The sequence below is a fragment of the Chanodichthys erythropterus genome, chromosome 20 (genome assembly GCF_024489055.1).
Source record: "Chanodichthys erythropterus isolate Z2021 chromosome 20, ASM2448905v1, whole genome shotgun sequence".
NCBI classification, from domain to species: domain Eukaryota; kingdom Metazoa; phylum Chordata; class Actinopteri; order Cypriniformes; family Xenocyprididae; genus Chanodichthys; species Chanodichthys erythropterus.
Genome location: NC_090240.1, coordinates 601,180 through 739,466, shown reverse-complemented (window position 1 = coordinate 739,466; position 138,287 = coordinate 601,180). Strand labels below are relative to the sequence as shown.

The window sequence follows — 138,287 nt, the reverse complement described above, 5'->3', positions numbered from 1 at the left end:
GTAGCCTCTGACTGGAGGCCTGGGGACTCATACTTACCTGGCAGGGGAGACACCATGATCAGGAAGGTGGTTCACCCAGGGCGAGGCTCGGCCATTGCACTCCGGTTGTGCTGACCCCTGCGAATTCCCCAAATGTGGGAATCTCGACTGCATAATTTATGGTAGTGGGGGACTGCGTTCGCGCTCTCCCCTGGACATACTGGTTGAAAGAAGATTAGGTGGTGCCGAGAGAACCTGTGGTTTCTAACAGTCGTAGCGTTGTCTGTGGCTCCGTGTGTGTTTGCACGCCCCTTTTATGGAATCGGGTGTTGCGTGCGCTCGCCTGGTTTCGCAAAGTTCTGAGTTTTCCTTCAGGGACGACAGGCTTTTGGGGGCACTCGACCATGGCCGTTTTCTAAATGACCCCGTGGTCGCTATTGTCACGACCGGCTCAAAGCCGTGACAAATGAAACGGAGGACATAGGCAGCTTGGTAGGTTGCAACGAAAAGAGATTTATCAGCATAAATAAGAAAATATATGAAACAAGAAATCAACAAAACCAAACACAATTTCTGTCAGACACATCAATAACCAAACATCAGACAGAACCACATTTAAATGAATAAGGAACTCAAAATAAACAAAGACCAAAATCAAAACCAAAGCACCCAGGAGCAAGCAACACACCACGCCAAACAAAGCCCAAGCTTTATAGAGGGAAGCACGGGTGTACATGGTTCACTTGATGAGTCTCCCAGCCACACCCACTGGCCGGCCGTAGCAGGAAGAACGAGGGACTCGTCACACTATCCAAATGTTAAAGTTGAGCTTTTTTTTTCCCCCCCCCTCCTGATCAAGAACGACCTAGGGAGTCCAGAGAATTGTACTGCGGTGCTTTTGTGGAGGTCGATGGAAAAACCTAGGACCAGTTCGCGAAAGCAGGTTGTTTCAAATCATCTCCACTATTTAACAAACGATCTGATCGACAGCAGTGGTCCTAGAGGCAAAGTACGAAACCCACCGCGGCCCAGATGGGCGTCGCCTTTGCCGGCTCTGCCCCCACTGCTTGGCAACGGCATCGCTTCTCGGCCTTTTGGCTAAGATCAAGTGTAGTATCTGTTCTTATCAGATGGACACTTCAAGAGAAGAGACTCCGTTGCCGACCATGATGGTGCGGCTGAAAAATACTGTCAGATTTCAAATGAAGAAGGATGCTGAGATGGAGATTAAGAGGAGGTTTGGACGGGAGTTTGTTGTTGCTGAGGTGCTAAGAGGAGTTTTTGGAATTCCTGCATCCCTGATCTTTTGTCTTCAAGATTTCTCTTCTTCTGGGTTCATGGACTTGACCTTTTTTCAACTGAGAGATTGTGTTGCTTTCTTTGAGGAGTGGGAAAGGAAAAAAGATCACCGTTTGCTGAAGGACCTGCATCTTCATCCAGCCTTTGCACAGGATTATTTACCATTGGTGATCCACCTTTACAACCCCTTTGTGGAGGATGGAGATGTTCTAACTTTTTTGGCAAGGTACTGTGAGGCTGTGAAAGGGGGGGAACGACTGAAAGACCAGTATGGCATCTGGAATGGTAAGAGGAGATACTTAGTCAAGCTAAGGGCTGATCCAGCATCACCTGGGGGTCTTATCCACCCCCCGGGGTCCTTCTTCATCGGGTCCAACCGAGGCTTCCTCCATTATCCGGGGCAGCCGCTGTATTGCAGAAGATGTGGGGCTCGAGGTCACGTTAAGACTGACTGTACTGGTCAACGTTGTCGCTTTTGCGAGTCAACAGACCATATTACCTCAGCTTGTCCCGAACCCAAAAGATGCAGCTTATGCGGTGGGGTGGACCATCTGTTCCGTGCATGCCCAACCAGAAAGAAATCCTTTGCCAGCCTCTTTAGAGAAGGTCATGACCTGCAGGCAGATCTTGAATCTTTGCTTACAAGCTTACCTGCAGAGATGGAAAGCCAGGAAGCAGGACCTTCGAGTGCAGATCAGGGGGCAAGAGAAACAAAAGGCCGTAGGGGTGAAGTACCGGGCAATTCCCGGGAGGAAGTGAGAGATGAGGAGAGCGTGCGACAACTGGCGCCATCCCAGGAATGGTCGGAGATAGATGTGACAGAGGTGTTATCTGGGATCTTCGAGTCTCAGAGAGATCTGACAACGAGGCCCATGGACTTAAGGGAAAGGAAGTCTCCTTCATTAGGAGGAGAGAATCGGCCTCAGCAGGACGATGAATCAAGTGAACCGATGGAGGTAGCACAAGGACAACGTCGACGGCGGCTCACTGAGGACACCGAGAGCCAGGAAAGGGGGCGCAAGTGCAGTAGGGTAGGACTTTTAAGCTCATCTCTTTTGCAGGAGCTAGCTCCTGTTCAGGACTGGGAGAAAGCGGTCCAAGAAGAGGAGAACCCTGGGAGGGTGGAAGTGGAGGCTGAAAGGGAAAATGGATGTGGAGCAAAAGAGGGGAGAACTGGTGAAAAGGACCAGGTGGACTTGGGAAAACCCGGGAGGGGAGGTTTAGAAGAGATGGAGGATGAGGGGCAGGATGACAAACAAGTGGGGGAATGGGTTGAGGTACTCACAAGGAAGGGAAAGGGGAGGGGAAAGGGGATATCAGGAAGGAAGGGGAGTATTTAAGGTTTTGTTCAGGAAAATTTTGGTTTTGTGTTATATTAATTTGCAATTATTAAAATGGGTTGTGTAAGAGTGGCTACTCTGAATGTAAGAGGGATAAAAATGCTTCAGCGAAGGACTGCAGTCTTTATTTCTTTAAAAAGGTTACCCTTTGATGTTTTATTTTTGCAAGAGTGCCACTTACAAGGGTACAGTGATGTACAATTATTTTCTGCGGGGTGGGGGCTGGGGCCTTCAGTCTGGGGAGTGGGAAATGTGAGGGCGGATGGGGTGGGGATTTTGTTTTACTCTGGGGAGTTTGTGATTGAATCCACTAATGTGATTAGGCCGGGGAGGGTGATAGTGGCGGATGTCAGATGGAGGGGGGTGGCTTTTCGGTTTGTGAATGTTTATGCACCGAGTAAGTTAGGAGAAAGGGAGGGTTTTCTAGATGACCTAGCTCCGGTCCTCTTTACCAACCGATTGGTGGTTTTAGGGGGGGATTTCAATGTGTCACTAGACAATGCTTCTGGAAAGGACTTAGCGCAGCTGGTGACCAATTTTTCTCTTCGGGATTCATTTAGGTTAGTGGGTGGTTTAGAACCAACCTATACATGGAGAAATAATAGGCAGGAGGCATCACGGCTGGATTATGTTTTTGTTCCAGACCATATGAAGGTCAGGAATTACACCCAGCAGCCTATGTGGTGCACAGATCACTGTTTGGTAGGGGTTGGGGTAGAGGTAGGGGGTTTGAAGAGAGGGAGGGAGTCTGGAGATTCAATACCTCCTATTTAAAAGATAGAACTTTTTATGAAGTACTTCAAAGGTTGATAGCCGGTTGGAAAAACCTGAGGGGTCTGTTTGATTCACAAGCAGCTTGGTGGGAGGGAGTGAAGGAGAGAGTCTCTCTCTTTTGCCGCTGCTGGGGAATTGCAAAAGCGGAGCGCAAACGTGCTCAGGTCCGCAAATGGTCAGAGGAGTTGCAAACCTTGTGGTCTGAGGGAGCATTGAGTACTGCTGAGGGGTGGAACAGAGCCAGTTTTCTACAGGGAGTTATAAAAGACTTTTACTGGGGGAGGCTAAAACCTTCCTGTTGTGGTCAAGAACCCAGAAACGTCTGTTGGACGAGAAACCAACTAGTTATTTCTTTTCCACAGTACGGAGACAGCAGCAGCGCAGCTGTATTGAGGGCCTACAAGGAAGGGAGGGAGTAGAATACTCTGTAGAGGGAATGTTGCAGATAGCTGCTGGTTTCTACAGGGGGCTTTTTAGCAGTAGGGGTTCTTTAAATCCAGCTTCTAGGGGTTTTTTGGAGGGGTTGATAGATGTTTTGGGCGATGAGGAGAGTGTTGCGTTGGAGAAATTTTTAACTCTTCAGGAGGTAGAGTCAGCTTTGTACTCATTCAAAAAGGGTACGGCTCCTGGTAATGATGGCCTTCCAGTAGAGTTTTATAGGGCCTTTTGGCCTTTGATTGGGGCAGAGCTGGTCGAGGTATATCAGGAGAGCCTGAATAAGGGAGAACTGCCGGCTACTATGAGAACAGGTCTTGTGACTCTCCTCTATAAAAAAGGGAAGAAGGAGGACCTAGCAAATTGGAGACCAATAACCCTACTCACAACGGATTATAAAGTGTTAGCAAAGGTCATAACTGAAAGGCTTAAAAGAGTGGTGGGTACAGTGGTTCAGCCGGATCAGACTTGTGGGGTGCCAGGCAGGTCAGGTAGCTTGAACCTAGTCTTGGTGAGGGACATCATTAGCTGGGCTGAACAGCGGCAGCTACCTTTAGCTATCTTAAGTTTGGACCAGGAGAAGGCATTTGATAGGGTAAATCATGCCTTTCTAATGTCAGTCCTGGAGCGTTTGAGATTTGGTCCAGTTTTCAGGGCCTGGGTAAGATTACTATACACCCGAGCGATGAGTAGAATTGGGGTGAATGGATTTTACTCTGAGTTAGTCGAGCAGCAGGGAGGGGTAAGGCAGGGATGTCCCTTGTCCCCCCTGCTCTACATTCTGTCACTGGAGCCCCTTGTGGCGGCACTACGAGCGGCCCCGTCCTTGATGGGAGTGCATTTGCCTGGTGGTAAGGGGATAAGTGCAAAGGTGGCAGCATATGCTGACGATATGACACTTTTCCTGACTTCCGAGCTGGATTTTGTGGTTGCTGACAGGATCCTAAAGGGTTTTTGTGAGGTCTCAGGGGCTCGGGTAAATGTGAGTAAATCTTCTGCAATGTTTGTAGGACAGTGGGCAGGGAGAACAATTGTGCCAGGTGGATACAGCCTGTGTCCTGATGGGATGAAGATTCTGGGTATTCAATTTTTCAGGAAAAATTGTGCACAAGAGAATTGGAGGGCTAGGCTTAAGGTGGTACAGGCAAAGGTAGCTAGGTGGAATGCAAGGGGGCTGTCACTCTGGGGTAGGTTGGAGGTGGTGAAGGCTGATCTCCTCCCTAGTCTGAACCACCTGGCTTATATATTCCCAATTCCTTTTTGGTATGGTAGGAAACTGGAGAGGTTGGTTTTCTCCTTCCTCTGGAGGAATGGTACAGAGTTGGTAGCCAGAACCCAGATGTACCGTCACTTAAAAGAGGGGGGAAGAGGTGTGCCTTGCATACCTTTAAAAATGGAGGCCCTTTTTTCCTCCTTTGCAGCAGGTTTGGTAGCCCAGACTTTAGTGCATAAGGCAGGGTTCCTTGCCAGGTTTTGGTTGGGGTTTCCTTTGAGGTCCATGATTCCATGGAAGGGAACGATGCCTTGGTCAATGGATAGGCCAGAACAATACCAGAAAGTGGTGAATCTTGTGGTGCAAAAATCCTGGTGTTTAGAGCAGTCAGTGATTTTGGACCATAGAAAACTGTACTGCAGACTAAGGGATGAGTTGGTTGGAGGGGCAGAGAGGGTTTCTCTGCATGATGGGGTGGATTGGTCGATCTTGCAGCCCTCATATTTGGTGGGGGTCTGCAAGGATCTGAACTGGTTGACAGTTTTAGGTCGGCTGCCGGTGAGAGAGCGTCTGTACAGACATGGGCAGGGAAGGTCACCTTTGTGTCCAGTGGGCTGTGGACAGGAGGAAACAATTGAGCACAGTTTGTGGTCTTGTCCAGGAGCAGCATCTCTCTGGCGTTCTGTAAAGTTGTGGTGGAAAGATTGGAGGGGGCCTTCTATTACGAGAGAGCTAGTAGTGAAGGGGGAGGGTTTAAAGGATTTGGAAAAAGACCGCAGGAGAGTGGTGTGGGTGGTAATTTCAGAAGCTAAATATATTTTGTGGGAGTGGAGAACAACGTGCTTGAAAAAGCAGTTGCCTCGTATGTTTCCAGAAAGGTTATTTTGTCGTTTACTTGGAAAAATAGTAACCGAGGTAAAAATGTTTAAAGAGTGTTATGGGGAGGAGGAAACCAGGAGGGTATGGGGAGGGTTACCAAGAGTGGGTGTTGGGTAAAAGGAAAAGGATTTCATATTATATTGCCTTTTTGGGTGTTTATTGTTTTGTTCTGTTTTTTTTTTTCCATTCTTTTGGTGTATGACCATGATAGCTTATCAGTGTGTATAGAGAGGTGATACAAAGAAATGTAATTTTTGTTGTAATGTTTTCCAGACTGTTGTAATGAATGGAATAAAAAAAAAAAAAAAAAAAAAAAAAAAAAAATCTGTTCTTATCAGTTTAATATCTGATACGTCTCCTATCTGGGGACTACATATTAAATGGATTTTTGGCTCATGGAGCCGGAACCGGGGCTTGCTCCGTCCACTCCACGCATCGACCTGGTATTGCAGTGTCTCCAGGAACGGTGTGCTTCCCCTTTTGGGGGACTGCAAATCGTTGTGGTTAATAGCAGAGGGAATGTCGCTGGAGCTTCACAAGGAGTCTCTATGTACCTGCGGTGGGGTGGCTGGCAGGGTGGCACCGTCTCGCACCCTTATGAAACGGTCGCCGTTGTTCCAAAGCAGCGGTTCCCAAACCAGCACTGCACGTCTTGAATGTCACTCTTGTCTGATGCGCCCGTCTGAGGTCTTGGAGTCTTTACCAACGAGCTGATGAGTTGGATCGGGTGTGTTTGATCAGGGAGACATCTAATCAAACACGCCTGACTGATGGGAACCACTGGTCTAAAGGACCGCAGCTCGTGTACAGGTGCTGGTCATATAATTAGAATGTCATCAAAAAGTTGATTTATTTCACTAATTCCTTTCAAAAAGTGAAACTTGTATATATCATATTCATTCATTACACACAGACTGAGAGGTTTCACATGTTTATTTCTTTTCATTTTGATGAGTATAGCTGACAACTATGGAAAATCCCAAAGTCACTATCTCAGAAAATTAGAATATTGTGAAAAGGTTCAATATTGAAGACACCTGGTGCCACACACTCTTATCAGCTAATTAACTCAAAACACCTGCAAAGGCCTTTAAATGGTCTCTCAGTCTAGTTCTGTAGGCTACACAGTCATGGGGAAGACTGCTGACTTGACAGTTGTCCAAAAGACGACCACTGACACCTTGCACAAGGAGGCCAAGACACAAAAGGTCATTGCAAAAGAGGCTGGCTGTTCGCAGAGCTCTGTGTCCAAGCACATTAATAGAGAGGCGAAGGGAAGGAAAAGATGTGGTAGAAAAAAAAGTGTACTAGCAATAGGGATAACCGCACCCTGGAGAGGACTGTGAAACAGAACCCATTCAAAAATGTGGGGGAGATTCACAAAGAGTGGACTGCAGCTGGAGTCAGTGCTTCAAGAACCCCTACGCACAGACGTATGCAAGACATGGTTTTCAGCTGTCTCGTTCCTTGTGTCAAGCCACTCTTGAACAACAGACAGCGTCAGAGGCGCCTCGACAAAAGGACTGGACTGCTGCTGAGTGGTCCAAAGTTACGTTCTCTGATGAAAGTCAATTTGGCATTTCCTTTGGAAATCGGGGTCCCAGAGTCTGGAGGAAGAGAGGAGAGGCACACAATCCACGTCGCTTGAGGGCCAGCCTAAAGTTTCCACAGTCAGTGATGGTTTGGGGTGCCATGTCATCTGCTGGTGTTGGCCCACTGTGTTTTCTGAGGTCCAAGGTCAACGCAGCCGTATACCAGGAAGTTTTAGAGCACTTCATGCTTCCTGCTGCTGACCAACTTTATGGAGATGCAGATTTCATTTCCCAACAGGACTTGGCACCTGCACACAGTGCCAAAGCTACCAGTACCCGGTTTAAGGACCATGGTATCCCTGTTCTTAATTGGCCAGCAAACTCGCCTGACCTTAACCCCATAGAAAATCTACGGGGTATTGTGAAGAGGAAGATGCCATATGCCAGACCCAACAATTAAGAAGAGCTGAAGGCCACTATCAGAGCAACCTGGGCTCTCATAACACCTGAGCAGTGCCACAGACCGATCGACTCCATGCCACGCCGCATTGCTGCAGTAATTCAGGCAAAAGGAGCCCCAACTAAGTATTGAGTGCTGCACACGCTCATACTTTTCATGTTTATAGTTTTCAGTTGGCCAAGATTTCTAAAAATCCTTTCTTTGTATTGGTCTTAAGTAATATTCTAAATTTGCTGAGATACCGGATTTGGGATTTTCCTTAGTTGTCAGTTATAATCATCAAAATTAAAAGAAATAAACATTTGAAATATATCAGTCTGTGTGCAATGTACATAATATACAAGTTTGACTTTTTGAAAGGAATTAGTGAAAGAAATCAACTTTTTGATGACATTCTAATCATACGACCAGCACCTGTAGGTGCTTGGCAGTTTGCCGGCTTGAAGGCATGGTCACGGAAATCGCAGTCAAGTAATGGAAGGGACACGCCCTTCCTTTGCTTGGGGTGGGGGAGGGGGTCACCGTTGATGAGGACGGCAAAGAGGGATAGGGTAGCCTCTGACTGGAGGCCTGGGGACTCATACTTACCTGGCAGGGGAGACACCATGATCAGGAAGGTGGTTCACCCAGGGCGAGGCTCGGCCATTGCACTCCGGTTGTGCTGACCCCTGCGAATTCCCCAAATGTGGGAATCTCGACTGCATAATTTATGGTAGTGGGGGACTGCGTTCGCGCTCTCCCCTGGACATACTGGTTGAAAGAAGATTAGGTGGTGCCGAGAGAACCTGTGGTTTCTAACAGTCGTAGCGTTGTCTGTGGCTCCGTGTGTGTTTGCACGCCCCTTTTATGGAATCGGGTGTTGCGTGCGCTCGCCTGGTTTCGCAAAGTTCTGAGTTTTCCTTCAGGGACGACAGGCTTTTGGGGGCACTCGACCATGGCCGTTTTCTAAATGACCCCGTGGTCGCTATTGTCACGACCGGCTCAAAGCCGTGACAAATGAAACGGAGGACATAGGCAGCTTGGTAGGTTGCAACGAAAAGAGATTTATCAGCATAAATAAGAAAATATATGAAACAAGAAATCAACAAAACCAAACACAATTTCTGTCAGACACATCAATAACCAAACATCAGACAGAACCACATTTAAATGAATAAGGAACTCAAAATAAACAAAGACCAAAATCAAAACCAAAGCACCCAGGAGCAAGCAACACACCACGCCAAACAAAGCCCAAGCTTTATAGAGGGAAGCACGGGTGTACATGGTTCACTTGATGAGTCTCCCAGCCACACCCACTGGCCGGCCGTAGCAGGAAGAACGAGGGACTCGTCACACTATCCAAATGTTAAAGTTGAGCTTTTTTTTTCCCCCCTCCTGATCAAGAACGACCTAGGGAGTCCAGAGAATTGTACTGCGGTGCTTTTGTGGAGGTCGATGGAAAAACCTAGGACCAGTTCGCGAAAGCAGGTTGTTTCAAATCATCTCCACTATTTAACAAACGATCTGATCGACAGCAGTGGTCCTAGAGGCAAAGTACGAAACCCACCGCGGCCCAGATGGGCGTCGCCTTTGCCGGCTCTGCCCCCACTGCTTGGCAACGGCATCGCTTCTCGGCCTTTTGGCTAAGATCAAGTGTAGTATCTGTTCTTATCAGATGGACACTTCAAGAGAAGAGACTCCGTTGCCGACCATGATGGTGCGGCTGAAAAATACTGTCAGATTTCAAATGAAGAAGGATGCTGAGATGGAGATTAAGAGGAGGTTTGGACGGGAGTTTGTTGTTGCTGAGGTGCTAAGAGGAGTTTTTGGAATTCCTGCATCCCTGATCTTTTGTCTTCAAGATTTCTCTTCTTCTGGGTTCATGGACTTGACCTTTTTTCAACTGAGAGATTGTGTTGCTTTCTTTGAGGAGTGGGAAAGGAAAAAAGATCACCGTTTGCTGAAGGACCTGCATCTTCATCCAGCCTTTGCACAGGATTATTTACCATTGGTGATCCACCTTTACAACCCCTTTGTGGAGGATGGAGATGTTCTAACTTTTTTGGCAAGGTACTGTGAGGCTGTGAAAGGGGGAACGACTGAAAGACCAGTATGGCATCTGGAATGGTAAGAGGAGATACTTAGTCAAGCTAAGGGCTGATCCAGCATCACCTGGGGGTCTTATCCACCCCCCGGGGTCCTTCTTCATCGGGTCCAACCGAGGCTTCCTCCATTATCCGGGGCAGCCGCTGTATTGCAGAAGATGTGGGGCTCGAGGTCACGTTAAGACTGACTGTACTGGTCAACGTTGTCGCTTTTGCGAGTCAACAGACCATATTACCTCAGCTTGTCCCGAACCCAAAAGATGCAGCTTATGCGGTGGGGTGGACCATCTGTTCCGTGCATGCCCAACCAGAAAGAAATCCTTTGCCAGCCTCTTTAGAGAAGGTCATGACCTGCAGGCAGATCTTGAATCTTTGCTTACAAGCTTACCTGCAGAGATGGAAAGCCAGGAAGCAGGACCTTCGAGTGCAGATCAGGGGGCAAGAGAAACAAAAGGCCGTAGGGGTGAAGTACCGGGCAATTCCCGGGAGGAAGTGAGAGATGAGGAGAGCGTGCGACAACTGGCGCCATCCCAGGAATGGTCGGAGATAGATGTGACAGAGGTGTTATCTGGGATCTTCGAGTCTCAGAGAGATCTGACAACGAGGCCCATGGACTTAAGGGAAAGGAAGTCTCCTTCATTAGGAGGAGAGAATCGGCCTCAGCAGGACGATGAATCAAGTGAACCGATGGAGGTAGCACAAGGACAACGTCGACGGCGGCTCACTGAGGACACCGAGAGCCAGGAAAGGGGGCGCAAGTGCAGTAGGGTAGGACTTTTAAGCTCATCTCTTTTGCAGGAGCTAGCTCCTGTTCAGGACTGGGAGAAAGCGGTCCAAGAAGAGGAGAACCCTGGGAGGGTGGAAGTGGAGGCTGAAAGGGAAAATGGATGTGGAGCAAAAGAGGGGAGAACTGGTGAAAAGGACCAGGTGGACTTGGGAAAACCCGGGAGGGGAGGTTTAGAAGAGATGGAGGATGAGGGGCAGGATGACAAACAAGTGGGGGAATGGGTTGAGGTACTCACAAGGAAGGGAAAGGGGAGGGGAAAGGGGATATCAGGAAGGAAGGGGAGTATTTAAGGTTTTGTTCAGGAAAATTTTGGTTTTGTGTTATATTAATTTGCAATTATTAAAATGGGTTGTGTAAGAGTGGCTACTCTGAATGTAAGAGGGATAAAAATGCTTCAGCGAAGGACTGCAGTCTTTATTTCTTTAAAAAGGTTACCCTTTGATGTTTTATTTTTGCAAGAGTGCCACTTACAAGGGTACAGTGATGTACAATTATTTTCTGCGGGGTGGGGGCTGGGGCCTTCAGTCTGGGGAGTGGGAAATGTGAGGGCGGATGGGGTGGGGATTTTGTTTTACTCTGGGGAGTTTGTGATTGAATCCACTAATGTGATTAGGCCGGGGAGGGTGATAGTGGCGGATGTCAGATGGAGGGGGGTGGCTTTTCGGTTTGTGAATGTTTATGCACCGAGTAAGTTAGGAGAAAGGGAGGGTTTTCTAGATGACCTAGCTCCGGTCCTCTTTACCAACCGATTGGTGGTTTTAGGGGGATTTCAATGTGTCACTAGACAATGCTTCTGGAAAGGACTTAGCGCAGCTGGTGACCAATTTTTCTCTTCGGGATTCATTTAGGTTAGTGGGTGGTTTAGAACCAACCTATACATGGAGAAATAATAGGCAGGAGGCATCACGGCTGGATTATGTTTTTGTTCCAGACCATATGAAGGTCAGGAATTACACCCAGCAGCCTATGTGGTGCACAGATCACTGTTTGGTAGGGGTTGGGTAGAGGTAGGGGGTTTGAAGAGAGGGAGGGGAGTCTGGAGATTCAATACCTCCTATTTAAAAGATAGAACTTTTTATGAAGTACTTCAAAGGTTGATAGCCGGTTGGAAAAACCTGAGGGGTCTGTTTGATTCACAAGCAGCTTGGTGGGAGGGAGTGAAGGAGAGAGTCTCTCTCTTTTGCCGCTGCTGGGGAATTGCAAAAGCGGAGCGCAAACGTGCTCAGGTCCGCAAATGGTCAGAGGAGTTGCAAACCTTGTGGTCTGAGGGAGCATTGAGTACTGCTGAGGGGTGGAACAGAGCCAGTTTTCTACAGGGAGTTATAAAAGACTTTTACTGGGGGGAGGCTAAAACCTTCCTGTTGTGGTCAAGAACCCAGAAACGTCTGTTGGACGAGAAACCAACTAGTTATTTCTTTTCCACAGTACGGAGACAGCAGCAGCGCAGCTGTATTGAGGGCCTACAAGGAAGGGAGGGAGTAGAATACTCTGTAGAGGGAATGTTGCAGATAGCTGCTGGTTTCTACAGGGGGCTTTTTAGCAGTAGGGGTTCTTTAAATCCAGCTTCTAGGGGTTTTTTGGAGGGGTTGATAGATGTTTTGGGCGATGAGGAGAGTGTTGCGTTGGAGAAATTTTTAACTCTTCAGGAGGTAGAGTCAGCTTTGTACTCATTCAAAAAGGGTACGGCTCCTGGTAATGATGGCCTTCCAGTAGAGTTTTATAGGGCCTTTTGGCCTTTGATTGGGGCAGAGCTGGTCGAGGTATATCAGGAGAGCCTGAATAAGGGAGAACTGCCGGCTACTATGAGAACAGGTCTTGTGACTCTCCTCTATAAAAAAGGGAAGAAGGAGGACCTAGCAAATTGGAGACCAATAACCCTACTCACAACGGATTATAAAGTGTTAGCAAAGGTCATAACTGAAAGGCTTAAAAGAGTGGTGGGTACAGTGGTTCAGCCGGATCAGACTTGTGGGGTGCCAGGCAGGTCAGGTAGCTTGAACCTAGTCTTGGTGAGGGACATCATTAGCTGGGCTGAACAGCGGCAGCTACCTTTAGCTATCTTAAGTTTGGACCAGGAGAAGGCATTTGATAGGGTAAATCATGCCTTTCTAATGTCAGTCCTGGAGCGTTTGAGATTTGGTCCAGTTTTCAGGGCCTGGGTAAGATTACTATACACCCGAGCGATGAGTAGAATTGGGGTGAATGGATTTTACTCTGAGTTAGTCGAGCAGCAGGGAGGGGTAAGGCAGGGATGTCCCTTGTCCCCCCTGCTCTACATTCTGTCACTGGAGCCCCTTGTGGCGGCACTACGAGCGGCCCCGTCCTTGATGGGAGTGCATTTGCCTGGTGGTAAGGGGATAAGTGCAAAGGTGGCAGCATATGCTGACGATATGACACTTTTCCTGACTTCCGAGCTGGATTTTGTGGTTGCTGACAGGATCCTAAAGGGTTTTTGTGAGGTCTCAGGGGCTCGGGTAAATGTGAGTAAATCTTCTGCAATGTTTGTAGGACAGTGGGCAGGGAGAACAATTGTGCCAGGTGGATACAGCCTGTGTCCTGATGGGATGAAGATTCTGGGTATTCAATTTTTCAGGAAAAATTGTGCACAAGAGAATTGGAGGGCTAGGCTTAAGGTGGTACAGGCAAAGGTAGCTAGGTGGAATGCAAGGGGGCTGTCACTCTGGGGTAGGTTGGAGGTGGTGAAGGCTGATCTCCTCCCTAGTCTGAACCACCTGGCTTATATATTCCCAATTCCTTTTTGGTATGGTAGGAAACTGGAGAGGTTGGTTTTCTCCTTCCTCTGGAGGAATGGTACAGAGTTGGTAGCCAGAACCCAGATGTACCGTCACTTAAAAGAGGGGGGAAGAGGTGTGCCTTGCATACCTTTAAAAATGGAGGCCCTTTTTTCCTCCTTTGCAGCAGGTTTGGTAGCCCAGACTTTAGTGCATAAGGCAGGGTTCCTTGCCAGGTTTTGGTTGGGGTTTCCTTTGAGGTCCATGATTCCATGGAAGGGAACGATGCCTTGGTCAATGGATAGGCCAGAACAATACCAGAAAGTGGTGAATCTTGTGGTGCAAAAATCCTGGTGTTTAGAGCAGTCAGTGATTTTGGACCATAGAAAACTGTACTGCAGACTAAGGGATGAGTTGGTTGGAGGGGCAGAGAGGGTTTCTCTGCATGATGGGGTGGATTGGTCGATCTTGCAGCCCTCATATTTGGTGGGGGTCTGCAAGGATCTGAACTGGTTGACAGTTTTAGGTCGGCTGCCGGTGAGAGAGCGTCTGTACAGACATGGGCAGGGAAGGTCACCTTTGTGTCCAGTGGGCTGTGGACAGGAGGAAACAATTGAGCACAGTTTGTGGTCTTGTCCAGGAGCAGCATCTCTCTGGCGTTCTGTAAAGTTGTGGTGGAAAGATTGGAGGGGGCCTTCTATTACGAGAGAGCTAGTAGTGAAGGGGGAGGGTTTAAAGGATTTGGAAAAAGACCGCAGGAGAGTGGTGTGGGTGGTAATTTCAGAAGCTAAATATATTTTGTGGGAGTGGAGAACAACGTGCTTGAAAAAGCAGTTGCCTCGTATGTTTCCAGAAAGGTTATTTTGTCGTTTACTTGGAAAAATAGTAACCGAGGTAAAAATGTTTAAAGAGTGTTATGGGGAGGAGGAAACCAGGAGGGTATGGGGAGGGTTACCAAGAGTGGGTGTTGGGTAAAAGGAAAAGGATTTCATATTATATTGCCTTTTTGGGTGTTTATTGTTTTGTTCTGTTTTTTTTTTTCCATTCTTTTGGTGTATGACCATGATAGCTTATCAGTGTGTATAGAGAGGTGATATGTAATTTTTGTTGTAATGTTTTCCAGACTGTTGTAATGAATGGAATAAAAAAAAAAAAAAAAAAATCTGTTCTTATCAGATGGACACTTCAAGAGAAGAGACTCCGTTGCCGACCATGATGGTGCGGCTGAAAAATACTGTCAGATTTCAAATGAAGAAGGATGCTGAGATGGAGATTAAGAGGAGGTTTGGACGGGAGTTTGTTGTTGCTGAGGTGCTAAGAGGAGTTTTTGGAATTCCTGCATCCCTGATCTTTTGTCTTCAAGATTTCTCTTCTTCTGGGTTCATGGACTTGACCTTTTTTCAACTGAGAGATTGTGTTGCTTTCTTTGAGGAGTGGGAAAGGAAAAAGATCACCGTTTGCTGAAGGACCTGCATCTTCATCCAGCCTTTGCACAGGATTATTTACCATTGGTGATCCACCTTTACAACCCCTTTGTGGAGGATGGAGATGTTCTAACTTTTTTGGCAAGGTACTGTGAGGCTGTGAAAGGGGGGGAACGACTGAAAGACCAGTATGGCATCTGGAATGGTAAGAGGAGATACTTAGTCAAGCTAAGGGCTGATCCAGCATCACCTGGGGGTCTTATCCACCCCCCGGGGTCCTTCTTCATCGGGTCCAACCGAGGCTTCCTCCATTATCCGGGGCAGCCGCTGTATTGCAGAAGATGTGGGGCTCGAGGTCACGTTAAGACTGACTGTACTGGTCAACGTTGTCGCTTTTGCGAGTCAACAGACCATATTACCTCAGCTTGTCCCGAACCCAAAAGATGCAGCTTATGCGGTGGGGTGGACCATCTGTTCCGTGCATGCCCAACCAGAAAGAAATCCTTTGCCAGCCTCTTTAGAGAAGGTCATGACCTGCAGGCAGATCTTGAATCTTTGCTTACAAGCTTACCTGCAGAGATGGAAAGCCAGGAAGCAGGACCTTCGAGTGCAGATCAGGGGGCAAGAGAAACAAAAGGCCGTAGGGGTGAAGTACCGGGCAATTCCCGGGAGGAAGTGAGAGATGAGGAGAGCGTGCGACAACTGGCGCCATCCCAGGAATGGTCGGAGATAGATGTGACAGAGGTGTTATCTGGGATCTTCGAGTCTCAGAGAGATCTGACAACGAGGCCCATGGACTTAAGGGAAAGGAAGTCTCCTTCATTAGGAGGAGAGAATCGGCCTCAGCAGGACGATGAATCAAGTGAACCGATGGAGGTAGCACAAGGACAACGTCGACGGCGGCTCACTGAGGACACCGAGAGCCAGGAAAGGGGGCGCAAGTGCAGTAGGGTAGGACTTTTAAGCTCATCTCTTTTGCAGGAGCTAGCTCCTGTTCAGGACTGGGAGAAAGCGGTCCAAGAAGAGGAGAACCCTGGGAGGGTGGAAGTGGAGGCTGAAAGGGAAAATGGATGTGGAGCAAAAGAGGGGAGAACTGGTGAAAAGGACCAGGTGGACTTGGGAAAACCCGGGAGGGGAGGTTTAGAAGAGATGGAGGATGAGGGGCAGGATGACAAACAAGTGGGGGAATGGGTTGAGGTACTCACAAGGAAGGGAAAGGGGAGGGGAAAGGGGATATCAGGAAGGAAGGGGAGTATTTAAGGTTTTGTTCAGGAAAATTTTGGTTTTGTGTTATATTAATTTGCAATTATTAAAATGGGTTGTGTAAGAGTGGCTACTCTGAATGTAAGAGGGATAAAAATGCTTCAGCGAAGGACTGCAGTCTTTATTTCTTTAAAAAGGTTACCCTTTGATGTTTTATTTTTGCAAGAGTGCCACTTACAAGGGTACAGTGATGTACAATTATTTTCTGCGGGGTGGGGGCTGGGGCCTTCAGTCTGGGGAGTGGGAAATGTGAGGGCGGATGGGGTGGGGATTTTGTTTTACTCTGGGGAGTTTGTGATTGAATCCACTAATGTGATTAGGCCGGGGAGGGTGATAGTGGCGGATGTCAGATGGAGGGGGGTGGCTTTTCGGTTTGTGAATGTTTATGCACCGAGTAAGTTAGGAGAAAGGGAGGGTTTTCTAGATGACCTAGCTCCGGTCCTCTTTACCAACCGATTGGTGGTTTTAGGGGGATTTCAATGTGTCACTAGACAATGCTTCTGGAAAGGACTTAGCGCAGCTGGTGACCAATTTTTCTCTTCGGGATTCATTTAGGTTAGTGGGTGGTTTAGAACCAACCTATACATGGAGAAATAATAGGCAGGAGGCATCACGGCTGGATTATGTTTTTGTTCCAGACCATATGAAGGTCAGGAATTACACCCAGCAGCCTATGTGGTGCACAGATCACTGTTTGGTAGGGGTTGGGGTAGAGGTAGGGGGTTTGAAGAGAGGGAGGGGAGTCTGGAGATTCAATACCTCCTATTTAAAAGATAGAACTTTTTATGAAGTACTTCAAAGGTTGATAGCCGGTTGGAAAAACCTGAGGGGTCTGTTTGATTCACAAGCAGCTTGGTGGGAGGGAGTGAAGGAGAGAGTCTCTCTCTTTTGCCGCTGCTGGGGAATTGCAAAAGCGGAGCGCAAACGTGCTCAGGTCCGCAAATGGTCAGAGGAGTTGCAAACCTTGTGGTCTGAGGGAGCATTGAGTACTGCTGAGGGGTGGAACAGAGCCAGTTTTCTACAGGGAGTTATAAAAGACTTTTACTGGGGGAGGCTAAAACCTTCCTGTTGTGGTCAAGAACCCAGAAACGTCTGTTGGACGAGAAACCAACTAGTTATTTCTTTTCCACAGTACGGAGACAGCAGCAGCGCAGCTGTATTGAGGGCCTACAAGGAAGGGAGGGAGTAGAATACTCTGTAGAGGGAATGTTGCAGATAGCTGCTGGTTTCTACAGGGGGCTTTTTAGCAGTAGGGGTTCTTTAAATCCAGCTTCTAGGGGTTTTTTGGAGGGGTTGATAGATGTTTTGGGCGATGAGGAGAGTGTTGCGTTGGAGAAATTTTTAACTCTTCAGGAGGTAGAGTCAGCTTTGTACTCATTCAAAAAGGGTACGGCTCCTGGTAATGATGGCCTTCCAGTAGAGTTTTATAGGGCCTTTTGGCCTTTGATTGGGGCAGAGCTGGTCGAGGTATATCAGGAGAGCCTGAATAAGGGAGAACTGCCGGCTACTATGAGAACAGGTCTTGTGACTCTCCTCTATAAAAAAGGGAAGAAGGAGGACCTAGCAAATTGGAGACCAATAACCCTACTCACAACGGATTATAAAGTGTTAGCAAAGGTCATAACTGAAAGGCTTAAAAGAGTGGTGGGTACAGTGGTTCAGCCGGATCAGACTTGTGGGGTGCCAGGCAGGTCAGGTAGCTTGAACCTAGTCTTGGTGAGGGACATCATTAGCTGGGCTGAACAGCGGCAGCTACCTTTAGCTATCTTAAGTTTGGACCAGGAGAAGGCATTTGATAGGGTAAATCATGCCTTTCTAATGTCAGTCCTGGAGCGTTTGAGATTTGGTCCAGTTTTCAGGGCCTGGGTAAGATTACTATACACCCGAGCGATGAGTAGAATTGGGGTGAATGGATTTTACTCTGAGTTAGTCGAGCAGCAGGGAGGGGTAAGGCAGGGATGTCCCTTGTCCCCCCTGCTCTACATTCTGTCACTGGAGCCCCTTGTGGCGGCACTACGAGCGGCCCCGTCCTTGATGGGAGTGCATTTGCCTGGTGGTAAGGGGATAAGTGCAAAGGTGGCAGCATATGCTGACGATATGACACTTTTCCTGACTTCCGAGCTGGATTTTGTGGTTGCTGACAGGATCCTAAAGGGTTTTTGTGAGGTCTCAGGGGCTCGGGTAAATGTGAGTAAATCTTCTGCAATGTTTGTAGGACAGTGGGCAGGGAGAACAATTGTGCCAGGTGGATACAGCCTGTGTCCTGATGGGATGAAGATTCTGGGTATTCAATTTTTCAGGAAAAATTGTGCACAAGAGAATTGGAGGGCTAGGCTTAAGGTGGTACAGGCAAAGGTAGCTAGGTGGAATGCAAGGGGGCTGTCACTCTGGGGTAGGTTGGAGGTGGTGAAGGCTGATCTCCTCCCTAGTCTGAACCACCTGGCTTATATATTCCCAATTCCTTTTTGGTATGGTAGGAAACTGGAGAGGTTGGTTTTCTCCTTCCTCTGGAGGAATGGTACAGAGTTGGTAGCCAGAACCCAGATGTACCGTCACTTAAAAGAGGGGGGAAGAGGTGTGCCTTGCATACCTTTAAAAATGGAGGCCCTTTTTTCCTCCTTTGCAGCAGGTTTGGTAGCCCAGACTTTAGTGCATAAGGCAGGGTTCCTTGCCAGGTTTTGGTTGGGGTTTCCTTTGAGGTCCATGATTCCATGGAAGGGAACGATGCCTTGGTCAATGGATAGGCCAGAACAATACCAGAAAGTGGTGAATCTTGTGGTGCAAAAATCCTGGTGTTTAGAGCAGTCAGTGATTTTGGACCATAGAAAACTGTACTGCAGACTAAGGGATGAGTTGGTTGGAGGGGCAGAGAGGGTTTCTCTGCATGATGGGGTGGATTGGTCGATCTTGCAGCCCTCATATTTGGTGGGGGTCTGCAAGGATCTGAACTGGTTGACAGTTTTAGGTCGGCTGCCGGTGAGAGAGCGTCTGTACAGACATGGGCAGGGAAGGTCACCTTTGTGTCCAGTGGGCTGTGGACAGGAGGAAACAATTGAGCACAGTTTGTGGTCTTGTCCAGGAGCAGCATCTCTCTGGCGTTCTGTAAAGTTGTGGTGGAAAGATTGGAGGGGGCCTTCTATTACGAGAGAGCTAGTAGTGAAGGGGGAGGGTTTAAAGGATTTGGAAAAAGACCGCAGGAGAGTGGTGTGGGTGGTAATTTCAGAAGCTAAATATATTTTGTGGGAGTGGAGAACAACGTGCTTGAAAAAGCAGTTGCCTCGTATGTTTCCAGAAAGGTTATTTTGTCGTTTACTTGGAAAAATAGTAACCGAGGTAAAAATGTTTAAAGAGTGTTATGGGGAGGAGGAAACCAGGAGGGTATGGGGAGGGTTACCAAGAGTGGGTGTTGGGTAAAAGGAAAAGGATTTCATATTATATTGCCTTTTTGGGTGTTTATTGTTTTGTTCTGTTTTTTTTTTTCCATTCTTTTGGTGTATGACCATGATAGCTTATCAGTGTGTATAGAGAGGTGATACAAAGAAATGTAATTTTTGTTGTAATGTTTTCCAGACTGTTGTAATGAATGGAATAAAAAAAAAAAAAAAAAAAAAAAAAAAAAATCTGTTCTTATCAGTTTAATATCTGATACGTCTCCTATCTGGGGACTACATATTAAATGGATTTTTGGCTCATGGAGCCGGAACCGGGGCTTGCTCCGTCCACTCCACGCATCGACCTGGTATTGCAGTGTCTCCAGGAACGGTGTGCTTCCCCTTTTGGGGGACTGCAAATCGTTGTGGTTAATAGCAGAGGGAATGTCGCTGGAGCTTCACAAGGAGTCTCTATGTACCTGCGGTGGGGTGGCTGGCAGGGTGGCACCGTCTCGCACCCTTATGAAACGGTCGCCGTTGTTCCAAAGCAGCGGTTCCCAAACCAGCACTGCACGTCTTGAATGTCACTCTTGTCTGATGCGCCCGTCTGAGGTCTTGGAGTCTTTACCAACGAGCTGATGAGTTGGATCGGGTGTGTTTGATCAGGGAGACATCTAATCAAACACGCCTGACTGATGGGAACCACTGGTCTAAAGGACCGCAGCTCGTGTACAGGTGCTGGTCATATAATTAGAATGTCATCAAAAAGTTGATTTATTTCACTAATTCCTTTCAAAAAGTGAAACTTGTATATATCATATTCATTCATTACACACAGACTGAGAGGTTTCACATGTTTATTTCTTTTCATTTTGATGAGTATAGCTGACAACTATGGAAAATCCCAAAGTCACTATCTCAGAAAATTAGAATATTGTGAAAAGGTTCAATATTGAAGACACCTGGTGCCACACACTCTTATCAGCTAATTAACTCAAAACACCTGCAAAGGCCTTTAAATGGTCTCTCAGTCTAGTTCTGTAGGCTACACAGTCATGGGGAAGACTGCTGACTTGACAGTTGTCCAAAAGACGACCACTGACACCTTGCACAAGGAGGCCAAGACACAAAAGGTCATTGCAAAAGAGGCTGGCTGTTCGCAGAGCTCTGTGTCCAAGCACATTAATAGAGAGGCGAAGGGAAGGAAAAGATGTGGTAGAAAAAAAGTGTACTAGCAATAGGGATAACCGCACCCTGGAGAGGACTGTGAAACAGAACCCATTCAAAAATGTGGGGGAGATTCACAAAGAGTGGACTGCAGCTGGAGTCAGTGCTTCAAGAACCCCTACGCACAGACGTATGCAAGACATGGTTTTCAGCTGTCTCGTTCCTTGTGTCAAGCCACTCTTGAACAACAGACAGCGTCAGAGGCGCCTCGACAAAAAGGACTGGACTGCTGCTGAGTGGTCCAAAGTTACGTTCTCTGATGAAAGTCAATTTGGCATTTCCTTTGGAAATCGGGGTCCCAGAGTCTTGAGGAAGAGAGGAGAGGCACACAATCCACGTCGCTTGAGGGCCAGCCTAAAGTTTCCACAGTCAGTGATGGTTTGGGGTGCCATGTCATCTGCTGGTGTTGGCCCACTGTGTTTTCTGAGGTCCAAGGTCAACGCAGCCGTATACCAGGAAGTTTTAGAGCACTTCATGCTTCCTGCTGCTGACCAACTTTATGGAGATGCAGATTTCATTTCCCAACAGGACTTGGCACCTGCACACAGTGCCAAAGCTACCAGTACCCGGTTTAAGGACCATGGTATCCCTGTTCTTAATTGGCCAGCAAACTCGCCTGACCTTAACCCCATAGAAAATCTACGGGGTATTGTGAAGAGGAAGATGCCATATGCCAGACCCAACAATTAAGAAGAGCTGAAGGCCACTATCAGAGCAACCTGGGCTCTCATAACACCTGAGCAGTGCCACAGACCGATCGACTCCATGCCACGCCGCATTGCTGCAGTAATTCAGGCAAAAGGAGCCCCAACTAAGTATTGAGTGCTGCACACGCTCATACTTTTCATGTTTATAGTTTTCAGTTGGCCAAGATTTCTAAAAATCCTTTCTTTGTATTGGTCTTAAGTAATATTCTAAATTTGCTGAGATACCGGATTTGGGATTTTCCTTAGTTGTCAGTTATAATCATCAAAATTAAAAGAAATAAACATTTGAAATATATCAGTCTGTGTGCAATGTACATAATATACAAGTTTGACTTTTTGAAAGGAATTAGTGAAAGAAATCAACTTTTTGATGACATTCTAATCATACGACCAGCACCTGTAGGTGCTTGGCAGTTTGCCGGCTTGAAGGCATGGTCACGGAAATCGCAGTCAAGTAATGGAAGGGACACGCCCTTCCTTTGCTTGGGGTGGGGGAGGGGGTCACCGTTGATGAGGACGGCAAAGAGGGATAGGGTAGCCTCTGACTGGAGGCCTGGGGACTCATACTTACCTGGCAGGGGAGACACCATGATCAGGAAGGTGGTTCACCCAGGGCGAGGCTCGGCCATTGCACTCCGGTTGTGCTGACCCCTGCGAATTCCCCAAATGTGGGAATCTCGACTGCATAATTTATGGTAGTGGGGGACTGCGTTCGCGCTCTCCCCTGGACATACTGGTTGAAAGAAGATTAGGTGGTGCCGAGAGAACCTGTGGTTTCTAACAGTCGTAGCGTTGTCTGTGGCTCCGTGTGTGTTTGCACGCCCCTTTTATGGAATCGGGTGTTGCGTGCGCTCGCCTGGTTTCGCAAAGTTCTGAGTTTTCCTTCAGGGACGACAGGCTTTTGGGGGCACTCGACCATGGCCGTTTTCTAAATGACCCCGTGGTCGCTATTGTCACGACCGGCTCAAAGCCGTGACAAATGAAACGGAGGACATAGGCAGCTTGGTAGGTTGCAACGAAAAGAGATTTATCAGCATAAATAAGAAAATATATGAAACAAGAAATCAACAAAACCAAACACAATTTCTGTCAGACACATCAATAACCAAACATCAGACAGAACCACATTTAAATGAATAAGGAACTCAAAATAAACAAAGACCAAAATCAAAACCAAAGCACCCAGGAGCAAGCAACACACCACGCCAAACAAAGCCCAAGCTTTATAGAGGGAAGCACGGGTGTACATGGTTCACTTGATGAGTCTCCCAGCCACACCCACTGGCCGGCCGTAGCAGGAAGAACGAGGGACTCGTCACACTATCCAAATGTTAAAGTTGAGCTTTTTTTTTCCCCCCTCCTGATCAAGAACGACCTAGGGAGTCCAGAGAATTGTACTGCGGTGCTTTTGTGGAGGTCGATGGAAAAACCTAGGACCAGTTCGCGAAAGCAGGTTGTTTCAAATCATCTCCACTATTTAACAAACGATCTGATCGACAGCAGTGGTCCTAGAGGCAAAGTACGAAACCCACCGCGGCCCAGATGGGCGTCGCCTTTGCCGGCTCTGCCCCCACTGCTTGGCAACGGCATCGCTTCTCGGCCTTTTGGCTAAGATCAAGTGTAGTATCTGTTCTTATCAGATGGACACTTCAAGAGAAGAGACTCCGTTGCCGACCATGATGGTGCGGCTGAAAAATACTGTCAGATTTCAAATGAAGAAGGATGCTGAGATGGAGATTAAGAGGAGGTTTGGACGGGAGTTTGTTGTTGCTGAGGTGCTAAGAGGAGTTTTTGGAATTCCTGCATCCCTGATCTTTTGTCTTCAAGATTTCTCTTCTTCTGGGTTCATGGACTTGACCTTTTTTCAACTGAGAGATTGTGTTGCTTTCTTTGAGGAGTGGGAAAGGAAAAAAGATCACCGTTTGCTGAAGGACCTGCATCTTCATCCAGCCTTTGCACAGGATTATTTACCATTGGTGATCCACCTTTACAACCCCTTTGTGGAGGATGGAGATGTTCTAACTTTTTTGGCAAGGTACTGTGAGGCTGTGAAAGGGGGGGAACGACTGAAAGACCAGTATGGCATCTGGAATGGTAAGAGGAGATACTTAGTCAAGCTAAGGGCTGATCCAGCATCACCTGGGGGTCTTATCCACCCCCCGGGGTCCTTCTTCATCGGGTCCAACCGAGGCTTCCTCCATTATCCGGGGCAGCCGCTGTATTGCAGAAGATGTGGGGCTCGAGGTCACGTTAAGACTGACTGTACTGGTCAACGTTGTCGCTTTTGCGAGTCAACAGACCATATTACCTCAGCTTGTCCCGAACCCAAAAGATGCAGCTTATGCGGTGGGGTGGACCATCTGTTCCGTGCATGCCCAACCAGAAAGAAATCCTTTGCCAGCCTCTTTAGAGAAGGTCATGACCTGCAGGCAGATCTTGAATCTTTGCTTACAAGCTTACCTGCAGAGATGGAAAGCCAGGAAGCAGGACCTTCGAGTGCAGATCAGGGGGCAAGAGAAACAAAAGGCCGTAGGGGTGAAGTACCGGGCAATTCCCGGGAGGAAGTGAGAGATGAGGAGAGCGTGCGACAACTGGCGCCATCCCAGGAATGGTCGGAGATAGATGTGACAGAGGTGTTATCTGGGATCTTCGAGTCTCAGAGAGATCTGACAACGAGGCCCATGGACTTAAGGGAAAGGAAGTCTCCTTCATTAGGAGGAGAGAATCGGCCTCAGCAGGACGATGAATCAAGTGAACCGATGGAGGTAGCACAAGGACAACGTCGACGGCGGCTCACTGAGGACACCGAGAGCCAGGAAAGGGGGCGCAAGTGCAGTAGGGTAGGACTTTTAAGCTCATCTCTTTTGCAGGAGCTAGCTCCTGTTCAGGACTGGGAGAAAGCGGTCCAAGAAGAGGAGAACCCTGGGAGGGTGGAAGTGGAGGCTGAAAGGGAAAATGGATGTGGAGCAAAAGAGGGGAGAACTGGTGAAAAGGACCAGGTGGACTTGGGAAAACCCGGGAGGGGAGGTTTAGAAGAGATGGAGGATGAGGGGCAGGATGACAAACAAGTGGGGGAATGGGTTGAGGTACTCACAAGGAAGGGAAAGGGGAGGGGAAAGGGGATATCAGGAAGGAAGGGGAGTATTTAAGGTTTTGTTCAGGAAAATTTTGGTTTTGTGTTATATTAATTTGCAATTATTAAAATGGGTTGTGTAAGAGTGGCTACTCTGAATGTAAGAGGGATAAAAATGCTTCAGCGAAGGACTGCAGTCTTTATTTCTTTAAAAAGGTTACCCTTTGATGTTTTATTTTTGCAAGAGTGCCACTTACAAGGGTACAGTGATGTACAATTATTTTCTGCGGGGTGGGGGCTGGGGCCTTCAGTCTGGGGAGTGGGAAATGTGAGGGCGGATGGGGTGGGGATTTTGTTTTACTCTGGGGAGTTTGTGATTGAATCCACTAATGTGATTAGGCCGGGGAGGGTGATAGTGGCGGATGTCAGATGGAGGGGGTGGCTTTTCGGTTTGTGAATGTTTATGCACCGAGTAAGTTAGGAGAAAGGGAGGGTTTTCTAGATGACCTAGCTCCGGTCCTCTTTACCAACCGATTGGTGGTTTTAGGGGGGGATTTCAATGTGTCACTAGACAATGCTTCTGGAAAGGACTTAGCGCAGCTGGTGACCAATTTTTCTCTTCGGGATTCATTTAGGTTAGTGGGTGGTTTAGAACCAACCTATACATGGAGAAATAATAGGCAGGAGGCATCACGGCTGGATTATGTTTTTGTTCCAGACCATATGAAGGTCAGGAATTACACCCAGCAGCCTATGTGGTGCACAGATCACTGTTTGGTAGGGGTTGGGTAGAGGTAGGGGGTTTGAAGAGAGGGAGGGGAGTCTGGAGATTCAATACCTCCTATTTAAAAGATAGAACTTTTTATGAAGTACTTCAAAGGTTGATAGCCGGTTGGAAAAACCTGAGGGGTCTGTTTGATTCACAAGCAGCTTGGTGGGAGGGAGTGAAGGAGAGAGTCTCTCTCTTTTGCCGCTGCTGGGGAATTGCAAAAGCGGAGCGCAAACGTGCTCAGGTCCGCAAATGGTCAGAGGAGTTGCAAACCTTGTGGTCTGAGGGAGCATTGAGTACTGCTGAGGGGTGGAACAGAGCCAGTTTTCTACAGGGAGTTATAAAAGACTTTTACTGGGGGGAGGCTAAAACCTTCCTGTTGTGGTCAAGAACCCAGAAACGTCTGTTGGACGAGAAACCAACTAGTTATTTCTTTTCCACAGTACGGAGACAGCAGCAGCGCAGCTGTATTGAGGGCCTACAAGGAAGGGAGGGAGTAGAATACTCTGTAGAGGGAATGTTGCAGATAGCTGCTGGTTTCTACAGGGGGCTTTTTAGCAGTAGGGGTTCTTTAAATCCAGCTTCTAGGGGTTTTTTGGAGGGGTTGATAGATGTTTTGGGCGATGAGGAGAGTGTTGCGTTGGAGAAATTTTTAACTCTTCAGGAGGTAGAGTCAGCTTTGTACTCATTCAAAAAGGGTACGGCTCCTGGTAATGATGGCCTTCCAGTAGAGTTTTATAGGGCCTTTTGGCCTTTGATTGGGGCAGAGCTGGTCGAGGTATATCAGGAGAGCCTGAATAAGGGAGAACTGCCGGCTACTATGAGAACAGGTCTTGTGACTCTCCTCTATAAAAAAGGGAAGAAGGAGGACCTAGCAAATTGGAGACCAATAACCCTACTCACAACGGATTATAAAGTGTTAGCAAAGGTCATAACTGAAAGGCTTAAAAGAGTGGTGGGTACAGTGGTTCAGCCGGATCAGACTTGTGGGGTGCCAGGCAGGTCAGGTAGCTTGAACCTAGTCTTGGTGAGGGACATCATTAGCTGGGCTGAACAGCGGCAGCTACCTTTAGCTATCTTAAGTTTGGACCAGGAGAAGGCATTTGATAGGGTAAATCATGCCTTTCTAATGTCAGTCCTGGAGCGTTTGAGATTTGGTCCAGTTTTCAGGGCCTGGGTAAGATTACTATACACCCGAGCGATGAGTAGAATTGGGGTGAATGGATTTTACTCTGAGTTAGTCGAGCAGCAGGGAGGGGTAAGGCAGGGATGTCCCTTGTCCCCCCTGCTCTACATTCTGTCACTGGAGCCCCTTGTGGCGGCACTACGAGCGGCCCCGTCCTTGATGGGAGTGCATTTGCCTGGTGGTAAGGGGATAAGTGCAAAGGTGGCAGCATATGCTGACGATATGACACTTTTCCTGACTTCCGAGCTGGATTTTGTGGTTGCTGACAGGATCCTAAAGGGTTTTTGTGAGGTCTCAGGGGCTCGGGTAAATGTGAGTAAATCTTCTGCAATGTTTGTAGGACAGTGGGCAGGGAGAACAATTGTGCCAGGTGGATACAGCCTGTGTCCTGATGGGATGAAGATTCTGGGTATTCAATTTTTCAGGAAAAATTGTGCACAAGAGAATTGGAGGGCTAGGCTTAAGGTGGTACAGGCAAAGGTAGCTAGGTGGAATGCAAGGGGGCTGTCACTCTGGGGTAGGTTGGAGGTGGTGAAGGCTGATCTCCTCCCTAGTCTGAACCACCTGGCTTATATATTCCCAATTCCTTTTTGGTATGGTAGGAAACTGGAGAGGTTGGTTTTCTCCTTCCTCTGGAGGAATGGTACAGAGTTGGTAGCCAGAACCCAGATGTACCGTCACTTAAAAGAGGGGGGAAGAGGTGTGCCTTGCATACCTTTAAAAATGGAGGCCCTTTTTTCCTCCTTTGCAGCAGGTTTGGTAGCCCAGACTTTAGTGCATAAGGCAGGGTTCCTTGCCAGGTTTTGGTTGGGGTTTCCTTTGAGGTCCATGATTCCATGGAAGGGAACGATGCCTTGGTCAATGGATAGGCCAGAACAATACCAGAAAGTGGTGAATCTTGTGGTGCAAAAATCCTGGTGTTTAGAGCAGTCAGTGATTTTGGACCATAGAAAACTGTACTGCAGACTAAGGGATGAGTTGGTTGGAGGGGCAGAGAGGGTTTCTCTGCATGATGGGGTGGATTGGTCGATCTTGCAGCCCTCATATTTGGTGGGGGTCTGCAAGGATCTGAACTGGTTGACAGTTTTAGGTCGGCTGCCGGTGAGAGAGCGTCTGTACAGACATGGGCAGGGAAGGTCACCTTTGTGTCCAGTGGGCTGTGGACAGGAGGAAACAATTGAGCACAGTTTGTGGTCTTGTCCAGGAGCAGCATCTCTCTGGCGTTCTGTAAAGTTGTGGTGGAAAGATTGGAGGGGGCCTTCTATTACGAGAGAGCTAGTAGTGAAGGGGGAGGGTTTAAAGGATTTGGAAAAAGACCGCAGGAGAGTGGTGTGGGTGGTAATTTCAGAAGCTAAATATATTTTGTGGGAGTGGAGAACAACGTGCTTGAAAAAGCAGTTGCCTCGTATGTTTCCAGAAAGGTTATTTTGTCGTTTACTTGGAAAAATAGTAACCGAGGTAAAAATGTTTAAAGAGTGTTATGGGGAGGAGGAAACCAGGAGGGTATGGGGAGGGTTACCAAGAGTGGGTGTTGGGTAAAAGGAAAAGGATTTCATATTATATTGCCTTTTTGGGTGTTTATTGTTTTGTTCTGTTTTTTTTTTTCCATTCTTTTGGTGTATGACCATGATAGCTTATCAGTGTGTATAGAGAGGTGATATGTAATTTTTGTTGTAATGTTTTCCAGACTGTTGTAATGAATGGAATAAAAAAAAAAAAAAATCTGTTCTTATCAGATGGACACTTCAAGAGAAGAGACTCCGTTGCCGACCATGATGGTGCGGCTGAAAAATACTGTCAGATTTCAAATGAAGAAGGATGCTGAGATGGAGATTAAGAGGAGGTTTGGACGGGAGTTTGTTGTTGCTGAGGTGCTAAGAGGAGTTTTTGGAATTCCTGCATCCCTGATCTTTTGTCTTCAAGATTTCTCTTCTTCTGGGTTCATGGACTTGACCTTTTTTCAACTGAGAGATTGTGTTGCTTTCTTTGAGGAGTGGGAAAGGAAAAAAAGATCACCGTTTGCTGAAGGACCTGCATCTTCATCCAGCCTTTGCACAGGATTATTTACCATTGGTGATCCACCTTTACAACCCCTTTGTGGAGGATGGAGATGTTCTAACTTTTTTGGCAAGGTACTGTGAGGCTGTGAAAGGGGGGGAACGACTGAAAGACCAGTATGGCATCTGGAATGGTAAGAGGAGATACTTAGTCAAGCTAAGGGCTGATCCAGCATCACCTGGGGGTCTTATCCACCCCCCGGGGTCCTTCTTCATCGGGTCCAACCGAGGCTTCCTCCATTATCCGGGGCAGCCGCTGTATTGCAGAAGATGTGGGGCTCGAGGTCACGTTAAGACTGACTGTACTGGTCAACGTTGTCGCTTTTGCGAGTCAACAGACCATATTACCTCAGCTTGTCCCGAACCCAAAAGATGCAGCTTATGCGGTGGGGTGGACCATCTGTTCCGTGCATGCCCAACCAGAAAGAAATCCTTTGCCAGCCTCTTTAGAGAAGGTCATGACCTGCAGGCAGATCTTGAATCTTTGCTTACAAGCTTACCTGCAGAGATGGAAAGCCAGGAAGCAGGACCTTCGAGTGCAGATCAGGGGGCAAGAGAAACAAAAGGCCGTAGGGGTGAAGTACCGGGCAATTCCCGGGAGGAAGTGAGAGATGAGGAGAGCGTGCGACAACTGGCGCCATCCCAGGAATGGTCGGAGATAGATGTGACAGAGGTGTTATCTGGGATCTTCGAGTCTCAGAGAGATCTGACAACGAGGCCCATGGACTTAAGGGAAAGGAAGTCTCCTTCATTAGGAGGAGAGAATCGGCCTCAGCAGGACGATGAATCAAGTGAACCGATGGAGGTAGCACAAGGACAACGTCGACGGCGGCTCACTGAGGACACCGAGAGCCAGGAAAGGGGGCGCAAGTGCAGTAGGGTAGGACTTTTAAGCTCATCTCTTTTGCAGGAGCTAGCTCCTGTTCAGGACTGGGAGAAAGCGGTCCAAGAAGAGGAGAACCCTGGGAGGGTGGAAGTGGAGGCTGAAAGGGAAAATGGATGTGGAGCAAAAGAGGGGAGAACTGGTGAAAAGGACCAGGTGGACTTGGGAAAACCCGGGAGGGGAGGTTTAGAAGAGATGGAGGATGAGGGGCAGGATGACAAACAAGTGGGGGAATGGGTTGAGGTACTCACAAGGAAGGGAAAGGGGAGGGGAAAGGGGATATCAGGAAGGAAGGGGAGTATTTAAGGTTTTGTTCAGGAAAATTTTGGTTTTGTGTTATATTAATTTGCAATTATTAAAATGGGTTGTGTAAGAGTGGCTACTCTGAATGTAAGAGGGATAAAAATGCTTCAGCGAAGGACTGCAGTCTTTATTTCTTTAAAAAGGTTACCCTTTGATGTTTTATTTTTGCAAGAGTGCCACTTACAAGGGTACAGTGATGTACAATTATTTTCTGCGGGGTGGGGGCTGGGGCCTTCAGTCTGGGGAGTGGGAAATGTGAGGGCGGATGGGGTGGGGATTTTGTTTTACTCTGGGGAGTTTGTGATTGAATCCACTAATGTGATTAGGCCGGGGAGGGTGATAGTGGCGGATGTCAGATGGAGGGGGGTGGCTTTTCGGTTTGTGAATGTTTATGCACCGAGTAAGTTAGGAGAAAGGGAGGGTTTTCTAGATGACCTAGCTCCGGTCCTCTTTACCAACCGATTGGTGGTTTTAGGTCGTGATTTCAATGTGTCACTAGACAATGCTTCTGGAAAGGACTTAGCGCAGCTGGTGACCAATTTTTCTCTTCGGGATTCATTTAGGTTAGTGGGTGGTTTAGAACCAACCTATACATGGAGAAATAATAGGCAGGAGGCATCACGGCTGGATTATGTTTTTGTTCCAGACCATATGAAGGTCAGGAATTACACCCAGCAGCCTATGTGGTGCACAGATCACTGTTTGGTAGGGGTTGGGGTAGAGGTAGGGGGTTTGAAGAGAGGGAGGGGAGTCTGGAGATTCAATACCTCCTATTTAAAAGATAGAACTTTTTATGAAGTACTTCAAAGGTTGATAGCCGGTTGGAAAAACCTGAGGGGTCTGTTTGATTCACAAGCAGCTTGGTGGGAGGGAGTGAAGGAGAGAGTCTCTCTCTTTTGCCGCTGCTGGGGAATTGCAAAAGCGGAGCGCAAACGTGCTCAGGTCCGCAAATGGTCAGAGGAGTTGCAAACCTTGTGGTCTGAGGGAGCATTGAGTACTGCTGAGGGGTGGAACAGAGCCAGTTTTCTACAGGGAGTTATAAAAGACTTTTACTGGGGGGAGGCTAAAACCTTCCTGTTGTGGTCAAGAACCCAGAAACGTCTGTTGGACGAGAAACCAACTAGTTATTTCTTTTCCACAGTACGGAGACAGCAGCAGCGCAGCTGTATTGAGGGCCTACAAGGAAGGGAGGGAGTAGAATACTCTGTAGAGGGAATGTTGCAGATAGCTGCTGGTTTCTACAGGGGGCTTTTTAGCAGTAGGGGTTCTTTAAATCCAGCTTCTAGGGGTTTTTTGGAGGGGTTGATAGATGTTTTGGGCGATGAGGAGAGTGTTGCGTTGGAGAAATTTTTAACTCTTCAGGAGGTAGAGTCAGCTTTGTACTCATTCAAAAAGGGTACGGCTCCTGGTAATGATGGCCTTCCAGTAGAGTTTTATAGGGCCTTTTGGCCTTTGATTGGGGCAGAGCTGGTCGAGGTATATCAGGAGAGCCTGAATAAGGGAGAACTGCCGGCTACTATGAGAACAGGTCTTGTGACTCTCCTCTATAAAAAAGGGAAGAAGGAGGACCTAGCAAATTGGAGACCAATAACCCTACTCACAACGGATTATAAAGTGTTAGCAAAGGTCATAACTGAAAGGCTTAAAAGAGTGGTGGGTACAGTGGTTCAGCCGGATCAGACTTGTGGGGTGCCAGGCAGGTCAGGTAGCTTGAACCTAGTCTTGGTGAGGGACATCATTAGCTGGGCTGAACAGCGGCAGCTACCTTTAGCTATCTTAAGTTTGGACCAGGAGAAGGCATTTGATAGGGTAAATCATGCCTTTCTAATGTCAGTCCTGGAGCGTTTGAGATTTGGTCCAGTTTTCAGGGCCTGGGTAAGATTACTATACACCCGAGCGATGAGTAGAATTGGGGTGAATGGATTTTACTCTGAGTTAGTCGAGCAGCAGGGAGGGGTAAGGCAGGGATGTCCCTTGTCCCCCCTGCTCTACATTCTGTCACTGGAGCCCCTTGTGGCGGCACTACGAGCGGCCCCGTCCTTGATGGGAGTGCATTTGCCTGGTGGTAAGGGGATAAGTGCAAAGGTGGCAGCATATGCTGACGATATGACACTTTTCCTGACTTCCGAGCTGGATTTTGTGGTTGCTGACAGGATCCTAAAGGGTTTTTGTGAGGTCTCAGGGGCTCGGGTAAATGTGAGTAAATCTTCTGCAATGTTTGTAGGACAGTGGGCAGGGAGAACAATTGTGCCAGGTGGATACAGCCTGTGTCCTGATGGGATGAAGATTCTGGGTATTCAATTTTTCAGGAAAAATTGTGCACAAGAGAATTGGAGGGCTAGGCTTAAGGTGGTACAGGCAAAGGTAGCTAGGTGGAATGCAAGGGGGCTGTCACTCTGGGGTAGGTTGGAGGTGGTGAAGGCTGATCTCCTCCCTAGTCTGAACCACCTGGCTTATATATTCCCAATTCCTTTTTGGTATGGTAGGAAACTGGAGAGGTTGGTTTTCTCCTTCCTCTGGAGGAATGGTACAGAGTTGGTAGCCAGAACCCAGATGTACCGTCACTTAAAAGAGGGGGGAAGAGGTGTGCCTTGCATACCTTTAAAAATGGAGGCCCTTTTTTCCTCCTTTGCAGCAGGTTTGGTAGCCCAGACTTTAGTGCATAAGGCAGGGTTCCTTGCCAGGTTTTGGTTGGGGTTTCCTTTGAGGTCCATGATTCCATGGAAGGGAACGATGCCTTGGTCAATGGATAGGCCAGAACAATACCAGAAAGTGGTGAATCTTGTGGTGCAAAAATCCTGGTGTTTAGAGCAGTCAGTGATTTTGGACCATAGAAAACTGTACTGCAGACTAAGGGATGAGTTGGTTGGAGGGGCAGAGAGGGTTTCTCTGCATGATGGGGTGGATTGGTCGATCTTGCAGCCCTCATATTTGGTGGGGGTCTGCAAGGATCTGAACTGGTTGACAGTTTTAGGTCGGCTGCCGGTGAGAGAGCGTCTGTACAGACATGGGCAGGGAAGGTCACCTTTGTGTCCAGTGGGCTGTGGACAGGAGGAAACAATTGAGCACAGTTTGTGGTCTTGTCCAGGAGCAGCATCTCTCTGGCGTTCTGTAAAGTTGTGGTGGAAAGATTGGAGGGGGCCTTCTATTACGAGAGAGCTAGTAGTGAAGGGGGAGGGTTTAAAGGATTTGGAAAAAGACCGCAGGAGAGTGGTGTGGGTGGTAATTTCAGAAGCTAAATATATTTTGTGGGAGTGGAGAACAACGTGCTTGAAAAAGCAGTTGCCTCGTATGTTTCCAGAAAGGTTATTTTGTCGTTTACTTGGAAAAATAGTAACCGAGGTAAAAATGTTTAAAGAGTGTTATGGGGAGGAGGAAACCAGGAGGGTATGGGGAGGGTTACCAAGAGTGGGTGTTGGGTAAAAGGAAAAGGATTTCATATTATATTGCCTTTTTGGGTGTTTATTGTTTTGTTCTGTTTTTTTTTTTTCCATTCTTTTGGTGTATGACCATGATAGCTTATCAGTGTGTATAGAGAGGTGATACAAAGAAATGTAATTTTTGTTGTAATGTTTTCCAGACTGTTGTAATGAATGGAATAAAAAAAAAAAAAAAAAAAAAAAAAAATCTGTTCTTATCAGTTTAATATCTGATACGTCTCCTATCTGGGGACTACATATTAAATGGATTTTTGGCTCATGGAGCCGGAACCGGGGCTTGCTCCGTCCACTCCACGCATCGACCTGGTATTGCAGTGTCTCCAGGAACGGTGTGCTTCCCCTTTTGGGGGACTGCAAATCGTTGTGGTTAATAGCAGAGGGAATGTCGCTGGAGCTTCACAAGGAGTCTCTATGTACCTGCGGTGGGGTGGCTGGCAGGGTGGCACCGTCTCGCACCCTTATGAAACGGTCGCCGTTGTTCCAAAGCAGCGGTTCCCAAACCAGCACTGCACGTCTTGAATGTCACTCTTGTCTGATGCGCCCGTCTGAGGTCTTGGAGTCTTTACCAACGAGCTGATGAGTTGGATCGGGTGTGTTTGATCAGGGAGACATCTAATCAAACACGCCTGACTGATGGGAACCACTGGTCTAAAGGACCGCAGCTCGTGTACAGGTGCTGGTCATATAATTAGAATGTCATCAAAAAGTTGATTTATTTCACTAATTCCTTTCAAAAAGTGAAACTTGTATATATCATATTCATTCATTACACACAGACTGAGAGGTTTCACATGTTTATTTCTTTTCATTTTGATGAGTATAGCTGACAACTATGGAAAATCCCAAAGTCACTATCTCAGAAAATTAGAATATTGTGAAAAGGTTCAATATTGAAGACACCTGGTGCCACACACTCTTATCAGCTAATTAACTCAAAACACCTGCAAAGGCCTTTAAATGGTCTCTCAGTCTAGTTCTGTAGGCTACACAGTCATGGGGAAGACTGCTGACTTGACAGTTGTCCAAAAGACGACCACTGACACCTTGCACAAGGAGGCCAAGACACAAAAGGTCATTGCAAAAGAGGCTGGCTGTTCGCAGAGCTCTGTGTCCAAGCACATTAATAGAGAGGCGAAGGGAAGGAAAAGATGTGGTAGAAAAAAAGTGTACTAGCAATAGGGATAACCGCACCCTGGAGAGGACTGTGAAACAGAACCCATTCAAAAATGTGGGGGAGATTCACAAAGAGTGGACTGCAGCTGGAGTCAGTGCTTCAAGAACCCCTACGCACAGACGTATGCAAGACATGGTTTTCAGCTGTCTCGTTCCTTGTGTCAAGCCACTCTTGAACAACAGACAGCGTCAGAGGCGCCTCGACAAAAAGGACTGGACTGCTGCTGAGTGGTCCAAAGTTACGTTCTCTGATGAAAGTCAATTTGGCATTTCCTTTGGAAATCGGGGTCCCAGAGTCTTGAGGAAGAGAGGAGAGGCACACAATCCACGTCGCTTGAGGGCCAGCCTAAAGTTTCCACAGTCAGTGATGGTTTGGGGTGCCATGTCATCTGCTGGTGTTGGCCCACTGTGTTTTCTGAGGTCCAAGGTCAACGCAGCCGTATACCAGGAAGTTTTAGAGCACTTCATGCTTCCTGCTGCTGACCAACTTTATGGAGATGCAGATTTCATTTCCCAACAGGACTTGGCACCTGCACACAGTGCCAAAGCTACCAGTACCCGGTTTAAGGACCATGGTATCCCTGTTCTTAATTGGCCAGCAAACTCGCCTGACCTTAACCCCATAGAAAATCTACGGGGTATTGTGAAGAGGAAGATGCCATATGCCAGACCCAACAATTAAGAAGAGCTGAAGGCCACTATCAGAGCAACCTGGGCTCTCATAACACCTGAGCAGTGCCACAGACCGATCGACTCCATGCCACGCCGCATTGCTGCAGTAATTCAGGCAAAAGGAGCCCCAACTAAGTATTGAGTGCTGCACACGCTCATACTTTTCATGTTTATAGTTTTCAGTTGGCCAAGATTTCTAAAAATCCTTTCTTTGTATTGGTCTTAAGTAATATTCTAAATTTGCTGAGATACCGGATTTGGGATTTTCCTTAGTTGTCAGTTATAATCATCAAAATTAAAAGAAATAAACATTTGAAATATATCAGTCTGTGTGCAATGTACATAATATACAAGTTTGACTTTTTGAAAGGAATTAGTGAAAGAAATCAACTTTTTGATGACATTCTAATCATACGACCAGCACCTGTAGGTGCTTGGCAGTTTGCCGGCTTGAAGGCATGGTCACGGAAATCGCAGTCAAGTAATGGAAGGGACACGCCCTTCCTTTGCTTGGGGTGGGGGAGGGGGTCACCGTTGATGAGGACGGCAAAGAGGGATAGGGTAGCCTCTGACTGGAGGCCTGGGGACTCATACTTACCTGGCAGGGGAGACACCATGATCAGGAAGGTGGTTCACCCAGGGCGAGGCTCGGCCATTGCACTCCGGTTGTGCTGACCCCTGCGAATTCCCCAAATGTGGGAATCTCGACTGCATAATTTATGGTAGTGGGGGACTGCGTTCGCGCTCTCCCCTGGACATACTGGTTGAAAGAAGATTAGGTGGTGCCGAGAGAACCTGTGGTTTCTAACAGTCGTAGCGTTGTCTGTGGCTCCGTGTGTGTTTGCACGCCCCTTTTATGGAATCGGGTGTTGCGTGCGCTCGCCTGGTTTCGCAAAGTTCTGAGTTTTCCTTCAGGGACGACAGGCTTTTGGGGGCACTCGACCATGGCCGTTTTCTAAATGACCCCGTGGTCGCTATTGTCACGACCGGCTCAAAGCCGTGACAAATGAAACGGAGGACATAGGCAGCTTGGTAGGTTGCAACGAAAAGAGATTTATCAGCATAAATAAGAAAATATATGAAACAAGAAATCAACAAAACCAAACACAATTTCTGTCAGACACATCAATAACCAAACATCAGACAGAACCACATTTAAATGAATAAGGAACTCAAAATAAACAAAGACCAAAATCAAAACCAAAGCACCCAGGAGCAAGCAACACACCACGCCAAACAAAGCCCAAGCTTTATAGAGGGAAGCACGGGTGTACATGGTTCACTTGATGAGTCTCCCAGCCACACCCACTGGCCGGCCGTAGCAGGAAGAACGAGGGACTCGTCACACTATCCAAATGTTAAAGTTGAGCTTTTTTTTTTCCCCCCTCCTGATCAAGAACGACCTAGGGAGTCCAGAGAATTGTACTGCGGTGCTTTTGTGGAGGTCGATGGAAAAACCTAGGACCAGTTCGCGAAAGCAGGTTGTTTCAAATCATCTCCACTATTTAACAAACGATCTGATCGACAGCAGTGGTCCTAGAGGCAAAGTACGAAACCCACCGCGGCCCAGATGGGCGTCGCCTTTGCCGGCTCTGCCCCCACTGCTTGGCAACGGCATCGCTTCTCGGCCTTTTGGCTAAGATCAAGTGTAGTATCTGTTCTTATCAGATGGACACTTCAAGAGAAGAGACTCCGTTGCCGACCATGATGGTGCGGCTGAAAAATACTGTCAGATTTCAAATGAAGAAGGATGCTGAGATGGAGATTAAGAGGAGGTTTGGACGGGAGTTTGTTGTTGCTGAGGTGCTAAGAGGAGTTTTTGGAATTCCTGCATCCCTGATCTTTTGTCTTCAAGATTTCTCTTCTTCTGGGTTCATGGACTTGACCTTTTTTCAACTGAGAGATTGTGTTGCTTTCTTTGAGGAGTGGGAAAGGAAAAAAGATCACCGTTTGCTGAAGGACCTGCATCTTCATCCAGCCTTTGCACAGGATTATTTACCATTGGTGATCCACCTTTACAACCCCTTTGTGGAGGATGGAGATGTTCTAACTTTTTTGGCAAGGTACTGTGAGGCTGTGAAAGGGGGGGAACGACTGAAAGACCAGTATGGCATCTGGAATGGTAAGAGGAGATACTTAGTCAAGCTAAGGGCTGATCCAGCATCACCTGGGGGTCTTATCCACCCCCCGGGGTCCTTCTTCATCGGGTCCAACCGAGGCTTCCTCCATTATCCGGGGCAGCCGCTGTATTGCAGAAGATGTGGGGCTCGAGGTCACGTTAAGACTGACTGTACTGGTCAACGTTGTCGCTTTTGCGAGTCAACAGACCATATTACCTCAGCTTGTCCCGAACCCAAAAGATGCAGCTTATGCGGTGGGGTGGACCATCTGTTCCGTGCATGCCCAACCAGAAAGAAATCCTTTGCCAGCCTCTTTAGAGAAGGTCATGACCTGCAGGCAGATCTTGAATCTTTGCTTACAAGCTTACCTGCAGAGATGGAAAGCCAGGAAGCAGGACCTTCGAGTGCAGATCAGGGGGCAAGAGAAACAAAAGGCCGTAGGGGTGAAGTACCGGGCAATTCCCGGGAGGAAGTGAGAGATGAGGAGAGCGTGCGACAACTGGCGCCATCCCAGGAATGGTCGGAGATAGATGTGACAGAGGTGTTATCTGGGATCTTCGAGTCTCAGAGAGATCTGACAACGAGGCCCATGGACTTAAGGGAAAGGAAGTCTCCTTCATTAGGAGGAGAGAATCGGCCTCAGCAGGACGATGAATCAAGTGAACCGATGGAGGTAGCACAAGGACAACGTCGACGGCGGCTCACTGAGGACACCGAGAGCCAGGAAAGGGGGCGCAAGTGCAGTAGGGTAGGACTTTTAAGCTCATCTCTTTTGCAGGAGCTAGCTCCTGTTCAGGACTGGGAGAAAGCGGTCCAAGAAGAGGAGAACCCTGGGAGGGTGGAAGTGGAGGCTGAAAGGGAAAATGGATGTGGAGCAAAAGAGGGGAGAACTGGTGAAAAGGACCAGGTGGACTTGGGAAAACCCGGGAGGGGAGGTTTAGAAGAGATGGAGGATGAGGGGCAGGATGACAAACAAGTGGGGGAATGGGTTGAGGTACTCACAAGGAAGGGAAAGGGGAGGGGAAAGGGGATATCAGGAAGGAAGGGGAGTATTTAAGGTTTTGTTCAGGAAAATTTTGGTTTTGTGTTATATTAATTTGCAATTATTAAAATGGGTTGTGTAAGAGTGGCTACTCTGAATGTAAGAGGGATAAAAATGCTTCAGCGAAGGACTGCAGTCTTTATTTCTTTAAAAAGGTTACCCTTTGATGTTTTATTTTTGCAAGAGTGCCACTTACAAGGGTACAGTGATGTACAATTATTTTCTGCGGGGTGGGGGCTGGGGCCTTCAGTCTGGGGAGTGGGAAATGTGAGGGCGGATGGGGTGGGGATTTTGTTTTACTCTGGGGAGTTTGTGATTGAATCCACTAATGTGATTAGGCCGGGGAGGGTGATAGTGGCGGATGTCAGATGGAGGGGGTGGCTTTTCGGTTTGTGAATGTTTATGCACCGAGTAAGTTAGGAGAAAGGGAGGGTTTTCTAGATGACCTAGCTCCGGTCCTCTTTACCAACCGATTGGTGGTTTTAGGGGGATTTCAATGTGTCACTAGACAATGCTTCTGGAAAGGACTTAGCGCAGCTGGTGACCAATTTTTCTCTTCGGGATTCATTTAGGTTAGTGGGTGGTTTAGAACCAACCTATACATGGAGAAATAATAGGCAGGAGGCATCACGGCTGGATTATGTTTTTGTTCCAGACCATATGAAGGTCAGGAATTACACCCAGCAGCCTATGTGGTGCACAGATCACTGTTTGGTAGGGGTTGGGGTAGAGGTAGGGGGTTTGAAGAGAGGGAGGGGAGTCTGGAGATTCAATACCTCCTATTTAAAAGATAGAACTTTTTATGAAGTACTTCAAAGGTTGATAGCCGGTTGGAAAAACCTGAGGGGTCTGTTTGATTCACAAGCAGCTTGGTGGGAGGGAGTGAAGGAGAGAGTCTCTCTCTTTTGCCGCTGCTGGGGAATTGCAAAAGCGGAGCGCAAACGTGCTCAGGTCCGCAAATGGTCAGAGGAGTTGCAAACCTTGTGGTCTGAGGGAGCATTGAGTACTGCTGAGGGGTGGAACAGAGCCAGTTTTCTACAGGGAGTTATAAAAGACTTTTACTGGGGGGAGGCTAAAACCTTCCTGTTGTGGTCAAGAACCCAGAAACGTCTGTTGGACGAGAAACCAACTAGTTATTTCTTTTCCACAGTACGGAGACAGCAGCAGCGCAGCTGTATTGAGGGCCTACAAGGAAGGGAGGGAGTAGAATACTCTGTAGAGGGAATGTTGCAGATAGCTGCTGGTTTCTACAGGGGGCTTTTTAGCAGTAGGGGTTCTTTAAATCCAGCTTCTAGGGGTTTTTGGAGGGGTTGATAGATGTTTTGGGCGATGAGGAGAGTGTTGCGTTGGAGAAATTTTTAACTCTTCAGGAGGTAGAGTCAGCTTTGTACTCATTCAAAAAGGGTACGGCTCCTGGTAATGATGGCCTTCCAGTAGAGTTTTATAGGGCCTTTTGGCCTTTGATTGGGGCAGAGCTGGTCGAGGTATATCAGGAGAGCCTGAATAAGGGAGAACTGCCGGCTACTATGAGAACAGGTCTTGTGACTCTCCTCTATAAAAAAGGGAAGAAGGAGGACCTAGCAAATTGGAGACCAATAACCCTACTCACAACGGATTATAAAGTGTTAGCAAAGGTCATAACTGAAAGGCTTAAAAGAGTGGTGGGTACAGTGGTTCAGCCGGATCAGACTTGTGGGGTGCCAGGCAGGTCAGGTAGCTTGAACCTAGTCTTGGTGAGGGACATCATTAGCTGGGCTGAACAGCGGCAGCTACCTTTAGCTATCTTAAGTTTGGACCAGGAGAAGGCATTTGATAGGGTAAATCATGCCTTTCTAATGTCAGTCCTGGAGCGTTTGAGATTTGGTCCAGTTTTCAGGGCCTGGGTAAGATTACTATACACCCGAGCGATGAGTAGAATTGGGGTGAATGGATTTTACTCTGAGTTAGTCGAGCAGCAGGGAGGGGTAAGGCAGGGATGTCCCTTGTCCCCCCTGCTCTACATTCTGTCACTGGAGCCCCTTGTGGCGGCACTACGAGCGGCCCCGTCCTTGATGGGAGTGCATTTGCCTGGTGGTAAGGGGATAAGTGCAAAGGTGGCAGCATATGCTGACGATATGACACTTTTCCTGACTTCCGAGCTGGATTTTGTGGTTGCTGACAGGATCCTAAAGGGTTTTTGTGAGGTCTCAGGGGCTCGGGTAAATGTGAGTAAATCTTCTGCAATGTTTGTAGGACAGTGGGCAGGGAGAACAATTGTGCCAGGTGGATACAGCCTGTGTCCTGATGGGATGAAGATTCTGGGTATTCAATTTTTCAGGAAAAATTGTGCACAAGAGAATTGGAGGGCTAGGCTTAAGGTGGTACAGGCAAAGGTAGCTAGGTGGAATGCAAGGGGGCTGTCACTCTGGGGTAGGTTGGAGGTGGTGAAGGCTGATCTCCTCCCTAGTCTGAACCACCTGGCTTATATATTCCCAATTCCTTTTTGGTATGGTAGGAAACTGGAGAGGTTGGTTTTCTCCTTCCTCTGGAGGAATGGTACAGAGTTGGTAGCCAGAACCCAGATGTACCGTCACTTAAAAGAGGGGGGAAGAGGTGTGCCTTGCATACCTTTAAAAATGGAGGCCCTTTTTTCCTCCTTTGCAGCAGGTTTGGTAGCCCAGACTTTAGTGCATAAGGCAGGGTTCCTTGCCAGGTTTTGGTTGGGGTTTCCTTTGAGGTCCATGATTCCATGGAAGGGAACGATGCCTTGGTCAATGGATAGGCCAGAACAATACCAGAAAGTGGTGAATCTTGTGGTGCAAAAATCCTGGTGTTTAGAGCAGTCAGTGATTTTGGACCATAGAAAACTGTACTGCAGACTAAGGGATGAGTTGGTTGGAGGGGCAGAGAGGGTTTCTCTGCATGATGGGGTGGATTGGTCGATCTTGCAGCCCTCATATTTGGTGGGGGTCTGCAAGGATCTGAACTGGTTGACAGTTTTAGGTCGGCTGCCGGTGAGAGAGCGTCTGTACAGACATGGGCAGGGAAGGTCACCTTTGTGTCCAGTGGGCTGTGGACAGGAGGAAACAATTGAGCACAGTTTGTGGTCTTGTCCAGGAGCAGCATCTCTCTGGCGTTCTGTAAAGTTGTGGTGGAAAGATTGGAGGGGGCCTTCTATTACGAGAGAGCTAGTAGTGAAGGGGGAGGGTTTAAAGGATTTGGAAAAAGACCGCAGGAGAGTGGTGTGGGTGGTAATTTCAGAAGCTAAATATATTTTGTGGGAGTGGAGAACAACGTGCTTGAAAAAGCAGTTGCCTCGTATGTTTCCAGAAAGGTTATTTTGTCGTTTACTTGGAAAAATAGTAACCGAGGTAAAAATGTTTAAAGAGTGTTATGGGGAGGAGGAAACCAGGAGGGTATGGGGAGGGTTACCAAGAGTGGGTGTTGGGTAAAAGGAAAAGGATTTCATATTATATTGCCTTTTTGGGTGTTTATTGTTTTGTTCTGTTTTTTTTTTTCCATTCTTTTGGTGTATGACCATGATAGCTTATCAGTGTGTATAGAGAGGTGATATGTAATTTTTGTTGTAATGTTTTCCAGACTGTTGTAATGAATGGAATAAAAAAAAAAAAAAAAAAATCTGTTCTTATCAGATGGACACTTCAAGAGAAGAGACTCCGTTGCCGACCATGATGGTGCGGCTGAAAAATACTGTCAGATTTCAAATGAAGAAGGATGCTGAGATGGAGATTAAGAGGAGGTTTGGACGGGAGTTTGTTGTTGCTGAGGTGCTAAGAGGAGTTTTTGGAATTCCTGCATCCCTGATCTTTTGTCTTCAAGATTTCTCTTCTTCTGGGTTCATGGACTTGACCTTTTTTCAACTGAGAGATTGTGTTGCTTTCTTTGAGGAGTGGGAAAGGAAAAAAGATCACCGTTTGCTGAAGGACCTGCATCTTCATCCAGCCTTTGCACAGGATTATTTACCATTGGTGATCCACCTTTACAACCCCTTTGTGGAGGATGGAGATGTTCTAACTTTTTTGGCAAGGTACTGTGAGGCTGTGAAAGGGGGGGAACGACTGAAAGACCAGTATGGCATCTGGAATGGTAAGAGGAGATACTTAGTCAAGCTAAGGGCTGATCCAGCATCACCTGGGGGTCTTATCCACCCCCCGGGGTCCTTCTTCATCGGGTCCAACCGAGGCTTCCTCCATTATCCGGGGCAGCCGCTGTATTGCAGAAGATGTGGGGCTCGAGGTCACGTTAAGACTGACTGTACTGGTCAACGTTGTCGCTTTTGCGAGTCAACAGACCATATTACCTCAGCTTGTCCCGAACCCAAAAGATGCAGCTTATGCGGTGGGGTGGACCATCTGTTCCGTGCATGCCCAACCAGAAAGAAATCCTTTGCCAGCCTCTTTAGAGAAGGTCATGACCTGCAGGCAGATCTTGAATCTTTGCTTACAAGCTTACCTGCAGAGATGGAAAGCCAGGAAGCAGGACCTTCGAGTGCAGATCAGGGGGCAAGAGAAACAAAAGGCCGTAGGGGTGAAGTACCGGGCAATTCCCGGGAGGAAGTGAGAGATGAGGAGAGCGTGCGACAACTGGCGCCATCCCAGGAATGGTCGGAGATAGATGTGACAGAGGTGTTATCTGGGATCTTCGAGTCTCAGAGAGATCTGACAACGAGGCCCATGGACTTAAGGGAAAGGAAGTCTCCTTCATTAGGAGGAGAGAATCGGCCTCAGCAGGACGATGAATCAAGTGAACCGATGGAGGTAGCACAAGGACAACGTCGACGGCGGCTCACTGAGGACACCGAGAGCCAGGAAAGGGGGCGCAAGTGCAGTAGGGTAGGACTTTTAAGCTCATCTCTTTTGCAGGAGCTAGCTCCTGTTCAGGACTGGGAGAAAGCGGTCCAAGAAGAGGAGAACCCTGGGAGGGTGGAAGTGGAGGCTGAAAGGGAAAATGGATGTGGAGCAAAAGAGGGGAGAACTGGTGAAAAGGACCAGGTGGACTTGGGAAAACCCGGGAGGGGAGGTTTAGAAGAGATGGAGGATGAGGGGCAGGATGACAAACAAGTGGGGGAATGGGTTGAGGTACTCACAAGGAAGGGAAAGGGGAGGGGAAAGGGGATATCAGGAAGGAAGGGGAGTATTTAAGGTTTTGTTCAGGAAAATTTTGGTTTTGTGTTATATTAATTTGCAATTATTAAAATGGGTTGTGTAAGAGTGGCTACTCTGAATGTAAGAGGGATAAAAATGCTTCAGCGAAGGACTGCAGTCTTTATTTCTTTAAAAAGGTTACCCTTTGATGTTTTATTTTTGCAAGAGTGCCACTTACAAGGGTACAGTGATGTACAATTATTTTCTGCGGGGTGGGGGCTGGGGCCTTCAGTCTGGGGAGTGGGAAATGTGAGGGCGGATGGGGTGGGGATTTTGTTTTACTCTGGGGAGTTTGTGATTGAATCCACTAATGTGATTAGGCCGGGGAGGGTGATAGTGGCGGATGTCAGATGGAGGGGGGTGGCTTTTCGGTTTGTGAATGTTTATGCACCGAGTAAGTTAGGAGAAAGGGAGGGTTTTCTAGATGACCTAGCTCCGGTCCTCTTTACCAACCGATTGGTGGTTTTAGGGGGGGATTTCAATGTGTCACTAGACAATGCTTCTGGAAAGGACTTAGCGCAGCTGGTGACCAATTTTTCTCTTCGGGATTCATTTAGGTTAGTGGGTGGTTTAGAACCAACCTATACATGGAGAAATAATAGGCAGGAGGCATCACGGCTGGATTATGTTTTTGTTCCAGACCATATGAAGGTCAGGAATTACACCCAGCAGCCTATGTGGTGCACAGATCACTGTTTGGTAGGGGTTGGGGTAGAGGTAGGGGGTTTGAAGAGAGGGAGGGGAGTCTGGAGATTCAATACCTCCTATTTAAAAGATAGAACTTTTTATGAAGTACTTCAAAGGTTGATAGCCGGTTGGAAAAACCTGAGGGGTCTGTTTGATTCACAAGCAGCTTGGTGGGAGGGAGTGAAGGAGAGAGTCTCTCTCTTTTGCCGCTGCTGGGGAATTGCAAAAGCGGAGCGCAAACGTGCTCAGGTCCGCAAATGGTCAGAGGAGTTGCAAACCTTGTGGTCTGAGGGAGCATTGAGTACTGCTGAGGGGTGGAACAGAGCCAGTTTTCTACAGGGAGTTATAAAAGACTTTTACTGGGGGAGGCTAAAACCTTCCTGTTGTGGTCAAGAACCCAGAAACGTCTGTTGGACGAGAAACCAACTAGTTATTTCTTTTCCACAGTACGGAGACAGCAGCAGCGCAGCTGTATTGAGGGCCTACAAGGAAGGGAGGGAGTAGAATACTCTGTAGAGGGAATGTTGCAGATAGCTGCTGGTTTCTACAGGGGGCTTTTTAGCAGTAGGGGTTCTTTAAATCCAGCTTCTAGGGGTTTTTTGGAGGGGTTGATAGATGTTTTGGGCGATGAGGAGAGTGTTGCGTTGGAGAAATTTTTAACTCTTCAGGAGGTAGAGTCAGCTTTGTACTCATTCAAAAAGGGTACGGCTCCTGGTAATGATGGCCTTCCAGTAGAGTTTTATAGGGCCTTTTGGCCTTTGATTGGGGCAGAGCTGGTCGAGGTATATCAGGAGAGCCTGAATAAGGGAGAACTGCCGGCTACTATGAGAACAGGTCTTGTGACTCTCCTCTATAAAAAAGGGAAGAAGGAGGACCTAGCAAATTGGAGACCAATAACCCTACTCACAACGGATTATAAAGTGTTAGCAAAGGTCATAACTGAAAGGCTTAAAAGAGTGGTGGGTACAGTGGTTCAGCCGGATCAGACTTGTGGGGTGCCAGGCAGGTCAGGTAGCTTGAACCTAGTCTTGGTGAGGGACATCATTAGCTGGGCTGAACAGCGGCAGCTACCTTTAGCTATCTTAAGTTTGGACCAGGAGAAGGCATTTGATAGGGTAAATCATGCCTTTCTAATGTCAGTCCTGGAGCGTTTGAGATTTGGTCCAGTTTTCAGGGCCTGGGTAAGATTACTATACACCCGAGCGATGAGTAGAATTGGGGTGAATGGATTTTACTCTGAGTTAGTCGAGCAGCAGGGAGGGGTAAGGCAGGGATGTCCCTTGTCCCCCCTGCTCTACATTCTGTCACTGGAGCCCCTTGTGGCGGCACTACGAGCGGCCCCGTCCTTGATGGGAGTGCATTTGCCTGGTGGTAAGGGGATAAGTGCAAAGGTGGCAGCATATGCTGACGATATGACACTTTTCCTGACTTCCGAGCTGGATTTTGTGGTTGCTGACAGGATCCTAAAGGGTTTTTGTGAGGTCTCAGGGGCTCGGGTAAATGTGAGTAAATCTTCTGCAATGTTTGTAGGACAGTGGGCAGGGAGAACAATTGTGCCAGGTGGATACAGCCTGTGTCCTGATGGGATGAAGATTCTGGGTATTCAATTTTTCAGGAAAAATTGTGCACAAGAGAATTGGAGGGCTAGGCTTAAGGTGGTACAGGCAAAGGTAGCTAGGTGGAATGCAAGGGGGCTGTCACTCTGGGGTAGGTTGGAGGTGGTGAAGGCTGATCTCCTCCCTAGTCTGAACCACCTGGCTTATATATTCCCAATTCCTTTTTGGTATGGTAGGAAACTGGAGAGGTTGGTTTTCTCCTTCCTCTGGAGGAATGGTACAGAGTTGGTAGCCAGAACCCAGATGTACCGTCACTTAAAAGAGGGGGGAAGAGGTGTGCCTTGCATACCTTTAAAAATGGAGGCCCTTTTTTCCTCCTTTGCAGCAGGTTTGGTAGCCCAGACTTTAGTGCATAAGGCAGGGTTCCTTGCCAGGTTTTGGTTGGGGTTTCCTTTGAGGTCCATGATTCCATGGAAGGGAACGATGCCTTGGTCAATGGATAGGCCAGAACAATACCAGAAAGTGGTGAATCTTGTGGTGCAAAAATCCTGGTGTTTAGAGCAGTCAGTGATTTTGGACCATAGAAAACTGTACTGCAGACTAAGGGATGAGTTGGTTGGAGGGGCAGAGAGGGTTTCTCTGCATGATGGGGTGGATTGGTCGATCTTGCAGCCCTCATATTTGGTGGGGGTCTGCAAGGATCTGAACTGGTTGACAGTTTTAGGTCGGCTGCCGGTGAGAGAGCGTCTGTACAGACATGGGCAGGGAAGGTCACCTTTGTGTCCAGTGGGCTGTGGACAGGAGGAAACAATTGAGCACAGTTTGTGGTCTTGTCCAGGAGCAGCATCTCTCTGGCGTTCTGTAAAGTTGTGGTGGAAAGATTGGAGGGGGCCTTCTATTACGAGAGAGCTAGTAGTGAAGGGGGAGGGTTTAAAGGATTTGGAAAAAGACCGCAGGAGAGTGGTGTGGGTGGTAATTTCAGAAGCTAAATATATTTTGTGGGAGTGGAGAACAACGTGCTTGAAAAAGCAGTTGCCTCGTATGTTTCCAGAAAGGTTATTTTGTCGTTTACTTGGAAAAATAGTAACCGAGGTAAAAATGTTTAAAGAGTGTTATGGGGAGGAGGAAACCAGGAGGGTATGGGGAGGGTTACCAAGAGTGGGTGTTGGGTAAAAGGAAAAGGATTTCATATTATATTGCCTTTTTGGGTGTTTATTGTTTTGTTCTGTTTTTTTTTTCCATTCTTTTGGTGTATGACCATGATAGCTTATCAGTGTGTATAGAGAGGTGATACAAAGAAATGTAATTTTTGTTGTAATGTTTTCCAGACTGTTGTAATGAATGGAATAAAAAAAAAAAAAAAAAAAAAAATCTGTTCTTATCAGTTTAATATCTGATACGTCTCCTATCTGGGGACTACATATTAAATGGATTTTTGGCTCATGGAGCCGGAACCGGGGCTTGCTCCGTCCACTCCACGCATCGACCTGGTATTGCAGTGTCTCCAGGAACGGTGTGCTTCCCCTTTTGGGGGACTGCAAATCGTTGTGGTTAATAGCAGAGGGAATGTCGCTGGAGCTTCACAAGGAGTCTCTATGTACCTGCGGTGGGGTGGCTGGCAGGGTGGCACCGTCTCGCACCCTTATGAAACGGTCGCCGTTGTTCCAAAGCAGCGGTTCCCAAACCAGCACTGCACGTCTTGAATGTCACTCTTGTCTGATGCGCCCGTCTGAGGTCTTGGAGTCTTTACCAACGAGCTGATGAGTTGGATCGGGTGTGTTTGATCAGGGAGACATCTAATCAAACACGCCTGACTGATGGGAACCACTGGTCTAAAGGACCGCAGCTCGTGTACAGGTGCTGGTCATATAATTAGAATGTCATCAAAAAGTTGATTTATTTCACTAATTCCTTTCAAAAAGTGAAACTTGTATATATCATATTCATTCATTACACACAGACTGAGAGGTTTCACATGTTTATTTCTTTTCATTTTGATGAGTATAGCTGACAACTATGGAAAATCCCAAAGTCACTATCTCAGAAAATTAGAATATTGTGAAAAGGTTCAATATTGAAGACACCTGGTGCCACACACTCTTATCAGCTAATTAACTCAAAACACCTGCAAAGGCCTTTAAATGGTCTCTCAGTCTAGTTCTGTAGGCTACACAGTCATGGGGAAGACTGCTGACTTGACAGTTGTCCAAAAGACGACCACTGACACCTTGCACAAGGAGGCCAAGACACAAAAGGTCATTGCAAAAGAGGCTGGCTGTTCGCAGAGCTCTGTGTCCAAGCACATTAATAGAGAGGCGAAGGGAAGGAAAAGATGTGGTAGAAAAAAGTGTACTAGCAATAGGGATAACCGCACCCTGGAGAGGACTGTGAAACAGAACCCATTCAAAAATGTGGGGGAGATTCACAAAGAGTGGACTGCAGCTGGAGTCAGTGCTTCAAGAACCCCTACGCACAGACGTATGCAAGACATGGTTTTCAGCTGTCTCGTTCCTTGTGTCAAGCCACTCTTGAACAACAGACAGCGTCAGAGGCGCCTCGAGAAAAAGGACTGGACTGCTGCTGAGTGGTCCAAAGTTACGTTCTCTGATGAAAGTCAATTTGGCATTTCCTTTGGAAATCGGGGTCCCAGAGTCTGGAGGAAGAGAGGAGAGGCACACAATCCACGTCGCTTGAGGGCCAGCCTAAAGTTTCCACAGTCAGTGATGGTTTGGGGTGCCATGTCATCTGCTGGTGTTGGCCCACTGTGTTTTCTGAGGTCCAAGGTCAACGCAGCCGTATACCAGGAAGTTTTAGAGCACTTCATGCTTCCTGCTGCTGACCAACTTTATGGAGATGCAGATTTCATTTCCCAACAGGACTTGGCACCTGCACACAGTGCCAAAGCTACCAGTACCCGGTTTAAGGACCATGGTATCCCTGTTCTTAATTGGCCAGCAAACTCGCCTGACCTTAACCCCATAGAAAATCTACGGGGTATTGTGAAGAGGAAGATGCCATATGCCAGACCCAACAATTAAGAAGAGCTGAAGGCCACTATCAGAGCAACCTGGGCTCTCATAACACCTGAGCAGTGCCACAGACCGATCGACTCCATGCCACGCCGCATTGCTGCAGTAATTCAGGCAAAAGGAGCCCCAACTAAGTATTGAGTGCTGCACACGCTCATACTTTTCATGTTTATAGTTTTCAGTTGGCCAAGATTTCTAAAAATCCTTTCTTTGTATTGGTCTTAAGTAATATTCTAAATTTGCTGAGATACCGGATTTGGGATTTTCCTTAGTTGTCAGTTATAATCATCAAAATTAAAAGAAATAAACATTTGAAATATATCAGTCTGTGTGCAATGTACATAATATACAAGTTTGACTTTTTGAAAGGAATTAGTGAAAGAAATCAACTTTTTGATGACATTCTAATCATACGACCAGCACCTGTAGGTGCTTGGCAGTTTGCCGGCTTGAAGGCATGGTCACGGAAATCGCAGTCAAGTAATGGAAGGGACACGCCCTTCCTTTGCTTGGGGTGGGGGAGGGGGGTCACCGTTGATGAGGACGGCAAAGAGGGATAGGGTAGCCTCTGACTGGAGGCCTGGGGACTCATACTTACCTGGCAGGGGAGACACCATGATCAGGAAGGTGGTTCACCCAGGGCGAGGCTCGGCCATTGCACTCTGGTTGTGCTGACCCCTGCGAATTCCCCAAATGTGGGAATCTCGACTGCATAATTTATGGTAGTGGGGGACTGCGTTCGCGCTCTCCCCTGGACATACTGGTTGAAAGAAGATTAGGTGGTGCCGAGAGAACCTGTGGTTTCTAACAGTCGTAGCGTTGTCTGTGGCTCCGTGTGTGTTTGCACGCCCCTTTTATGGAATCGGGTGTTGCGTGCGCTCGCCTGGTTTCGCAAAGTTCTGAGTTTTCCTTCAGGGACGACAGGCTTTTGGGGGCACTCGACCACGGCCGTTTTCTAAATGACCCCGTGGTCGCTATTGTCACGACCGGCTCAAAGCCGTGACAAATGAAACGGAGGACATAGGCAGCTTGGTAGGTTGCAACGAAAAGAGATTTATCAGCATAAATAAGAAAATATATGAAACAAGAAATCAACAAAACCAAACACAATTTCTGTCAGACACATCAATAACCAAACATCAGACAGAACCACATTTAAATGAATAAGGAACTCAAAATAAACAAAGACCAAAATCAAAACCAAAGCACCCAGGAGCAAGCAACACACCACGCCAAACAAAGCCCAAGCTTTATAGAGGGAAGCACGGGTGTACATGGTTCACTTGATGAGTCTCCCAGCCACACCCACTGGCCGGCCGTAGCAGGAAGAACGAGGGACTCGTCACACTATCCAAATGTTAAAGTTGAGCTTTTTTTTTTTTCCCCCCTCCTGATCAAGAACGACCTAGGGAGTCCAGAGAATTGTACTGCTGTGCTTTTGTGGAGGTCGATGGAAAAACCTAGGACCAGTTCGCGAAAGCAGGTTGTTTCAAATCATCTCCACTATTTAACAAACGATCTGATCGACAGCAGTGGTCCTAGAGGCAAAGTACGAAACCCACCGCGGCCCAGATGGGCGTCGCCTTTGCCGGGTCTGCCCCCACTGCTTGGCAACGGCATCGCTTCTCGGCCTTTTGGCTAAGATCAAGTGTAGTATCTGTTCTTATCAGTTTAATATCTGATACGTCCCCTATCTGGGGACTACATATTAAATGGATTTTTGGCTCATGGAGCCGGAACCGGGGCTTGCTCCGTCCACTCCACGCATCGACCTGGTATTGCAGTGTCTCCAGGAACGGTGTGCTTCCCCTTTTGGGGGACTGCAAATCGTTGTGGTTAATAGCAGAGGGAATGTCGCTGGAGCTTCACAAGGAGTCTCTATGTACCTGCGGTGGGGTGGCTGGCAGGGTGGCACCGTCTCGCACCCTTATGAAATGGTCGCCGTTGTTCCAAAGCAGCGGTTCCCAAACCAGCACTGCACGTCTTGAATGTCACTCTTGTCTGATGCGCCCGTCTGAGGTCTTGGAGTCTTTACCAACGAGCTGATGAGTTGGATCGGGTGTGTTTGATCAGGGAGACATCTAATCAAACACGCCTGACTGATGGGAACCACTGGTCTAAAGGACCGCAGCTCGTGTACAGGTGCTGGTCATATAATTAGAATGTCATCAAAAAGTTGATTTATTTCACTAATTCCTTTCAAAAAGTGAAACTTGTATATATCATATTCATTCATTACACACAGACTGAGAGGTTTCACATGTTTATTTCTTTTCATTTTGATGAGTATAGCTGACAACTATGGAAAATCCCAAAGTCACTATCTCAGAAAATTAGAATATTGTGAAAAGGTTCAATATTGAAGACACCTGGTGCCACACACTCTTATCAGCTAATTAACTCAAAACACCTGCAAAGGCCTTTAAATGGTCTCTCAGTCTAGTTCTGTAGGCTACACAGTCATGGGGAAGACTGCTGACTTGACAGTTGTCCAAAAGACGACCACTGACACCTTGCACAAGGAGGCCAAGACACAAAAGGTCATTGCAAAAGAGGCTGGCTGTTCGCAGAGCTCTGTGTCCAAGCACATTAATAGAGAGGCGAAGGGAAGGAAAAGATGTGGTAGAAAAAAAGTGTACTAGCAATAGGGATAACCGCACCCTGGAGAGGACTGTGAAACAGAACCCATTCAAAAATGTGGGGGAGATTCACAAAGAGTGGACTGCAGCTGGAGTCAGTGCTTCAAGAACCCCTACGCACAGACGTATGCAAGACATGGTTTTCAGCTGTCTCGTTCCTTGTGTCAAGCCACTCTTGAACAACAGACAGCGTCAGAGGCGCCTCGACAAAAAGGACTGGACTGCTGCTGAGTGGTCCAAAGTTACGTTCTCTGATGAAAGTCAATTTGGCATTTCCTTTGGAAATCGGGGTCCCAGAGTCTGGAGGAAGAGAGGAGAGGCACACAATCCACGTCGCTTGAGGGCCAGCCTAAAGTTTCCACAGTCAGTGATGGTTTGGGGTGCCATGTCATCTGCTGGTGTTGGCCCACTGTGTTTTCTGAGGTCCAAGGTCAACGCAGCCGTATACCAGGAAGTTTTAGAGCACTTCATGCTTCCTGCTGCTGACCAACTTTATGGAGATGCAGATTTCATTTCCCAACAGGACTTGGCACCTGCACACAGTGCCAAAGCTACCAGTACCCGGTTTAAGGACCATGGTATCCCTGTTCTTAATTGGCCAGCAAACTCGCCTGACCTTAACCCCATAGAAAATCTACGGGGTATTGTGAAGAGGAAGATGCCATATGCCAGACCCAACAATTAAGAAGAGCTGAAGGCCACTATCAGAGCAACCTGGGCTCTCATAACACCTGAGCAGTGCCACAGACCGATCGACTCCATGCCACGCCGCATTGCTGCAGTAATTCAGGCAAAAGGAGCCCCAACTAAGTATTGAGTGCTGCACACGCTCATACTTTTCATGTTTATAGTTTTCAGTTGGCCAAGATTTCTAAAAATCCTTTCTTTGTATTGGTCTTAAGTAATATTCTAAATTTGCTGAGATACCGGATTTGGGATTTTCCTTAGTTGTCAGTTATAATCATCAAAATTAAAAGAAATAAACATTTGAAATATATCAGTCTGTGTGCAATGTACATAATATACAAGTTTGACTTTTTGAAAGGAATTAGTGAAAGAAATCAACTTTTTGATGACATTCTAATCATACGACCAGCACCTGTAGGTGCTTGGCAGTTTGCCGGCTTGAAGGCATGGTCACGGAAATCGCAGTCAAGTAATGGAAGGGACACGCCCTTCCTTTGCTTGGGGTGGGGGAGGGGGTCACCGTTGATGAGGACGGCAAAGAGGGATAGGGTAGCCTCTGACTGGAGGCCTGGGGACTCATACTTACCTGGCAGGGGAGACACCATGATCAGGAAGGTGGTTCACCCAGGGCGAGGCTCGGCCATTGCACTCCGGTTGTGCTGACCCCTGCGAATTCCCCAAATGTGGGAATCTCGACTGCATAATTTATGGTAGTGGGGGACTGCGTTCGCGCTCTCCCCTGGACATACTGGTTGAAAGAAGATTAGGTGGTGCCGAGAGAACCTGTGGTTTCTAACAGTCGTAGCGTTGTCTGTGGCTCCGTGTGTGTTTGCACGCCCCTTTTATGGAATCGGGTGTTGCGTGCGCTCGCCTGGTTTCGCAAAGTTCTGAGTTTTCCTTCAGGGACGACAGGCTTTTGGGGGCACTCGACCATGGCCGTTTTCTAAATGACCCCGTGGTCGCTATTGTCACGACCGGCTCAAAGCCGTGACAAATGAAACGGAGGACATAGGCAGCTTGGTAGGTTGCAACGAAAAGAGATTTATCAGCATAAATAAGAAAATATATGAAACAAGAAATCAACAAAACCAAACACAATTTCTGTCAGACACATCAATAACCAAACATCAGACAGAACCACATTTAAATGAATAAGGAACTCAAAATAAACAAAGACCAAAATCAAAACCAAAGCACCCAGGAGCAAGCAACACACCACGCCAAACAAAGCCCAAGCTTTATAGAGGGAAGCACGGGTGTACATGGTTCACTTGATGAGTCTCCCAGCCACACCCACTGGCCGGCCGTAGCAGGAAGAACGAGGGACTCGTCACACTATCCAAATGTTAAAGTTGAGCTTTTTTTTTTCCCCCCCCCTCCTGATCAAGAACGACCTAGGGAGTCCAGAGAATTGTACTGCGGTGCTTTTGTGGAGGTCGATGGAAAAACCTAGGACCAGTTCGCGAAAGCAGGTTGTTTCAAATCATCTCCACTATTTAACAAACGATCTGATCGACAGCAGTGGTCCTAGAGGCAAAGTACGAAACCCACCGCGGCCCAGATGGGCGTCGCCTTTGCCGGGTCTGCCCCCACTGCTTGGCAACGGCATCGCTTCTCGGCCTTTTGGCTAAGATCAAGTGTAGTGTCGATGGCTACGCCGAGAGAGGATGTACCCTTGCCGGCCATGGTGGTGCGGTTAAAGAATTCAGTAAGAATCCGAGTGTTACAAGATGCTGATCGGTCTGTCAAGCAAAGGTTCAGGAGGGAGTTCTTGGTGATGGATGTCTTGAAAGGAGTTTTCAACATTGCTGCTTCTTCAGTGTTTTGTCTTCAGGATTTTTCAACTGTAGGATTTATGGACTTGACATTTTTCAATTTGACGGACTGTGTGAGCTTTTTGAGTCTTGGGGAAAGAAAAAACATAAACTCTTGGAAGGCTTGCAGCTTCAACCTTTGTTTGCCCAGGATTATATTCCACTCACAGTTCATCTATACAACCCGTTTGTGGAAGATAGAGAGGTTTTGACCTTTCTTTCAAGACACTGCGAGACAGTAAAAGGAGGAGAGCGAGTGAGGGACCGCTTTGGAATCTGGACAGGCAAAAGGCGGTACCTTGTTAAGCTGCGCTTCGATCCTGCTGCCTCTGGAGCCCTAATCCACCCGCCTGGGACCTTTTCCATTGGGCCCAACAGAGGTTTTCTTTATTACCCCGGACAGCCTATGTACTGTAGGAGATGTGGTGGGGAAGGACACATTAAGGCTGATTGTGAGGGACAACGTTGTCGTTTTTGCGGTGCTGCAGATCATGTTGCTTCAGTCTGCCCTGCCCCGAAGCATTGCAGTCTTTGTGGTAAGCCTGATCATCTTTATCGAACATGTCCTTCTAGGAGTAGGTCATATGCAGGTCTTTTGAAGGAAGGTGAGGATCTACAGGCAGACCTCGAGGCCATACTTATCAGTTTGCCTGAAGTAATGGATGATCAACCTGGAGGATTGACAAGTGAAGGGTCACAGGAGACGGGGGTATCAGGAGAGAAGGAGGCTGTTGTGAACGAGCAATTAGACTCTAATGATGGGGACCTGATTACTTTGTCCTTAGACGAAAAAGGGGCCACAGAAGTGGGAACTGAACAGCAGGTGAATTCATCTCAAGTTTGGTCAGAGCTGGATTTTACGGATGTCTTGTCTGGAGCCTTGGGGGTGGAAAAAGTGCAAGAAATCCTAGAACCTGCACCTGGATCAGCCCATCGACGAGAGAGAGTCCATAGTGGATCAGAGATGGATATTTCGTCAGAGTCCGTGCTCGGAACAAGCCGTCGCAGGGCCTGGGAGGACCCTAAGGACCGGGTAACGGAGAAAGGATGTAAGTACAGCAAACTGGATGATGTTACAAGTCAGGACCCTGTGGGAGAGGACATTAGGGGGGAGGGTTTTGAAGAAAAGGGGAAAGATGAAGGGGAAGAAAGCACTGAGTGGGGGGACAGAACAGAGGTGGAAGGAGAAGAGGAAGAAATGATAACTGAATCTGGAGAATGGACTGAGGTTGTTTCGAGAAAGGCAAAAGGAGGGGGGCAAGAAGGGGACAAAAAAATGGGGATGGGGAAGAAGTACATGAGGGCTAAGTGGGAGGGAAAGTGTTCTGGGGGTTTAAGGGTTATTTTATGGGTTTGATAAGAGTGGCAACTTTCAATGTAAGGGGAATTAAAATGGCACAACGGCGTACAGCTGTGTTTTTTTCTGTTAAAGATTTGCAGTATGATGTTTTGTTTTTACAAGAGTGCCACTTGGAGAATGATAAGGATGTAGAGGGGTTTTCTAAAGAGTGGACCTTGGGTCCATCTTTTTGGGGAGTGGGGAATGTTAAAGCAGATGGGGTGGGCATTTTATTTTATTCGTGGGATTTTGTTATTGAATCTGCTATTGTAATCATTCCAGGAAGGGTGGTGGTAGTAGATGTGAGGTGGAGAGGGATATCTTTTCGTTTTGTTAATGTTTATGCCCCAAGTAAATTGGGTGATCGGGAGGGTTTTTTGAATTGTTTGAATGCAATTTTGCATACCAACAAACTGCTAGTGCTGGGAGGGGACTTTAATGTGTCACTGGACAACGCTTCTGGCAGAGAGCTGGCCCAGTTGTCAGCAGGTTTCTCACTCTGTGACTCTTTTCGAGGGGCAGGAGGGCGGGTGCCCACATTCACTTGGCGGAACAGCAGGCAGGAGATGGCACGACTGGACTATCTTTTTCTGCCAGTCCATGTAAAGGTGTTTAACTATACCCAAGTACCAATGTGGTGTTCAGATCATTGTTTAGTGGGGGTGTGGGTGGAGGTGGAAGGGGAGAAGCGAGGGAGGGGGGTGTGGAGGTTCAATACTTCCTTTCTAAGTGATAGGACATTTTGTACTGTTCTTTTCAATTTGGTAGCTGGGTGGAAAAATTTGCAAGGTTTGTTTCGGTCCCACGGTGAGTGGTGGGAGGGGTTCAAGGTGAGGGTTGCAGTCTTTTGTCGTAACTGGGGCAGAGAGAAGGCAAGAAGCAGGAGGGAAAAAATATGTAAGTGGTCAGAAGAACTACAGTCTCTGTGGACAGAGGGTGCTTTGGGAACAACTGAGGGATGGGCTAGGGCTAGTCATCTGCAGGGGGTAATGAAAGATCGCTTTTGGGAGGAAGCAAAGTCCTTTTTGCAAGGGTCAAGTGTTAGGAAGCGGCTCCTTGATGAAAAACCTACTAGTTTCTTCTTTGCTACAGTGCGGGGAAGACAAAGGCGGAGTTATATTGAGGGTTTTGGGAGGGAAGGGAGAGTGGAAACGTCTGTAAAGGGAATGCTGGAGGTAGCTGGGAGTTTTTATAGGGAGTTATTTAGTGACAGGGGCCCTTCTAGTACAGCATTTGGGAGTGTTTTGGATGCTTTGGAGGGGAGTTTAGGGGATGAGGATAGGGCAGCACTGGAAGGGCCTTTGACTTTGCAGGAAGTAAGTACTGCAATTTCCTCACTTAAGAAAGGCACAGCTCCAGGATGTGATGGCCTTCCAGCAGGTTTTTATGAGCTTGTTCTGCCATGGATAGGAAGTGAGCTGGTAGCTCTCTATCAGGAATGCTTCATGAAAGGTGAGATGGTGGAGACAATGAGAACAGGGCTGGTGTCTCTTCTGTATAAGAAAGGTAAGAAGGAGGAGTTGGGGAATTGGAGGCCAATCACTCTGCTAACCACGGATTATAAAATATTGGCAAAAGTTCTGACAGAGAGACTTAAGAGGGTTATAGGGGTGGTAGTCCAGCCAGATCAAACCTGTGGTGTGCCTGGCAGGTCAATTTCTTTGAATTTGGCTCTAGTCAGAGACATAATAAGTTGGACAGAGCAGCGTCAGCTTCCTCTAGCAGTTTTGAGTCTTGACCAAGAGAAGGCCTTTGACAGGGTTAGTCATGTCTTCTTGGAGGCTACTTTAATGCGTATGGGGTTTGGGCCTGTGTTTAGGGCTTGGGTAAAGCTGCTTTACAGGAAGGCCTTCAGCAGAGTGGGGATAAATGGGTATTTCTCAGAAAAGGTGGAACAGTTAGGGGGTGTGCGTCAGGGGTGTCCTCTGTCCACCATTCTTTATGTTTTGTCTTTGGAACCTCTTTTGGCAACTTTGAGGGCTGCGCCTTCTTTTACAGGCGTACATTTGCCAGGAGGTGGGGGCGTATGTGCTAAAGTCGCTGCTTATGCAGATGACATGACCCTGTTTCTGACGTCGGACTATGATTTTGAGGTGGTGTGCAAAATAGTGGAAAGGTTTTGTAAAATATCTGGTGCGCGAGTAAATGTGGATAAGTCCTCTGTTATGTTTTTTGGTCAGTGGGCTGGTAGAACAGAGGTAAGAGGAGGTTTTAAAATTTGTACAGAGGGGTTGAAAATCTTAGGGGTTAGGTTTACTAGACGTAATAGCGCTAAGGAAAGCTGGGAAGCAAGGATGAAAGTAGTGCAGGCAAAGATAGCGAAGTGGAGTTCAAGGGGGTTATCTTTGTGGGGACGGTTAGAGGTGGTGAAGGCAGACTTACTCCCTAGTCTGAATTATTTAGCTTATGTGTTTCCAGTTCCTTTTTGGTATGGAAGAAAGTTAGAAAAGTTAATTTTTTCTTTTTTATGGAAAAATGGTACCGAAATGGTAGCCAGGTTGCAGATGTATAGACCAGTGAAAGAAGGGGGTAGGGGGTTCCATGTATTCCTTTAAAAATGGAAGCTTTGTTTTGTTCATGTGCAGCGCTTCTGGCTGTCCGGGAGACAGTGCACAAGGCTAGATTTTTAGCTCAGTTCTGGCTAGCCTTTCCTTTGAGATCGTTGAGCAATTGGAGGGGTACAAGGCCATGGTCTACAAATAGGCCACAGTACTATCAGAGAGTGGCAGATATCATTGCCCTGAAGCCTTGGTGTTTACAGCAGTCCCTGATCTTGGAGCACAAGCAGTTGTATATCAGATTGAGGGATGAACTTGTGGAGGGGTGGAGAAAGTTGTTTCTCCTTATGGAGTGGGTTGGATTAGGTTGCAGGCACCATTTCTTACTGGATTTTGCAAAGATTTGAATTGGTTAACAGTTCTAGGTCGGTTGCCAGTAAGGGAGAGGTTATATAGACATGGTGCAGGCAGGTCACCAAAGTGCCCGATTGGTTGTGGTCAAGACGAGACAATTGAGCATGTCTTTTGGGCATGTCCTGGAGCTGTTGCCCTTTGGAAATCAGTGAAGCGATGGTGGGAGGGATGGGGAGGGCCAAACATTACAAGGAATCTGGTGTTGTATGGGGAGGGTTTGGATAGTTTTCTAAAAGAACGGAGGAGAGTAATTTGGAGTACGATTTCAGAGGGGAAGCATGTTCTTTGGGAATGGAGAACAGTGTGTTTAAGGAAACAGATACCACGTTTGGGGGCAGAGAAATTGTTTTTACGTTTACTGGGTAAAATGTCTGCTGAGGTCAAAGTTTTCAAAGAGTATTATGGGGAGGAGGAGACCAGAAGGGTATGGAGAGGGCTTCAGAAGGTTGGGGTGGGATAGAGGGAGTGACAGTGTTTTTTGTGCTTTGGTTTTTGTTTGGTTTTTGAAAATTGATGTATATTTGTGTTTTGGTTTTGATTGTTCAGAGAATTGTATGACGATTTGTTAAAAGAGAATTTATTGTGTATCTTTGAACAATGAATTGGTTGTAAAGTATAGATTTGGTGTAAATAAAAAAAAAAAAAAAAAAATCTGTTCTTATCAGTTTAATATCTGATACGTCCCCTATCTGGGGACTACATATTAAATGGATTTTTGGCTCATGGAGCCGGAACCGGGGCTTGCTCCGTCCACTCCACGCATCGACCTGGTATTGCAGTGTCTCCAGGAACGGTGTGCTTCCCCTTTTGGGGGACTGCAAATCGTTGTGGTTAATAGCAGAGGGAATGTCGCTGGAGCTTCACAAGGAGTCTCTATGTACCTGCGGTGGGGTGGCTGGCAGGGTGGCACCGTCTCGCACCCTTATGAAACGGTCGCCGTTGTTCCAAAGCAGCGGTTCCCAAACCAGCACTGCACGTCTTGAATGTCACTCTTGTCTGATGCGCCCGTCTGAGGTCTTGGAGTCTTTACCAACGAGCTGATGAGTTGGATCGGGTGTGTTTGATCAGGGAGACATCTAATCAAACACGCCTGACTGATGGGAACCACTGGTCTAAAGGACCGCAGCTCGTGTACAGGTGCTGGTCATATAATTAGAATGTCATCAAAAAGTTGATTTATTTCACTAATTCCTTTCAAAAAGTGAAACTTGTATATATCATATTCATTCATTACACACAGACTGAGAGGTTTCACATGTTTATTTCTTTTCATTTTGATGAGTATAGCTGACAACTATGGAAAATCCCAAAGTCACTATCTCAGAAAATTAGAATATTGTGAAAAGGTTCAATATTGAAGACACCTGGTGCCACACACTCTTATCAGCTAATTAACTCAAAACACCTGCAAAGGCCTTTAAATGGTCTCTCAGTCTAGTTCTGTAGGCTACACAGTCATGGGGAAGACTGCTGACTTGACAGTTGTCCAAAAGACGACCACTGACACCTTGCACAAGGAGGCCAAGACACAAAAGGTCATTGCAAAAGAGGCTGGCTGTTCGCAGAGCTCTGTGTCCAAGCACATTAATAGAGAGGCGAAGGGAAGGAAAAGATGTGGTAGAAAAAAAGTGTACTAGCAATAGGGATAACCGCACCCTGGAGAGGACTGTGAAACAGAACCCATTCAAAAATGTGGGGGAGATTCACAAAGAGTGGACTGCAGCTGGAGTCAGTGCTTCAAGAACCCCTACGCACAGACGTATGCAAGACATGGTTTTCAGCTGTCTCGTTCCTTGTGTCAAGCCACTCTTGAACAACAGACAGCGTCAGAGGCGCCTCGACAAAAAGGACTGGACTGCTGCTGAGTGGTCCAAAGTTACGTTCTCTGATGAAAGTCAATTTGGCATTTCCTTTGGAAATCGGGGTCCCAGAGTCTGGAGGAAGAGAGGAGAGGCACACAATCCACGTCGCTTGAGGGCCAGCCTAAAGTTTCCACAGTCAGTGATGGTTTGGGGTGCCATGTCATCTGCTGGTGTTGGCCCACTGTGTTTTCTGAGGTCCAAGGTCAACGCAGCCGTATACCAGGAAGTTTTAGAGCACTTCATGCTTCCTGCTGCTGACCAACTTTATGGAGATGCAGATTTCATTTCCCAACAGGACTTGGCACCTGCACACAGTGCCAAAGCTACCAGTACCCGGTTTAAGGACCATGGTATCCCTGTTCTTAATTGGCCAGCAAACTCGCCTGACCTTAACCCCATAGAAAATCTACGGGGTATTGTGAAGAGGAAGATGCCATATGCCAGACCCAACAATTAAGAAGAGCTGAAGGCCACTATCAGAGCAACCTGGGCTCTCATAACACCTGAGCAGTGCCACAGACCGATCGACTCCATGCCACGCCGCATTGCTGCAGTAATTCAGGCAAAAGGAGCCCCAACTAAGTATTGAGTGCTGCACACGCTCATACTTTTCATGTTTATAGTTTTCAGTTGGCCAAGATTTCTAAAAATCCTTTCTTTGTATTGGTCTTAAGTAATATTCTAAATTTGCTGAGATACCGGATTTGGGATTTTCCTTAGTTGTCAGTTATAATCATCAAAATTAAAAGAAATAAACATTTGAAATATATCAGTCTGTGTGCAATGTACATAATATACAAGTTTGACTTTTTGAAAGGAATTAGTGAAAGAAATCAACTTTTTGATGACATTCTAATCATACGACCAGCACCTGTAGGTGCTTGGCAGTTTGCCGGCTTGAAGGCATGGTCACGGAAATCGCAGTCAAGTAATGGAAGGGACACGCCCTTCCTTTGCTTGGGGTGGGGGAGGGGGTCACCGTTGATGAGGACGGCAAAGAGGGATAGGGTAGCCTCTGACTGGAGGCCTGGGGACTCATACTTACCTGGCAGGGGAGACACCATGATCAGGAAGGTGGTTCACCCAGGGCGAGGCTCGGCCATTGCACTCCGGTTGTGCTGACCCCTGCGAATTCCCCAAATGTGGGAATCTCGACTGCATAATTTATGGTAGTGGGGGACTGCGTTCGCGCTCTCCCCTGGACATACTGGTTGAAAGAAGATTAGGTGGTGCCGAGAGAACCTGTGGTTTCTAACAGTCGTAGCGTTGTCTGTGGCTCCGTGTGTGTTTGCACGCCCCTTTTATGGAATCGGGTGTTGCGTGCGCTCGCCTGGTTTCGCAAAGTTCTGAGTTTTCCTTCAGGGACGACAGGCTTTTGGGGGCACTCGACCATGGCCGTTTTCTAAATGACCCCGTGGTCGCTAGTGTCACGACCGGCTCAAAGCCGTGACAAATGAAACGGAGGACATAGGCAGCTTGGTAGGTTGCAACGAAAAGAGATTTATCAGCATAAATAAGAAAATATATGAAACCAGAAATCAACAAAACCAAACACAATTTCTGTCAGACACATCAATAACCAAACATCAGACAGAACCACATTTAAATGAATAAGGAACTCAAAATAAACAAAGACCAAAATCAAAACCAAAGCACCCAGGAGCAAGCAACACACCACGCCAAACAAAGCCCAAGCTTTATAGAGGGAAGCACGGGTGTACATGGTTCACTTGATGAGTCTCCCAGCCACACCCACTGGCCGGCCGTAGCAGGAAGAACGAGGGACTCGTCACACTATCCAAATGTTAAAGTTGAGCTTTTTTTTTTCCCCCCTCCTGATCAAGAACGACCTAGGGAGTCCAGAGAATTGTACTGCGGTGCTTTTGTGGAGGTCGATGGAAAAACCTAGGACCAGTTCGCGAAAGCAGGTTGTTTCAAATCATCTCCACTATTTAACAAACGATCTGATCGACAGCAGTGGTCCTAGAGGCAAAGTACGAAACCCACCGCGGCCCAGATGGGCGTCGCCTTTGCCGGCTCTGCCCCCACTGCTTGGCAACGGCATCGCTTCTCGGCCTTTTGGCTAAGATCAAGTGTAGTATCTGTTCTTATCAGTTTAATATCTGATACGTCCCCTATCTGGGGACTACATATTAAATGGATTTTTGGCTCATGGAGCCGGAACCGGGGCTTGCTCCGTCCACTCCACGCATCGACCTGGTATTGCAGTGTCTCCAGGAACGGTGTGCTTCCCCTTTTGGGGGACTGCAAATCGTTGTGGTTAATAGCAGAGGGAATGTCGCTGGAGCTTCACAAGGAGTCTCTATGTACCTGCGGTGGGGTGGCTGGCAGGGTGGCACCGTCTCGCACCCTTATGAAACGGTCGCCGTTGTTCCAAAGCAGCGGTTCCCAAACCAGCACTGCACGTCTTGAATGTCACTCTTGTCTGATGCGCCCGTCTGAGGTCTTGGAGTCTTTACCAACGAGCTGATGAGTTGGATCGGGTGTGTTTGATCAGGGAGACATCTAATCAAACACGCCTGACTGATGGGAACCACTGGTCTAAAGGACCGCAGCTCGTGTACAGGTGCTGGTCATATAATTAGAATGTCATCAAAAAGTTGATTTATTTCACTAATTCCTTTCAAAAAGTGAAACTTGTATATATCATATTCATTCATTACACACAGACTGAGAGGTTTCACATGTTTATTTCTTTTCATTTTGATGAGTATAGCTGACAACTATGGAAAATCCCAAAGTCACTATCTCAGAAAATTAGAATATTGTGAAAAGGTTCAATATTGAAGACACCTGGTGCCACACACTCTTATCAGCTAATTAACTCAAAACACCTGCAAAGGCCTTTAAATGGTCTCTCAGTCTAGTTCTGTAGGCTACACAGTCATGGGGAAGACTGCTGACTTGACAGTTGTCCAAAAGACGACCACTGACACCTTGCACAAGGAGGCCAAGACACAAAAGGTCATTGCAAAAGAGGCTGGCTGTTCGCAGAGCTCTGTGTCCAAGCACATTAATAGAGAGGCGAAGGGAAGGAAAAGATGTGGTAGAAAAAAAGTGTACTAGCAATAGGGATAACCGCACCCTGGAGAGGACTGTGAAACAGAACCCATTCAAAAATGTGGGGGAGATTCACAAAGAGTGGACTGCAGCTGGAGTCAGTGCTTCAAGAACCCCTACGCACAGACGTATGCAAGACATGGTTTTCAGCTGTCTCGTTCCTTGTGTCAAGCCACTCTTGAACAACAGACAGCGTCAGAGGCGCCTCGACAAAAGGACTGGACTGCTGCTGAGTGGTCCAAAGTTACGTTCTCTGATGAAAGTCAATTTGGCATTTCCTTTGGAAATCGGGGTCCCAGAGTCTGGAGGAAGAGAGGAGAGGCACACAATCCACGTCGCTTGAGGGCCAGCCTAAAGTTTCCACAGTCAGTGATGGTTTGGGGTGCCATGTCATCTGCTGGTGTTGGCCCACTGTGTTTTCTGAGGTCCAAGGTCAACGCAGCCGTATACCAGGAAGTTTTAGAGCACTTCATGCTTCCTGCTGCTGACCAACTTTATGGAGATGCAGATTTCATTTCCCAACAGGACTTGGCACCTGCACACAGTGCCAAAGCTACCAGTACCCGGTTTAAGGACCATGGTATCCCTGTTCTTAATTGGCCAGCAAACTCGCCTGACCTTAACCCCATAGAAAATCTACGGGGTATTGTGAAGAGGAAGATGCCATATGCCAGACCCAACAATTAAGAAGAGCTGAAGGCCACTATCAGAGCAACCTGGGCTCTCATAACACCTGAGCAGTGCCACAGACCGATCGACTCCATGCCACGCCGCATTGCTGCAGTAATTCAGGCAAAAGGAGCCCCAACTAAGTATTGAGTGCTGCACACGCTCATACTTTTCATGTTTATAGTTTTCAGTTGGCCAAGATTTCTAAAAATCCTTTCTTTGTATTGGTCTTAAGTAATATTCTAAATTTGCTGAGATACCGGATTTGGGATTTTCCTTAGTTGTCAGTTATAATCATCAAAATTAAAAGAAATAAACATTTGAAATATATCAGTCTGTGTGCAATGTACATAATATACAAGTTTGACTTTTTGAAAGGAATTAGTGAAAGAAATCAACTTTTTGATGACATTCTAATCATACGACCAGCACCTGTAGGTGCTTGGCAGTTTGCCGGCTTGAAGGCATGGTCACGGAAATCGCAGTCAAGTAATGGAAGGGACACGCCCTTCCTTTGCTTGGGGTGGGGGAGGGGGTCACCGTTGATGAGGACGGCAAAGAGGGATAGGGTAGCCTCTGACTGGAGGCCTGGGGACTCATACTTACCTGGCAGGGGAGACACCATGATCAGGAAGGTGGTTCACCCAGGGCGAGGCTCGGCCATTGCACTCCGGTTGTGCTGACCCCTGCGAATTCCCCAAATGTGGGAATCTCGACTGCATAATTTATGGTAGTGGGGGACTGCGTTCGCGCTCTCCCCTGGACATACTGGTTGAAAGAAGATTAGGTGGTGCCGAGAGAACCTGTGGTTTCTAACAGTCGTAGCGTTGTCTGTGGCTCCGTGTGTGTTTGCACGCCCCTTTTATGGAATCGGGTGTTGCGTGCGCTCGCCTGGTTTCGCAAAGTTCTGAGTTTTCCTTCAGGGACGACAGGCTTTTGGGGGCACTCGACCATGGCCGTTTTCTAAATGACCCCGTGGTCGCTAGTGTCACGACCGGCTCAAAGCCGTGACAAATGAAACGGAGGACATAGGCAGCTTGGTAGGTTGCAACGAAAAGAGATTTATCAGCATAAATAAGAAAATATATGAAACCAGAAATCAACAAAACCAAACACAATTTCTGTCAGACACATCAATAACCAAACATCAGACAGAACCACATTTAAATGAATAAGGAACTCAAAATAAACAAAGACCAAAATCAAAACCAAAGCACCCAGGAGCAAGCAACACACCACGCCAAACAAAGCCCAAGCTTTATAGAGGGAAGCACGGGTGTACATGGTTCACTTGATGAGTCTCCCAGCCACACCCACTGGCCGGCCGTAGCAGGAAGAACGAGGGACTCGTCACACTATCCAAATGTTAAAGTTGAGCTTTTTTTTTTTCCCCCCTCCTGATCAAGAACGACCTAGGGAGTCCAGAGAATTGTACTGCGGTGCTTTTGTGGAGGTCGATGGAAAAACCTAGGACCAGTTCGCGAAAGCAGGTTGTTTCAAATCATCTCCACTATTTAACAAACGATCTGATCGACAGCAGTGGTCCTAGAGGCAAAGTACGAAACCCACCGCGGCCCAGATGGGCGTCGCCTTTGCCGGCTCTGCCCCCACTGCTTGGCAACGGCATCGCTTCTCGGCCTTTTGGCTAAGATCAAGTGTAGTATCTGTTCTTATCAGTTTAATATCTGATACGTCCCCTATCTGGGGACTACATATTAAATGGATTTTTGGCTCATGGAGCCGGAACCGGGGCTTGCTCCGTCCACTCCACGCATCGACCTGGTATTGCAGTGTCTCCAGGAACGGTGTGCTTCCCCTTTTGGGGGACTGCAAATCGTTGTGGTTAATAGCAGAGGGAATGTCGCTGGAGCTTCACAAGGAGTCTCTATGTACCTGCGGTGGGGTGGCTGGCAGGGTGGCACCGTCTCGCACCCTTATGAAACGGTCGCCGTTGTTCCAAAGCAGCGGTTCCCAAACCAGCACTGCACGTCTTGAATGTCACTCTTGTCTGATGCGCCCGTCTGAGGTCTTGGAGTCTTTACCAACGAGCTGATGAGTTGGATCGGGTGTGTTTGATCAGGGAGACATCTAATCAAACACGCCTGACTGATGGGAACCACTGGTCTAAAGGACCGCAGCTCGTGTACAGGTGCTGGTCATATAATTAGAATGTCATCAAAAAGTTGATTTATTTCACTAATTCCTTTCAAAAAGTGAAACTTGTATATATCATATTCATTCATTACACACAGACTGAGAGGTTTCACATGTTTATTTCTTTTCATTTTGATGAGTATAGCTGACAACTATGGAAAATCCCAAAGTCACTATCTCAGAAAATTAGAATATTGTGAAAAGGTTCAATATTGAAGACACCTGGTGCCACACACTCTTATCAGCTAATTAACTCAAAACACCTGCAAAGGCCTTTAAATGGTCTCTCAGTCTAGTTCTGTAGGCTACACAGTCATGGGGAAGACTGCTGACTTGACAGTTGTCCAAAAGACGACCACTGACACCTTGCACAAGGAGGCCAAGACACAAAAGGTCATTGCAAAAGAGGCTGGCTGTTCGCAGAGCTCTGTGTCCAAGCACATTAATAGAGAGGCGAAGGGAAGGAAAAGATGTGGTAGAAAAAAGTGTACTAGCAATAGGGATAACCGCACCCTGGAGAGGACTGTGAAACAGAACCCATTCAAAAATGTGGGGGAGATTCACAAAGAGTGGACTGCAGCTGGAGTCAGTGCTTCAAGAACCCCTACGCACAGACGTATGCAAGACATGGTTTTCAGCTGTCTCGTTCCTTGTGTCAAGCCACTCTTGAACAACAGACAGCGTCAGAGGCGCCTCGACAAAAAGGACTGGACTGCTGCTGAGTGGTCCAAAGTTACGTTCTCTGATGAAAGTCAATTTGGCATTTCCTTTGGAAATCGGGGTCCCAGAGTCTGGAGGAAGAGAGGAGAGGCACACAATCCACGTCGCTTGAGGGCCAGCCTAAAGTTTCCACAGTCAGTGATGGTTTGGGGTGCCATGTCATCTGCTGGTGTTGGCCCACTGTGTTTTCTGAGGTCCAAGGTCAACGCAGCCGTATACCAGGAAGTTTTAGAGCACTTCATGCTTCCTGCTGCTGACCAACTTTATGGAGATGCAGATTTCATTTCCCAACAGGACTTGGCACCTGCACACAGTGCCAAAGCTACCAGTACCCGGTTTAAGGACCATGGTATCCCTGTTCTTAATTGGCCAGCAAACTCGCCTGACCTTAACCCCATAGAAAATCTACGGGGTATTGTGAAGAGGAAGATGCCATATGCCAGACCCAACAATTAAGAAGAGCTGAAGGCCACTATCAGAGCAACCTGGGCTCTCATAACACCTGAGCAGTGCCACAGACCGATCGACTCCATGCCACGCCGCATTGCTGCAGTAATTCAGGCAAAAGGAGCCCCAACTAAGTATTGAGTGCTGCACACGCTCATACTTTTCATGTTTATAGTTTTCAGTTGGCCAAGATTTCTAAAAATCCTTTCTTTGTATTGGTCTTAAGTAATATTCTAAATTTGCTGAGATACCGGATTTGGGATTTTCCTTAGTTGTCAGTTATAATCATCAAAATTAAAAGAAATAAACATTTGAAATATATCAGTCTGTGTGCAATGTACATAATATACAAGTTTGACTTTTTGAAAGGAATTAGTGAAAGAAATCAACTTTTTGATGACATTCTAATCATACGACCAGCACCTGTAGGTGCTTGGCAGTTTGCCGGCTTGAAGGCATGGTCACGGAAATCGCAGTCAAGTAATGGAAGGGACACGCCCTTCCTTTGCTTGGGGTGGGGGAGGGGGTCACCGTTGATGAGGACGGCAAAGAGGGATAGGGTAGCCTCTGACTGGAGGCCTGGGGACTCATACTTACCTGGCAGGGGAGACACCATGATCAGGAAGGTGGTTCACCCAGGGCGAGGCTCGGCCATTGCACTCCGGTTGTGCTGACCCCTGCGAATTCCCCAAATGTGGGAATCTCGACTGCATAATTTATGGTAGTGGGGGACTGCGTTCGCGCTCTCCCCTGGACATACTGGTTGAAAGAAGATTAGGTGGTGCCGAGAGAACCTGTGGTTTCTAACAGTCGTAGCGTTGTCTGTGGCTCCGTGTGTGTTTGCACGCCCCTTTTATGGAATCGGGTGTTGCGTGCGCTCGCCTGGTTTCGCAAAGTTCTGAGTTTTCCTTCAGGGACGACAGGCTTTTGGGGGCACTCGACCATGGCCGTTTTCTAAATGACCCCGTGGTCGCTAGTGTCACGACCGGCTCAAAGCCGTGACAAATGAAACGGAGGACATAGGCAGCTTGGTAGGTTGCAACGAAAAGAGATTTATCAGCATAAATAAGAAAATATATGAAACCAGAAATCAACAAAACCAAACACAATTTCTGTCAGACACATCAATAACCAAACATCAGACAGAACCACATTTAAATGAATAAGGAACTCAAAATAAACAAAGACCAAAATCAAAACCAAAGCACCCAGGAGCAAGCAACACACCACGCCAAACAAAGCCCAAGCTTTATAGAGGGAAGCACGGGTGTACATGGTTCACTTGATGAGTCTCCCAGCCACACCCACTGGCCGGCCGTAGCAGGAAGAACGAGGGACTCGTCACACTATCCAAATGTTAAAGTTGAGCTTTTTTTTTTCCCCCCCTCCTGATCAAGAACGACCTAGGGAGTCCAGAGAATTGTACTGCGGTGCTTTTGTGGAGGTCGATGGAAAAACCTAGGACCAGTTCGCGAAAGCAGGTTGTTTCAAATCATCTCCACTATTTAACAAACGATCTGATCGACAGCAGTGGTCCTAGAGGCAAAGTACGAAACCCACCGCGGCCCAGATGGGCGTCGCCTTTGCCGGCTCTGCCCCCACTGCTTGGCAACGGCATCGCTTCTCGGCCTTTTGGCTAAGATCAAGTATCTTGTCGTCAGGTTGAGCTGCGATCGCCTTTTGAGGGTTTCCTGGCTCGAGGTCTTGCTGTATCGCGAGCCCCCAACTTTCAAGAGGTATATTTGAAATTGCTGCTACTGTTTTTGCGAACAAGCTGTTTTAAGGTAAGGTTTTATTTATTTATTTATTTATTTATTTATTTGGTAATTTATTTATTGGTTTTTTGATTTGTAAAGTTTGTTTTAGGCTGTTGGTGCCTCCACCATGTCGGCTGCCCGTGCCGGCTTGCGGAGGCACCACAGCGTGCGTTTTTATTCAGAGAAGTTGATGGAAGGCTCTTGGGGATGTCACGTCTCGACTTCTCCAGAAAGCTTCTCCAGAAGACCTTACATTTTAAACCTGAAGAACTGAATTGTATTGTGACTCTGCCCCTGAACAAAGGCTATGATGTTAGCTTTAGAGCTGTTTCCCACCTGAATGATTTTTGGCACAGATTTGAATCAGTAAAATCCCAGTTCTCCATGTTTACTGTTGAAAAGCTATCTGATAATACACTTAAAACTGTGATTGTTAGAATGTTTAATGAGACAGTGACTGGGGAGGACATTTGTGTCTGGCTGGGTAGATTTTGCACGGTTCGAGGCCAGCCAGTCAAGGTTTTAGATGAGGATGGCATCTGGACATGCTCCTGGCGAATTCCCATTAAACAATGGGAAGATGCCGGGAGCTACCAGGGCCTGAAGCATCTGCCTTCTATGATTGTGCTGGGTGAGAACAGAGGCTACATTCATTACCAGGGCATGCCCAAATTATGCAGAAAATGTGGAAAGTTTGGGCATTTGGCTGAAGCATGCCAAGAAATTGTATGTGGGAAATGCAGAGAAATTGGTCACAATTTTGAAGAGTGTACCAATGGCAGGCGGTGCAACCTGTGTGGAGAATCAAACCATCTCTACAGAGATTGCCCAAAAAGCTTTGCCAACAAACTTAAAGGCAACAAAATGGCCGCCCCACAATCAGAGCAAACAGAAGAACAAAGGGAGGAGGAGGCGGTCCCTGAGGTTTTGGCGGGAAATTCAAATTCTCTGCCAACCTCAGGGATTGGGCAGGAAAGAGGAAGTGGGGCGGCTAAAGGGGCAGAGTCACAGATTGAAACGAAACAGGGGGAGGGAACCACTCCCAGACAAGAGAAAGGAAATGATACAAAAGATGAAGAGGAGGAAACGGTTTCCTCCCTCAACACCGTTTCTGAGATAAGTATGCCATCAAGTGGGAGTGAAGCTGACTGTTCACTCCCAAATGCTCAAGTGCAGAAAAGGACTGCGAGATCTCCTCTGTCACATACAGAGGAGAAAAGGCTGCGGGCGGCGCATCGGCTAGATAGTTCCGCTTCGGAAGATCTAGACCGTATGTGGCCCGCAGAGTCTCCCAATGAAGTCTCTTTCCTGCACATCAAGCTGAGAACATCGTCACCCAAAGAGCCACAAGAGGTTCTCTCTGTGGACTCTGAAGTGGCGAGCATTTGCCCTCCTGATCCCTTTTTTTCTGGGGAAAAGGAGAGGCAAATGCCACATGAAATAACATGATTTTAATGTAATGTTCTGCAGTCTTTTTGTTTTTCTTCTTAAATGTTTGTATTTTTAACCATACTGCTCATGGCCCTCACTATCTCTACAATCAATGTGAGAAGTGTGAGGTCTACTCTTCGAGCACAGAGTGTTTTATCAAGTTTAAAAAATTTTAAGTCAGATATTTATTTATTGCAAGAGTGTGCTCTGCCTTTTTTAACAAACTACAGGAGATGGCAAGAACTTTGGACCCCAGGACCCTCCATCTGGAGTGGCTCCAATTTTAACAAAAATGACGGTGTTGCCTTTTTAATTAATAATCCCAATATCTTGGTGAAGGGCAGCACTGTGGTGAGGGATGGGCGGGCAATTTTAGTTAATCTGACTTTTTTAGGTAAGGATTTTAATGTTTTAAATATGTATGGTTTTACAGGAAAAAATGAGAGATACGAGCTTTTAGAAGATTTGCAGCCCCACATGTTAGGTAGGGCTCCCCTAGTGGTTGCAGGGGATTTTAATTGTGTTTTAACAAAAAAAGATAGAAAAAGGGTAGGAGATGATTTTAAGGTTGACAAGACATCAGTTTTATTAAAGAAATTAGTCAAAGATTTTAAGTTAGTCGACTGTTTTAAAACAATGCATCAGAGAGAGGAGGGCTTCACCTGGTTCAGTGGTGATGGCGCCAGAGCCTCTCGAATTGACTATATTTTTACAAGAGACTGCCCGCCAACCGATGCAACATTGACCCCCCTTTTCTTCACTGATCACATGATGCTCTCCTGCACCCTTTCACTACCCACGGGTGTGACAGTAGGGGGAGGGCTGTGGAAGCTGAACTGCTCCCTATTAGAGGATGAAGAAGTGGTTAGAGAGTATAGGGAGCAGTTCAGCCAATGGCAGACTCTCCAGGACTTTTACGACTCACGGGCACAGTGGTGGGAGATGGTGAAACAAAAGACAGGACATTTTTTTAGAAAAATAGGTAAAGAGAAAAAGAACAAAGAAAAAGATGCATGATGGGGCTGCAAAAAAGACTGCAGAGATATTTTAACCTTTTAAATAATGGATTGGATTTTAAAGAGGAAATAAAGGAAGTAAAGAAAGAAATGTCAGTTTTATCCGAAGCTCAAAGTAAGGGAGTCATTTTAAGATGCAAAGAAAAAGAGATAGAAGAAGGAGAAAAGTGTACACGATATTTTTTTAAAAAGACTATTTCACGGGGAGGGTCAATAACCATTTTAAAAACTTTTGGAGGGAGGGAGGCAAAAAACATGGAGGAAATTTTAGGTGAAATAGAACATTTTTATAGTAATTTATATAGTCCAAAAGAAGCACACGACGGCATCTTAAAGGAAGTTTTAGATTTTTTAGATAAAAAGATAAAGAGTCCAAACGTGCTTTTAGCCCAGGATTTTACTCTTTTAGAATTAAAAGAATCCCTCAAAGGTTTTAAAAAGGGAAGTCCCCAGGAATGGATGGACTTCCCTTGGAGTTTTACTTGACTTTCTGGGACATTTTAGCACATGACCTACTGACAGTTTTTAAAGAATTTGAGACTCTCGACAGACTTCCGGACAGCTTTAGAGTAGGGATAGTTTCATTATTATACAAAAAAGGAGACAGGACTGACTTGAAGAACTGGCGACCAATCACGCTTTTAAATTTTGACTGTAAACTTTTTAGTAAGATTTTAGCCACACGCATGTCGACTGTTCTAGAGGACGTAATCCACCTGGATCAAGCATGCGCTGTGCCCGGTAGGAAGATCACAGACAGCCTGGTGCTGATTAGAGACGCCATCTGTTACGCGAGAGACAGAAATATTCGGCTAGTAGTCCTAAATTTAGATTTTGAAAAAGCTTTTGACCGCATCTCGCACCAGTTCCTTTTTAAGGTACTGGAAAAAATGGGGTTCCCAGGGAGGTTTATAGCTTGGGTGGGACTGCTTTACAACAGCCTAGTCAGTAAATTTGCAGTTAATGGGCATCTATCCAAAGCTGTAAACATTCACAGCGGCGTCCGTCAGGGGTGTCCTTTATCTCCCCTACTGTATGTGGCCTGCATTGAGCCACTGGCACAAATCTTGAGAAGGGATAAATGGATTAAAGGACTGGACATCCCAGGGACTGGTGGACTGACAGCGACCTGTGTTTTATATATGGACGACGTAACCCTTTTAGCGACTGACCTTTTATCGGTACGAAGAGCATTGGACTTGACTGACTGGTACGGTCGGGCCTCGGGCGCCAAGCTCAATAGGAGTAAGTCCGAGGCCCAGCTCTTCGGGCCGTGGGGAAACGTGGACACAGGTGGACTGGATTTGGATTTTAAAGACAATGACCTGACAGTTTTAGGTGTAAAGTTTGACAAAGAGGGTGGAGGACGGGGGAACTGGACTGACATCTTAGGGAAAGTTAGGCAAAGACTGGGGTTTTGGGGACTAAGACAAATGACGATTGAAGGAAAGATTTTAATTTTTAAAGCAGTGATTTTACCCCTAATTTTACTTGTCTGTTCTGTTTTTAGTCCCCCAAGAAGATTCCTGGCCAACCTGGAGAGGGCGGTATTTTATTTCCTGTGGGGGTCCAAGTGGGAACGACTGAAGAGGGAGGTCGTTAAAAAAAGAAAAGAGAATGGCGGGAAAGGCCTCCCAGACCCCCACTTGTTTTTAGGAAGCCGCTTTGCCGCCCTCCATGTCCAATATGCATTGACCTCATCCAGAGAGAACAAGACAGCGGCTATGGCTCGTTTCTGGATGGGGTCTTACCTAAGAGCGTTGAGAGTTTTACCAATTGATCTTAAAAGTCCAGTGTCTTTTAATATGCCAAAAGAGTACAGTTTTATTAAGACCTTTTTAAAGAAACACTCATTGGAAGGAAAGGATGCCACCATTTTAACTAATCACAAGTCTTTGATCTCTCTTGTGCAGGATCGAGAAACGGTGAGTCCAATCCCAGGCCTCACGTTAAGTGAGGCCAGACAAGTTTGGCGGAACGTTGCCCACCCAGCTCTCCAGAACAGGCACAAAGACTTGGCGTGGATGGTGGCCCACGAGATCCTCCCGGTCAGGGCGGTTATGCACTCCAGAGGCATGGCCAAAAACTCTACCTGCCCACGGTCCGGATGTGGTTCCCCGGAGACCGTCCATCATCTGCTCTGGGAGTGCGGCGCTGCGCGGGACCTGTGGGCCAAGACCGGCCCCCTGTTTTTCCCGTGCCTGCCAGCGGGTGGGGCCCAGGTGGATTACAAGCTCGCCATCCTGGGGGTGGGTCAGGGCTTGAAGGACTTGACACCGCAAGATTTTACCTCGCTCTGGCTCACCCTAAACGTGATCAAGGATGCCATCTGGGCAACCAGAAACCTGCTGGTGGGGAAACGCGTGACGGCCCCCCTCCACGCGTGCGAGCAGAGGATAAGATCTATGCTGCAGGGTGGGCCGCACGTCGTTATTCGGATGGGGGGGCCGGGGTCGCACGAGAAGGTCCCGGCCGCCACCGACCTTGGCCGCCCGTAGATGCACCCTCACCACACCGGCTACGGGAACAGCGGGCCAGCGGGCCGGAGGAGAGGGGATTTCCGCTGGGCCCCGGAAGCGGGGAGTCTTGGGCCTGTTCTGGAGACCTGGAGTGAATGGAAATTCTTGATAAGGACTCACCCTCGATCCTGTACAACAGATGATGTTTTAGTTGAAATGTTTTATTGTCTCTTATCTCGACTATTTATTCATTTATTTTATTTTTATTTTTATTTTCAGTCATCTGCCCTGCTTTTAACACCACACTGATTTACATACATGGACCTTTACACGACACACAACAATAACTGATTTTAACCAGAATTGTGTCACCTCCGTTTTAATTTGTGGAACTGAGTATGTTTTAAAATGTGTGGCATGAAAAAATGAATGAAAATGTGACAATAAAACTTTTCGAAGAAAAAAAAAAAAAAAAATCTGTTCTTATCAGTTTAATATCTGATACGTCCCCTATCTGGGGACTACATATTAAATGGATTTTTGGCTCATGGAGCCGGAACCGGGGCTTGCTCCGTCCACTCCACGCATCGACCTGGTATTGCAGTGTCTCCAGGAACGGTGTGCTTCCCCTTTTGGGGGACTGCAAATCGTTGTGGTTAATAGCAGAGGGAATGTCGCTGGAGCTTCACAAGGAGTCTCTATGTACCTGCGGTGGGGTGGCTGGCAGGGTGGCACCGTCTCGCACCCTTATGAAACGGTCGCCGTTGTTCCAAAGCAGCGGTTCCCAAACCAGCACTGCACGTCTTGAATGTCACTCTTGTCTGATGCGCCCGTCTGAGGTCTTGGAGTCTTTACCAACGAGCTGATGAGTTGGATCGGGTGTGTTTGATCAGGGAGACATCTAATCAAACACGCCTGACTGATGGGAACCACTGGTCTAAAGGACCGCAGCTCGTGTACAGGTGCTGGTCATATAATTAGAATGTCATCAAAAAGTTGATTTATTTCACTAATTCCTTTCAAAAAGTGAAACTTGTATATATCATATTCATTCATTACACACAGACTGAGAGGTTTCACATGTTTATTTCTTTTCATTTTGATGAGTATAGCTGACAACTATGGAAAATCCCAAAGTCACTATCTCAGAAAATTAGAATATTGTGAAAAGGTTCAATATTGAAGACACCTGGTGCCACACACTCTTATCAGCTAATTAACTCAAAACACCTGCAAAGGCCTTTAAATGGTCTCTCAGTCTAGTTCTGTAGGCTACACAGTCATGGGGAAGACTGCTGACTTGACAGTTGTCCAAAAGACGACCACTGACACCTTGCACAAGGAGGCCAAGACACAAAAGGTCATTGCAAAAGAGGCTGGCTGTTCGCAGAGCTCTGTGTCCAAGCACATTAATAGAGAGGCGAAGGGAAGGAAAAGATGTGGTAGAAAAAAAAGTGTACTAGCAATAGGGATAACCGCACCCTGGAGAGGACTGTGAAACAGAACCCATTCAAAAATGTGGGGGAGATTCACAAAGAGTGGACTGCAGCTGGAGTCAGTGCTTCAAGAACCCCTACGCACAGACGTATGCAAGACATGGTTTTCAGCTGTCTCGTTCCTTGTGTCAAGCCACTCTTGAACAACAGACAGCGTCAGAGGCGCCTCGACAAAAAGGACTGGACTGCTGCTGAGTGGTCCAAAGTTACGTTCTCTGATGAAAGTCAATTTGGCATTTCCTTTGGAAATCGGGGTCCCAGAGTCTGGAGGAAGAGAGGAGAGGCACACAATCCACGTCGCTTGAGGGCCAGCCTAAAGTTTCCACAGTCAGTGATGGTTTGGGGTGCCATGTCATCTGCTGGTGTTGGCCCACTGTGTTTTCTGAGGTCCAAGGTCAACGCAGCCGTATACCAGGAAGTTTTAGAGCACTTCATGCTTCCTGCTGCTGACCAACTTTATGGAGATGCAGATTTCATTTCCCAACAGGACTTGGCACCTGCACACAGTGCCAAAGCTACCAGTACCCGGTTTAAGGACCATGGTATCCCTGTTCTTAATTGGCCAGCAAACTCGCCTGACCTTAACCCCATAGAAAATCTACGGGGTATTGTGAAGAGGAAGATGCCATATGCCAGACCCAACAATTAAGAAGAGCTGAAGGCCACTATCAGAGCAACCTGGGCTCTCATAACACCTGAGCAGTGCCACAGACCGATCGACTCCATGCCACGCCGCATTGCTGCAGTAATTCAGGCAAAAGGAGCCCCAACTAAGTATTGAGTGCTGCACACGCTCATACTTTTCATGTTTATAGTTTTCAGTTGGCCAAGATTTCTAAAAATCCTTTCTTTGTATTGGTCTTAAGTAATATTCTAAATTTGCTGAGATACCGGATTTGGGATTTTCCTTAGTTGTCAGTTATAATCATCAAAATTAAAAGAAATAAACATTTGAAATATATCAGTCTGTGTGCAATGTACATAATATACAAGTTTGACTTTTTGAAAGGAATTAGTGAAAGAAATCAACTTTTTGATGACATTCTAATCATACGACCAGCACCTGTAGGTGCTTGGCAGTTTGCCGGCTTGAAGGCATGGTCACGGAAATCGCAGTCAAGTAATGGAAGGGACACGCCCTTCCTTTGCTTGGGGTGGGGGAGGGGGTCACCGTTGATGAGGACGGCAAAGAGGGATAGGGTAGCCTCTGACTGGAGGCCTGGGGACTCATACTTACCTGGCAGGGGAGACACCATGATCAGGAAGGTGGTTCACCCAGGGCGAGGCTCGGCCATTGCACTCCGGTTGTGCTGACCCCTGCGAATTCCCCAAATGTGGGAATCTCGACTGCATAATTTATGGTAGTGGGGGACTGCGTTCGCGCTCTCCCCTGGACATACTGGTTGAAAGAAGATTAGGTGGTGCCGAGAGAACCTGTGGTTTCTAACAGTCGTAGCGTTGTCTGTGGCTCCGTGTGTGTTTGCACGCCCCTTTTATGGAATCGGGTGTTGCGTGCGCTCGCCTGGTTTCGCAAAGTTCTGAGTTTTCCTTCAGGGACGACAGGCTTTTGGGGGCACTCGACCATGGCCGTTTTCTAAATGACCCCGTGGTCGCTAGTGTCACGACCGGCTCAAAGCCGTGACAAATGAAACGGAGGACATAGGCAGCTTGGTAGGTTGCAACGAAAAGAGATTTATCAGCATAAATAAGAAAATATATGAAACCAGAAATCAACAAAACCAAACACAATTTCTGTCAGACACATCAATAACCAAACATCAGACAGAACCACATTTAAATGAATAAGGAACTCAAAATAAACAAAGACCAAAATCAAAACCAAAGCACCCAGGAGCAAGCAACACACCACGCCAAACAAAGCCCAAGCTTTATAGAGGGAAGCACGGGTGTACATGGTTCACTTGATGAGTCTCCCAGCCACACCCACTGGCCGGCCGTAGCAGGAAGAACGAGGGACTCGTCACACTATCCAAATGTTAAAGTTGAGCTTTTTTTTTTCCCCCCTCCTGATCAAGAACGACCTAGGGAGTCCAGAGAATTGTACTGCGGTGCTTTTGTGGAGGTCGATGGAAAAACCTAGGACCAGTTCGCGAAAGCAGGTTGTTTCAAATCATCTCCACTATTTAACAAACGATCTGATCGACAGCAGTGGTCCTAGAGGCAAAGTACGAAACCCACCGCGGCCCAGATGGGCGTCGCCTTTGCCGGCTCTGCCCCCACTGCTTGGCAACGGCATCGCTTCTCGGCCTTTTGGCTAAGATCAAGTGTAGTATCTGTTCTTATCAGTTTAATATCTGATACGTCCCCTATCTGGGGACTACATATTAAATGGATTTTTGGCTCATGGAGCCGGAACCGGGGCTTGCTCCGTCCACTCCACGCATCGACCTGGTATTGCAGTGTCTCCAGGAACGGTGTGCTTCCCCTTTTGGGGGACTGCAAATTGTTGTGGTTAATAGCAGAGGGAATGTCGCTGGAGCTTCACAAGGAGTCTCTATGTACCTGCGGTGGGGTGGCTGGCAGGGTGGCACCGTCTCGCACCCTTATGAAACGGTCGCCGTTGTTCCAAAGCAGCGGTTCCCAAACCAGCACTGCACGTCTTGAATGTCACTCTTGTCTGATGCGCCCGTCTGAGGTCTTGGAGTCTTTACCAACGAGCTGATGAGTTGGATCGGGTGTGTTTGATCAGGGAGACATCTAATCAAACACGCCTGACTGATGGGAACCACTGGTCTAAAGGACCGCAGCTCGTGTACAGGTGCTGGTCATATAATTAGAATGTCATCAAAAAGTTGATTTATTTCACTAATTCCTTTCAAAAAGTGAAACTTGTATATATCATATTCATTCATTACACACAGACTGAGAGGTTTCACATGTTTATTTCTTTTCATTTTGATGAGTATAGCTGACAACTATGGAAAATCCCAAAGTCACTATCTCAGAAAATTAGAATATTGTGAAAAGGTTCAATATTGAAGACACCTGGTGCCACACACTCTTATCAGCTAATTAACTCAAAACACCTGCAAAGGCCTTTAAATGGTCTCTCAGTCTAGTTCTGTAGGCTACACAGTCATGGGGAAGACTGCTGACTTGACAGTTGTCCAAAAGACGACCACTGACACCTTGCACAAGGAGGCCAAGACACAAAAGGTCATTGCAAAAGAGGCTGGCTGTTCGCAGAGCTCTGTGTCCAAGCACATTAATAGAGAGGCGAAGGGAAGGAAAAGATGTGGTAGAAAAAAAGTGTACTAGCAATAGGGATAACCGCACCCTGGAGAGGACTGTGAAACAGAACCCATTCAAAAATGTGGGGGAGATTCACAAAGAGTGGACTGCAGCTGGAGTCAGTGCTTCAAGAACCCCTACGCACAGACGTATGCAAGACATGGTTTTCAGCTGTCTCGTTCCTTGTGTCAAGCCACTCTTGAACAACAGACAGCGTCAGAGGCGCCTCGACAAAAAGGACTGGACTGCTGCTGAGTGGTCCAAAGTTACGTTCTCTGATGAAAGTCAATTTGGCATTTCCTTTGGAAATCGGGGTCCCAGAGTCTGGAGGAAGAGAGGAGAGGCACACAATCCACGTCGCTTGAGGGCCAGCCTAAAGTTTCCACAGTCAGTGATGGTTTGGGGTGCCATGTCATCTGCTGGTGTTGGCCCACTGTGTTTTCTGAGGTCCAAGGTCAACGCAGCCGTATACCAGGAAGTTTTAGAGCACTTCATGCTTCCTGCTGCTGACCAACTTTATGGAGATGCAGATTTCATTTCCCAACAGGACTTGGCACCTGCACACAGTGCCAAAGCTACCAGTACCCGGTTTAAGGACCATGGTATCCCTGTTCTTAATTGGCCAGCAAACTCGCCTGACCTTAACCCCATAGAAAATCTACGGGGTATTGTGAAGAGGAAGATGCCATATGCCAGACCCAACAATTAAGAAGAGCTGAAGGCCACTATCAGAGCAACCTGGGCTCTCATAACACCTGAGCAGTGCCACAGACCGATCGACTCCATGCCACGCCGCATTGCTGCAGTAATTCAGGCAAAAGGAGCCCCAACTAAGTATTGAGTGCTGCACACGCTCATACTTTTCATGTTTATAGTTTTCAGTTGGCCAAGATTTCTAAAAATCCTTTCTTTGTATTGGTCTTAAGTAATATTCTAAATTTGCTGAGATACCGGATTTGGGATTTTCCTTAGTTGTCAGTTATAATCATCAAAATTAAAAGAAATAAACATTTGAAATATATCAGTCTGTGTGCAATGTACATAATATACAAGTTTGACTTTTTGAAAGGAATTAGTGAAAGAAATCAACTTTTTGATGACATTCTAATCATACGACCAGCACCTGTAGGTGCTTGGCAGTTTGCCGGCTTGAAGGCATGGTCACGGAAATCGCAGTCAAGTAATGGAAGGGACACGCCCTTCCTTTGCTTGGGGTGGGGGAGGGGGGTCACCGTTGATGAGGACGGCAAAGAGGGATAGGGTAGCCTCTGACTGGAGGCCTGGGGACTCATACTTACCTGGCAGGGGAGACACCATGATGAGGAAGGTGGTTCACCCAGGGCGAGGCTCGGCCATTGCACTCCGGTTGTGCTGACCCCTGCGAATTCCCCAAATGTGGGAATCATGACTGCATAATTTATGGTAGTGGGGGACTGCGTTCGCGCTCTCCCCTGGACATACTGGTTGAAAGAAGATTAGGTGGTGCCGAGAGAACCTGTGGTTTCTAACAGTCGTAGCGTTGTCTGTGGCTCCGTGTGTGTTTGCACGCCCCTTTTATGGAATCGGGTGTTGCGTGCGCTCGCCTGGTTTCGCAAAGTTCTGAGTTTTCCTTCAGGGACGACAGGCTTTTGGGGGCACTCGACCACGGCCGTTTTCTAAATGACCCCGTGGTCGCTATTGTCACGACCGGCTCAAAGCCGTGACAAATGAAACGGAGGACATAGGCAGCTTGGTAGGTTGCAACGAAAAGAGATTTATCAGCATAAATAAGAAAATATATGAAACCAGAAATCAACAAAACCAAACACAATTTCTGTCAGACACATCAATAACCAAACATCAGACAGAACCACATTTAAATGAATAAGGAACTCAAAATAAACAAAGACCAAAATCAAAACCAAAGCACCCAGGAGCAAGCAACACACCACGCCAAACAAAGCCCAAGCTTTATAGAGGGAAGCACGGGTGTACATGGTTCACTTGATGAGTCTCCCAGCCACACCCACTGGCCGGCCGTAGCAGGAAGAACGAGGGACTCGTCACACTATCCAAATGTTAAAGTTGAGCTTTTTTTTTCCCCCCTCCTGATCAAGAACGACCTAGGGAGTCCAGAGAATTGTACTGCGGTGCTTTTGTGGAGGTCGATGGAAAAACCTAGGACCAGTTCGCGAAAGCAGGTTGTTTCAAATCATCTCCACTATTTAACAAACGATCTGATCGACAGCAGTGGTCCTAGAGGCAAAGTACGAAACCCACCGCGGCCCAGATGGGCGTCGCCTTTGCCGGCTCTGCCCCCACTGCTTGGCAACGGCATCGCTTCTCGGCCTTTTGGCTAAGATCAAGTGTAGTATCTGTTCTTATCAGTTTAATATCTGATACGTCCCCTATCTGGGGACTACATATTAAATGGATTTTTGGCTCATGGAGCCGGAACCGGGGCTTGCTCCGTCCACTCCACGCATCGACCTGGTATTGCAGTGTCTCCAGGAACGGTGTGCTTCCCCTTTTGGGGGACTGCAAATCGTTGTGGTTAATAGCAGAGGGAATGTCGCTGGAGCTTCACAAGGAGTCTCTATGTACCTGCGGTGGGGTGGCTGGCAGGGTGGCACCGTCTCGCACCCTTATGAAACGGTCGCCGTTGTTCCAAAGCAGCGGTTCCCAAACCAGCACTGCACGTCTTGAATGTCACTCTTGTCTGATGCGCCCGTCTGAGGTCTTGGAGTCTTTACCAACGAGCTGATGAGTTGGATCGGGTGTGTTTGATCAGGGAGACATCTAATCAAACACGCCTGACTGATGGGAACCACTGGTCTAAAGGACCGCAGCTTGTGTACAGGTGCTGGTCATATAATTAGAATGTCATCAAAAAGTTGATTTATTTCACTAATTCCTTTCAAAAAGTGAAACTTGTATATATCATATTCATTCATTACACACAGACTGAGAGGTTTCACATGTTTATTTCTTTTCATTTTGATGAGTATAGCTGACAACTATGGAAAATCCCAAAGTCACTATCTCAGAAAATTAGAATATTGTGAAAAGGTTCAATATTGAAGACACCTGGTGCCACACACTCTTATCAGCTAATTAACTCAAAACACCTGCAAAGGCCTTTAAATGGTCTCTCAGTCTAGTTCTGTAGGCTACACAGTCATGGGGAAGACTGCTGACTTGACAGTTGTCCAAAAGACGACCACTGACACCTTGCACAAGGAGGCCAAGACACAAAAGGTCATTGCAAAAGAGGCTGGCTGTTCGCAGAGCTCTGTGTCCAAGCACATTAATAGAGAGGCGAAGGGAAGGAAAAGATGTGGTAGAAAAAAAGTGTACTAGCAATAGGGATAACCGCACCCTGGAGAGGACTGTGAAACAGAACCCATTCAAAAATGTGGGGGAGATTCACAAAGAGTGGACTGCAGCTGGAGTCAGTGCTTCAAGAACCCCTACGCACAGACGTATGCAAGACATGGTTTTCAGCTGTCTCGTTCCTTGTGTCAAGCCACTCTTGAACAACAGACAGCGTCAGAGGCGCCTCGACAAAAAGGACTGGACTGCTGCTGAGTGGTCCAAAGTTACGTTCTCTGATGAAAGTCAATTTGGCATTTCCTTTGGAAATCGGGGTCCCAGAGTCTGGAGGAAGAGAGGAGAGGCACACAATCCACGTCGCTTGAGGGCCAGCCTAAAGTTTCCACAGTCAGTGATGGTTTGGGGTGCCATGTCATCTGCTGGTGTTGGCCCACTGTGTTTTCTGAGGTCCAAGGTCAACGCAGCCGTATACCAGGAAGTTTTAGAGCACTTCATGCTTCCTGCTGCTGACCAACTTTATGGAGATGCAGATTTCATTTCCCAACAGGACTTGGCACCTGCACACAGTGCCAAAGCTACCAGTACCCGGTTTAAGGACCATGGTATCCCTGTTCTTAATTGGCCAGCAAACTCGCCTGACCTTAACCCCATAGAAAATCTACGGGGTATTGTGAAGAGGAAGATGCCATATGCCAGACCCAACAATTAAGAAGAGCTGAAGGCCACTATCAGAGCAACCTGGGCTCTCATAACACCTGAGCAGTGCCACAGACCGATCGACTCCATGCCACGCCGCATTGCTGCAGTAATTCAGGCAAAAGGAGCCCCAACTAAGTATTGAGTGCTGCACACGCTCATACTTTTCATGTTTATAGTTTTCAGTTGGCCAAGATTTCTAAAAATCCTTTCTTTGTATTGGTCTTAAGTAATATTCTAAATTTGCTGAGATACCGGATTTGGGATTTTCCTTAGTTGTCAGTTATAATCATCAAAATTAAAAGAAATAAACATTTGAAATATATCAGTCTGTGTGCAATGTACATAATATACAAGTTTGACTTTTTGAAAGGAATTAGTGAAAGAAATCAACTTTTTGATGACATTCTAATCATACGACCAGCACCTGTAGGTGCTTGGCAGTTTGCCGGCTTGAAGGCATGTCACGGAAATCGCAGTCAAGTAATGGAAGGGACACGCCCTTCCTTTGCTTGGGGTGGGGGAGGTGGGTCACCGTTGATGAGGACGGCAAAGAGGGATAGGGTAGCCTCTGACTGGAGGCCTGGGGACTCATACTTACCTGGCAGGGGAGACACCATGATCAGGAAGGTGGTTCACCCAGGGCGAGGCTCGGCCATTGCACTCCGGTTGTGCTGACCCCTGCGAATTCCCCAAATGTGGGAATCTCGACTGCATAATTTATGGTAGTGGGGGACTGCGTTCGCGCTCTCCCCTGGACATACTGGTTGAAAGAAGATTAGGTGGTGCCGAGAGAACCTGTGGTTTCTAACAGTCGTAGCGTTGTCTGTGGCTCCGTGTGTGTTTGCACGCCCCTTTTATGGAATCGGGTGTTGCGTGCGCTCGCCTGGTTTCGCAAAGTTCTGAGTTTTCCTTCAGGGACGACAGGCTTTTGGGGGCACTCGACCACGGCCGTTTTCTAAATGACCCCGTGGTCGCTATTGTCACGACCGGCTCAAAGCCGTGACAAATGAAACGGAGGACATAGGCAGCTTGGTAGGTTGCAACGAAAAGAGATTTATCAGCATAAATAAGAAAATATATGAAACAAGAAATCAACAAAACCAAACACAATTTCTGTCAGACACATCAATAACCAAACATCAGACAGAACCACATTTAAATGAATAAGGAACTCAAAATAAACAAAGACCAAAATCAAAACCAAAGCACCCAGGAGCAAGCAACACACCACGCCAAACAAAGCCCAAGCTTTATAGAGGGAAGCACGGGTGTACATGGTTCACTTGATGAGTCTCCCAGCCACACCCACTGGCCGGCCGTAGCAGGAAGAACGAGGGACTCGTCACACTATCCAAATGTTAAAGTTGAGCTTTTTTTTTTTCCCCCCCTCCTGATCAAGAACGACCTAGGGAGTCCAGAGAATTGTACTGCGGTGCTTTTGTGGAGGTCGATGGAAAAACCTAGGACCAGTTCGCGAAAGCAGGTTGTTTCAAATCATCTCCACTATTTAACAAACGATCTGATCGACAGCAGTGGTCCTAGAGGCAAAGTACGAAACCCACCGCGGCCCAGATGGGCGTCGCCTTTGCCGGCTCTGCCCCCACTGCTTGGCAACGGCATCGCTTCTCGGCCTTTTGGCTAAGATCAAGTGTAGTATCTGTTCTTATCAGTTTAATATCTGATACGTCCCCTATCTGGGGACTACATATTAAATGGATTTTTGGCTCATGGAGCCGGAACCGGGGCTTGCTCCGTCCACTCCACGCATCGACCTGGTATTGCAGTGTCTCCAGGAACGGTGTGCTTCCCCTTTTGGGGGACTGCAAATCGTTGTGGTTAATAGCAGAGGGAATGTCGCTGGAGCTTCACAAGGAGTCTCTATGTACCTGCGGTGGGGTGGCTGGCAGGGTGGCACCGTCTCGCACCCTTATGAAACGGTCGCCGTTGTTCCAAAGCAGCGGTTCCCAAACCAGCACTGCACGTCTTGAATGTCACTCTTGTCTGATGCGCCCGTCTGAGGTCTTGGAGTCTTTACCAACGAGCTGATGAGTTGGATCGGGTGTGTTTGATCAGGGAGACATCTAATCAAACACGCCTGACTGATGGGAACCACTGGTCTAAAGGACCGCAGCTCGTGTACAGGTGCTGGTCATATAATTAGAATGTCATCAAAAAGTTGATTTATTTCACTAATTCCTTTCAAAAAGTGAAACTTGTATATATCATATTCATTCATTACACACAGACTGAGAGGTTTCACATGTTTATTTCTTTTCATTTTGATGAGTATAGCTGACAACTATGGAAAATCCCAAAGTCACTATCTCAGAAAATTAGAATATTGTGAAAAGGTTCAATATTGAAGACACCTGGTGCCACACACTCTTATCAGCTAATTAACTCAAAACACCTGCAAAGGCCTTTAAATGGTCTCTCAGTCTAGTTCTGTAGGCTACACAGTCATGGGGAAGACTGCTGACTTGACAGTTGTCCAAAAGACGACCACTGACACCTTGCACAAGGAGGCCAAGACACAAAAGGTCATTGCAAAAGAGGCTGGCTGTTCGCAGAGCTCTGTGTCCAAGCACATTAATAGAGAGGCGAAGGGAAGGAAAAGATGTGGTAGAAAAAAAGTGTACTAGCAATAGGGATAACCGCACCCTGGAGAGGACTGTGAAACAGAACCCATTCAAAAATGTGGGGGAGATTCACAAAGAGTGGACTGCAGCTGGAGTCAGTGCTTCAAGAACCCCTACGCACAGACGTATGCAAGACATGGTTTTCAGCTGTCTCGTTCCTTGTGTCAAGCCACTCTTGAACAACAGACAGCGTCAGAGGCGCCTCGACAAAAAGGACTGGACTGCTGCTGAGTGGTCCAAAGTTACGTTCTCTGATGAAAGTCAATTTGGCATTTCCTTTGGAAATCGGGGTCCCAGAGTCTGGAGGAAGAGAGGAGAGGCACACAATCCACGTCGCTTGAGGGCCAGCCTAAAGTTTCCACAGTCAGTGATGGTTTGGGGTGCCATGTCATCTGCTGGTGTTGGCCCACTGTGTTTTCTGAGGTCCAAGGTCAACGCAGCCGTATACCAGGAAGTTTTAGAGCACTTCATGCTTCCTGCTGCTGACCAACTTTATGGAGATGCAGATTTCATTTCCCAACAGGACTTGGCACCTGCACACAGTGCCAAAGCTACCAGTACCCGGTTTAAGGACCATGGTATCCCTGTTCTTAATTGGCCAGCAAACTCGCCTGACCTTAACCCCATAGAAAATCTACGGGGTATTGTGAAGAGGAAGATGCCATATGCCAGACCCAACAATTAAGAAGAGCTGAAGGCCACTATCAGAGCAACCTGGGCTCTCATAACACCTGAGCAGTGCCACAGACCGATCGACTCCATGCCACGCCGCATTGCTGCAGTAATTCAGGCAAAAGGAGCCCCAACTAAGTATTGAGTGCTGCACACGCTCATACTTTTCATGTTTATAGTTTTCAGTTGGCCAAGATTTCTAAAAATCCTTTCTTTGTATTGGTCTTAAGTAATATTCTAAATTTGCTGAGATACCGGATTTGGGATTTTCCTTAGTTGTCAGTTATAATCATCAAAATTAAAAGAAATAAACATTTGAAATATATCAGTCTGTGTGCAATGTACATAATATACAAGTTTGACTTTTTGAAAGGAATTAGTGAAAGAAATCAACTTTTTGATGACATTCTAATCATACGACCAGCACCTGTAGGTGCTTGGCAGTTTGCCGGCTTGAAGGCATGGTCACGGAAATCGCAGTCAAGTAATGGAAGGGACACGCCCTTCCTTTGCTTGGGGTGGGGGAGGGGGTCACCGTTGATGAGGACGGCAAAGAGGGATAGGGTAGCCTCTGACTGGAGGCCTGGGGACTCATACTTACCTGGCAGGGGAGACACCATGATCAGGAAGGTGGTTCACCCAGGGCGAGGCTCGGCCATTGCACTCCGGTTGTGCTGACCCCTGCGAATTCCCCAAATGTGGGAATCTCGACTGCATAATTTATGGTAGTGGGGGACTGCGTTCGCGCTCTCCCCTGGACATACTGGTTGAAAGAAGATTAGGTGGTGCCGAGAGAACCTGTGGTTTCTAACAGTCGTAGCGTTGTCTGTGGCTCCGTGTGTGTTTGCACGCCCCTTTTATGGAATCGGGTGTTGCGTGCGCTCGCCTGGTTTCGCAAAGTTCTGAGTTTTCCTTCAGGGACGACAGGCTTTTGGGGGCACTCGACCACGGCCGTTTTCTAAATGACCCCGTGGTCGCTATTGTCACGACCGGCTCAAAGCCGTGACAAATGAAACGGAGGACATAGGCAGCTTGGTAGGTTGCAACGAAAAGAGATTTATCAGCATAAATAAGAAAATATATGAAACCAGAAATCAACAAAACCAAACACAATTTCTGTCAGACACATCAATAACCAAACATCAGACAGAACCACATTTAAATGAATAAGGAACTCAAAATAAACAAAGACCAAAATCAAAACCAAAGCACCCAGGAGCAAGCAACACACCACGCCAAACAAAGCCCAAGCTTTATAGAGGGAAGCACGGGTGTACATGGTTCACTTGATGAGTCTCCCAGCCACACCCACTGGCCGGCCGTAGCAGGAAGAACGAGGGACTCGTCACACTATCCAAATGTTAAAGTTGAGCTTTTTTTTCCCCCCCCCTCCTGATCAAGAACGACCTAGGGAGTCCAGAGAATTGTACTGCGGTGCTTTTGTGGAGGTCGATGGAAAAACCTAGGACCAGTTCGCGAAAGCAGGTTGTTTCAAATCATCTCCACTATTTAACAAACGATCTGATCGACAGCAGTGGTCCTAGAGGCAAAGTACGAAACCCACCGCGGCCCAGATGGGCGTCGCCTTTGCCGGCTCTGCCCCCACTGCTTGGCAACGGCATCGCTTCTCGGCCTTTTGGCTAAGATCAAGTGTCTGGTTGGACGGTTGAGACTGCGATCGCCTCTTGGAGGTTACTTGGCTCGAGATCTTTTATATCCCGAGTCGCACAACTTTTGAGAGGTATATTGAAATCTGCTGCTTCAAGCTCCAACAAGTTTTAAGGTAAGGTCTTTTAGTTATTTATTTGGTTATTTATTGTTGTATTTATTGTTGTTTTAAGGTTTTTAGGCTGTTGGTGTCTCCATCATGTCGGCTGCCCGTGCCGGCGTGCGGAGGCACCACAGCGTTCGCTTTTTATTTAGGGAGGTTGAGGGGAAGCTCCTGGGAATGTCCCGCATGGACTTTTCCAGGAAGCTGATCCAAAAGACCTTAGCTTTTAAATGTGATGATTTAAATTGTTTGATGACTCTGCCTCAGAACAAAGGATTTGATGTAAGTTTTAAAACTGCTGCCCTTCTTAATGACTTTTGGCAAAGGTTTGATTCAGTTAAAGCCCAGTTCTCCATGTTCACTGTGGAGAAACTATCGGATAACACACTTAAAACTGTGATTGTCAGGATGTTTAATGAAACAGTGACTGGAGATGATATTTGTGTCTGGTTGGGTAGATTTTGCACTGTTCGAGGCCAGCCTGTCAAAGTGTTAGATGAAGATGGCATCTGGACATGCTCCTGGCGAATTCCCATTAAACAATGGGAAGACGCTGGGGGCTACCAGGGCCTGAAACATCTGCCTTCCATGATTGTGCTTGGAGAGAACAGAGGCTACATACATTATCAAGGAATGCCTAAACTGTGCAGGAAGTGTGGCAGAGTTGGGCATCTCGCTGAAGCATGCCAAGAGTTAGTATGTGGGAAGTGTAGAGAAATTGGTCACAGTTTTGATGATTGTACCAATGGCAGACGGTGCAATCTTTGTGGAGAAACAAACCATCTCTACAGAGACTGCCCTAAGAGTTTTGCCAACAAGTTGAAAGGAAACAAGATGGCCGCCCCACAAAAAGAGGAAATGGAGGAACAAAGAGACAAGGAGGCGGGGCCTGAGGTTTTGGCGGGAAATTTGAATTTCCAGCCAACCTCAGGGACTGGACAGGAAGGAGGAAGTGGGGCGGCCAAAGAGGCAAAGTCAGACATGGTGGGAGAGGAAGTCCCCTCCTCCCCTGACAGAAAAGTCCAAGAAACAGAGAGTGAGGAGGAGACCGATTCCTCCCTCCAAACTGTTTCAAGTGGGAGTGAGACTGATTGTACACTCCCAAATGCTCAGGTGCAGAAAAGGCCTGCGGGATCTCCATTATTTGAAAAGGAGAAAAAGCTGAGGGTAACGCATCATCCAGATAGTTCCCCCTCGGAAGATCTGGATCGTATGTGGCCCTCAGAATCCCCCAATGAAGTGTCCTTTTTGCACATAAAGCTAAGAACATCGACACCGAAAGAGTCACAAGAGTTTCCCTCTGTGGCTCTTGAGGAATCAGGCACTTGCCCTCCTGATCCCGGGCCCCCTGGGTTAAGATAGGAGCTAGTGACACAGTTCAACACATGATTTTAATCCGTTTTTAATGTCTGCCTCTGTAATTCTGTTTCCCTTTTAATCTCAAGACAAAAGATAAGTTCATACCTTTTAATTCTGCTCATGGCACTCACTTTCTCCACTATCAATGTGAGAAGTGTGAAGTCCATCTTACGAGCACAGAGCATTTTATCCTTTTTAAAGTCTTTTAAGTCAGATGTCGTTTTATTACAAGAATGTGCTTTACCTTTTTTAACAAGTTACAGGAGGTGGGAGGAGTTGTGGACTCAAGGCCCTTCCATTTGGAGTGGGTCAAATTCTAACAAGAACGATGGTGTTGCAATTTTAATTAATAACCCCCATATCTTGGTGAAGGGTAGCACAGTGGTGAGAGACGGGCGGGCAACTCTTGCAAAACTGACTTTTTTAGGTAGAGATTTTAATGTTCTTAATGTATATGGTTTTACAGAAAAAAACGAGAGGTATGAACTTTTAGAAGACTTGCAGCCCCACATGCTAGGCAGAGTCCCCTTAGTTGTGGCAGGGGATTTTAATTGTGTTTTAACTCAGAAAGACAGGAAAAGGGCAACAGAGGATTTTAGGGTGGACAAGACATCGGTTTTATTACAAGGTTTAGTCAAAGATTTTAAATTAGTTGACTGTTTTAGAACAATGCATCAAAGAGAGGCGGGCTACACCTGGTTTAATGGTGATGGTACCAGAGCCTCTCGAATAGACTATGTTTTTACACGTGACTTCCCGCCAACCGATGCTAGATTAACCCCCCTCTTTTTTTCAGATCACTCCATGCTGTCCTGCACTCTATCACTTCCTGTTGGTGTGACGGTAGGTGGAGGTTTGTGGAAGCTAAACTGCTCCCTGTTAGAGGATGAGGAGGTAGTTAGAAAATACAGGGAGCAGTTTAGCCAATGGCAAACTCTCCAAGACTTCTATGAGACACGAGCACAATGGTGGGAGATGGTTAAAGGACGGACAAAAGAGTTTTTTAGTAAGATAGGGAAGGAAAAAAAGAAAAAGGAAGAAAACCGCATGATGGGGCTGCAGAAGCGATTACAGAGGTATTTTAATCTTTTTAATAATGGTTTTGATTTTAGTGAAGAAATAAAAGAAGTAAAAAGAGAAATGTCAACCTGTTCTACAATAAAAAACAAAGGAATTATTTTAAGAAGTAAAGAAAGAGATATTGAGGAAGGTGAAAAATGTACCAGGTACTTTTTTAAAAAGGTCATAACGCGGGGAGGGGCAATCACAACTTTAAAAACAGGAGGGAGGGAGTCAAACACGACAAAGGAAATTTTAAATGAAATAGAAACATTTTATGAGGACTTATACAGTATTAAGGGAACAAACAGTGAGATTTTAAAAGAAGTGTTGTCTTTTATAGAGAAAAAGTTGGAGGGACAACACACGCTTTTATCCCAAGATTTTACTATTTTAGAAATGCAAGAAGCTCTTAGAGGTTTTAAGCGGGGAAAATCCCCAGGACTAGACGGACTACCCCTAGAGTTTTATGTGACGTTTTGGGATATTTTAGCACACGACTTACTCACAGTTTTTAAAGAGTTTGACACACTCGACAGACTCCCTGACAGCTTTAGAATAGGGATAGTGACGCTTCTGGGAAAAAAAGGAGACAAGACTGACTTAAAGAATTGGCGACCTATTTCTCTTTTAAATGTTGACTGCAAACTTTTTAGTAAAATTTTAGCCAAACGAATGTCGACTGTTTTAGAAGACGTGATCCACCCGGATCAAGCCTGTGCCGTACCAGGGAGGAAGATAACAGACAGCCTAGTGTTGATTAGAGACTCCATCTGTTATGCGAGAGACAGAAATATTCGGCTAGTGGTGCTAAATTTAGACTTTGAAAAAGCATTTGACCGAGTCTCGCACCAGTACCTTTTTCAGGTACTGCAAAAAATGGGGTTTCCAGAGAGATTTATAGCCTGGGTGGGACTGCTGTACAAGGGAACAGTCAGCAAAATCCTTGTAAACGGGCATCTTTCCAAATCTGTGAATATCCACAGTGGTGTCCGTCAAGGATGTCCTTTATCTCCTCTTTTGTATGTGGCTTGTATTGAGCCACTGGCACAGATCTTGAGAAGGGATAAATGGATCAAAGGACTGGACGTGCCTGGGACGGGTGGACTGACGGCGACCTGTGTTTTATACATGGACGACGTAACTCTTTTAGCCACGGACGTTTTATCCATACGAAGAGCTTTGGACTTGACTGACTGGTACGGTCGGGCCTCGGGCGCTAAGCTTAACAGGAACAAGTCCGAGGCCCAGCTCTTCGGGCCGTGGGGAGACATAGACACAGGTGAACTCGACTTGACTTTTAAAGACAACGATTTTAAAGTTTTAGGAGTAAAATTTGACAGCGAGGGTGGAGGACGGGGAAACTGGACTGACATGTTAGGGAAAGTTAGGCAAAGACTGGGGTTTTGGGGACTAAGACAGTTGACGTTTGAGGGCAAGGTTTTAATTTTTAAATCTGTGATTTTACCTCTAATTTTACTTGTCTGTTCTGTTTTTAGTCCCCCTCGGCGATTCCTTGCGGAGCTGGAGAGGGCGGTGTTTTATTTCCTGTGGGGGTCTAAGTGGGAGCGCCTGAAGAGGGAGATCGTGAAGAAAAGGCCGGAGAATGGTGGAAAAGGCCTCCCAGACCCCCACCTGTTTTTAGGCAGCCGCTTCACCGCCCTGCACATTAGTTATGCCATGACCCCATCCAAAGAAAACAAGACGGCTGCAATGGCGCGATTTTGGATGGGGTCTTACCTAAGAACATTGAAAATTTTACCAGTGGACTTGAAAACCCCAGTGTCTTTTAACTTGCCTAAAGAGTACAGTTTTATAAAAAAGTTTTTAAAGAAATACTTTTTAGAAAGTGAAGATGTCACCATTTTAACTAATCACAAGCATCTTGTCTCTCTTGTGCAGGACCGGGAACCGGTGAGTCCAGTTCCAGGCCTCACATTACGTGAGGCCAAACAAGTTTGGAGGAACGCTGCTCACCCCGCTCTCCAGAACAGGCACAAGGACTTATCGTGGATGGTGGCTCATGAGATCCTCCCGGTCAGGGCAGTTATGCACTCCAGAAGCATGGCCAAAAACCCCACCTGCCCTCGGTCCGGCTGCAATTCCCCGGAGACCGTCCACCACCTGCTCTGGGAGTGCGGCGCTGCGCGGGACCTGTGGGCCAAAACCGGCCCCCTGTATTTCCCGTGCCTACCAGCGGGTGGGGCCCAGTTCGGGTACCAGCTCGCCATCCTTGGGGTGGGCCGGGGCTTGAAGGACTTGACGGCACAGAAATTCACCTCGCTCTGGCTCACCCTCAATGTCATCAAGGATGCCATCTGGGCCACCAGAAACCTGCTGGTAGGGAAGGGCGTTACGGTGACCCTCCATGCATGCGAGCTAAAGGTAACATCAATGCTGCAGGGGTACCGGACGACGATATTCGGACGGGGGGGCCGGGGTCGCACGGAGAGGGTCCCGGCCGCCAACAGCCCTGGCCGCCCGTAGATGCACCCTCACCAATCTGGCTACGGGAACAGCGGGCCAGCGGGCCGGAGGAGAGGGGATCTCCGCTGAGCCCATGAAGTGGCATCTCACGTGCCTGTTCTGGAGAGTGGGGTGAAGACTAATTTGCTAAGGACTCACCCCCGGTTTTGCACAACAGAGGACTTTTAAAGGCTATTAATTGTTGTTTTTATTGTGTTTTATCAAATGAAATTGGATTTTATTAGAGAAAAAAGAACGAGATGCTTGTTTTAAATTTTGTATTTTACTTTTAAGATGCCCACACATTTTAACACACACACAAAATGGACTTGAAACAAACAAGACAAAACACAATGGCTGACGTTACTTATTATTGCTTGTTTTAAAAAAAAAAAAAAAAAAAAAAAAATGTGTGCTCGAAAATGAAAATGTGTGTGAAAAAGTGAAAGATTGAAAATGGTGACAATAAAACTTTTCAAAAAAAAAAAAAAAAAAAAAAATCTGTTCTTATCAGTTTAATATCTGATACGTCCCCTATCTGGGGACTACATATTAAATGGATTTTTGGCTCATGGAGCCGGAACCGGGGCTTGCTCCGTCCACTCCACGCATCGACCTGGTATTGCAGTGTCTCCAGGAACGGTGTGCTTCCCCTTTTGGGGGACTGCAAATCGTTGTGGTTAATAGCAGAGGGAATGTCGCTGGAGCTTCACAAGGAGTCTCTATGTACCTGCGGTGGGGTGGCTGGCAGGGTGGCACCGTCTCGCACCCTTATGAAACGGTCGCCGTTGTTCCAAAGCAGCGGTTCCCAAACCAGCACTGCACGTCTTGAATGTCACTCTTGTCTGATGCGCCCGTCTGAGGTCTTGGAGTCTTTACCAACGAGCTGATGAGTTGGATCGGGTGTGTTTGATCAGGGAGACATCTAATCAAACACGCCTGACTGATGGGAACCACTGGTCTAAAGGACCGCAGCTCGTGTACAGGTGCTGGTCATATAATTAGAATGTCATCAAAAAGTTGATTTATTTCACTAATTCCTTTCAAAAAGTGAAACTTGTATATATCATATTCATTCATTACACACAGACTGAGAGGTTTCACATGTTTATTTCTTTTCATTTTGATGAGTATAGCTGACAACTATGGAAAATCCCAAAGTCACTATCTCAGAAAATTAGAATATTGTGAAAAGGTTCAATATTGAAGACACCTGGTGCCACACACTCTTATCAGCTAATTAACTCAAAACACCTGCAAAGGCCTTTAAATGGTCTCTCAGTCTAGTTCTGTAGGCTACACAGTCATGGGGAAGACTGCTGACTTGACAGTTGTCCAAAAGACGACCACTGACACCTTGCACAAGGAGGCCAAGACACAAAAGGTCATTGCAAAAGAGGCTGGCTGTTCGCAGAGCTCTGTGTCCAAGCACATTAATAGAGAGGCGAAGGGAAGGAAAAGATGTGGTAGAAAAAAAGTGTACTAGCAATAGGGATAACCGCACCCTGGAGAGGACTGTGAAACAGAACCCATTCAAAAATGTGGGGGAGATTCACAAAGAGTGGACTGCAGCTGGAGTCAGTGCTTCAAGAACCCCTACGCACAGACGTATGCAAGACATGGTTTTCAGCTGTCTCGTTCCTTGTGTCAAGCCACTCTTGAACAACAGACAGCGTCAGAGGCGCCTCGACAAAAAGGACTGGACTGCTGCTGAGTGGTCCAAAGTTACGTTCTCTGATGAAAGTCAATTTGGCATTTCCTTTGGAAATCGGGGTCCCAGAGTCTGGAGGAAGAGAGGAGAGGCACACAATCCACGTCGCTTGAGGGCCAGCCTAAAGTTTCCACAGTCAGTGATGGTTTGGGGTGCCATGTCATCTGCTGGTGTTGGCCCACTGTGTTTTCTGAGGTCCAAGGTCAACGCAGCCGTATACCAGGAAGTTTTAGAGCACTTCATGCTTCCTGCTGCTGACCAACTTTATGGAGATGCAGATTTCATTTCCCAACAGGACTTGGCACCTGCACACAGTGCCAAAGCTACCAGTACCCGGTTTAAGGACCATGGTATCCCTGTTCTTAATTGGCCAGCAAACTCGCCTGACCTTAACCCCATAGAAAATCTACGGGGTATTGTGAAGAGGAAGATGCCATATGCCAGACCCAACAATTAAGAAGAGCTGAAGGCCACTATCAGAGCAACCTGGGCTCTCATAACACCTGAGCAGTGCCACAGACCGATCGACTCCATGCCACGCCGCATTGCTGCAGTAATTCAGGCAAAAGGAGCCCCAACTAAGTATTGAGTGCTGCACACGCTCATACTTTTCATGTTTATAGTTTTCAGTTGGCCAAGATTTCTAAAAATCCTTTCTTTGTATTGGTCTTAAGTAATATTCTAAATTTGCTGAGATACCGGATTTGGGATTTTCCTTAGTTGTCAGTTATAATCATCAAAATTAAAAGAAATAAACATTTGAAATATATCAGTCTGTGTGCAATGTACATAATATACAAGTTTGACTTTTTGAAAGGAATTAGTGAAAGAAATCAACTTTTTGATGACATTCTAATCATACGACCAGCACCTGTAGGTGCTTGGCAGTTTGCCGGCTTGAAGGCATGGTCACGGAAATCGCAGTCAAGTAATGGAAGGGACACGCCCTTCCTTTGCTTGGGGTGGGGGAGGGGGTCACCGTTGATGAGGACGGCAAAGAGGGATAGGGTAGCCTCTGACTGGAGGCCTGGGGACTCATACTTACCTGGCAGGGGAGACACCATGATCAGGAAGGTGGTTCACCCAGGGCGAGGCTCGGCCATTGCACTCCGGTTGTGCTGACCCCTGCGAATTCCCCAAATGTGGGAATCTCGACTGCATAATTTATGGTAGTGGGGGACTGCGTTCGCGCTCTCCCCTGGACATACTGGTTGAAAGAAGATTAGGTGGTGCCGAGAGAACCTGTGGTTTCTAACAGTCGTAGCGTTGTCTGTGGCTCCGTGTGTGTTTGCACGCCCCTTTTATGGAATCGGGTGTTGCGTGCGCTCGCCTGGTTTCGCAAAGTTCTGAGTTTTCCTTCAGGGACGACAGGCTTTTGGGGGCACTCGACCACGGCCGTTTTCTAAATGACCCCGTGGTCGCTATTGTCACGACCGGCTCAAAGCCGTGACAAATGAAACGGAGGACATAGGCAGCTTGGTAGGTTGCAACGAAAAGAGATTTATCAGCATAAATAAGAAAATATATGAAACAAGAAATCAACAAAACCAAACACAATTTCTGTCAGACACATCAATAACCAAACATCAGACAGAACCACATTTAAATGAATAAGGAACTCAAAATAAACAAAGACCAAAATCAAAACCAAAGCACCCAGGAGCAAGCAACACACCACGCCAAACAAAGCCCAAGCTTTATAGAGGGAAGCACGGGTGTACATGGTTCACTTGATGAGTCTCCCAGCCACACCCACTGGCCGGCCGTAGCAGGAAGAACGAGGGACTCGTCACACTATCCAAATGTTAAAGTTGAGCTTTTTTTTTTTTCCCCCCCTCCTGATCAAGAACGACCTAGGGAGTCCAGAGAATTGTACTGCGGTGCTTTTGTGGAGGTCGATGGAAAAACCTAGGACCAGTTCGCGAAAGCAGGTTGTTTCAAATCATCTCCACTATTTAACAAACGATCTGATCGACAGCAGTGGTCCTAGAGGCAAAGTACGAAACCCACCGCGGCCCAGATGGGCGTCGCCTTTGCCGGCTCTGCCCCCACTGCTTGGCAACGGCATCGCTTCTCGGCCTTTTGGCTAAGATCAAGTGTAGTATCTGTTCTTATCAGTTTAATATCTGATACGTCCCCTATCTGGGGACTACATATTAAATGGATTTTTGGCTCATGGAGCCGGAACCGGGGCTTGCTCCGTCCACTCCACGCATCGACCTGGTATTGCAGTGTCTCCAGGAACGGTGTGCTTCCCCTTTTGGGGGACTGCAAATCGTTGTGGTTAATAGCAGAGGGAATGTCGCTGGAGCTTCACAAGGAGTCTCTATGTACCTGCGGTGGGGTGGCTGGCAGGGTGGCACCGTCTCGCACCCTTATGAAACGGTCGCCGTTGTTCCAAAGCAGCGGTTCCCAAACCAGCACTGCACGTCTTGAATGTCACTCTTGTCTGATGCGCCCGTCTGAGGTCTTGGAGTCTTTACCAACGAGCTGATGAGTTGGATCGGGTGTGTTTGATCAGGGAGACATCTAATCAAACACGCCTGACTGATGGGAACCACTGGTCTAAAGGACCGCAGCTCGTGTACAGGTGCTGGTCATATAATTAGAATGTCATCAAAAAGTTGATTTATTTCACTAATTCCTTTCAAAAAGTGAAACTTGTATATATCATATTCATTCATTACACACAGACTGAGAGGTTTCACATGTTTATTTCTTTTCATTTTGATGAGTATAGCTGACAACTATGGAAAATCCCAAAGTCACTATCTCAGAAAATTAGAATATTGTGAAAAGGTTCAATATTGAAGACACCTGGTGCCACACACTCTTATCAGCTAATTAACTCAAAACACCTGCAAAGGCCTTTAAATGGTCTCTCAGTCTAGTTCTGTAGGCTACACAGTCATGGGGAAGACTGCTGACTTGACAGTTGTCCAAAAGACGACCACTGACACCTTGCACAAGGAGGCCAAGACACAAAAGGTCATTGCAAAAGAGGCTGGCTGTTCGCAGAGCTCTGTGTCCAAGCACATTAATAGAGAGGCGAAGGGAAGGAAAAGATGTGGTAGAAAAAAAAGTGTACTAGCAATAGGGATAACCGCACCCTGGAGAGGACTGTGAAACAGAACCCATTCAAAAATGTGGGGGAGATTCACAAAGAGTGGACTGCAGCTGGAGTCAGTGCTTCAAGAACCCCTACGCACAGACGTATGCAAGACATGGTTTTCAGCTGTCTCGTTCCTTGTGTCAAGCCACTCTTGAACAACAGACAGCGTCAGAGGCGCCTCGACAAAAAGGACTGGACTGCTGCTGAGTGGTCCAAAGTTACGTTCTTTGATGAAAGTCAATTTGGCATTTCCTTTGGAAATCGGGGTCCCAGAGTCTGGAGGAAGAGAGGAGAGGCACACAATCCACGTCGCTTGAGGGCCAGCCTAAAGTTTCCACAGTCAGTGATGGTTTGGGGTGCCATGTCATCTGCTGGTGTTGGCCCACTGTGTTTTCTGAGGTCCAAGGTCAACGCAGCCGTATACCAGGAAGTTTTAGAGCACTTCATGCTTCCTGCTGCTGACCAACTTTATGGAGATGCAGATTTCATTTCCCAACAGGACTTGGCACCTGCACACAGTGCCAAAGCTACCAGTACCCGGTTTAAGGACCATGGTATCCCTGTTCTTAATTGGCCAGCAAACTCGCCTGACCTTAACCCCATAGAAAATCTACGGGGTATTGTGAAGAGGAAGATGCCATATGCCAGACCCAACAATTAAGAAGAGCTGAAGGCCACTATCAGAGCAACCTGGGCTCTCATAACACCTGAGCAGTGCCACAGACCGATCGACTCCATGCCACGCCGCATTGCTGCAGTAATTCAGGCAAAAGGAGCCCCAACTAAGTATTGAGTGCTGCACACGCTCATACTTTTCATGTTTATAGTTTTCAGTTGGCCAAGATTTCTAAAAATCCTTTCTTTGTATTGGTCTTAAGTAATATTCTAAATTTGCTGAGATACCGGATTTGGGATTTTCCTTAGTTGTCAGTTATAATCATCAAAATTAAAAGAAATAAACATTTGAAATATATCAGTCTGTGTGCAATGTACATAATATACAAGTTTGACTTTTTGAAAGGAATTAGTGAAAGAAATCAACTTTTTGATGACATTCTAATCATACGACCAGCACCTGTAGGTGCTTGGCAGTTTGCCGGCTTGAAGGCATGGTCACGGAAATCGCAGTCAAGTAATGGAAGGGACACGCCCTTCCTTTGCTTGGGGTGGGGGAGGGGGTCACCGTTGATGAGGACGGCAAAGAGGGATAGGGTAGCCTCTGACTGGAGGCCTGGGGACTCATACTTACCTGGCAGGGGAGACACCATGATCAGGAAGGTGGTTCACCCAGGGCGAGGCTCGGCCATTGCACTCCGGTTGTGCTGACCCCTGCGAATTCCCCAAATGTGGGAATCTCGACTGCATAATTTATGGTAGTGGGGGACTGCGTTCGCGCTCTCCCCTGGACATACTGGTTGAAAGAAGATTAGGTGGTGCCGAGAGAACCTGTGGTTTCTAACAGTCGTAGCGTTGTCTGTGGCTCCGTGTGTGTTTGCACGCCCCTTTTATGGAATCGGGTGTTGCGTGCGCTCGCCTGGTTTCGCAAAGTTCTGAGTTTTCCTTCAGGGACGACAGGCTTTTGGGGGCACTCGACCACGGCCGTTTTCTAAATGACCCCGTGGTCGCTATTGTCACGACCGGCTCAAAGCCGTGACAAATGAAACGGAGGACATAGGCAGCTTGGTAGGTTGCAACGAAAAGAGATTTATCAGCATAAATAAGAAAATATATGAAACAAGAAATCAACAAAACCAAACACAATTTCTGTCAGACACATCAATAACCAAACATCAGACAGAACCACATTTAAATGAATAAGGAACTCAAAATAAACAAAGACCAAAATCAAAACCAAAGCACCCAGGAGCAAGCAACACACCACGCCAAACAAAGCCCAAGCTTTATAGAGGGAAGCACGGGTGTACATGGTTCACTTGATGAGTCTCCCAGCCACACCCACTGGCCGGCCGTAGCAGGAAGAACGAGGGACTCGTCACACTATCCAAATGTTAAAGTTGAGCTTTTTTTTTTCCACCCTCCTGATCAAGAACGACCTAGGGAGTCCAGAGAATTGTACTGCGGTGCTTTTGTGGAGGTCGATGGAAAAACCTAGGACCAGTTCGCGAAAGCAGGTTGTTTCAAATCATCTCCACTATTTAACAAACGATCTGATCGACAGCAGTGGTCCTAGAGGCAAAGTACGAAACCCACCGCGGCCCAGATGGGCGTCGCCTTTGCCGGCTCTGCCCCCACTGCTTGGCAACGGCATCGCTTCTCGGCCTTTTGGCTAAGATCAAGTGTAGTATCTGTTCTTATCAGTTTAATATCTGATACGTCCCCTATCTGGGGACTACATATTAAATGGATTTTTGGCTCATGGAGCCGGAACCGGGGCTTGCTCCGTCCACTCCACGCATCGACCTGGTATTGCAGTGTCTCCAGGAACGGTGTGCTTCCCCTTTTGGGGGACTGCAAATCGTTGTGGTTAATAGCAGAGGGAATGTCGCTGGAGCTTCACAAGGAGTCTCTATGTACCTGCGGTGGGGTGGCTGGCAGGGTGGCACCGTCTCGCACCCTTATGAAACGGTCGCCGTTGTTCCAAAGCAGCGGTTCCCAAACCAGCACTGCACGTCTTGAATGTCACTCTTGTCTGATGCGCCCGTCTGAGGTCTTGGAGTCTTTACCAACGAGCTGATGAGTTGGATCGGGTGTGTTTGATCAGGGAGACATCTAATCAAACACGCCTGACTGATGGGAACCACTGGTCTAAAGGACCGCAGCTCGTGTACAGGTGCTGGTCATATAATTAGAATGTCATCAAAAAGTTGATTTATTTCACTAATTCCTTTCAAAAAGTGAAACTTGTATATATCATATTCATTCATTACACACAGACTGAGAGGTTTCACATGTTTATTTCTTTTCATTTTGATGAGTATAGCTGACAACTATGGAAAATCCCAAAGTCACTATCTCAGAAAATTAGAATATTGTGAAAAGGTTCAATATTGAAGACACCTGGTGCCACACACTCTTATCAGCTAATTAACTCAAAACACCTGCAAAGGCCTTTAAATGGTCTCTCAGTCTAGTTCTGTAGGCTACACAGTCATGGGGAAGACTGCTGACTTGACAGTTGTCCAAAAGACGACCACTGACACCTTGCACAAGGAGGCCAAGACACAAAAGGTCATTGCAAAAGAGGCTGGCTGTTCGCAGAGCTCTGTGTCCAAGCACATTAATAGAGAGGCGAAGGGAAGGAAAAGATGTGGTAGAAAAAAAAGTGTACTAGCAATAGGGATAACCGCACCCTGGAGAGGACTGTGAAACAGAACCCATTCAAAAATGTGGGGGAGATTCACAAAGAGTGGACTGCAGCTGGAGTCAGTGCTTCAAGAACCCCTACGCACAGACGTATGCAAGACATGGTTTTCAGCTGTCTCGTTCCTTGTGTCAAGCCACTCTTGAACAACAGACAGCGTCAGAGGCGCCTCGACAAAAAGGACTGGACTGCTGCTGAGTGGTCCAAAGTTACGTTCTCTGATGAAAGTCAATTTGGCATTTCCTTTGGAAATCGGGGTCCCAGAGTCTGGAGGAAGAGAGGAGAGGCACACAATCCACGTCGCTTGAGGGCCAGCCTAAAGTTTCCACAGTCAGTGATGGTTTGGGGTGCCATGTCATCTGCTGGTGTTGGCCCACTGTGTTTTCTGAGGTCCAAGGTCAACGCAGCCGTATACCAGGAAGTTTTAGAGCACTTCATGCTTCCTGCTGCTGACCAACTTTATGGAGATGCAGATTTCATTTCCCAACAGGACTTGGCACCTGCACACAGTGCCAAAGCTACCAGTACCCGGTTTAAGGACCATGGTATCCCTGTTCTTAATTGGCCAGCAAACTCGCCTGACCTTAACCCCATAGAAAATCTACGGGGTATTGTGAAGAGGAAGATGCCATATGCCAGACCCAACAATTAAGAAGAGCTGAAGGCCACTATCAGAGCAACCTGGGCTCTCATAACACCTGAGCAGTGCCACAGACCGATCGACTCCATGCCACGCCGCATTGCTGCAGTAATTCAGGCAAAAGGAGCCCCAACTAAGTATTGAGTGCTGCACACGCTCATACTTTTCATGTTTATAGTTTTCAGTTGGCCAAGATTTCTAAAAATCCTTTCTTTGTATTGGTCTTAAGTAATATTCTAAATTTGCTGAGATACCGGATTTGGGATTTTCCTTAGTTGTCAGTTATAATCATCAAAATTAAAAGAAATAAACATTTGAAATATATCAGTCTGTGTGCAATGTACATAATATACAAGTTTGACTTTTTGAAAGGAATTAGTGAAAGAAATCAACTTTTTGATGACATTCTAATCATACGACCAGCACCTGTAGGTGCTTGGCAGTTTGCCGGCTTGAAGGCATGGTCACGGAAATCGCAGTCAAGTAATGGAAGGGACACGCCCTTCCTTTGCTTGGGGTGGGGGAGGGGGGTCACCGTTGATGAGGACGGCAAAGAGGGATAGGGTAGCCTCTGACTGGAGGCCTGGGGACTCATACTTACCTGGCAGGGGAGACACCATGATCAGGAAGGTGGTTCACCCAGGGCGAGGCTCGGCCATTGCACTCCGGTTGTGCTGACCCCTGCGAATTCCCCAAATGTGGGAATCTCGACTGCATAATTTATGGTAGTGGGGGACTGCGTTCGCGCTCTCCCCTGGACATACTGGTTGAAAGAAGATTAGGTGGTGCCGAGAGAACCTGTGGTTTCTAACAGTCGTAGCGTTGTCTGTGGCTCCGTGTGTGTTTGCACGCCCCTTTTATGGAATCGGGTGTTGCGTGCGCTCGCCTGCTTTCGCAAAGGTCTGAGTTTTCCTTCAGGGACGACAGGCTTTTGGGGGCACTCGACCATGGCCGTTTTCTAAATGACCCCGTGGTCGCTAGTGTCACGACCGGCTCAAAGCCGTGACAAATGAAACGGAGGACATAGGCAGCTTGGTAGGTTGCAATGAAAAGAGATTTATCAGCATAAATAAGAAAATATATGAAAGCAGAAATCAACAAAACCAAACACAATTTCTGTCAGACACATCAATAACCAAACATCAGACAGAACCACATTTAAATGAATAAGGAACTCAAAATAAACAAAGACCAAAATCAAAACCAAAGCACCCAGGAGCAAGCAACACACCACGCCAAACAAAGCCCAAGCTTTATAGAGGGAAGCACGGGTGTACATGGTTCACTTGATGAGTCTCCCAGCCACACCCACTGGCCGGCCGTAGCAGGAAGAACGAGGGACTCGTCACACTATCCAAATGTTAAAGTTGAGCTTTTTTTTTTTCCCCCCCTCCTGATCAAGAACGACCTAGGGAGTCCAGAGAATTGTACTGCGGTGCTTTTGTGGAGGTCGATGGAAAAACCTAGGACCAGTTCGCGAAAGCAGGTTGTTTCAAATCATCTCCACTATTTAACAAACGATCTGATCGACAGCAGTGGTCCTAGAGGCAAAGTACGAAACCCACCGCGGCCCAGATGGGCGTCGCCTTTGCCGGCTCTGCCCCCACTGCTTGGCAACGGCATCGCTTCTCGGCCTTTTGGCTAAGATCAAGTGTCTGGTTGGACGGTTGAGACTGCGATCGCCTCTTGGAGGTTACTTGGCTCGAGATCTTTTATATCCCGAGTCGCACAACTTTTGAGAGGTATATTGAAATCTGCTGCTTCAAGCTCCAACAAGTTTTAAGGTAAGGTCTTTTAGTTATTTATTTGGTTATTTATTGTTGTATTTATTGTTGTTTTAAGGTTTTTAGGCTGTTGGTGTCTCCATCATGTCGGCTGCCCGTGCCGGCGTGCGGAGGCACCACAGCGTTCGTTTTTTATTTAGGGAGGTTGAGGGGAAGCTCCTGGGAATGTCCCGCATGGACTTTTCCAGGAAGCTGATCCAAAAGACCTTAGCTTTTAAATGTGATGATTTAAATTGTTTGATGACTCTGCCTCAGAACAAAGGATTTGATGTAAGTTTTAAAACTGCTGCCCTTCTTAATGACTTTTGGCAAAGGTTTGATTCAGTTAAAGCCCAGTTCTCCATGTTCACTGTGGAGAAACTATCGGATAACACACTTAAAACTGTGATTGTCAGGATGTTTAATGAAACAGTGACTGGAGATGATATTTGTGTCTGGTTGGGTAGATTTTGCACTGTTCGAGGCCAGCCTGTCAAAGTGTTAGATGAAGATGGCATCTGGACATGCTCCTGGCGAATTCCCATTAAACAATGGGAAGACGCTGGGGGCTACCAGGGCCTGAAACATCTGCCTTCCATGATTGTGCTTGGAGAGAACAGAGGCTACATACATTATCAAGGAATGCCTAAACTGTGCAGGAAGTGTGGCAGAGTTGGGCATCTCGCTGAAGCATGCCAAGAGTTAGTATGTGGGAAGTGTAGAGAAATTGGTCACAGTTTTGATGATTGTACCAATGGCAGACGGTGCAATCTTTGTGGAGAAACAAACCATCTCTACAGAGACTGCCCTAAGAGTTTTGCCAACAAGTTGAAAGGAAACAAGATGGCCGCCCCACAAAAAGAGGAAATGGAGGAACAAAGAGACAAGGAGGCGGGGCCTGAGGTTTTGGCGGGAAATTTGAATTTCCAGCCAACCTCAGGGACTGGACAGGAAGGAGGAAGTGGGGCGGCCAAAGAGGCAAAGTCAGACATGGTGGGAGAGGAAGTCCCCTCCTCCCCTGACAGAAAAGTCCAAGAAACAGAGAGTGAGGAGGAGACCGATTCCTCCCTCCAAACTGTTTCAAGTGGGAGTGAGACTGATTGTACACTCCCAAATGCTCAGGTGCAGAAAAGGCCTGCGGGATCTCCATTATTTGAAAAGGAGAAAAAGCTGAGGGTAACGCATCATCCAGATAGTTCCCCCTCGGAAGATCTGGATCGTATGTGGCCCTCAGAATCCCCCAATGAAGTGTCCTTTTTGCACATAAAGCTAAGAACATCGACACCGAAAGAGTCACAAGAGTTTCCCTCTGTGGCTCTTGAGGAATCAGGCACTTGCCCTCCTGATCCCGGGCCCCCTGGGTTAAGATAGGAGCTAGTGACACAGTTCAACACATGATTTTAATCCGTTTTTAATGTCTGCCTCTGTAATTCTGTTTCCCTTTTAATCTCAAGACAAAAGATAAGTTCATACCTTTTAATTCTGCTCATGGCACTCACTTTCTCCACTATCAATGTGAGAAGTGTGAAGTCCATCTTACGAGCACAGAGCATTTTATCCTTTTTAAAGTCTTTTAAGTCAGATGTCGTTTTATTACAAGAATGTGCTTTACCTTTTTTAACAAGTTACAGGAGGTGGGAGGAGTTGTGGACTCAAGGCCCTTCCATTTGGAGTGGGTCAAATTCTAACAAGAACGATGGTGTTGCAATTTTAATTAATAACCCCCATATCTTGGTGAAGGGTAGCACAGTGGTGAGAGACGGGCGGGCAACTCTTGCAAAACTGACTTTTTTAGGTAGAGATTTTAATGTTCTTAATGTATATGGTTTTACAGAAAAAAACGAGAGGTATGAACTTTTAGAAGACTTGCAGCCCCACATGCTAGGCAGAGTCCCCTTAGTTGTGGCAGGGGATTTTAATTGTGTTTTAACTCAGAAAGACAGGAAAAGGGCAACAGAGGATTTTAGGGTGGACAAGACATCGGTTTTATTACAAGGTTTAGTCAAAGATTTTAAATTAGTTGACTGTTTTAGAACAATGCATCAAAGAGAGGCGGGCTACACCTGGTTTAATGGTGATGGTACCAGAGCCTCTCGAATAGACTATGTTTTTACACGTGACTTCCCGCCAACCGATGCTAGATTAACCCCCCTCTTTTTTTCAGATCACTCCATGCTGTCCTGCACTCTATCACTTCCTGTTGGTGTGACGGTAGGTGGAGGTTTGTGGAAGCTAAACTGCTCCCTGTTAGAGGATGAGGAGGTAGTTAGAAAATACAGGGAGCAGTTTAGCCAATGGCAAACTCTCCAAGACTTCTATGAGACACGAGCACAATGGTGGGAGATGGTTAAAGGACGGACAAAAGAGTTTTTTAGTAAGATAGGGAAGGAAAAAAAGAAAAAGGAAGAAAACCGCATGATGGGGCTGCAGAAGCGATTACAGAGGTATTTTAATCTTTTTAATAATGGTTTTGATTTTAGTGAAGAAATAAAAGAAGTAAAAAGAGAAATGTCAACCTGTTCTACAATAAAAAACAAAGGAATTATTTTAAGAAGTAAAGAAAGAGATATTGAGGAAGGTGAAAAATGTACCAGGTACTTTTTTAAAAAGGTCATAACGCGGGGAGGGGCAATCACAACTTTAAAAACAGGAGGGAGGGAGTCAAACACGACAAAGGAAATTTTAAATGAAATAGAAACATTTTATGAGGACTTATACAGTATTAAGGGAACAAACAGTGAGATTTTAAAAGAAGTGTTGTCTTTTATAGAGAAAAAGTTGGAGGGACAACACACGCTTTTATCCCAAGATTTTACTATTTTAGAAATGCAAGAAGCTCTTAGAGGTTTTAAGCGGGGAAAATCCCCAGGACTAGACGGACTACCCCTAGAGTTTTATGTGACGTTTTGGGATATTTTAGCACACGACTTACTCACAGTTTTTAAAGAGTTTGACACACTCGACAGACTCCCTGACAGCTTTAGAATAGGGATAGTGACGCTTCTGGGAAAAAAAGGAGACAAGACTGACTTAAAGAATTGGCGACCTATTTCTCTTTTAAATGTTGACTGCAAACTTTTTAGTAAAATTTTAGCCAAACGAATGTCGACTGTTTTAGAAGACGTGATCCACCCGGATCAAGCCTGTGCCGTACCAGGGAGGAAGATAACAGACAGCCTAGTGTTGATTAGAGACTCCATCTGTTATGCGAGAGACAGAAATATTCGGCTAGTGGTGCTAAATTTAGACTTTGAAAAAGCATTTGACCGAGTCTCGCACCAGTACCTTTTTCAGGTACTGCAAAAAATGGGGTTTCCAGAGAGATTTATAGCCTGGGTGGGACTGCTGTACAAGGGAACAGTCAGCAAAATCCTTGTAAACGGGCATCTTTCCAAATCTGTGAATATCCACAGTGGTGTCCGTCAAGGATGTCCTTTATCTCCTCTTTTGTATGTGGCTTGTATTGAGCCACTGGCACAGATCTTGAGAAGGGATAAATGGATCAAAGGACTGGACGTGCCTGGGACGGGTGGACTGACGGCGACCTGTGTTTTATACATGGACGACGTAACTCTTTTAGCCACGGACGTTTTATCCATACGAAGAGCTTTGGACTTGACTGACTGGTACGGTCGGGCCTCGGGCGCTAAGCTTAACAGGAACAAGTCCGAGGCCCAGCTCTTCGGGCCGTGGGGAGACATAGACACAGGTGAACTCGACTTGACTTTTAAAGACAACGATTTTAAAGTTTTAGGAGTAAAATTTGACAGCGAGGGTGGAGGACGGGGAAACTGGACTGACATGTTAGGGAAAGTTAGGCAAAGACTGGGGTTTTGGGGACTAAGACAGTTGACGTTTGAGGGCAAGGTTTTAATTTTTAAATCTGTGATTTTACCTCTAATTTTACTTGTCTGTTCTGTTTTTAGTCCCCCTCGGCGATTCCTTGCGGAGCTGGAGAGGGCGGTGTTTTATTTCCTGTGGGGGTCTAAGTGGGAGCGCCTGAAGAGGGAGATCGTGAAGAAAAGGCCGGAGAATGGTGGAAAAGGCCTCCCAGACCCCCACCTGTTTTTAGGCAGCCGCTTCACCGCCCTGCACATTAGTTATGCCATGACCCCATCCAAAGAAAACAAGACGGCTGCAATGGCGCGATTTTGGATGGGGTCTTACCTAAGAACATTGAAAATTTTACCAGTGGACTTGAAAACCCCAGTGTCTTTTAACTTGCCTAAAGAGTACAGTTTTATAAAAAAGTTTTTAAAGAAATACTTTTTAGAAAGTGAAGATGTCACCATTTTAACTAATCACAAGCATCTTGTCTCTCTTGTGCAGGACCGGGAACCGGTGAGTCCAGTTCCAGGCCTCACATTACGTGAGGCCAAACAAGTTTGGAGGAACGCTGCTCACCCCGCTCTCCAGAACAGGCACAAGGACTTATCGTGGATGGTGGCTCATGAGATCCTCCCGGTCAGGGCAGTTATGCACTCCAGAAGCATGGCCAAAAACCCCACCTGCCCTCGGTCCGGCTGCAATTCCCCGGAGACCGTCCACCACCTGCTCTGGGAGTGCGGCGCTGCGCGGGACCTGTGGGCCAAAACCGGCCCCCTGTATTTCCCGTGCCTACCAGCGGGTGGGGCCCAGTTCGGGTACCAGCTCGCCATCCTTGGGGTGGGCCGGGGCTTGAAGGACTTGACGGCACAGAAATTCACCTCGCTCTGGCTCACCCTCAATGTCATCAAGGATGCCATCTGGGCCACCAGAAACCTGCTGGTAGGGAAGGGCGTTACGGTGACCCTCCATGCATGCGAGCTAAAGGTAACATCAATGCTGCAGGGGTACCGGACGACGATATTCGGACGGGGGGGCCGGGGTCGCACGGAGAGGGTCCCGGCCGCCAACAGCCCTGGCCGCCCGTAGATGCACCCTCACCAATCTGGCTACGGGAACAGCGGGCCAGCGGGCCGGAGGAGAGGGGATCTCCGCTGAGCCCATGAAGTGGCATCTCACGTGCCTGTTCTGGAGAGTGGGGTGAAGACTAATTTGCTAAGGACTCACCCCCGGTTTTGCACAACAGAGGACTTTTAAAGGCTATTAATTGTTGTTTTTATTGTGTTTTATCAAATGAAATTGGATTTTATTAGAGAAAAAAGAACGAGATGCTTGTTTTAAATTTTGTATTTTACTTTTAAGATGCCCACACATTTTAACACACACACAAAATGGACTTGAAACAAACAAGACAAAACACAATGGCTGACGTTACTTATTATTGCTTGTTTTAAAAAAAAAAAAAAAAAAAAAAAAAAATGTGTGCTCGAAAATGAAAATGTGTGTGAAAAAGTGAAAGATTGAAAATGGTGACAATAAAACTTTTCAAAAAAAAAAAAAAAAAAAAAAAAAAAAAAAATCTGTTCTTATCAGTTTAATATCTGATACGTCCCCTATCTGGGGACTACATATTAAATGGATTTTTGGCTCATGGAGCCGGAACCGGGGCTTGCTCCGTCCACTCCACGCATCGACCTGGTATTGCAGTGTCTCCAGGAACGGTGTGCTTCCCCTTTTGGGGGACTGCAAATCGTTGTGGTTAATAGCAGAGGGAATGTCGCTGGAGCTTCACAAGGAGTCTCTATGTACCTGCGGTGGGGTGGCTGGCAGGGTGGCACCGTCTCGCACCCTTATGAAACGGTCGCCGTTGTTCCAAAGCAGCGGTTCCCAAACCAGCACTGCACGTCTTGAATGTCACTCTTGTCTGATGCGCCCGTCTGAGGTCTTGGAGTCTTTACCAACGAGCTGATGAGTTGGATCGGGTGTGTTTGATCAGGGAGACATCTAATCAAACACGCCTGACTGATGGGAACCACTGGTCTAAAGGACCGCAGCTCGTGTACAGGTGCTGGTCATATAATTAGAATGTCATCAAAAAGTTGATTTATTTCACTAATTCCTTTCAAAAAGTGAAACTTGTATATATCATATTCATTCATTACACACAGACTGAGAGGTTTCACATGTTTATTTCTTTTCATTTTGATGAGTATAGCTGACAACTATGGAAAATCCCAAAGTCACTATCTCAGAAAATTAGAATATTGTGAAAAGGTTCAATATTGAAGACACCTGGTGCCACACACTCTTATCAGCTAATTAACTCAAAACACCTGCAAAGGCCTTTAAATGGTCTCTCAGTCTAGTTCTGTAGGCTACACAGTCATGGGGAAGACTGCTGACTTGACAGTTGTCCAAAAGACGACCACTGACACCTTGCACAAGGAGGCCAAGACACAAAAGGTCATTGCAAAAGAGGCTGGCTGTTCGCAGAGCTCTGTGTCCAAGCACATTAATAGAGAGGCGAAGGGAAGGAAAAGATGTGGTAGAAAAAAAGTGTACTAGCAATAGGGATAACCGCACCCTGGAGAGGACTGTGAAACAGAACCCATTCAAAAATGTGGGGGAGATTCACAAAGAGTGGACTGCAGCTGGAGTCAGTGCTTCAAGAACCCCTACGCACAGACGTATGCAAGACATGGTTTTCAGCTGTCTCGTTCCTTGTGTCAAGCCACTCTTGAACAACAGACAGCGTCAGAGGCGCCTCGACAAAAAGGACTGGACTGCTGCTGAGTGGTCCAAAGTTACGTTCTCTGATGAAAGTCAATTTGGCATTTCCTTTGGAAATCGGGGTCCCAGAGTCTGGAGGAAGAGAGGAGAGGCACACAATCCACGTCGCTTGAGGGCCAGCCTAAAGTTTCCACAGTCAGTGATGGTTTGGGGTGCCATGTCATCTGCTGGTGTTGGCCCACTGTGTTTTCTGAGGTCCAAGGTCAACGCAGCCGTATACCAGGAAGTTTTAGAGCACTTCATGCTTCCTGCTGCTGACCAACTTTATGGAGATGCAGATTTCATTTCCCAACAGGACTTGGCACCTGCACACAGTGCCAAAGCTACCAGTACCCGGTTTAAGGACCATGGTATCCCTGTTCTTAATTGGCCAGCAAACTCGCCTGACCTTAACCCCATAGAAAATCTACGGGGTATTGTGAAGAGGAAGATGCCATATGCCAGACCCAACAATTAAGAAGAGCTGAAGGCCACTATCAGAGCAACCTGGGCTCTCATAACACCTGAGCAGTGCCACAGACCGATCGACTCCATGCCACGCCGCATTGCTGCAGTAATTCAGGCAAAAGGAGCCCCAACTAAGTATTGAGTGCTGCACACGCTCATACTTTTCATGTTTATAGTTTTCAGTTGGCCAAGATTTCTAAAAATCCTTTCTTTGTATTGGTCTTAAGTAATATTCTAAATTTGCTGAGATACCGGATTTGGGATTTTCCTTAGTTGTCAGTTATAATCATCAAAATTAAAAGAAATAAACATTTGAAATATATCAGTCTGTGTGCAATGTACATAATATACAAGTTTGACTTTTTGAAAGGAATTAGTGAAAGAAATCAACTTTTTGATGACATTCTAATCATACGACCAGCACCTGTAGGTGCTTGGCAGTTTGCCGGCTTGAAGGCATGGTCACGGAAATCGCAGTCAAGTAATGGAAGGGACACGCCCTTCCTTTGCTTGGGGTGGGGGAGGGGGTCACCGTTGATGAGGACGGCAAAGAGGGATAGGGTAGCCTCTGACTGGAGGCCTGGGGACTCATACTTACCTGGCAGGGGAGACACCATGATCAGGAAGGTGGTTCACCCAGGGCGAGGCTCGGCCATTGCACTCCGGTTGTGCTGACCCCTGCGAATTCCCCAAATGTGGGAATCTCGACTGCATAATTTATGGTAGTGGGGGACTGCGTTCGCGCTCTCCCCTGGACATACTGGTTGAAAGAAGATTAGGTGGTGCCGAGAGAACCTGTGGTTTCTAACAGTCGTAGCGTTGTCTGTGGCTCCGTGTGTGTTTGCACGCCCCTTTTATGGAATCGGGTGTTGCGTGCGCTCGCCTGGTTTCGCAAAGTTCTGAGTTTTCCTTCAGGGACGACAGGCTTTTGGGGGCACTCGACCACGGCCGTTTTCTAAATGACCCCGTGGTCGCTATTGTCACGACCGGCTCAAAGCCGTGACAAATGAAACGGAGGACATAGGCAGCTTGGTAGGTTGCAACGAAAAGAGATTTATCAGCATAAATAAGAAAATATATGAAACAAGAAATCAACAAAACCAAACACAATTTCTGTCAGACACATCAATAACCAAACATCAGACAGAACCACATTTAAATGAATAAGGAACTCAAAATAAACAAAGACCAAAATCAAAACCAAAGCACCCAGGAGCAAGCAACACACCACGCCAAACAAAGCCCAAGCTTTATAGAGGGAAGCACGGGTGTACATGGTTCACTTGATGAGTCTCCCAGCCACACCCACTGGCCGGCCGTAGCAGGAAGAACGAGGGACTCGTCACACTATCCAAATGTTAAAGTTGAGCTTTCCCCCCCCCTCCTGATCAAGAACGACCTAGGGAGTCCAGAGAATTGTACTGCGGTGCTTTTGTGGAGGTCGATGGAAAAACCTAGGACCAGTTCGCGAAAGCAGGTTGTTTCAAATCATCTCCACTATTTAACAAACGATCTGATCGACAGCAGTGGTCCTAGAGGCAAAGTACGAAACCCACCGCGGCCCAGATGGGCGTCGCCTTTGCCGGCTCTGCCCCCACTGCTTGGCAACGGCATCGCTTCTCGGCCTTTTGGCTAAGATCAAGTGTAGTATCTTACCCAGGAGTTATGTCGGGGAACGACGAAAGAGAGTCGGCCTTGATGGTGCGGTTGAGGAATACGATTCGTGTGTTGTTGAAGAAAGATGCTGAAGAATTGGTGAAGCCTGACCTTAACCCCATAGAAAATCTACGGGGTATTGTGAAGAGGAAGATGCCATATGCCAGACCCAACAATTAAGAAGAGCTGAAGGCCACTATCAGAGCAACCTGGGCTCTCATAACACCTGAGCAGTGCCACAGACCGATCGACTCCATGCCACGCCGCATTGCTGCAGTAATTCAGGCAAAAGGAGCCCCAACTAAGTATTGAGTGCTGCACACGCTCATACTTTTCATGTTTATAGTTTTCAGTTGGCCAAGATTTCTAAAAATCCTTTCTTTGTATTGGTCTTAAGTAATATTCTAAATTTGCTGAGATACCGGATTTGGGATTTTCCTTAGTTGTCAGTTATAATCATCAAAATTAAAAGAAATAAACATTTGAAATATATCAGTCTGTGTGCAATGTACATAATATACAAGTTTGACTTTTTGAAAGGAATTAGTGAAAGAAATCAACTTTTTGATGACATTCTAATCATACGACCAGCACCTGTAGGTGCTTGGCAGTTTGCCGGCTTGAAGGCATGGTCACGGAAATCGCAGTCAAGTAATGGAAGGGACACGCCCTTCCTTTGCTTGGGATGGGGAGGGGGTCACCGTTGATGAGGACGGCAAAGAGGGATAGGGTAGCCTCTGACTGGAGGCCTGGGGACTCATACTTACCTGGCAGGGGAGACACCATGATCAGGAAGGTGGTTCACCCAGGGCGAGGCTCGGCCATTGCACTCCGGTTGTGCTGACCCCTGCGAATTCCCCAAATGTGGGAATCTCGACTGCATAATTTATGGTAGTGGGGGACTGCGTTCGCGCTCTCCCCTGGACATACTGGTTGAAAGAAGATTAGGTGGTGCCGAGAGAACCTGTGGTTTCTAACAGTCGTAGCGTTGTCTGTGGCTCCGTGTGTGTTTGCACGCCCCTTTTATGGAATCGGGTGTTGCGTGCGCTCGCCTGGTTTCGCAAAGTTCTGAGTTTTTCTTCAGGGACGACAGGCTTTTGGGGGCACTCGACCATGGCCGTTTTCTAAATGACCCCGTGGTCGCTATTGTCACGACCGGCTCAAAGCCGTGACAAATGAAACGGAGGACATAGGCAGCTTGGTAGGTTGCAACGAAAAGAGATTTATCAGCATAAATAAGAAAATATATGAAACAAGAAATCAACAAAACCAAACACAATTTCTGTCAGACACATCAATAACCAAACATCAGACAGAACCACATTTAAATGAATAAGGAACTCAAAATAAACAAAGACCAAAATCAAAACCAAAGCACCCAGGAGCAAGCAACACACCACGCCAAACAAAGCCCAAGCTTTATAGAGGGAAGCACGGGTGTACATGGTTCACTTGATGAGTCTCCCAGCCACACCCACTGGCCGGCCGTAGCAGGAAGAACGAGGGACTCGTCACACTATCCAAATGTTAAAGTTGAGCTTTTTCCCCCCCCCTCCTGATCAAGAACGACCTAGGGAGTCCAGAGAATTGTACTGCGGTGCTTTTGTGGAGGTCGATGGAAAAACCTAGGACCAGTTCGCGAAAGCAGGTTGTTTCAAATCATCTCCACTATTTAACAAACGATCTGATCGACAGCAGTGGTCCTAGAGGCAAAGTACGAAACCCACCGCGGCCCAGATGGGCGTCGCCTTTGCCGGCTCTGCCCCCACTGCTTGGCAACGGCATCGCTTCTCGGCCTTTTGGCTAAGATCAAGTGTAGTATCTTACCCAGGAGTTATGTCGGGGAACGACGAAAGAGAGTCGGCCTTGATGGTGCGGTTGAGGAATACGATTCGTGTGTTGTTGAAGAAAGATGCTGAAGAATTGGTGAAGCAACGTTTTGGAAGAGATTTTTTTGTTACTGAAATTCTTAGAGGACTTTTCAAGATACAGCCTGCTGAAGTTTTTTGTTTACAAGATTTTGTGTCAACTGGATTTTTGGATTTAACTTTTTGTGTTTTGAAGGACTGTGTTGGTTTTTTTGAAGCCTGGAAGAAAAAGGAAGGTCATAAATTGCTGGAGGGCCTGCAGCTTCAGCCTGTGTTTGTTCAGGATTTTATCCCACTTACTATTCATATATACAACCCTTTTGTATATATTTGGATGGCGATGTCCTGGCATTTATTGCAAGATATTGTGATGTTGTAAGAGGAGGAGAGCGCTTGAGAGATCGATATGGAATATGGAATGGGAAGAGGAGGTACATGGTGAAGTTGAGACTTGACTCCTCTTCACCTGGCACTGTGCTGCACCCTCCAGGCAGCTTTTCTATTGGACCGAACAGAGGTTTCCTGCACTATCCCGGACAGCCCGTGTATTGTCGAAGATGTGGAGGGCAGGGTCATGTGAAAGTGGAGTGCAAGGGAGAGAGATGTAGATTCTGTGGGAAGACGGATCATGTGGCGGCGGAATGTACTGCTCCCAAGCATTGCAGTCTGTGTGGAAGTAAAGAACATTTGTATCGGGGTTGTCCAGCCAGAAAGAAGAGCTACGCTAGTTTATTTAAGGAGGGGGAAGATCTGCAAGCAGATTTGGAATCTCTCATGTGTGAGGCATCCAACTCTTCAATCAACCAGACAGAGCTTACAGCTGCAACAGAGGGTGCTAATAAAGACCAGGGGGCTGAGGAAAGTGCTGTGCATCACCAGGACAAAGGACCAGCAGTTGCAGAGGTCAACCAGCCACGTCCTCCGGGGGCAGCTCAAGAGAGGGAGCAGTCACAGGGTATTGGACAGACCTGGTCAGACATCGATATTGCAGAGGTGTTTTCCGGGGCTGCAATTGTGTCTAGTAACAACACCATTCAAGATACTCCACAAGCTGAAGACCCAGCCAGGTTTACATGGTCGCAACTGGATGCTTTAGACATTATAACTTCTGAGCAAAGTGGAGGCGGAGACAGCGAGATGGAGATATCAGGGGGAAGAGGACGTCGGCGAGCGGTGGAAGAAGATGGCGGAGGAGAGGACGAGAGGGACCGAAAATGCAGCAAGATTGAGACAGTAAAGACTTTTGTTTCTTTGGAGGACTTGGTATCTTTACATGACTCGGGGAAGGGAGCGGGAGCGGTTAAAGCTTTTAAAGAAGTAGTATATGAGGGGGGGATGGGGGGAGGGGGGCAGGGAGTGGGGAGAGTGTGGGGAGAGTACTGAAGATGATTCTCAGGGGTGGACGGAGGTAGTAGCTAGAAGGGTGAAGGGATGTACCACAGGGGGTGGGAAGGGAGGTTTTGGAGGGGATAAGGGATAAGGACTGTTTTTCTTTAGTGTTTGCCTAAAATGGGGGGGCTGAGGGTGGCCACTCTAAATGTAAGAGGATTGAAAATGGCAAAACGAAGGATAGCTTTTTTGAGTCCTTGAGTTCTGTTAATTTTGACATTATGTTTTTACAGGAATGTCATTTAGAGAACAGCAGAGATGAGCTTCTTTTTGCAAAGGACTGGGGAAAAGGTCCATCTATGTGGGGGGCAGGGAATGTGATGGCAGATGGGGTGGGAATACTTTTTAACTCTCAGGAATTTGTCATTGAAGAGAATTTAATGGTAGTTCCGGGGAGGGTGTTGTATGCTGATGTAAGATGGAGGGGTGTTAGCATCAGACTGATTAATGTATATGCGCCTAGTAAGAGGGAGGAGAGAGGGGGTTTCTTTAATTTATTAAAACCTTTGTTTTATACAAATCGGAAGGTGGTTTTGGGAGGGGATTTTAATGTTTCTTTAGATAGGGAGCCAAAGGGTGATTTGGCTTTCCTCCTTAAGAGTTTTTCTCTTTATGACTCCTTTAAAGTGGTGGGAAGGGCTTTGGAGGGCTTTACTTGGAGAAATAGTAGAGGGGAAAAATCTCGTTTGGATTATGTGTTTGTGTCAGCAGGAGTTAAGGTTGATGATTTCTTCTTCTTGCCGGTTTGGTTGTCTGATCATTGTATGATAGGAGTCGAGATGGAGGTTGGGGGTATTCAGAGGGGGAGAGGATCTTGGAGGTTGAACAGATCTTTCCTTCAGGATAAGTTTTTTGTTCAAGTGTTTAAGCACCTATACAGGGCCTGGCAGAATTTGAAGTGTCTGTTTGAAACGCAGGCTCAGTGGTGGGAGGGAGTAAAAGAGAGAATAGCTAACTTCTGTAGATGGTGGGGGAGGCTAAGGCAGTAAAAAGACGAGGGCTCATTAGTGTTTGGATTAGGGAGATGCAGTCCTTATGGGCTCAGGAGGGCAGAGAGGCAGCTGAGGAGTGGGGCAGATTCTATGCTATCCAAGAGAGGGTTAAAGGTTTTTATATGAAGGAAGCAGAGAAATTTATGTTAGAAATGGGTGCAAGGAGACGGTTTTTAGAGGAGGGTCCATCAAAATATTTTTTTGCCTCTGTGAGGAGACAGCAGCAGAGGAAATGCATAGAAGGGTTAAAGACAGAGAAGGGTAATGTTACATCTACAGCTGAAATGTTGAAGACGGTGGCAGTTTTTTATAAACAGCTTTTTAGCCCCCGAGGTTTGGTAGACTCTCAGGCGAGGGTGTTCTTGACAAGTTTAGAGAGTGTCTTGGAGGGTGATGATGCTGCCGCATTAGAAGGGGAGGTGTCTTTGCAGGAGGCAGAAGAGGCAATGGCATCACTTAGGAAAGGGACAGCTCCTGGCTGTGATGGGTTGCCAGTTGAGATATACTGCTCCTTTTGGCAACTTATTGGACAGGACCTGGTTGAGGTGTATAATGAGAGCCTGATGACTGGGTCACTCACAGCTTCTATGAGGACAGGGCATGTCTCCCTTTTGTATAAGAAGGGAGATAAGACAGATTTGGCAAACTGGAGGCCCATCACTCTCCTTACTACTGACTATAAAATCCTTGCGAAGGTCATAGCTATACGAATGAGGTCTGTGGTGGGGAAGGTGGTGCACCCAGACCAGACTTGTGGGGTACCAGGCCGCTCTGGCAGCCTAAATTTGACTTTGATCAGAGATGCTATTGGGTGGGCTGAGCAACGGCAGCTTTCTCTAGCAATTTTGAGCCTCGACCAGGAGAAAGCTTTTGATCGAGTTAGTCTCTCCTTTTTGTTTGCAGTTCTTGAGAGGGTAGGTTTTGGGGCAAGTATCAGGGCGTGGGTTCGTTTATTGTATAAGGGGGCGGTAAGTAAGTTTAAAGTTAATGGTTTCCTGACAGAGTCAGTTGAGCAGCTGGGAGGAGTAAGACAGGGATGTCCTCTCTCCCCTCTTCTTTATATTTTGTTCATTGAACCTTTAGCTTCCCGTTTAAGGGCATGTCAGGCCTTTACTGGCCTGCACATGCCGGGGGCTGGAGGTCTGCAAGCAAAGGTGTCGCTGTATGCAGATGACATGACACTGTTTTTGACATCAAGGCAGGATTTTTTAGAAACAAGCAAGATTTTGGGAGATTTTGGGAGGGTTACAGGGGCGAAAGTGAACATGTCAAAGTCAGCCGTCATGTATGTAGGTCGATGGGCTAGGCGGGAGACAGCCATTGAGGGATATAGCTTATGTGAAGATGGTCTGAAGGTTTTGGGAGTGCGTTTCTTCAGGCAGAACAGCGCTAAGGAGAACTGGAGGGTTTTGATTGGGAAAGTGCGCTCCAAAATTGGCCTTTGGAACACTAGAGAGCTTTCTTTAACTAGCCGAACATTAGTGATAAAAGCAGACTTGTTGCCTACAGTCAATTATTTGGCATATGTGTTCCCTCTTCCCTATAATTGTGGCAGAGAGTTGGAAGGTCTTGTGTTCTCCTTTCTGTGGAAGGGAAGGTGCGAGCTGGTATCCAGGGCTCAGGTGAGCCAAGAAATTAAGAAGGGTGGGAGGGAGGTGCCTTTTTTTACCTTGTGGGTAGCATCTATTTTTTCATCCTTTGTGGCACGTTTAATCCTACAGGCAACAAACCACAAAGCTTATTTTTTTGCAAGGTTCTGGGCAGCCTTTCCACTAAGATCTTTGATTGCATGGGATAAGTTGGTTCCGTGGGCTTTTGACAGGCCGGAAGAATATCAGTGGTTTGCCAAATTTATACGTCAACATCCTTGGTGTCTGGAACAGGGAACAGTGATAAATCATAGGGAACTGTACAAGGGTTTAAGGGAGAGGGGGGCAGGGAAGGGGGGACTAGAGAGATTTCTTCCCATCACTGTGAATTGGGCAATGCTACAGCCAGCATATGTGGATGGAGCTTGCAGAGACCTTCATTGGTTGGGGGCCCTGGGGCGTTTGCCTGTAAGGGAGAGGCAGTATCGTCATGGGCAAGGGAAGTCACCTTTCTGCCCAATTGGTTGTGGGAGGGAGGAAACAATAGAACATGTATTTTGGACATGCCCAGTTTCATCTGCCTTCTGGACTTTGCTGTATCAGTGGTGGAAGGGGTGGAAAGGTCCTCCTCTGACCCGGAACCTGGTAATTTATGGGGAGGGTCTGGGGGGACAGAAGTTTGAATTGAGGAAGGTGGTGTGGATAATTATATCAGAAGGCAAAAGGGTTTTGTGGAATCACAGAACTTCGATGTTAAGGTCCAAACGAACAGGATGGGGTCCTAAATCAATTTTTTATTGTGTTTTGGCTAGAGTGCAGGGCGCAGTGCAAAATGATAATATTGAGGGGGAAATTAAAAAATGTTTGAAGGGAAAAAGGGATTAAATGGGACCTAAAGTGAGTTATAAAAAGTATGTGTTGATGAACTGTCTGAGTTTGTGTATGTAAAAGATGGAATCTGTTCTTATCAGTTTAATATCTGATACGTCCCCTATCTGGGGACTACATATTAAATGGATTTTTGGCTCATGGAGCCGGAACCGGGGCTTGCTCCGTCCACTCCACGCATCGACCTGGTATTGCAGTGTCTCCAGGAACGGTGTGCTTCCCCTTTTGGGGGACTGCAAATCGTTGTGGTTAATAGCAGAGGGAATGTCGCTGGAGCTTCACAAGGAGTCTCTATGTACCTGCGGTGGGGTGGCTGGCAGGGTGGCACCGTCTCGCACCCTTATGAAACGGTCGCCGTTGTTCCAAAGCAGCGGTTCCCAAACCAGCACTGCACGTCTTGAATGTCACTCTTGTCTGATGCGCCCGTCTGAGGTCTTGGAGTCTTTACCAACGAGCTGATGAGTTGGATCGGGTGTGTTTGATCAGGGAGACATCTAATCAAACACGCCTGACTGATGGGAACCACTGGTCTAAAGGACCGCAGCTCGTGTACAGGTGCTGGTCATATAATTAGAATGTCATCAAAAAGTTGATTTATTTCACTAATTCCTTTCAAAAAGTGAAACTTGTATATATCATATTCATTCATTACACACAGACTGAGAGGTTTCACATGTTTATTTCTTTTCATTTTGATGAGTATAGCTGACAACTATGGAAAATCCCAAAGTCACTATCTCAGAAAATTAGAATATTGTGAAAAGGTTCAATATTGAAGACACCTGGTGCCACACACTCTTATCAGCTAATTAACTCAAAACACCTGCAAAGGCCTTTAAATGGTCTCTCAGTCTAGTTCTGTAGGCTACACAGTCATGGGGAAGACTGCTGACTTGACAGTTGTCCAAAAGACGACCACTGACACCTTGCACAAGGAGGCCAAGACACAAAAGGTCATTGCAAAAGAGGCTGGCTGTTCGCAGAGCTCTGTGTCCAAGCACATTAATAGAGAGGCGAAGGGAAGGAAAAGATGTGGTAGAAAAAAAGTGTACTAGCAATAGGGATAACCGCACCCTGGAGAGGACTGTGAAACAGAACCCATTCAAAAATGTGGGGGAGATTCACAAAGAGTGGACTGCAGCTGGAGTCAGTGCTTCAAGAACCCCTACGCACAGACGTATGCAAGACATGGTTTTCAGCTGTCTCGTTCCTTGTGTCAAGCCACTCTTGAACAACAGACAGCGTCAGAGGCGCCTCGACAAAAAGGACTGGACTGCTGCTGAGTGGTCCAAAGTTACGTTCTCTGATGAAAGTCAATTTGGCATTTCCTTTGGAAATCGGGGTCCCAGAGTCTGGAGGAAGAGAGGAGAGGCACACAATCCACGTCGCTTGAGGGCCAGCCTAAAGTTTCCACAGTCAGTGATGGTTTGGGGTGCCATGTCATCTGCTGGTGTTGGCCCACTGTGTTTTCTGAGGTCCAAGGTCAACGCAGCCGTATACCAGGAAGTTTTAGAGCACTTCATGCTTCCTGCTGCTGACCAACTTTATGGAGATGCAGATTTCATTTCCCAACAGGACTTGGCACCTGCACACAGTGCCAAAGCTACCAGTACCCGGTTTAAGGACCATGGTATCCCTGTTCTTAATTGGCCAGCAAACTCGCCTGACCTTAACCCCATAGAAAATCTACGGGGTATTGTGAAGAGGAAGATGCCATATGCCAGACCCAACAATTAAGAAGAGCTGAAGGCCACTATCAGAGCAACCTGGGCTCTCATAACACCTGAGCAGTGCCACAGACCGATCGACTCCATGCCACGCCGCATTGCTGCAGTAATTCAGGCAAAAGGAGCCCCAACTAAGTATTGAGTGCTGCACACGCTCATACTTTTCATGTTTATAGTTTTCAGTTGGCCAAGATTTCTAAAAATCCTTTCTTTGTATTGGTCTTAAGTAATATTCTAAATTTGCTGAGATACCGGATTTGGGATTTTCCTTAGTTGTCAGTTATAATCATCAAAATTAAAAGAAATAAACATTTGAAATATATCAGTCTGTGTGCAATGTACATAATATACAAGTTTGACTTTTTGAAAGGAATTAGTGAAAGAAATCAACTTTTTGATGACATTCTAATCATACGACCAGCACCTGTAGGTGCTTGGCAGTTTGCCGGCTTGAAGGCATGGTCACGGAAATCGCAGTCAAGTAATGGAAGGGACACGCCCTTCCTTTGCTTGGGGTGGGGGAGGGGGTCACCGTTGATGAGGACGGCAAAGAGGGATAGGGTAGCCTCTGACTGGAGGCCTGGGGACTCATACTTACCTGGCAGGGGAGACACCATGATCAGGAAGGTGGTTCACCCAGGGCGAGGCTCGGCCATTGCACTCCGGTTGTGCTGACCCCTGCGAATTCCCCAAATGTGGGAATCTCGACTGCATAATTTATGGTAGTGGGGGACTGCGTTCGCGCTCTCCCCTGGACATACTGGTTGAAAGAAGATTAGGTGGTGCCGAGAGAACCTGTGGTTTCTAACAGTCGTAGCGTTGTCTGTGGCTCCGTGTGTGTTTGCACGCCCCTTTTATGGAATCGGGTGTTGCGTGCGCTCGCCTGGTTTCGCAAAGTTCTGAGTTTTCCTTCAGGGACGACAGGCTTTTGGGGGCACTCGACCACGGCCGTTTTCTAAATGACCCCGTGGTCGCTATTGTCACGACCGGCTCAAAGCCGTGACAAATGAAACGGAGGACATAGGCAGCTTGGTAGGTTGCAACGAAAAGAGATTTATCAGCATAAATAAGAAAATATATGAAACAAGAAATCAACAAAACCAAACACAATTTCTGTCAGACACATCAATAACCAAACATCAGACAGAACCACATTTAAATGAATAAGGAACTCAAAATAAACAAAGACCAAAATCAAAACCAAAGCACCCAGGAGCAAGCAACACACCACGCCAAACAAAGCCCAAGCTTTATAGAGGGAAGCACGGGTGTACATGGTTCACTTGATGAGTCTCCCAGCCACACCCACTGGCCGGCCGTAGCAGGAAGAACGAGGGACTCGTCACACTATCCAAATGTTAAAGTTGAGCTTTTTTTCCCCCCCCCCCTCCTGATCAAGAACGACCTAGGGAGTCCAGAGAATTGTACTGCGGTGCTTTTGTGGAGGTCGATGGAAAAACCTAGGACCAGTTCGCGAAAGCAGGTTGTTTCAAATCATCTCCACTATTTAACAAACGATCTGATCGACAGCAGTGGTCCTAGAGGCAAAGTACGAAACCCACCGCGGCCCAGATGGGCGTCGCCTTTGCCGGCTCTGCCCCCACTGCTTGGCAACGGCATCGCTTCTCGGCCTTTTGGCTAAGATCAAGTGTAGTATCTTACCCAGGAGTTATGTCGGGGAACGACGAAAGAGAGTCGGCCTTGATGGTGCGGTTGAGGAATACGATTCGTGTGTTGTTGAAGAAAGATGCTGAAGAATTGGTGAAGCCTGACCTTAACCCCATAGAAAATCTACGGGGTATTGTGAAGAGGAAGATGCCATATGCCAGACCCAACAATTAAGAAGAGCTGAAGGCCACTATCAGAGCAACCTGGGCTCTCATAACACCTGAGCAGTGCCACAGACCGATCGACTCCATGCCACGCCGCATTGCTGCAGTAATTCAGGCAAAAGGAGCCCCAACTAAGTATTGAGTGCTGCACACGCTCATACTTTTCATGTTTATAGTTTTCAGTTGGCCAAGATTTCTAAAAATCCTTTCTTTGTATTGGTCTTAAGTAATATTCTAAATTTGCTGAGATACCGGATTTGGGATTTTCCTTAGTTGTCAGTTATAATCATCAAAATTAAAAGAAATAAACATTTGAAATATATCAGTCTGTGTGCAATGTACATAATATACAAGTTTGACTTTTTGAAAGGAATTAGTGAAAGAAATCAACTTTTTGATGACATTCTAATCATACGACCAGCACCTGTAGGTGCTTGGCAGTTTGCCGGCTTGAAGGCATGGTCACGGAAATCGCAGTCAAGTAATGGAAGGGACACGCCCTTCCTTTGCTTGGGATGGGGGAGGGGGGTCACCGTTGATGAGGACGGCAAAGAGGGATAGGGTAGCCTCTGACTGGAGGCCTGGGGACTCATACTTACCTGGCAGGGGAGACACCATGATCAGGAAGGTGGTTCACCCAGGGCATGCCTCGGCCATTGCACTCCGGTTGTGCTGACCCCTGCGAATTCCCCAAATGTGGGAATCTCGACTGCATAATTTATGGTAGTGGGGGACTGCGTTCGCGCTCTCCCCTGGACATACTGGTTGAAAGAAGATTAGGTGGTGCCGAGAGAACCTGTGGTTTCTAACAGTCGTAGCGTTGTCTGTGGCTCCGTGTGTGTTTGCACGCCCCTTTTATGGAATCGGGTGTTGCGTGCGCTCGCCTGGTTTCGCAAAGTTCTGAGTTTTTCTTCAGGGACGACAGGCTTTTGGGGGCACTCGACCATGGCCGTTTTCTAAATGACCCCGTGGTCGCTATTGTCACGACCGGCTCAAAGCCGTGACAAATGAAACGGAGGACATAGGCAGCTTGGTAGGTTGCAACGAAAAGAGATTTATCAGCATAAATAAGAAAATATATGAAACAAGAAATCAACAAAACCAAACACAATTTCTGTCAGACACATCAATAACCAAACATCAGACAGAACCACATTTAAATGAATAAGGAACTCAAAATAAACAAAGACCAAAATCAAAACCAAAGCACCCAGGAGCAAGCAACACACCACGCCAAACAAAGCCCAAGCTTTATAGAGGGAAGCACGGGTGTACATGGTTCACTTGATGAGTCTCCCAGCCACACCCACTGGCCGGCCGTAGCAGGAAGAACGAGGGACTCGTCACACTATCCAAATGTTAAAGTTGAGCTTTTTCCCCCCCCCCCCTCCTGATCAAGAACGACCTAGGGAGTCCAGAGAATTGTACTGCGGTGCTTTTGTGGAGGTCGATGGAAAAACCTAGGACCAGTTCGCGAAAGCAGGTTGTTTCAAATCATCTCCACTATTTAACAAACGATCTGATCGACAGCAGTGGTCCTAGAGGCAAAGTACGAAACCCACCGCGGCCCAGATGGGCGTCGCCTTTGCCGGCTCTGCCCCCACTGCTTGGCAACGGCATCGCTTCTCGGCCTTTTGGCTAAGATCAAGTGTAGTATCTTACCCAGGAGTTATGTCGGGGAACGACGAAAGAGAGTCGGCCTTGATGGTGCGGTTGAGGAATACGATTCGTGTGTTGTTGAAGAAAGATGCTGAAGAATTGGTGAAGCAACGTTTTGGAAGAGATTTTTTTGTTACTGAAATTCTTAGAGGACTTTTCAAGATACAGCCTGCTGAAGTTTTTTGTTTACAAGATTTTGTGTCAACTGGATTTTTGGATTTAACTTTTTGTGTTTTGAAGGACTGTGTTGGTTTTTTTGAAGCCTGGAAGAAAAAGGAAGGTCATAAATTGCTGGAGGGCCTGCAGCTTCAGCCTGTGTTTGTTCAGGATTTTATCCCACTTACTATTCATATATACAACCCTTTTGTATATATTTGGATGGCGATGTCCTGGCATTTATTGCAAGATATTGTGATGTTGTAAGAGGAGGAGAGCGCTTGAGAGATCGATATGGAATATGGAATGGGAAGAGGAGGTACATGGTGAAGTTGAGACTTGACTCCTCTTCACCTGGCACTGTGCTGCACCCTCCAGGCAGCTTTTCTATTGGACCGAACAGAGGTTTCCTGCACTATCCCGGACAGCCCGTGTATTGTCGAAGATGTGGAGGGCAGGGTCATGTGAAAGTGGAGTGCAAGGGAGAGAGATGTAGATTCTGTGGGAAGACGGATCATGTGGCGGCGGAATGTACTGCTCCCAAGCATTGCAGTCTGTGTGGAAGTAAAGAACATTTGTATCGGGGTTGTCCAGCCAGAAAGAAGAGCTACGCTAGTTTATTTAAGGAGGGGGAAGATCTGCAAGCAGATTTGGAATCTCTCATGTGTGAGGTGTTACGTCTGGAGACTTTATTTTATTTAATTGTTTTATGTGTTTTTGTGTTTTCTTTTTTTTGTTTTTCCTACATGTCCACAACTACCTTGCTGAGGGAGGTAATTGGGTACACCTGTGGCTGATTGGCTGCCCATTCACATCAGAGCCACTGATTGGCTGCACCCAAGAGAAAGCCAGCATATAAAGACAGCCCTGTCTCACAACAAGCGGAGAGGGAGAGGGATGCAGATGGTTGTTTGCCACATGGACTTCTTTTCTCTTGCCCCAGATAATGCCACTGTGTTTTTGGTCCGTGATTATTGTAAACCATTGGTGCTGCTGTGAATGTAGTTGAAGACTTATAGGCTTTGTTTTCTTTAGAATGTAAGATTTATTTTAAGTAAATCTGTAGGGAGGTGGGTGCCTTTTTTTGTTTGAAATTGCTTTTCTCCTGGTTATTTGTAGTCAGGAAGATAGGCAAGTTCATTTGTTATTTATTTATTTTTTTTTTTGGTTATGTATAGGTAAGTTATGATTAAACTTGAGTTAGGAATGTTTTGTTTGTTATGTTGGCCTTTGCCCCCTCCTGAAGCTTATGTTCTTCCTTTTATCTTTTACATTTGATTTAATAAATATCCTTTAAGAATCATTGGTTTTGGATGTGTGTTGCTGGGGTGGGAGACAAGAGGTTCCTGTGCTCTCTCTCTCCAAAATTTTGTTACTGCCATGTCATTACCCCTAGACTAAAACGGGCTGGCATGTAACAAGTGGGGGCTCGTCCTTTCAAGTGAAAGTTTACCGTGGCGTAATTGTAAGTATCTGCTCATTTTCTTTTGTTCTGTTTGGCTGTTTTCTTTCTGGTAAGGGAGAAAGCTCCTGTGGTACTGAGAATTATGGAATTTGATTTGATTTCATTTACCCTTTCTCCTACCATAGAAGTTTTTGAGCGTTGCAGGAAGGCAGATTTGTTGGTAATTGCAGACTTCTTTAATGTTGAGGTTCCTAGGCAGTCTACCAAACAAGTTATTAAAGATCACTTGCGAGAAAAGCTGATTGAGGATGGAATTTTGCCAGATTACTCTGCCATCAGTGCTGAGGGACAACCTGGGCTTGCAGCAGAAGCTGTGGCAGGTGGGGTTCTTCCTGGTCTGGCGACTGAGTCTCTGGGTGAGTCTATGTTAGCTGTCAAGTTGAAGGAGTTGGACCTTCTTATAAAAAAACAGGAGTGTGAGGGTCAAAAGATCAGGCTTCGTGCTATAGAGGCACAAGCGGATAGGGATATTAGGATGCGTCAGTTAGACTTGCGTGCTCAGGAATTAAATCAAAAACCAGTTCCTATGCCTCGCTCAAGATTACCTTCTATGATATCTCCTGCTACTTCACCTGCCGCTGTTGTACCTCAAAGTGCTGCTTTGTCTTCCGTCGTTTCACCTGTTGCTATTTTGCCTCAAAGTATTGATAATGCAACTTCTGAGCCTGATTTTGATGTTGGCAAGTATCTTAAACTCGTACCCCCATTTAGAGAGGCAGAAGTGGATTCGTACTTTGTTGCCTTTGAACGGGTGGCTATGAAATTACGGTGGCCAAAAGATGTGTGGGCTCTTTTGTTGCAGTGCAGTCTTTCTGGTAAAGCGCAAGAGGTTTGCTCCGCCTTACCAATAGAACAGTCTCTTGACTATGATGTAGTAAAATCTGCCGTTCTACGAGCGTTCGAGTTGGTGCCTGAGGCATACCGACAAAAATTTAGATCACATGTGAAAACAGCCAGACAGACATTTGTTGAATTCGCGAGGGAGAAGAAAACCCTTTTTGAGAGGTGGTGTCTCTCCAGCAAGATTATGTCTCTTGATCAGCTTCAAGAGCTTATCTTGCTGGAGGACTTTAAAAGTTGTATTCCGGAAAATGTTGTTGTCCATTTAAATGAGCAGAAAGTTGCGAACCTTTCCGACGCCGCCGTTCTGGCCGATGAGTTTGTGTTGACTCATCGGAATGTGTTTCCCCCTGCACGTCGTGTTAATGTATCCCCTGCCGTTTGCGAAGTATCTGATAGGGAAGCGACCCGTGTTTTCTCACGCAATGGCAAAGGTGAGGCACATTTGAGTGTCCGTCGTAAAAATGCCTCCGGTGATAAGCGAGCTTGCTTTTATTGTTTTGATACCAGTCATTTAATTTCTGACTGTAAAGCATGGAAGCAAAAGAATTCTGCTTCCAAATCTAAAAGTGTTGCACTCGTACACCCCGTGTCTAATGAGAATCCTACAACCGCTCCTTCCTACCAGCCTTTCCTCCTGACTGGCTCAGTGTCTCACTCAATTGATTCTGAGTGTAAACCTGTCACCATTTTGAGAGACACTGGGTCAGTTCAGTCATTTATTTTAGAGGAGTTATTGCCCCGGTCTATTGAAACTTACTCTGGTACAGATGTGCTTATACGTGGAATTGGAATGCAGTGTATAAATGTTCCTCTTCATAATGTGTACTTGAAATCGGAACTCGTTACAGGTACTGTAAAACTTGGTGTACGTTCTCAGTTACCTGTCGAGGGGGTGGGCGTTATCTTGGGAAATGACCTTGCAGGGGGCGACGTTTTTCCCTGTCCAATTGTGGTTCGTAAACCTACCATGAGTGAGAAACCCGACTTAGCACGTCAATTTCCTGCAGCTTTTCCTGCATGTGTTGTGACCCGTGCTCAATCGTCTAAATTCAGAGACATGGTAGATCTCTCTGAATCATTTTTGGCGGTACCTGATGAGTTAGTGGAAGATGAGATACCAGTAGAGTCAGAACATTGCCCTAACTGTGAGAGTGCAGTTACATTTCCTTTAAAGATTGGTAAGGAGCAATTGGCTGCTGCACAGAAATCAGACCCCTCATTGGTACATTGCACAGAAGCTGCTGTTCCCCTGTGTCAAGTGTCTAATGCTAAGGTAGCTTACTTTTGGGAAGATGCGGTACTCATGCGTAAGTGGAGGCGTGAGGCTCATGAGGATTCACAAGAATCGCCCCAAATTGTATTGCCAACTGATTACCGAGGGCAGGTATTGCACTTGGCTCACGAACATGTGTTATCAGGACACATGGGTGTCACAAAAACCTTTCGTCGAGTTTCACGGTACTTTTATTGGCCCGGATTAAAATCTGATGTATCTGACTTTTGTAGATCTTGTCCTGTATGTCAACTGGCGGGAAAGCCCAATAAAAAGATACCAGTCGCACCTCTGCAGCCAATACCGGTTATGAAAGAGCCTTTTGAGCGCTTGCTTGTTGACTGTGTGGGACCAGTACCCAAATCCAAGTCAGGACACGAATACATTCTAACAATAATGTGTACCGCAACACGTTTCCCAGAGGCGATTCCTTTACGCTCGATTAAAGCTAAAGTCGTCATTAAGGAATTAGTGAAGTTCTGCACTACCTTTGGTCTACCTCGTGTTGTACAAACTGACCAAGGGTCAAACTTTACATCTAAGGCATTCACACAGGCTCTTGTTGAGTTAGGGGTTAAACATCAGCTTTCAAGCGCCTCCCACCCTGAGTCACAGGGGGCGCTTGAAAGATTTCATCAAACCCTTAAATCAATGTTGCGCTCCTATTGTATAGCCAATGGGAAAGATTGGGCTGAGGGTCTTCCTTACCTTATGTTTGCTGCCCGTGAAGCAGAGCAAGAGAGTCTTGGGTTTAGTCCAGCTGATCTTGTTTTCGGCCACACTGTGCGTGGTCCTTTGAAGCTATTAAGTGAGCAATTATTAGCTAAAGACTCTCTGCCTGTGACAGTAATTGACTATGTTAGCACTATTCGTGAACGATTGCATAAGGCCAGCAAACTTGCTAGAGAACATTTGGTTGCAGCTCAGTCAAAAATGAAGACCCATTACGATAAAAGAAGTGTGAATCGTAGTTTTCAACCGGGTGACCGTGTCCTTGTCTACTTACCCGATCCAGGTTCTGTGTTTCGAGCTAAATTTTCGGGTCCCTATGAAGTCAAAGAAAAGCTCAGTGACACCAATTATGTCATTCATACTCCTGACCGCAGACGCAAGACCCGCCTATGCCATATAAATATGTTGAAGCGGTTTATTAAACGTGGGGAGAAGCCTGCTTCCTCCTCTGTTTCACCTGTTGCTGTGGTCACTGCTAGTGTAATACCAGAAGATGAACCAGCTGAAAAGGGTGTAGAAATTGCAGCTAAACGCCTTCAAAACTCTGTCATATTGAATGACTTGCCGAGCTTTCTTGTATATTTGACAAGAGAACAGAGTGACCAGATTATTAGGTTGGTTCATGACTACCCCTCACTCTTTTCTGATGTGCCTGGCAGAACGACCATGTTAGAACATGACATTGATGTAGGTGAATCTCAGCCAGTCAAGCAACATCCTTATAGAGTAAATCCTAGGAAGCGTGAGATAATGGGATCTGAGGTTGAGTACATGTTGCAGCATGGACTAGCGGTGCATAGTCGGAGTCCATGGAGTTCGCCCTGTTTATTAGTGCCTAAATCTGACGGCTCCTATCGCTTCTGTACTGATTACCGTAAGGTTAACTCCATAACAAAGCCTGACTCATTTCCTTTGCCTCGGCTCGAGGACTGTGTTGACAGAGTAGGCTCAGCCAGATATGTCACAAAATTAGACCTGTTAAAGGGTTATTGGCAAGTGCCCCTAACTCCCCGTGCAGCTGAGATATCTGCATTTGTCACTCCTGAACACTTTCTACAATATCAGGTCTTAGCTTTTGGAATGCGAAATGCACCTGCCACCTTCCAGCGCCTTATGCAGGTGGTCTTGTCAGGAGTGCCGAATTGCAATGCCTATCTAGATGATGTAGTAATTTATTCAAAAACCTGGGAAGATCACGTAAAGTCTTTGGAGTTAGTGTTCAGCCGCCTGGCTGCTGCCTCTCTAACCTTGAATCTTGCTAAATGTGAGATAGGTAAAGCTGTGGTAACCTATCTGGGAAAACAAGTTGGCCAGGGTTGTGTTAAGCCAGTTGAGGCCAAGGTTACTGCCATACTTGAGTTTCCTACACCCCGTAACAAGCGTGAACTACGCAGATTTTTGGGTATGAGTGGGTATTACCGGGGGTTTTGTTGTAATTTTTCTACTGTTGTGTCATCTCTTACTGACCTCCTCAGTACTACCAAGAGTTTTAAGTGGAGCACCGAGTGTGATAATGCTTTTAAAGCCGCAAAAGATCTCCTTTGCCATGCCCCAGTGTTGTCTGCACCTAATTTTGATTTGCCTTTCAAACTCCAAATAGATGCCAGTGCTACCGGTGCTGGAGCAGTCCTGCTGCAGGAGGACTCCTGTGGTATCGATCACCCCATCTGCTACTTCTCAAAGAAGTTCTCAAAATGCCAACAACGTTATAGCACGATTGAGAAGGAGGCACTTGCCTTGCTTCTGGCTCTCCAGCATTTCGAGGTTTATTTGGGAAGTAGCGCCATGCCTATCGATGTGTATACTGACCATAACCCGTTGATCTTTCTCTCCCGCATGTCCAACTCCAATCAACGTTTGATGCGCTGGGCTTTAATTGTCCAGGAGTATAACCTTAACCTCAAGCACATCCGTGGTAAAGAGAATGTGGTGGCGGATGCACTTTCCAGGACTGCAGATGCAGAGATTTAAGGGGTTTGGTTAAAACAAACTGAGTTGAGAAGCAATAGGCTTGTTGCATTACTATTAGAGTTTTGTGTGTTGCTTGTTTTTTACAATCTAGGGGTTGTAAAATTTAACGGTGGGAGTGTTACGTCTGGAGACTTTATTTTATTTAATTGTTTTATGTGTTTTTGTGTTTTCTTTTTTTTGTTTTTCCTACATGTCCACAACTACCTTGCTGAGGGAGGTAATTGGGTACACCTGTGGCTGATTGGCTGCCCATTCACATCAGAGCCACTGATTGGCTGCACCCAAGAGAAAGCCAGCATATAAAGACAGCCCTGTCTCACAACAAGCGGAGAGGGAGAGGGATGCAGATGGTTGTTTGCCACATGGACTTCTTTTCTCTTGCCCCAGATAATGCCACTGTGTTTTTGGTCCGTGATTATTGTAAACCATTGGTGCTGCTGTGAATGTAGTTGAAGACTTATAGGCTTTGTTTTCTTTAGAATGTAAGATTTATTTTAAGTAAATCTGTAGGGAGGTGGGTGCCTTTTTTTGTTTGAAATTGCTTTTCTCCTGGTTATTTGTAGTCAGGAAGATAGGCAAGTTCATTTGTTATTTATTTATTTTTTTTTTTGGTTATGTATAGGTAAGTTATGATTAAACTTGAGTTAGGAATGTTTTGTTTGTTATGTTGGCCTTTGCCCCCTCCTGAAGCTTATGTTCTTCCTTTTATCTTTTACATTTGATTTAATAAATATCCTTTAAGAATCATTGGTTTTGGATGTGTGTTGCTGGGGTGGGAGACAAGAGGTTCCTGTGCTCTCTCTCTCCAAAATTTTGTTACTGCCATGTCATTACCCCTAGACTAAAACGGGCTGGCTCTCATCCAACTCTTCAATCAACCAGACAGAGCTTACAGCTGCAACAGAGGGTGCTAATAAAGACCAGGGGGCTGAGGAAAGTGCTGTGCATCACCAGGACAAAGGACCAGCAGTTGCAGAGGTCAACCAGCCACGTCCTCCGGGGGCAGCTCAAGAGAGGGAGCAGTCACAGGGTATTGGACAGACCTGGTCAGACATCGATATTGCAGAGGTGTTTTCCGGGGCTGCAATTGTGTCTAGTAACAACACCATTCAAGATACTCCACAAGCTGAAGACCCAGCCAGGTTTACATGGTCGCAACTGGATGCTTTAGACATTATAACTTCTGAGCAAAGTGGAGGCGGAGACAGCGAGATGGAGATATCAGGGGGAAGAGGACGTCGGCGAGCGGTGGAAGAAGATGGCGGAGGAGAGGACGAGAGGGACCGAAAATGCAGCAAGATTGAGACAGTAAAGACTTTTGTTTCTTTGGAGGACTTGGTATCTTTACATGACTCGGGGAAGGGAGCGGGAGCGGTTAAAGCTTTTAAAGAAGTAGTATATGAGGGGGGGGATGGGGGGGAGGGGGGGATGGAGTGGGGAGAGTGTGGGGAGAGTACTGAAGATGATTCTCAGGGGTGGACGGAGGTAGTAGCTAGAAGGGTGAAGGGATGTACCACAGGGGGTGGGAAGGGAGGTTTTGGAGGGGATAAGGGATAAGGACTGTTTTTCTTTAGTGTTTGCCTAAAATGGGGGGGCTGAGGGTGGCCACTCTAAATGTAAGAGGATTGAAAATGGCAAAACGAAGGATAGCTTTTTTTGAGTCCTTGAGTTCTGTTAATTTTGACATTATGTTTTTACAGGAATGTCATTTAGAGAACAGCAGAGATGAGCTTCTTTTTGCAAAGGACTGGGGAAAAGGTCCATCTATGTGGGGGGCAGGGAATGTGATGGCAGATGGGGTGGGAATACTTTTTAACTCTCAGGAATTTGTCATTGAAGAGAATTTAATGGTAGTTCCGGGGAGGGTGTTGTATGCTGATGTAAGATGGAGGGGTGTTAGCATCAGACTGATTAATGTATATGCGCCTAGTAAGAGGGAGGAGAGAGGGGGTTTCTTTAATTTATTAAAACCTTTGTTTTATACAAATCGGAAGGTGGTTTTGGGAGGGGATTTTAATGTTTCTTTAGATAGGGAGCCAAAGGGTGATTTGGCTTTCCTCCTTAAGAGTTTTTCTCTTTATGACTCCTTTAAAGTGGTGGGAAGGGCTTTGGAGGGCTTTACTTGGAGAAATAGTAGAGGGGAAAAATCTCGTTTGGATTATGTGTTTGTGTCAGCAGGAGTTAAGGTTGATGATTTCTTCTTCTTGCCGGTTTGGTTGTCTGATCATTGTATGATAGGAGTCGAGATGGAGGTTGGGGGTATTCAGAGGGGGAGAGGATCTTGGAGGTTGAACAGATCTTTCCTTCAGGATAAGTTTTTTGTTCAAGTGTTTAAGCACCTATACAGGGCCTGGCAGAATTTGAAGTGTCTGTTTGAAACGCAGGCTCAGTGGTGGGAGGGAGTAAAAGAGAGAATAGCTAACTTCTGTAGATGGTGGGGGGAGGCTAAGGCAGTAAAAAGACGAGGGCTCATTAGTGTTTGGATTAGGGAGATGCAGTCCTTATGGGCTCAGGAGGGCAGAGAGGCAGCTGAGGAGTGGGGCAGATTCTATGCTATCCAAGAGAGGGTTAAAGGTTTTTATATGAAGGAAGCAGAGAAATTTATGTTAGAAATGGGTGCAAGGAGACGGTTTTTAGAGGAGGGTCCATCAAAATATTTTTTTGCCTCTGTGAGGAGACAGCAGCAGAGGAAATGCATAGAAGGGTTAAAGACAGAGAAGGGTAATGTTACATCTACAGCTGAAATGTTGAAGACGGTGGCAGTTTTTTATAAACAGCTTTTTAGCCCCCGAGGTTTGGTAGACTCTCAGGCGAGGGTGTTCTTGACAAGTTTAGAGAGTGTCTTGGAGGGTGATGATGCTGCCGCATTAGAAGGGGAGGTGTCTTTGCAGGAGGCAGAAGAGGCAATGGCATCACTTAGGAAAGGGACAGCTCCTGGCTGTGATGGGTTGCCAGTTGAGATATACTGCTCCTTTTGGCAACTTATTGGACAGGACCTGGTTGAGGTGTATAATGAGAGCCTGATGACTGGGTCACTCACAGCTTCTATGAGGACAGGGCATGTCTCCCTTTTGTATAAGAAGGGAGATAAGACAGATTTGGCAAACTGGAGGCCCATCACTCTCCTTACTACTGACTATAAAATCCTTGCGAAGGTCATAGCTATACGAATGAGGTCTGTGGTGGGGAAGGTGGTGCACCCAGACCAGACTTGTGGGGTACCAGGCCGCTCTGGCAGCCTAAATTTGACTTTGATCAGAGATGCTATTGGGTGGGCTGAGCAACGGCAGCTTTCTCTAGCAATTTTGAGCCTCGACCAGGAGAAAGCTTTTGATCGAGTTAGTCTCTCCTTTTTGTTTGCAGTTCTTGAGAGGGTAGGTTTTGGGGCAAGTATCAGGGCGTGGGTTCGTTTATTGTATAAGGGGGCGGTAAGTAAGTTTAAAGTTAATGGTTTCCTGACAGAGTCAGTTGAGCAGCTGGGAGGAGTAAGACAGGGATGTCCTCTCTCCCCTCTTCTTTATATTTTGTTCATTGAACCTTTAGCTTCCCGTTTAAGGGCATGTCAGGCCTTTACTGGCCTGCACATGCCGGGGGCTGGAGGTCTGCAAGCAAAGGTGTCGCTGTATGCAGATGACATGACACTGTTTTTGACATCAAGGCAGGATTTTTTAGAAACAAGCAAGATTTTGGGAGATTTTGGGAGGGTTACAGGGGCGAAAGTGAACATGTCAAAGTCAGCCGTCATGTATGTAGGTCGATGGGCTAGGCGGGAGACAGCCATTGAGGGATATAGCTTATGTGAAGATGGTCTGAAGGTTTTGGGAGTGCGTTTCTTCAGGCAGAACAGCGCTAAGGAGAACTGGAGGGTTTTGATTGGGAAAGTGCGCTCCAAAATTGGCCTTTGGAACACTAGAGAGCTTTCTTTAACTAGCCGAACATTAGTGATAAAAGCAGACTTGTTGCCTACAGTCAATTATTTGGCATATGTGTTCCCTCTTCCCTATAATTGTGGCAGAGAGTTGGAAGGTCTTGTGTTCTCCTTTCTGTGGAAGGGAAGGTGCGAGCTGGTATCCAGGGCTCAGGTGAGCCAAGAAATTAAGAAGGGTGGGAGGGAGGTGCCTTTTTTTACCTTGTGGGTAGCATCTATTTTTTCATCCTTTGTGGCACGTTTAATCCTACAGGCAACAAACCACAAAGCTTATTTTTTTGCAAGGTTCTGGGCAGCCTTTCCACTAAGATCTTTGATTGCATGGGATAAGTTGGTTCCGTGGGCTTTTGACAGGCCGGAAGAATATCAGTGGTTTGCCAAATTTATACGTCAACATCCTTGGTGTCTGGAACAGGGAACAGTGATAAATCATAGGGAACTGTACAAGGGTTTAAGGGAGAGGGGGGCAGGGAAGGGGGGACTAGAGAGATTTCTTCCCATCACTGTGAATTGGGCAATGCTACAGCCAGCATATGTGGATGGAGCTTGCAGAGACCTTCATTGGTTGGGGGCCCTGGGGCGTTTGCCTGTAAGGGAGAGGCAGTATCGTCATGGGCAAGGGAAGTCACCTTTCTGCCCAATTGGTTGTGGGAGGGAGGAAACAATAGAACATGTATTTTGGACATGCCCAGTTTCATCTGCCTTCTGGACTTTGCTGTATCAGTGGTGGAAGGGGTGGAAAGGTCCTCCTCTGACCCGGAACCTGGTAATTTATGGGGAGGGTCTGGGGGGACAGAAGTTTGAATTGAGGAAGGTGGTGTGGATAATTATATCAGAAGGCAAAAGGGTTTTGTGGAATCACAGAACTTCGATGTTAAGGTCCAAACGAACAGGATGGGGTCCTAAATCAATTTTTTATTGTGTTTTGGCTAGAGTGCAGGGCGCAGTGCAAAATGATAATATTGAGGGGGAAATTAAAAAATGTTTGAAGGGAAAAAGGGATTAAATGGGACCTAAAGTGAGTTATAAAAAGTATGTGTTGATGAACTGTCTGAGTTTGTGTATGTAAAAGATGGAATCTGTTCTTATCAGTTTAATATCTGATACGTCCCCTATCTGGGGACTACATATTAAATGGATTTTTGGCTCATGGAGCCGGAACCGGGGCTTGCTCCGTCCACTCCACGCATCGACCTGGTATTGCAGTGTCTCCAGGAACGGTGTGCTTCCCCTTTTGGGGGACTGCAAATCGTTGTGGTTAATAGCAGAGGGAATGTCGCTGGAGCTTCACAAGGAGTCTCTATGTACCTGCGGTGGGGTGGCTGGCAGGGTGGCACCGTCTCGCACCCTTATGAAACGGTCGCCGTTGTTCCAAAGCAGCGGTTCCCAAACCAGCACTGCACGTCTTGAATGTCACTCTTGTCTGATGCGCCCGTCTGAGGTCTTGGAGTCTTTACCAACGAGCTGATGAGTTGGATCGGGTGTGTTTGATCAGGGAGACATCTAATCAAACACGCCTGACTGATGGGAACCACTGGTCTAAAGGACCGCAGCTCGTGTACAGGTGCTGGTCATATAATTAGAATGTCATCAAAAAGTTGATTTATTTCACTAATTCCTTTCAAAAAGTGAAACTTGTATATATCATATTCATTCATTACACACAGACTGAGAGGTTTCACATGTTTATTTCTTTTCATTTTGATGAGTATAGCTGACAACTATGGAAAATCCCAAAGTCACTATCTCAGAAAATTAGAATATTGTGAAAAGGTTCAATATTGAAGACACCTGGTGCCACACACTCTTATCAGCTAATTAACTCAAAACACCTGCAAAGGCCTTTAAATGGTCTCTCAGTCTAGTTCTGTAGGCTACACAGTCATGGGGAAGACTGCTGACTTGACAGTTGTCCAAAAGACGACCACTGACACCTTGCACAAGGAGGCCAAGACACAAAAGGTCATTGCAAAAGAGGCTGGCTGTTCGCAGAGCTCTGTGTCCAAGCACATTAATAGAGAGGCGAAGGGAAGGAAAAGATGTGGTAGAAAAAAAGTGTACTAGCAATAGGGATAACCGCACCCTGGAGAGGACTGTGAAACAGAACCCATTCAAAAATGTGGGGGAGATTCACAAAGAGTGGACTGCAGCTGGAGTCAGTGCTTCAAGAACCCCTACGCACAGACGTATGCAAGACATGGTTTTCAGCTGTCTCGTTCCTTGTGTCAAGCCACTCTTGAACAACAGACAGCGTCAGAGGCGCCTCGACAAAAAGGACTGGACTGCTGCTGAGTGGTCCAAAGTTACGTTCTCTGATGAAAGTCAATTTGGCATTTCCTTTGGAAATCGGGGTCCCAGAGTCTGGAGGAAGAGAGGAGAGGCACACAATCCACGTCGCTTGAGGGCCAGCCTAAAGTTTCCACAGTCAGTGATGGTTTGGGGTGCCATGTCATCTGCTGGTGTTGGCCCACTGTGTTTTCTGAGGTCCAAGGTCAACGCAGCCGTATACCAGGAAGTTTTAGAGCACTTCATGCTTCCTGCTGCTGACCAACTTTATGGAGATGCAGATTTCATTTCCCAACAGGACTTGGCACCTGCACACAGTGCCAAAGCTACCAGTACCCGGTTTAAGGACCATGGTATCCCTGTTCTTAATTGGCCAGCAAACTCGCCTGACCTTAACCCCATAGAAAATCTACGGGGTATTGTGAAGAGGAAGATGCCATATGCCAGACCCAACAATTAAGAAGAGCTGAAGGCCACTATCAGAGCAACCTGGGCTCTCATAACACCTGAGCAGTGCCACAGACCGATCGACTCCATGCCACGCCGCATTGCTGCAGTAATTCAGGCAAAAGGAGCCCCAACTAAGTATTGAGTGCTGCACACGCTCATACTTTTCATGTTTATAGTTTTCAGTTGGCCAAGATTTCTAAAAATCCTTTCTTTGTATTGGTCTTAAGTAATATTCTAAATTTGCTGAGATACCGGATTTGGGATTTTCCTTAGTTGTCAGTTATAATCATCAAAATTAAAAGAAATAAACATTTGAAATATATCAGTCTGTGTGCAATGTACATAATATACAAGTTTGACTTTTTGAAAGGAATTAGTGAAAGAAATCAACTTTTTGATGACATTCTAATCATACGACCAGCACCTGTAGGTGCTTGGCAGTTTGCCGGCTTGAAGGCATGGTCACGGAAATCGCAGTCAAGTAATGGAAGGGACACGCCCTTCCTTTGCTTGGGGTGGGGGAGGGGGTCACCGTTGATGAGGACGGCAAAGAGGGATAGGGTAGCCTCTGACTGGAGGCCTGGGGACTCATACTTACCTGGCAGGGGAGACACCATGATCAGGAAGGTGGTTCACCCAGGGCGAGGCTCGGCCATTGCACTCCGGTTGTGCTGACCCCTGCGAATTCCCCAAATGTGGGAATCTCGACTGCATAATTTATGGTAGTGGGGGACTGCGTTTGCGCTCTCCCCTGGACATACTGGTTGAAAGAAGATTAGGTGGTGCCGAGAGAACCTGTGGTTTCTAACAGTCGTAGCGTTGTCTGTGGCTCCGTGTGTGTTTGCACGCCCCTTTTATGGAATCGGGTGTTGCGTGCGCTCGCCTGGTTTCGCAAAGTTCTGAGTTTTCCTTCAGGGACGACAGGCTTTTGGGGGCACTCGACCATGGCCGTTTTCTAAATGACCCCGTGGTCGCTAGTGTCACGACCGGCTCAAAGCCGTGACAAATGAAACGGAGGACATAGGCAGCTTGGTAGGTTGCAACGAAAAGAGATTTATCAGCATAAATAAGAAAATATATGAAACCAGAAATCAACAAAACCAAACACAATTTCTGTCAGACACATCAATAACCAAACATCAGACAGAACCACATTTAAATGAATAAGGAACTCAAAATAAACAAAGACCAAAATCAAAACCAAAGCACCCAGGAGCAAGCAACACACCACGCCAAACAAAGCCCAAGCTTTATAGAGGGAAGCACGGGTGTACATGGTTCACTTGATGAGTCTCCCAGCCACACCCACTGGCCGGCCGTAGCAGGAAGAACGAGGGACTCGTCACACTATCCAAATGTTAAAGTTGAGCTTTTTTTTTTCCCCCCTCCTGATCAAGAACGACCTAGGGAGTCCAGAGAATTGTACTGCGGTGCTTTTGTGGAGGTCGATGGAAAAACCTAGGACCAGTTCGCGAAAGCAGGTTGTTTCAAATCATCTCCACTATTTAACAAACGATCTGATCGACAGCAGTGGTCCTAGAGGCAAAGTACGAAACCCACCGCGGCCCAGATGGGCGTCGCCTTTGCCGGCTCTGCCCCCACTGCTTGGCAACGGCAT

At 46.9% G+C, this 138,287-nt stretch overlaps 37 non-coding genes and 8 pseudogenes across 37 annotated transcripts; all 45 read left to right on the top strand.

Annotated features, from left to right (window-relative positions):
* The first annotated feature begins 29 nt into the window (after positions 1–29).
* On the top strand, positions 30–193 carry LOC137009962 (U1 spliceosomal RNA). Its single transcript, XR_010893047.1, has one exon. It is a non-coding gene; the product is annotated as a U1 spliceosomal RNA (small nuclear RNA).
* An 864-nt stretch (positions 194–1,057) lies between these two features.
* On the top strand, positions 1,058–1,210 carry LOC137010317 (U2 spliceosomal RNA; annotated as a pseudogene).
* A 4,971-nt stretch (positions 1,211–6,181) lies between these two features.
* Positions 6,182–6,396, top strand: LOC137010301 (U2 spliceosomal RNA; annotated as a pseudogene).
* A 2,095-nt stretch (positions 6,397–8,491) lies between these two features.
* LOC137009961 (U1 spliceosomal RNA) lies at positions 8,492–8,655 on the top strand. Its single transcript, XR_010893046.1, has one exon. It is a non-coding gene; the product is annotated as a U1 spliceosomal RNA (small nuclear RNA).
* An 861-nt stretch (positions 8,656–9,516) lies between these two features.
* Positions 9,517–9,669, top strand: LOC137010316 (U2 spliceosomal RNA; annotated as a pseudogene).
* A 10,094-nt stretch (positions 9,670–19,763) lies between these two features.
* Positions 19,764–19,977, top strand: LOC137010300 (U2 spliceosomal RNA; annotated as a pseudogene).
* A 2,095-nt stretch (positions 19,978–22,072) lies between these two features.
* On the top strand, positions 22,073–22,236 carry LOC137009960 (U1 spliceosomal RNA). The gene has a single exon (XR_010893045.1). It is a non-coding gene; the product is annotated as a U1 spliceosomal RNA (small nuclear RNA).
* An 861-nt stretch (positions 22,237–23,097) lies between these two features.
* LOC137010315 (U2 spliceosomal RNA) lies at positions 23,098–23,250 on the top strand (annotated as a pseudogene).
* A 10,099-nt stretch (positions 23,251–33,349) lies between these two features.
* Positions 33,350–33,560, top strand: LOC137010299 (U2 spliceosomal RNA; annotated as a pseudogene).
* A 2,095-nt stretch (positions 33,561–35,655) lies between these two features.
* LOC137009959 (U1 spliceosomal RNA) lies at positions 35,656–35,819 on the top strand. The gene has a single exon (XR_010893044.1). It is a non-coding gene; the product is annotated as a U1 spliceosomal RNA (small nuclear RNA).
* An 862-nt stretch (positions 35,820–36,681) lies between these two features.
* On the top strand, positions 36,682–36,834 carry LOC137010314 (U2 spliceosomal RNA; annotated as a pseudogene).
* Positions 36,835–46,931: 10,097 nt separating this feature from the next.
* Positions 46,932–47,138, top strand: LOC137010296 (U2 spliceosomal RNA; annotated as a pseudogene).
* Positions 47,139–49,233: 2,095 nt separating this feature from the next.
* Positions 49,234–49,397, top strand: LOC137010014 (U1 spliceosomal RNA). The gene has a single exon (XR_010893095.1). It is a non-coding gene; the product is annotated as a U1 spliceosomal RNA (small nuclear RNA).
* Positions 49,398–50,261: 864 nt separating this feature from the next.
* On the top strand, positions 50,262–50,452 carry LOC137010127 (U2 spliceosomal RNA). Its single transcript, XR_010893202.1, has one exon. It is a non-coding gene; the product is annotated as a U2 spliceosomal RNA (small nuclear RNA).
* A 2,095-nt stretch (positions 50,453–52,547) lies between these two features.
* Positions 52,548–52,711, top strand: LOC137009958 (U1 spliceosomal RNA). Its single transcript, XR_010893043.1, has one exon. It is a non-coding gene; the product is annotated as a U1 spliceosomal RNA (small nuclear RNA).
* Positions 52,712–58,649: 5,938 nt separating this feature from the next.
* On the top strand, positions 58,650–58,838 carry LOC137010271 (U2 spliceosomal RNA). The gene has a single exon (XR_010893318.1). It is a non-coding gene; the product is annotated as a U2 spliceosomal RNA (small nuclear RNA).
* Positions 58,839–60,933: 2,095 nt separating this feature from the next.
* On the top strand, positions 60,934–61,097 carry LOC137009957 (U1 spliceosomal RNA). Its single transcript, XR_010893042.1, has one exon. It is a non-coding gene; the product is annotated as a U1 spliceosomal RNA (small nuclear RNA).
* An 862-nt stretch (positions 61,098–61,959) lies between these two features.
* LOC137010126 (U2 spliceosomal RNA) lies at positions 61,960–62,150 on the top strand. The gene has a single exon (XR_010893201.1). It is a non-coding gene; the product is annotated as a U2 spliceosomal RNA (small nuclear RNA).
* A 2,094-nt stretch (positions 62,151–64,244) lies between these two features.
* LOC137009956 (U1 spliceosomal RNA) lies at positions 64,245–64,408 on the top strand. Its single transcript, XR_010893041.1, has one exon. It is a non-coding gene; the product is annotated as a U1 spliceosomal RNA (small nuclear RNA).
* Positions 64,409–65,271: 863 nt separating this feature from the next.
* Positions 65,272–65,462, top strand: LOC137010125 (U2 spliceosomal RNA). Its single transcript, XR_010893200.1, has one exon. It is a non-coding gene; the product is annotated as a U2 spliceosomal RNA (small nuclear RNA).
* A 2,094-nt stretch (positions 65,463–67,556) lies between these two features.
* On the top strand, positions 67,557–67,720 carry LOC137009955 (U1 spliceosomal RNA). The gene has a single exon (XR_010893040.1). It is a non-coding gene; the product is annotated as a U1 spliceosomal RNA (small nuclear RNA).
* A 6,355-nt stretch (positions 67,721–74,075) lies between these two features.
* On the top strand, positions 74,076–74,259 carry LOC137010244 (U2 spliceosomal RNA). Its single transcript, XR_010893297.1, has one exon. It is a non-coding gene; the product is annotated as a U2 spliceosomal RNA (small nuclear RNA).
* Positions 74,260–76,355: 2,096 nt separating this feature from the next.
* LOC137009954 (U1 spliceosomal RNA) lies at positions 76,356–76,519 on the top strand. Its single transcript, XR_010893039.1, has one exon. It is a non-coding gene; the product is annotated as a U1 spliceosomal RNA (small nuclear RNA).
* Positions 76,520–77,381: 862 nt separating this feature from the next.
* On the top strand, positions 77,382–77,572 carry LOC137010124 (U2 spliceosomal RNA). The gene has a single exon (XR_010893199.1). It is a non-coding gene; the product is annotated as a U2 spliceosomal RNA (small nuclear RNA).
* Positions 77,573–79,668: 2,096 nt separating this feature from the next.
* LOC137010065 (U1 spliceosomal RNA) lies at positions 79,669–79,832 on the top strand. Its single transcript, XR_010893144.1, has one exon. It is a non-coding gene; the product is annotated as a U1 spliceosomal RNA (small nuclear RNA).
* An 861-nt stretch (positions 79,833–80,693) lies between these two features.
* LOC137010123 (U2 spliceosomal RNA) lies at positions 80,694–80,884 on the top strand. The gene has a single exon (XR_010893198.1). It is a non-coding gene; the product is annotated as a U2 spliceosomal RNA (small nuclear RNA).
* A 2,095-nt stretch (positions 80,885–82,979) lies between these two features.
* Positions 82,980–83,143, top strand: LOC137009953 (U1 spliceosomal RNA). Its single transcript, XR_010893038.1, has one exon. It is a non-coding gene; the product is annotated as a U1 spliceosomal RNA (small nuclear RNA).
* Positions 83,144–84,007: 864 nt separating this feature from the next.
* LOC137010122 (U2 spliceosomal RNA) lies at positions 84,008–84,198 on the top strand. The gene has a single exon (XR_010893197.1). It is a non-coding gene; the product is annotated as a U2 spliceosomal RNA (small nuclear RNA).
* Positions 84,199–86,293: 2,095 nt separating this feature from the next.
* Positions 86,294–86,457, top strand: LOC137009952 (U1 spliceosomal RNA). The gene has a single exon (XR_010893037.1). It is a non-coding gene; the product is annotated as a U1 spliceosomal RNA (small nuclear RNA).
* A 6,365-nt stretch (positions 86,458–92,822) lies between these two features.
* On the top strand, positions 92,823–93,008 carry LOC137010245 (U2 spliceosomal RNA). Its single transcript, XR_010893298.1, has one exon. It is a non-coding gene; the product is annotated as a U2 spliceosomal RNA (small nuclear RNA).
* A 2,095-nt stretch (positions 93,009–95,103) lies between these two features.
* On the top strand, positions 95,104–95,267 carry LOC137009951 (U1 spliceosomal RNA). Its single transcript, XR_010893036.1, has one exon. It is a non-coding gene; the product is annotated as a U1 spliceosomal RNA (small nuclear RNA).
* An 865-nt stretch (positions 95,268–96,132) lies between these two features.
* Positions 96,133–96,323, top strand: LOC137010119 (U2 spliceosomal RNA). Its single transcript, XR_010893195.1, has one exon. It is a non-coding gene; the product is annotated as a U2 spliceosomal RNA (small nuclear RNA).
* A 2,096-nt stretch (positions 96,324–98,419) lies between these two features.
* On the top strand, positions 98,420–98,583 carry LOC137009950 (U1 spliceosomal RNA). The gene has a single exon (XR_010893035.1). It is a non-coding gene; the product is annotated as a U1 spliceosomal RNA (small nuclear RNA).
* Positions 98,584–99,445: 862 nt separating this feature from the next.
* LOC137010118 (U2 spliceosomal RNA) lies at positions 99,446–99,636 on the top strand. The gene has a single exon (XR_010893194.1). It is a non-coding gene; the product is annotated as a U2 spliceosomal RNA (small nuclear RNA).
* A 2,097-nt stretch (positions 99,637–101,733) lies between these two features.
* Positions 101,734–101,897, top strand: LOC137009949 (U1 spliceosomal RNA). Its single transcript, XR_010893034.1, has one exon. It is a non-coding gene; the product is annotated as a U1 spliceosomal RNA (small nuclear RNA).
* Positions 101,898–108,265: 6,368 nt separating this feature from the next.
* Positions 108,266–108,460, top strand: LOC137010248 (U2 spliceosomal RNA). Its single transcript, XR_010893299.1, has one exon. It is a non-coding gene; the product is annotated as a U2 spliceosomal RNA (small nuclear RNA).
* Positions 108,461–110,555: 2,095 nt separating this feature from the next.
* On the top strand, positions 110,556–110,719 carry LOC137009948 (U1 spliceosomal RNA). The gene has a single exon (XR_010893033.1). It is a non-coding gene; the product is annotated as a U1 spliceosomal RNA (small nuclear RNA).
* A 1,661-nt stretch (positions 110,720–112,380) lies between these two features.
* On the top strand, positions 112,381–112,544 carry LOC137009947 (U1 spliceosomal RNA). The gene has a single exon (XR_010893032.1). It is a non-coding gene; the product is annotated as a U1 spliceosomal RNA (small nuclear RNA).
* Positions 112,545–113,404: 860 nt separating this feature from the next.
* On the top strand, positions 113,405–113,604 carry LOC137010338 (U2 spliceosomal RNA). Its single transcript, XR_010893358.1, has one exon. It is a non-coding gene; the product is annotated as a U2 spliceosomal RNA (small nuclear RNA).
* Positions 113,605–118,381: 4,777 nt separating this feature from the next.
* Positions 118,382–118,569, top strand: LOC137010268 (U2 spliceosomal RNA). Its single transcript, XR_010893316.1, has one exon. It is a non-coding gene; the product is annotated as a U2 spliceosomal RNA (small nuclear RNA).
* Positions 118,570–120,664: 2,095 nt separating this feature from the next.
* Positions 120,665–120,828, top strand: LOC137009946 (U1 spliceosomal RNA). The gene has a single exon (XR_010893031.1). It is a non-coding gene; the product is annotated as a U1 spliceosomal RNA (small nuclear RNA).
* A 1,669-nt stretch (positions 120,829–122,497) lies between these two features.
* LOC137010061 (U1 spliceosomal RNA) lies at positions 122,498–122,661 on the top strand. The gene has a single exon (XR_010893140.1). It is a non-coding gene; the product is annotated as a U1 spliceosomal RNA (small nuclear RNA).
* Positions 122,662–123,524: 863 nt separating this feature from the next.
* Positions 123,525–123,724, top strand: LOC137010337 (U2 spliceosomal RNA). Its single transcript, XR_010893357.1, has one exon. It is a non-coding gene; the product is annotated as a U2 spliceosomal RNA (small nuclear RNA).
* Positions 123,725–134,976: 11,252 nt separating this feature from the next.
* On the top strand, positions 134,977–135,164 carry LOC137010267 (U2 spliceosomal RNA). The gene has a single exon (XR_010893315.1). It is a non-coding gene; the product is annotated as a U2 spliceosomal RNA (small nuclear RNA).
* Positions 135,165–137,259: 2,095 nt separating this feature from the next.
* On the top strand, positions 137,260–137,423 carry LOC137010036 (U1 spliceosomal RNA). The gene has a single exon (XR_010893116.1). It is a non-coding gene; the product is annotated as a U1 spliceosomal RNA (small nuclear RNA).
* The last annotated feature ends 864 nt before the right edge of the window (positions 137,424–138,287 follow it).